The sequence below is a fragment of the Canis lupus genome, chromosome 2 (assembly GCF_048164855.1).
Source record: "Canis lupus baileyi chromosome 2, mCanLup2.hap1, whole genome shotgun sequence".
In the NCBI taxonomy this organism is placed as follows: Eukaryota; Metazoa; Chordata; class Mammalia; order Carnivora; family Canidae; genus Canis; species Canis lupus.
The window spans coordinates 58,808,355-58,915,707 of record NC_132839.1 but is presented as its reverse complement, the minus strand read 5'-3'; the positions used below and the strand labels follow the sequence as shown (position 1 = coordinate 58,915,707).

General features: G+C 44.0%; 1 protein-coding gene across 16 annotated transcripts; it reads left to right on the top strand.

The window, feature by feature from the left end:
- Window positions 1-41,219: 41,219 nt before the first annotated feature.
- ZFAND6 (zinc finger AN1-type containing 6) lies at window positions 41,220-105,398 on the top strand. Of its 16 annotated transcripts, XM_072801942.1 has the most exons (9): window positions 50,238-50,321; window positions 57,371-57,407; window positions 59,198-59,290; window positions 63,444-63,506; window positions 90,127-90,297; window positions 91,451-91,559; window positions 92,412-92,512; window positions 102,229-102,342; window positions 104,484-105,398. In XM_072801942.1, exons 4-9 carry the CDS (start codon window positions 63,482-63,484, stop codon window positions 104,630-104,632), a joined length of 669 nt encoding a protein of 222 aa, XP_072658043.1. In that variant the 5' UTR covers window positions 50,238-50,321; window positions 57,371-57,407; window positions 59,198-59,290; window positions 63,444-63,481; the 3' UTR covers window positions 104,633-105,398. The 16 variants fall into 16 exon arrangements, with proteins under 16 accessions (XP_072658045.1, XP_072658080.1, XP_072658113.1 ...); XM_072801945.1 differs by lacking the exons at window positions 57,371-57,407; window positions 63,444-63,506 and adding an exon at window positions 71,656-71,816; XM_072801947.1 differs by lacking the exons at window positions 57,371-57,407; window positions 59,198-59,290; window positions 63,444-63,506 and adding exons at window positions 52,802-52,964; window positions 71,656-71,816 and having other exon boundaries at window positions 50,242-50,321.
- The last annotated feature ends 1,955 nt before the right edge of the window (window positions 105,399-107,353 follow it).

The following is a 107,353-nucleotide window of genomic DNA, read 5'->3' as shown; positions in this document are numbered from 1 at the left end:
GCTTTTGTTACCGAGCAACACGTCCACGCTTGGACGTCCCTCAACGTGTGTATCTGATCCCTCCCGACGGTTTTCAGCTGCCATGAATAAAGCTGCCATAAACTTTCACGTGCAGATTTCTTTAGTGAACCTGTGTTCACTTCTCCCAGGAACACCTCTAGGGCTAGGACTGAGGGGTCGAGTGCTAAGTGGTTCATTTTGGTTTGGGTTTTTTGTGAGGATAAGCGGTTTCATCAGAAACCACTACCATGTTTTCTGAAGCAATGGCGCTGCAGTCCAGGAGGCCCGGGCGCTCTCCCTCCTTGCCAGCATTTGGCGTGGTCCATCTTGTCAATGTCTCCATTCTGGCATCTTGTTGTGGCTTCACATGTGTCTTCTTTTTTTTTTTTAAGATTTTATTTATTTATGAGAGAGAGAGAGAGAGAGAGAGAGGCAGAGACACAGGCAGAGGAAGAAGCAGGCTCTATGCAGGGAGCCCGACGTCAGAATCAATCCTGGGACTCCAGGATCATGCCCTGGGCCAAAGGCAGATGCTCAACCGCTGAGCCACCCAGGTATCCCTCACGTGTGTTTTCATGACTGTTAACACCTTTTTGTGTGTTCCTTGGCCATCCGTGTATCTTCTTTCCATGAAGCATCTATTCTAAGCTTGTGCCCATTTCCTAAAAACTCAAATTGTCCTTTTTACCAAGTTTAACAGTTCTTTATGGGTTCTGGGTACTCCCTGCAGCATATTTAAGGGAATTTCAGGTGCAGGTGATACTGTCTGAGCTGGGTCACAGAGCGACTGGCAGGGCAGACTTGCAGGATCCAGGGGAGGTCAGGGCCCCATTGGTGGCTCAGAACCAGCGATGGGAGAGAGTAGAAGGGCACAGGTGCCACCATTCAAGAGCCTGTGAAGGTGAGGCCAGGACAAGAAGCCGTCCCAGCTGCCCCAGCAGACTCTTGCTGTGTAACAGACTCCCCCAAACCCAGTGTGCTGCTCTGATAATCAGAGCTGGTTAGGGCACATGGGGCGGCTGCTGAGCCAGTCCTGCCTCCACGTCAGGTCTGCAGTCAGCGGGGACGGCTCTCATTCTTGGGAGGCAGCAGCCTGGGTGACCCTCGTCCTGGAGGAGGCTGAAGCACAAGGGTGTGAGGCCAACACAGAAATGCGCTGCAAGCCCCTGCATGAGGCACATCTGTCAACACCCACCCGGGACAACGTGACTCTCACGGCCAGTCCTCTAGCAGGAGGGGAGTGCATACTTGCCAAATAATCCAAACTGTCCTGCCCGCTACCCAGGAAGTGCCCCTGAAAAAAGAAAAGTTGGATCTTTACTGACCCGGTGTTGTAGGAACACGTGTGCTTCCACCTGCCAGCACTTCCCCTTTCTGAGGAATCTTCCACCTGCAGCCCGGTCACATGGCTCCAACTAGAGGCACGCACCTGGTCTGCAGTGAACCTCCAGAGCCCTGAAAACCGTGGGCGGGGCTAGGGGTTGGCATCTGACCTTAACAGAGCCAACCAGGGCCTCCCTCAAGACACAGTGAGGATAACACGGCCTCACCAGCGTGGGGTCTGGAGATGGGGCCCCGGGTCCACAGGGGCTGTGTTGCTCTGGATGGGACATTGGTGGGAACGAAGGAAACCTGCATGCAGAGAGAGGGGGTCCTCGCTCTCCCCACGTCCTTGGGCCCACCCACCCCGTCCCGTGTGCAGGTGCCTGAGAAATCACAGAGGCTTTCCAATACGTTCTCCTCTTTGTCAAAGTTACAACTCGTCACTCCTGACTAGCGGGAACTCCGTTGCGGTGTCTCTCCATCGAGATGCCGTCAGGAGAACACAGGTATTGGCTTTACTGAGAATGTTCTTGAAAGAAGTCACGTTCTCTGAGAAAGAAACACTGTTTGCAGTAGAGCGAGGTGCTGGCCTGAGCAGGACACGCGGCCGGCAGCAGGTGTTTCTCTCCCCAGCATGGGGTGGTCATCTCCCGACCCCTGTTCTTCTGCACCTTCTGGGGGCAGAACCGCGCATAGTGTGAACAGGACTGTCTTGGCAGCTCCGCCTACAGCCTCGGTCCCCAATCGAACACAGAGTAAACAAGACATCATCATGAGCGCAGACCCCATTTCCTTTTCATGCCGGCTGCTGTGAATAGCACTGCCAGGAACACGGGTGTGCAAATATCTGTTCAAGTCCCCGCTTTCATTCTTCTGGATCCGCACCCATGAGTGGAGCTGCTAGATCACACCTATTCCATGTTGTGGCTACAAGGGATGACTTTCTGGAGAGCAGAGGAATGACAGGGGATAAAAATGATGCCAAGCCCCGTGATAATTCTACCTCCTAAAATAACTGAAGACGAGCTTGCATTGTGCTGACTCCCCCACCTGCACCCACATGCACACTCACTCCCATGCACACTCATAACTCCCTGGCACACACACTCATATGCTCTCAAACACATAGGCACCCATAGAGTGTGTTCACCCACCCTCGCTCACACACCCTTGCTCACACACCCTCATTCACTCACACTCACTCACACACCCTCACTCACCCACAGCTACGGTAAACCAGCTGGAAGCTGGAGCACGCACTCACAGTGACAGGAAGGACACCCCTGATGGGCACCCCTGACATGGCCCCGAGCCATCTCATGCTGCTGCTGGAGTTGGATCCTCTAGGACAGGGCCGCCCCGCAGGCCAACGCCCAACTGTCAGGAAGCTCTGGGGATGGAGGTGTTGACACTCTTGGGCTCTTGCAGCTCCCCGACTTTTGGTGACTTTCCTGTACGCTTGGCTGTAGGAGGGAAGACCCCCAGCTGGTCTGCTTGCCCCTCACACTGAGGATGAGGTTCTTGATGACCTCATGGCAGACCTTGCCCGACTCAGAAGATACTCACCTGTCCAGGCCAGGCTCTGCACATACCCCATTCACACTGAGGCTGGAGCGTGCGTCTTCCCCGCTGGCTGTGCTTGCATCCCAAGGTCCTTGGAAAGCCACACAGTTGGGACCAGGAGCACATGCAGATACGGTATTTTGCAGGATACATGAGCAGGGCTGGCTCAGCTGGCTCAGGCCCCAGAAGGAGTCCTCACTCGACTTGATACCTCTCATGCCCCTCAAGAGGCAACCTAGGCAGCAGTGGCAGCCAAGACTCATTCCCATCAAGCCTATAGGCCCTTCCTGCCCACAGGTTTCTGGAATGCTCTGCCTCTGTCATCTACACCGGGGAAGAGATCCCCATGTGCAGGGGATCTCCCTGCACTGGTCAGAGCCAGAGGTCTTCTCTGTGTTCACAGTGACCAGATCTTTAAAGGAGACCACATTTCCCCTGTCACAAAGCCACCATTTCTGTGGTTCTTCCTCCCCAGCCTAAGATTGCAGGTGATGCTCGGGGGCCAGGCTGTGGTGCATCCTGACTTCCAGCAGGGACATGGCACAGCCGAGAGAGAGACCCCAGATTGGGGAAGGCATTCGGAGACCCAGATGCTGGTCCCAGCTCTCTGCTGACTTAAACCCCTGGGCCTTTGGCTGATCAACACAATACCCGCTGTTCTCAAAGGTGGCTCAACATGCAGTGTCTCACAAACCAGAAAGCTCCGTGTCAATGCCAGTTGCTTCCCCATGTGCTAAGGACTTCTGGAACTTCCGAGTTCTGCTAACTGCCCGCAGCACCAGTGTCCAGACCCTGGGAGTCCTGCAGCCTGGTCTCTAGGCCAGGCTCAAATGCAGGCCTCCTGGGCCCATTATCCTACCTGGGCCTTGATCTTTCCACCTGTAATCTAAAAAAAAAAAAAAAAAAAAAAAAAAGGACCAGAACATTTCCACATTTTCTCCCAGCTCCCCAATTCTTTGATCCTTATCTTAGGTCTGTATAAGGGCTAGTTAGTCTCCTGAGACAAACAAGAGCTGCTTCTACCCCAGCAGAGGTGTGAGGCTGGGAGGGAGGTAGAGTAGCATGAGCCAACAGGTGCAGACGTGGGACGGGGTCAGGGGCACACCGAGCTCTCTCTTGTGTGTATTAAAAGTCTTCTGCAGTAAAAACGTCTTGTTAAGAGAAGCTCCGCTGAATGTGTGTTCACGACCTGGTTTCCAGTGCCCTCAAGTAGTAGCCGTTCTGATACAGGTGCCTTCCAAAGGAAACTCCCCTCCTCTGCCACCTGGAGCCCCCGCCTCTGCCTGGGCCGCAGACGGCTTCACCAGCATGAGACGAACTCAGGGAGGATGGGGGTTTCCAGAATCTTCTATTCCTACTTCTCATTTCTCAAGTCACTTGAATGATCACATACATAAAGAAAAATGTCAGGGACGGGGAAAAAGTCAAACTGTCACAGCATGAAGGAAGGAAAGCCCTGTCTCTGGAGCTAAGGCTCCGTGTTAGAACCATGGTCCTGATACAGAGGGGTCAGCAGTCAGACGTGCATCCCCCTGTTTCATTATGGGGACTGTGTCCTGTAGCACTTGGGACGTACCAAGGAAGCGCAGTGCTTGGGAGGCTGTGAGGCTGCAGTGATGCTCACCTGGGAGCTGCTTGCAATGCAGGGTCACCTGCCCAGGGGTTCCCTCAACCAGAGGGAACTTGGGGCCACCTGGACAGACAGAAACAGCCCCCCAGAGTGATACCTAAAGCTCTTCTCCCGGGAGTAGAGGGGCTGGCAGGATTATGGGGACTCAAACTCAGCCCTAAACAGAGAGGGATCATCCCAGCGGTGGCCCCTCCCTGCCCGCGTACCGCCCAGCAAGGGCAGCAAGTCTAGCCTGAGGGCACCTGCCCACACCAGTGCCCGTGTGTCTACCCTGAGGGGCCACACTGGTCTTGCATGGGAGCTCCAGGAGGGCCACCCTCCAACCTCACGACTGTAGGCAGGCTGCCCAGCCGTCTCCAGGCCTCCAGATGGCAGGGGAAGGCAGAGAGGCCTCTGGGGTCACTGGCAGCAAAAGTGCCAGTTCAGGTTTTATCATTTCCCCAATTGTGTGTTTAAAGCAACAATCGTCAAGCACTCATACCTGAATGATTCGGATTTTTAAAGGACCCAGGAAGAGAGCACCCCTCCCCTGAGTAGGACCGCAAGCCTGCAGCGAGCTGGGAGCCTCACAAGGAGCCAGGAGCTGAGCGCTGAGGGCAGACAACAATCAGACCGGTCCTGGCCCCAGGGAGGCCCCAGGCTGGAGTAAGTAGCCACACGGGCAGCGGACAGAGAGGCTGTCATAAAACAAAATAGAGAGCGGCAAGCATCCAGGAGGAATCTCGGTGGTAGAAGGATGTTTGCAAGGGCAGATGAACACTTACTGAACGTCTACTGTGTGCCAGGAACTGCGCTGCAAACCTCACCTCATCTGAAACTCCTAAAGGGTGTCAGGAACTCCACGTCACAGAGCCCGACACAGCCAAGTCAGGATTAAGATCCAGGACTGTCTCACCCCAAAACACACAGATGAGATGCTTAGCCATCTTTAAAATTCACATCTGGACACGCGCCAGTGCAAATACGTGTTAGCTGTGTTCACCGTGACACGTCAGTGGGGTATCAGTGTCACCGGGGCTCCCAGCTGCAGCCCGGAGGCCGTCACACCCAGGAAAACCCCAGGGCCTCTGCGGAGTGCCACCTCGCGCCCCCACATGGGATGACGGCAGAGGCAGGAAGTGGGCTGGGGTGGGGGCACAGGGGAGCCGTGGCCAGCACCACCCACAGAGAGGACAGGGTGCGGGCTAGGGTCCCTGCTGTGTGAGCACCAGAAGGAATCTGGGTCGGGGCCAGCCTCTCCCAAGGCACCTGTGGTCCGGCAGGGGAGCTGCGGCCCGGGATGGGGCACAGCAGGGAGGGGGCAGCCGTGACGCTGTGATGCTAAGGGCTGCGTGCTGACAGAGGAGACCATCAGGGGGTGGACACTCCAGCCTGCGCAGGACAGGCTGCCCAGCAGGGAGCCGGCGGGGAGCAGAACAGGGGCTGGGGGGCCTCAGGTAGAATCCAGCGGCCACAGGAGCCCAGGCAGAAAGAAGGCCGAGGCCAGATCATCAAAGGCCTCATGCCATGTGTCAGGAGGAGACCTTACTCTGCGAGAGGGGGCTTGATGCAAGGCAGTGCCGCAGTCACATCTGCATTTTAGAAAGAATGATCCAGGAACAGAAGAAAGTCTGAGTGGGACAAGGGCCCTGGGGTGATGGGCCCTAGGGTGTCAGAGACACATGCTCAGTGTGACCTCGGGCAGGACATGCCTCCTCCCCCGGGCCTCTGGACTGGCTCAGACTGACCCACAGACACTAAGGACTCTGACGGGGGAATGAGGCTCTATTTCTCCCCAACACCCCACTTCCTTCAGAGCACCTCTGCTTGCACCTGCCTCATGGGGTGGGTTCCACGAAAGAGGTCATTTGAGAAAAGTGTTTTGTCACTTAAAAAAAAAAAAGCCCACTGTAGAACTCAATGGCCTCTTGAGCTTTTCCTGTTCTGCTGCTTTATGAAGATTTGTTTGTTTGGTTCGCTAAATATTTATTGAACACATACTATATAGTAACAGTCTCTATAAACATAAAGATAACCACGTGTCCCTCTCCTCAATGGGCTTAAAATCTGGCAGTGGAGACAGTAAGAGAAGGGATGATTATGCAGATCACGAAGTAGGGAAGGATTTTAAAGACAAGGTGGCATTTGAGCTGGGCTTTGCAGAATATATAGGAGTTGGCGCTCCACAAACAGGGATGGGGCACGAAGTGATGTAGACTGGCTCTCCCATCAAAGCCAGCCAATGCACCTGCTTTGTGGCATAGTGAGGTAAGAATGTGGCAAACATGACTGGGCCCAGATATAAGATGGGGAAGGGCCCGGCCAGTCTGAGCATTTGGGGCCCTTTCTCCCAGGACAGCTGAGGGCTCAGAGTAATTGTGATGCATACACATCATGTGAGGCTCAGCTTACTCCAGGAGTTCAAAGTTGGTTCAAGATTTTAAATTTTTTTCAGTACATTTTTCCAAATGAACATAACAAGAAGAGCAATCATAGGATCAAGTCAATAAATGCAGAAAAACTTTTGATAAAATGCAATGTCCATTTTGGGTTTTTTAGAAAGTAAATTAAGGGGAACCTGGATGGCTCAGTGGCTCAGCATCCGACTCTAGGTTCGCCTCAGGTCATGACCTCAGGGTTGTAGGATCAAGCTCCACATTGCGCTCTATGCTGGGCAGGAAGCCTGCTTGAGATTCTCTCCCTCTCCCTCTGCCCCTAATAAAAAATGCTAAAAAATTAATTAATAATAGAAACGGACTTCCTTGATCTAATACAGATATAGGCATACCTACAGCAGACATAGGATGATCACAGGACCCAGCAGCTCCATGCCAGGTATACACTCAAAAGAACTGGAAACAGGTGTTCAAATCCAATTGTGTCCTAGGCAGTGCTGTACACACCACTGAAAAGTGGACTCAACACAAATGTTCATCAGCTGAGGCACAAACAAATGGAACATGACCTCTCCAAACAACGGAGCATTCTTCAGCCATAAAAAGAAGGGAGCACAATACCTACACAAGGAATCTAGTGAGGTGGAGGGGAAGAAACCAGACACCGTGGGCCACATGGCCTGTGACCCAGGAGGTAGGAGGATGGGCATGACTGCTTACTGGGGAGGACTTCCCTTGTGGGGGAATAAGGTGCTTGGGATCAGACCGTGGTGATGGTTGCAGGACACCATGGGTGCACTAAATGCGCCAATGCTAAGTTTTCTGTTATGTGTATTTTATCGCATGAGAAATTAGCATTACCACATGTTGGCAAGAACTGAATTCTTGTGCCTTGCTGGTCAGAATGTAAAATGGTACAGCCACTCTGGGACACGCTGGGCATTTTCTTTTAAAATAAAAGTGCATCTGTTTCCCATCCCCACCCTGAGGCGAAAAGAACCCAAGAAAAATGACAACATATGTTTATATGCAGTTTTACAAAGAATGTTCATGGCAGCTTTTCCTCTTAACATCCCCAAACTGGAAACAGCACAGTTGTCCCACTGAATAAACAAACTGGAAGACATATAAGAATGGAATACTAGTCAATGATAAGGAAGCATGAGCAACTGATCCAGGCAACAACGTAGATGGATGTCAAAAACATTATTATGCTAAGTGAACAAAGCTTTCCAGAAAAAGCAAACACTGTACCATTCTACTTACAGGATTCACTGTAAAAAAAAAAAAAATCAGAAACATGGTTGTCTCAAAAGGGCAAAAGGAGGGACTGACTATAACAGGTGTAAGGGAACATTCTGGGGTGGCAGCAACATTCTGTAATGTGATGGGGGTTCGCGCTACATCGATGCATTGGTCAAAGCTGAGCAAATGTGCACAGGTCAGGAGGGAGCTCATGTGTACCTCGCTATCTGTTAATGTTACATCGAGAGAAAACACTATAAGCAAATACTGAATGCTAGTTCATAATATGCTTGCTGTCCTATCTGGAAGCAATGTCCTGATATCTACAGTTTACTTGAAAATTTAGTCATATGATAATGAAGCACTGCTCTTCATCCAAGGGTCTGTCAAGAGAATGACAGGCCTGAGTGGTGATGTCTGCAACCCTAGTGATGGAGAGCATCCTATCCATATCATACTGAGTGAGAACTGACTATATACACATATATGTACGTGCACATTATAGACTTTAAGTATCATAAAATGCTTACATTCATAAATGTGCATATACACAGATGTGTAAGATATAAGTGTATTTTATTATATGTGTTAGTCTTATGTACACATATATGTATACGATATGCATACATTTTTCATACATATCTCTCTCTCTCTCTCTCTCTCTATATATATATATATATATATATATATCCAGAATATGGAAAGAAAAAGACAGCACACACAGCAGGAAAACAAGCCAAAGCCTCAAATAAGCACTTTGCAATAGAACACATCCCATGGCTAGTAAATGCACGTAAAGGTGTTCGAGCTAACTCATCATCAGGGGAATACAAGATGATGCCATCTACACCCCCCAGAATGGCTAAAATTTAAAAAGCCAACAACACCAAGCATTGGTGCAGGTACAGAGCAGGTGCGGCTCTGATAAGCTGCTGATCAGAATATAAGTTGATAATGGTCGCTGATGTGCCAAAGTTGACAATATGCGTACATACCCACGCGTACCGTGACACCCAAGAATTCCATCCCAGGGTTTACAGCCAGCGGGACACATGCACATACGGAGCTGGAGCTATGCTCTGCGCTCACAGCAGCATTATTCATAATTGCCAAAAGCCAGAAACAATGCAATGCCCGTCACAATAGACTAGATCAATCACGGGTGGTCTCTTCAGACCGTGGAAATCTGTACAGCACACAACGGGAACAACCATCAGCAACACACAGCAACTAGAATGGACCTCACAAATGTAAAACTGAGCCAAAGAAGCAAAACTCAAGAGTGCACATGGAGTGATCCCGTTTATAAACAGTGCAAAACAGGCAAAGTTAAACCATACAATTCAAGCCGGCTTTCCGGTGTGGCAAAAGGGAAAGAGCAGCGAAGTGGTTTCCATGAAAGTCAGCACGACAGAGGCAGAGGATGGTAATTGCAGAAGGCCTCAGGGAAAGGGAAGCAGAAGGAGGAGGGGGCCGAATGCCCAACAGGGTTCCAGAATGTTCCATTTCCTGCTCCACGGCTGGTTACTTGGATATCTGCTTCGTAATAATTCCTGGAGCTGTGTGTTTTATGTTTTATACACTTTTTTGAGGGAGTCTTACATTTCACAATATTTTTTTTTTAAAGAGGCTCATGATTTACAGCAGGGAGAAAAGAATTATCGAACCTCCCAGGTGGCACTGCGCAAGCAGGAGTCTCAGAGACCTAGAGAAGAGCTGCAGAGAGGTAACGGGGCCTCGGAGCAGGTGGCACAGTGGGGGCAGGCAGGATGACTGCAGGTCCCACCACAGAAAGGCTGAGGAAGCCAGAGGAGAATTCAAGGCCAGATTAGGAAGGATGGGGAACAGAGCCAGCACACCAGACTGGAAGGTGTACCCCGCGTGTGGGTTCCCAGCCAGGAGGGCAAAGGTGTCCCTTGGCACCTGCCACCTCTGTCAGAGGGAGTGACATCCTGTCTGTTCTTCACAGAGCTCTGCCCCCTGGAGGGGACAGTAGCTTCCAAGTTACTTTTTTCTGATAATTCTGAAGCTCTAAAAATAACATTTTAAAAAATTTATTGTCAGGACCTGGGACTTGACTCTGGAGGCCCTGCCGCATGATAACATGGGGTAGACAGTCTTTCAACACCAGACTCAAGTCTGCCCAACACTTCCTTTCCTTCGCCATCAGAGGGCTCCGGGAGGGGAGCCCCACCAGGTCTCTGGCTTCTCTCCTGCACCCCCAGCCTTCCCCTCCACTGGCCCCCTGCCACCCTGTGCCCCATGAGTCAGAGGGCATGCCAGGCCCAGCAAGGACTCCTCAAACATCACCTGCCACCAGGCTCCATGCTTGCACTCAGGCATCCCTGAGGTCGTGCCAACGATGGCAAAGAATTAAGCCATTATGGTAATTTATAATAGGATAGGGTGATCTCACAGGTGCGCAGGTGCCAGCTGCTCTGAAATATGAAAAGGCCAGACTGTTTTGAAGGTTTTACCAGGAGGCCCAGGGTCAGCAGTGTCAGGAGGAGCCGCACTTGAGGAGCCCGAGGCCTGGGGCAGTGCAGGGGGGCTTCCTCCAGGCCCCCCTCAACTTCCCTGCACCCCAGTCCCTCACCACAGAGCTTCCAGAGTGGCAAAACATCTTGGAAAACCTCCCCTCCCATCATTAGATGAGTAAGACTAAAGACAAGCAAACACCCTTTCTGAGCTGGAGGGTGAGCACACACCTGGGAGCAGGAAGCCTGGCCGTGCTGACCATTGCGGTGAGTGTGTCAGCACCCACCAGGCTCCCTGCCACCCTCCTTCCCAGACTGGAAGTCTCAGGGGCCCCAGGGGCATCAGGGGGCTTCAGAAAGAGGAGATGGACCCCACATCCCAGAGCCCCTATGCCACAGGGATCTGCACCTGCCTGGGTATGGGGACAGTGACAGCTCCCACCTGCCCTTCCTGTGCTAGAGCATGGGCAAGCCCCCCTGCCATGTCTCACAGGCTCTCCTGGGCAAAAGCTAGTGCCCTGAGTTGTCTTTGCTTTTAGTCTTTGTCTCAATGGAATCAAAGCAGAATGGGACGTCGACACTGCAGTAGAACAACGGGACCCTAGAACCAGCAGCTCAGCCAACATACTCCGTCACATGTGACGTCCAGTTACACTTCTCGCCAAAACCTTCCATCCCTACCCTGGGACGTCTGGATACTCTTGTGCTGTGAGTAAATTAAATTGAAATGTTGGGAGCTATGTGTCACCCCACCCACGCTATGCTACTGTTCCCAGGGGCCAGGCACCCGACCTCTCGGCAGCGTCCTCTCTGGTCTCCAGAGTAGGTGCAAGTTCTTGACACTTTGCACCTGCTACATTCAACTTCAGTTATGCCACCGGGAAACCCAGATGTGACTGGGACTCTCTTTCAAAAGCAGGGCCTTCCTAATTTGATGCACTAAAACATTTTGTACGACATTGAAGAAAATGAGGCATAAGTGGCTCAAAATGAAATCTGGTCGTGTATCATTACCATGTAATGAAAAGAATATAATTTGAAACTATTAAGTAAAAAAAAAAAATTGTCCCCATGGAGAGTTAGAGATCATCCATTAAGGACAGATCTCCATGAAGCATATGGAGTATTATGGCCAAGGGGTCTCGTGCAAACCTCATCAGCAGTGAGTCAAGTTAAAAGTTCACCTTCGCTTCAAACTTTAGCAAATCCTTGAATTCATTAATATTTGCAATAGCTCATTTCTCTCATTTTGAGCCGTCAGGCTCCATTTCCTCTGTCTCCTGGCTTTGAACCTCTTAAAGGCTTTTTTTTAAAACCTTAGATCTTTGGCAGAACAGTATTTTAATTACATTTAATAATTTTTCAGTTCTCATTCTCCAGCATCCATCAACTGTGTATGGGCAGCTGCTCAGACACGGCTGTTCCTTCTAAGATGAGGCAGCCAGACGTTACTCTGACACTATAATAATCTCAAAATGTACCGGTTTTCCTTGTGACTTAAAAAACTTTAGTGGAAAAACACTGTCTCCTCAAGCGATCTTTTGAAATGTGTTTCCTCTGAACCGTGTTTTCGCATCTCTACAAAGAGTGTCCAGCAGCTCAGTCTGCCACAGGAATGGAAGCACAGAGGCCACCGCCTACTCTCCCCCCGTCCCTGTCCTCAGCCTGTGGGCATGAGCAGACAGGTGGTGGGCTTCTGGGGATGTTTCTCAGAGCTGGGGACAAGTGCAGCCTGTGGGCAAAGATGGTACAAAACTGCATGTGGGAGGTAGGAGGCTGAACCCAGGAGAACGTTCTAGAGGCAGGTCAAGAGACAGCATTGGAGGCCTCTGGCCTCCTTACCTTGTCTGTGCCATGAGCTCTGCACTTTTGTGGGTAGCTCCTTCCTGGGTGAGCACAGAACAGCCCCACTGGGACAGAAGCCCCACTGATGCTCTGGGGGGTGGGGAGGATACCAAGGGACACTTGAACAGTCCCCCGTGGCAGGCCTCTCTTGGCCTGTTTGCCTGGTCTTCACTAGCCAGCAGTCCCGCTTGACCAGGCATGGCAAAGCGTGGTGGTGAAGAGCTGGGAGCCAGAGCCCATAGGTTCAAATCCCAGCTTTGCCACTTCACAGCTGCATCACCTTGGGCAAGTTACATCAGCCTGTTGACTTGGTTTCCCCGCATGTAAAACAGGGATAGTAAGAGTACCTGTCCCACAGAGTTGCTGTGCAGACCGCATGGTTAACATGTGGAAGCCTACAACACAGCCTGGAGCATAGTAAACGCTCAGTACATGCAAGTCACCACTGTCGTTTCCATGGAGTTGGTCTCAGGGTCCTGGCATCGGGAGCCTCCATCTCCAGGCTCCTCTCAACGCCTACCTGCATTTCTTTACCCCTAGAGACCAAAGTCCTCATTCTCTCATTTTTTTTCTTATAATAGTCCTAGAGTTTCCATCAGGAAAAGCCTGATTGCTTCACCAAAAAAGCCACGTCTCCTAAACCATAAAACCGCTGATAAACTGAACTTCGTCAAAAATAAAATGTGCAAAGAAGGCTGTCGAGAAAATAAGAAGTCACAGATTGGGAGGGGAAAAAAAATCATAATGCATGATATATCTGATAAAGGAGCTGTATCCAGAATATATAAAGAACTTTTACAAGTCAGTAACAAGACAAACTACCCACCCCTTGATACCCTCTGGAATGGCTGAAAAAATACAAGAAACAAAAAGGACAGAGCTCGGGGATGGCAAGGTTGTAGGAGGATCCAGATGTTCACAGTGGGATGACGGGAATGGGAGATGCTACGATTATAAACAAAGTGTGGCCATTCAGTGTAAAGTTAAACGTGAACTTCCCGTGTGACCTCAAAACTCCACTGTTAGTATTTTACTCAAATACAATATATCCACCCAAAGAAGTGTGCTCAGACGCTCATAGCAGCTTCGTTCATAATTGCCCCGAACTGGAAACAACCCAAATGCCCATCATCAGAGGAACGGATAAACAAAATGGTAAATCCGTGCAACGGAACACTGATCAACAATAAAACAGAATGCATTACTAAGACACACAACCCCGGGGGGACGTTTTTAAAACAGTACGCTAGGTGAAAGAAGCCAGACACCAAAAAACGACATGCCGTATGGTTCTATGCATATGACAATCTTGAACAAGCAGGGCAAGCAAATCGGTGGTTTCCCGGGGCCGGGAACGGACAGTGAAATATTTCTGAGGGGATGGAAATATTCTATATCTTGATCAAGCTGGCTGGCAGTGATGCAGGTGCCAATACTTGTAAAAAACCTGCTGAACTGAAAATAAAAAGCCCCACTTCGAATCGTATACTTAAAATGGGTACATTTTATTATATGTAAATTTTACCACTGTAAATTTGCTTTTTGAAAACCAGCCAGCTTCATTTCTTCAGCAGGAGAAAAGCTAGTTCTCCATGCGTGGGTTGGCAGAGGGTAGAGCAGTGGGAGGGGACAATGTCCCTGCAGGGGACAGGCCTCCGTGGCCCTGGAAACGCTGTGTACCCCGCCTCCGCTGACCTCCCCAAAAGGGTGCGTCACAGATGAAGAAGGTAGAATGTTTGTACCCCATCACCCTCTGGAACCCTAGCCCCGCGGGGCTCGGGGCAGCTCGGAGCAAGGTCCGGGGGTCCTGGGGCGGGAGGGAGGCCAGGCGAGGTGTTTCCACCGCCTCTGCTGGCAGTGTGCAGACCCCCGTGGGCAGAGCCAGTTACACGGGAGCAACCGAGTCCAGACGGAGCTGCGGTGTGGCCTCCCCTGCCCTCTCCAGCATCCCCACGTCCAGCCTCACGCCAACGCCATCAGTGCTAGCTTCAGATGCGCCCCTTTCCTGGGCCTCTCCTGCCCCTGCTCCTCCCCACAATCCGTCCAAAGCTGCCAAGTGTCTCTTAGAAAGTAAACTAGACTAGACAACTGTTTAAAACCCTTCAAAGCTTTGTGGTTACTTTTCAGAAGAATTCCAAAGTCCTTCCTGTGCACTTTGAGGCTTCCTGCCAGGAGGTCTGATGCCTGCTCCTTCTCACGAGGGGTGTTCTGGCCACCCCAGGCTTCCCTTGCCTCTGACACATGCTTTCTCCTGCCTCAGGGCCCTGGTGCCTGTTGCTCTCTCTTCTTAGCTGTTCTCTGCACTCTTCACTTGGGCCACACTTCAGGCTTCAGTTTAGAAGCTACGTCCTGCCCCCTTGTGCTCACATGGAAGCGTCTGATTTTTCTGTTTGTAGACCTTGTCCTATTCTGTGATTATACACGTATCCCTGTGATGATTTGTTTCATGCCTGTTGCCCTCACTGCATGTCTTAAAAGACAGCAACAAGGGTTTGCTCCTTACTGGGCTCTTGAGGCCTAGAACCATGCCTGGCACATAAGAGGCATAAGTAGATATATTCCTCAAATGGGTGGATGAATGAACAGAGGGGTGTTTTAAAGTACAGGTTTTATGATTTTTTTAGATATGGCAGGGCCAACAGATCAGGATTCAATTGCCATTGAAAAAACTGTGTGTTATACTCACAGATCTCGGGAGAGCACTACACATGGGGGCCATGCAGGGAAGCATCAGGCAGGAAGCAGGGGCCATAGGGGGAATTGGGGCAGGAACCTTTCCTGTGGCTTCCAGAGGAAGGAACAGGTGAGGCAGCATAAGAAGGCTTGAGATTGGCCAGTTTGGAGAACCTCACCCATCCTGGGCAGAGCAGGGGCTGTCCTTGGGCATTGGGTACCGGGTCCCAGGGGATCAGGACAGGCAGTGGCCCAATGCAAGAGGCAGCTGGGGATGGTGGGTTCCCACTCAAGAGATACTTGTTTACTATATCTAGGAAGGACCTGGCCAGCCTCAGAAAGGGAAATCCCTGCTGCATCACAGGGGCCTTAAGATGGCCAAGCCTCAGAACACAGCACACAGAGGCTGTGAGTGACACCAGGGACAAGCCTAGTACTTGACTGGAATAAATTCCCCAGAGGACTGGTCCTTCCATTATTATCACACGCACAAGCATGTGTACACACACACACATAAATTACACCTGACTGTGTCATAGTAGGACTAGAGACAGCAGCTGCGCCCGGAGTAGGGTCACTGAAGGAGGTGCTCCCAGCATGGCTCACCACCTTCTTTCCAGAAGCAGAATGGACCTTTCTTCCAGCATTATCAATAACAGGACCTGCCTCCCCAGCTGGAAGCTGGTCAACTCCCCAAGGGCATGGGCCTCTATTTTAGCAAAGCCACCCACCCAGCCAAAGCTGGAGCAGTGGTGTCATCCCAGTCCCCGGGGGGAGGGCAGTACTGTGCTCCACGCCCACTGGGCCTCTCTCGCGGCCTCAGTTACCAGAAAGAACCCGACTTCGGTCCTCCCAGGCGTGGGGTATGGGTCAGATTCTCACCTGGAGACCACAGAATCTACCCCAGCTGTTTTGAACAGAAAGGTATTTATTAGGGGTTCAAGGCAGACCACAGAATTGCTGGGGAGCAGATAGAGGAATGTGCCTCCAGGAAGGACTCCCCCAAACCACAACACAGAACTGCATGACCATGGGCTCTTCTGTGTGCCCATGATTGAGCAGATTCAGAAGCAGGGAGCTGGCCCCTAAACCAGGCAGCCACCAGCAGCCACCAGCTCCATGTGGCCTCCCCCACATTCCTCCGCCCATGTAATCCAACATCACACGCAGTCCATCTGGGTGATAGCAAGGCACTCACGTCTTGTACCCTATGGGAGTCTGGGAAATGCCATTTTCAGCTCTAGCCTCTCCGTAAGAATGGATGTGTATGTATTCATCCATGTGCCTACCACACACTGCTCGGTTCCTTTCACTGGGCCTGATGTGTCTCTAAGGGACCAGATACATTTGCTTAAAAAAAAATGAACTGTTGGACAAAATTCTGTCCTTAAATCTCAGTGGCTATGGCTCTACTCCCCATGATCCATCCTTCTATATGCTCAAGGCCATCTCTCTGGACATTGAAGTTCTCTACCCACTGTTGGCAAACACACATGGCTTTTTAGAGCACAGAACCAAACATTTGCCCAAACTCCAGGTAGACATTGGGAGGCTGTGGTTGTGGCTGCTTATCTAGTACATGATCCCATTTCCTAGCTGCCAATGAACAAATATGACCTGCTGGGCCATCTCAAGAGGCTAGGCAATTGGTCTCGACTTTCTCTGTCCCTTGAAATGCATGAAAAAGCCCTGTAACCTATAAGACATGCAGATGAGGAATACCTCGTTGGTATCCTTGGGATTTACCTGGAGATCCCTGCATTCAAATCTTGAGTCTCCCATAATGTGTGTGTGTAATTCGGGGCAAGTCATTTAACTGCTTGAGATAGCCATTTTCTCATCTATAAAACAGGCCTGGTACCAACCACTTCACAAAGCACTGAGAAAAGCAAAGGAGACGATGTACAGTAAAACACCACGCAAACTGGTAAAGTATCAGCCAAGCAAGCAAGCAGGCTACATCTCGAGCCAACACCCATGGATGGATCGGGCCATCTGGAGAGGCGTGTTGAGAAGGGTTCTGAGTGCCACTGGGAGGCAGATTGCTGGCACTGGGAGGGTGTCACAGACATCACACACTCAACGCTATCACTCTACATAAGTGGGTACTGTGGCTGTCATCAGAGTGACAGAGTGTTCTGGAGCAGCCTTGGGACAATGGAACTCCATCGTTAATGAAGAAAGAGGAAATCTCTTAAAAGATATCATGGCTTGAAGAAAAAAGTGATTTATTTTCTTGGACGGACTTGATTTCCCAAGCAGCAAACCCCAGGCAGGGCTGGGGGAGGGGGCAGGCATGGAGCCGACCCTCCAGCTCCTTCTCTGTCTGCACTGTGAGCCCCTTCTCCAGACTAGGCCCTCTTCTCCACCCGTGACACAGACTCCCAGACAATCCTGTCTACTCCTATGGCTGCAAATACCTCCATGGAAGGCTCTGTCCCGAGGCTCCCAGGCTCAACCTCCGCTAATCCAACTGCTATTGCACATTTATACTTAGTCTGTTGACTTGCAAGCAACAGAAAACACCTTTGGCAAATATAAGCAGAAAAAAATTCATTTGAAAAGAAATTAAGGGGCAGCCCCGGTGGCGCAGCGGTTTGGCGCCACCTGCGGCCCAGGGCGTGATCCTGGAGACTCTGGATCGAGTCCCATGTCAGGCTCTCTGCATGGAGCCTGCTTCTCCCTCTGCCTGTGTCTCTGCCTCTCTCTCTCTCTCTCTCTGCATCTCTATGAATAAATAAATAAATAATCTTTTAAAAAAAAAAGATATTAAGTAGCTCCCAGAAACTCTGAAAGGGCAAGCAGACAACACCGCAAAGAACAGGATCGAAGATCATGCCACAGAACTGCCACTAGAGGACTCAGGCACCGTCTCATGGACGTTGAAGAGTGCGAGGAAGACGCAGCCAGAAGAGGCGCCACTGTAGCCTCTGACACTGGCCACTGCCTCCCTCACTGAATCAGTTCTACTTGGCTGCAGTTCACAGTTAACCTTCCGAATCAAAGTGTTGGGGAGACATGTCTGGATGTCAGAGCCTCAGTCACGTGTCCGTGCTTTGGACTCAGGGGAGTCTGAGAAAGCAAGTCTGGATTTTTGGCCATATGGTGGCAGGTGGGCTCTGCCTCATAAAGTTTAGAAGGAGGTTTGGATGCTAGATGGTACTCTGGGGCCAGCCATGGTGGATAAGAGGCACATGTGTGTCCTCCTGTCTCCTTTCTGTTCAACTCTAAGGCCAGGAGATGGTGGAACCACAGGACGGGAGGACCCTGGATCCCTAAACCACTGTATTGACATGCCATCATGCTGACCAGGAATGTCTCTGTACTGGACCATCATGGAGACCCAAAAAAATATTTTTTAATAAGAACTTTTATTGTATTAGGCCACTAGCATTGTGGAGCTTATTTCTCAGACCAGCTAGTATTACCCTAACTTTCACGGTGGCCAAAAAGAATTTAAAATTTCCACTTCATGGTCTCAATGGGTAGCTCATATTTGCCAAGTGATCCTCTTTATCCCACACCTACACACCTGCTCTCACTTTTATTTTAAATCTCCCCCACTCTCAGTCAGAATCCTGGTTGTCACCCTCCATTCCTCCATCTGCCTCACTCCTGACATTCAACCAGAGGTCAAATCCTGCAGATTCTTTCCTGCCAATCCTCTCCTAAGCTTTCCCAGTTCTACCACTTTGGCTTATACATAGATTCTCACCTCTTTCCTTCCTTGACTCAGTCTCCTAAATTGGTCCCTACCATCACTATGCCTCGGCTCCAGTTCATCCATCCATCCATTCATCCATTCATCCATTCATCCATTCATCTATCCATCTATCCAACTATTCATTCATCCATCCAACCAAACATCCACCAATCCATCCATCCAACCATTCATCTCTCCATCCAACCAACATCCATCCATCCACCCACACATCCATCCACCCATCCATCCAATTTGTATTTATTAAATGCATTACCATGTGCTAGGTAGAGTAAGCACTATATAATAAATGAGTCTCTGACACATATGATTGTGAGGACCAACACTAATGAAATAGTCCCCCTAATAAATACATAATTATAGGTTCTATGAAAGAAAATGACAGGTTTTTATGAGAGCATCATAATGGGGCCTCAAACTGGTCAGGGGGCCAAGGGAATCCTTCCCTGTGCAGGTGACCTTTGAGCTAAGGTCTAAAGAACGGAGGTGGTAAACCAGCAGGGGGGTAGAGGAAGGGACTAAGATCTTCTGAGAGAGGGAATAGTTGAACAAGGAGGAGCAGACCCTATTTGGGATCCTAAAAGTCCAATGTTGCATAGGAACCAGTCTTTTTTATCATTGTATTCCGAGGACATAGCAGAGTACCTGGCATATAATAGGTGTTTCCATAGTCTGTGAATGAGCCAAGGAATACTGAATAAGTAAAAAATGGGTGATGGGGACAGATGGACACGCAGCTGGAATTCATAGCATAGTCTATAACTGAGAAACAGAGCTGCAGCCTCCTTGATGTCCTACCGGTCCAGGTTTGCCACCTCCAACGCCTGCTGAACCCCACGGCCACAGGTGCTTACATACATGCATAGCACATAACACACTGGATGTCTCGACTGGTTATTGTCTTACTCCTCGCCATAATGAGGTCCATGGGAACTCATCCTGTTTACCAGTATAACCCAGCACCCAGCCCATCGCCTGCAGAGGAAGCATAGCATATTAATATTTAATGTGTTGGTAGGCACAGCAGGTAAACACCAAGCATCAAAGTCAGTGGGGAAGGAGAGGGTGGAGTTGGGGGGTGAGTAAAACACAAGTCAGCTGTGAGCGTCAGTAGGCATGGAAGGGGCTGAGAGCCAAGGGGAACGCACGCATGCCCCTGGTGTTTGAGAGCACGTGGGGAGCCAGGACCAGAGATAGTAGAGGTGAGCCAGGCCATGGGTGCTGGGGACTCAGGGAGGAGCCACAGGGCGAGCCCATGTCACAGTGACAACACTCTGGCTTACACCTGTCAGGTCATGCCATGGCCCTCAGAAGGAAGCACGCACACCTGACACTTGGCTGTCTCTCTCCCGCATTACAGCTCTGTGTGTCTGTGTGTGTCTGGGCTGAGTTCCCCCGGGACACACACACCCTGGGGATGGGGAATTCCCTTTCTATTTGCCTCTGTATCCTGCAAGTGCTCTCTTACTGGGATGCAGCAAGTGTGTGCTGGGGGAATGGATGGCCAGCAAGAGCGAGCATAGGACCTGGCCGTCAGACCAGCTGGTGGGGAGGCTAAACAAACAGAACCTTGGCCAGGAGGCCAAGCAACACAAAGCCCCAGGGATGACTGTGAGGTGCTGTCTGAATGCTTCCTGTTTGCTTGCCTGAAACCAGACTTCCTATAGTGTCTATTCCGGTCCTCTCGTTTTGACTTTTCATCCTTCAGAATGAGCAGCTTCTCCATTTCCTTCTGCCCTTTGGCTCCTAGTTTCTGCAACAGATGAACTGCATCTTCGTGCATTGACTGAGCGCCTAGCCTGTGCTGGGAACAATGTCACCAGACCACAGGTTCTGCAGGAGAATCCAGTGGGGAAGATAGCCAGATGATAAACACGCATAATCTAGGGTGACAGGGGAACAAAGCACCCCCGGGATTCTGGGAGTAGATGCCTAAACCAAAATCATGTATTACTTGACCTCTAATTTTTTTCGGACTCCACTTCCTCATGTAAAAGAGTGACTGATGAACCAGAATTGGAGGAATTTGGGTCAGAGATGCTGCTAACTACTACTTGTTTCCCAAACAGCCAGCTGTGTGGTCCTTCAGAGCTGCTCAGAACAGATACTAACCCTGCAGCATTCGGAGCCCAGGTACCCAGCCTGGGGGCTTCGCCTTGAGACCACCAATGACTTGAGGGCACGCGGCCCTCCTTGGTACCTGGCCATGCCTCACGCCCAAGTGCCGAGGTCCTCAATCCTGGGACCTCGTCACTGTCCTAGAGTGACCAACCACCCCAGTTTGTCCGGGACCGGTTCTGTTGTGGATAAACCGGGAGAGCCGGTCACTGCAGTCTGAGCAGTGTGCTGCACCTGCCGGTGCACGCGCATTCCGGGGCAGCCGGTCTGGGTGGTGGCTGGCCGAGGGGGCGGCGTTCACAGAGGCGTCAGAGGATCCTGGTGTCAGCACCTGCCCCCCTCTGATCAGCAGCTGGCCAGCCCCAGTCCCGGGATCCAGGCCACGGAACCTGCTGCCTGCTGACTCAGCCATCCGGGCCTGCTGAATCAGGCCTCAGGAAGGCAGGAAGAGCAGCTCTGAGCTCCCGAGGGAGGTGGAGGCCCCACTGCCCCGGGGCTGCATCGCTCTGCCCCAAGTGGTCAGCTCGAGGCCACTTCGTGGGGAAGCAGCTCAGTGATGCGGGAGCGAGCAGTGCTTGGGCTCTCGGTTCAGTGGGGTGTAGAGACAGCCCTGACACAGGCCATGAACATCCCCTGTCAGCTCTCTCCTGTGGCCATTTGGACTCAGAACCCCCGGGTCCCTCCCAGGGGCCCACGGGAACACCCATGTGCCTGGAGCCCTTCCCTCTCTGATCTTCCCACCCTGAGGGGACTCTCAGATCTGCCCTCAGGTGGCCTCACCTTGCTCCTGCCAGATTCCCATGGCCCAGCACTGGGCTTCCAGGCAGACCTCCGGCGTGTTGGCTGCCCAGTCACCCCGGGTCTGAAGTCTGGCAGCCGAGGACCCTGTTCTACTTTGCTCCTCCTCTGGAAAATCTGTGTGTTGACTTTCCTGAACCTTTGAGCTGGCAGGTCCTGGGGGTTCTGTTGCCACCCCCACCCAGCTGTACCTTCAGGGTCAGCCAGCCGACCAGGCAGAAAGAGGGAGAAACGCCAGTCTTTCTTCCTCTCCTTCCCAATGGACACTTTTGTCATTAGCGTGCCTGGGAGTCCCTGAGGGCCGGGCGGGGGCCTGGTGGAGCCCTCTGGGTCACGGAGCCTGGCCTCCCACCCGGGCACACTGATGACATATGGGACTTTAGCCTTTGCGGAATCTGCCCTGATGGAATGTTCGCTCCCTCTCCAGAACCTGGTTCCCGGCTGGGTCATGCCTGCCTACCTAGGACATTCGCCCTTCATGTTCATCTCTTAGAAGGAAGCGAACCCCTTGTGCATGCTGTGTTCCCATGCTGGTCCCCGGGATGCTGGTGAGCTTAGCAGGCATCTCTAGGGTGGGGTGACAGCTCTCCTGAAGGGACTGACCATTCCCCCCCAACTGTATCCAGCAGGGTCCCAACAGAGGGGCCACTCAAACTAGGATAACATGAGGAAGATGTGTTTAGGAAGGGACTCTTGGCAGGGGGTGGAGGGTGGGGGGATGGGGAGTGGGGGAGGCGACACACCACAGGAACAGTGCAGTGACCTGCTATAAGGAGTCGTAGGGAGCTTACAGGGCAGGCCTGGAGGGCCAGGGCAGGGAACCTGGAGGGACTGGCAGGTAGAGGTGTGTCCATAAGGACTGCTGAGGGGCTTTCAGAGACGCTCCCCACCCCCAGACTGCCAATGTTGGGGTAGGACACCAGGCGGGGTCTTCAGGAGAGGTTCCAGGGCCACTGGTGGCACGTGCAGTACTGCAAAGCAGAGAAGCTGGGCAGCATCATCGGATCTGAAGGCTGAGCTTAGAGCTAAGAAAGCAAAATCAAGGGACGCAGGATTCAGGCGGCTGCTGGCCTGTAGCAGGGAGGCTGGGCTGAGTGCACAGATGCCTGGAGAATTCCTGCAAAAGCAACGAGCCATGGTGCCTACTGCCACCAGTCTGTGGTCCAGGCCTGTGATGCTTCCCAAGAAGTTTTTGCTGCCCCAGACCCAGGACCCATTTCCCGAAGGAGCAGATGACTCCTTCCTCTCCCCCCCACCCCCCACCGGGAGCTTGTTCTGTCTCCCTGGACTCCTCTGTGTCCCTGTTGGCTCCGAATGGTGACCCTGCCCCGAGTGAATCCTGGTGGTTGGTGCTGCTCAGCTAAGTCTCCTTGTCGGGGTCCGGGGCCTTGTTCTGGGGGCCCACCCACTTCCTGATGAGTTTACGATCCAAACCAGTGCTTCCCAAAGTGCAAACTGCACAAAAAGATCTAGGGATCTTGTTATGTGGCAATATTAGCTAGTAGGTCTTAGAGGCTCAGAGGACAATGCACTTCTGAGCAGCTCTCAGGAGATACCAATGCTACCTGCACTGGCAAGGCTTTACCCTTCTTGAACTTTGGCTGGGTCAGGACCACCCAGAGTACATGTGGAGACACAGAGGCCCATCTATCTGCTCGCCGGGGCCAATGAGCATGAGCAACATTTGCTTGGTACAGGGAACAGGCTTGTGTACTTGGGTTGCCATGTGAGGATGGTTCTCAAAGATTCAGAAACAGTTCCTTGCCTGATGGGAAGACTGTAAAATGGTGAGAGAGGAAGCAGCCCGGAGGGAGGCCTAGGGGAAGTGCAGTGAGGCACCTCCCGTCCCTCCCCATCTCCTCCAACCCTGCAACCCAGCCGGGATGCACACAAGAGCAGCAGCACAACAAGATCAGTGTCAAGACCAGGGTGCAGCACCTGCCCTGACAGTCCCCATCTGAGATGCGGCCAGGCTCCTTGGCCTGGACCTGGCTGTGTACAAAGCCCTGGAAGGGGATTGGGGTGACTTTACGGTCCCCTACGGTGCCCCCTCATTCTCTCCTCATGGGACCCCTCTGCAAAGCTCCAGGGCCCTACAGGTGAAGGCTATCCCCACTGCCCAGAGTAGGGCTGAAAGACTAGAGCCCTCAGGCCAAATCCACCTCGCCACTTATTTTGTAAATAGTTGCTCTGGAATGCACCTGGGCTCATCTCTGGTTCTCTGTGGGGAGGAGGGGTATGCTCCCCGCCCTGAGCCCGGGCACATTCTGGGGTATCATACCGAGGGCTGCAACCAGGCCCGGGAGGCTCCCCTACAGTGCCCAGGACGGTCCCCATAATGAAGACATATCCAGCCTAAAGTGTCCGTAGGGCCCAGACTGAGACACCTTTACAAATCATCTGTGGCTGCTTCTGAGCCACAATGAGACAGATGGGGACCTGTGACCAAGATTCTAAAATGTTTTCTGTTTGGGCTTCATATTACTCAGGGCTCTCCAGAGAAGCAGACCCAACAGGGTGTAAGTGTGGGTGTGTGGGTAGAGAGACAGTGTGTGCAAGAGACAAAGATATTTATTGAAGACATTGGCTTCTGTAATTATGGAGGCTGGTAAATTCCAAATCTGCAGAGTAGGGTGGCAGGTTGGAGCCCCAGGGAAGAGCCTATGTGGCAGTTCAAGTCCCAAGACATCTGCTCAAGAATTCCCTCCCGCTCAGGGGAGGTCTGTCTTTGTTGTATTCAGGCCTTCAATTCATTAGATGGGGCCTACCCACATTACTGAGGCCAATCTGCTTTACTCAAAACATTTAAAGCTTTAAATCCAAATATTCAAAGCAATATAAATGTTACTGTCACCCAGAAACATCTTCACAGGGTAATAATGTTTGTAATGTTTGACCAACTATCTGAGCTCCATGGCTCGACCCAGTGGACACATAAAATTAACCATCCCGGGCTTTTGTCAGAACCCTGTACTGGAGCAGGCCCAGAGTCACACCCTCTCCAAACCAGAAGACGTGCCGGCCTGGGCCCATGAGACAATTCTGGAGAAGACATCTCTGTACTGCGCTCAAGGTGGACATGATTATGGGGGTAAAGAGGAAGAAAGCACAGCCACTGGTGATGGTAAAGCTGGGGGCGCCCCTCCATGACCCAGCTGACCCTTCCGGGGGAGAGTCCACCCTGACTGTGCTGACTCCCAGTGTGGACATAGCCTTGATTTAGGACACAATTCCACAGACACTGCTGTCCTTTGTCTCTGGAAATGGCCCTTTCAGGCTGAGTCAGGGCAGGCGGACCTGTCTCGCTAGATGGCAAGCCAAGGCCCAGACCAGTGAGCTGACTCACTGGCCAGGGAGCCGGGGGTTGGTGGGTGGCATCTCCCAGTTCCCAGCTGGAGTCAGAGCTCACTGCAGGGTGACCAGCTACCCAATTCTTCTGGGCCCAAGGGGTTTCCTGGGAGGCAGCACTTTAGGTGTAAAACCAGGAAGCTCCTGGTGGAACTGGCCATCCTGTTTCATCTCCTCTGGAAGTCTGACCTTGATGGTCACCCTAGCACCAAATAGAATAGGATAACCAGGATCGCAGGCCACATGGGAGCCTCCCCAAGGGCAGTGACCTGTGCTCGCTCCATGCAGCTTGGAGAGGTGAGGAGCAAGGAGCCCTGGGTCCTGGCTGCAGGGGGCTGGTCCCTGGTGGCACCCCGTGTGGCGTAAATCCATGCTTGGCTGTGAGCAACTCCATCTCTAAAAGTACCATCTCTGAGCACACCTCACATACTATTAAGAAAACTGAGGGGGGCCTGGGTGGCTCAGTCTGATGGACATCAGACTCTTGATTTCAGCTCAGGTCATGATCTCAGGGTCATGAGTTAGAGACCCACGTCTAGCTCCATGCTCAGTGAGGAGTCCTCTTCTCTCCTTCTGCCCCTCCCTCCCCTGCTCGCACATGCGCTTTCTTTATCTAAAATAAATAGATCTTTTAAAAAATTTGAAAAGATTACACTTTCTCCTACCATCAGAGTAATAATCATTCATAATCTTAAACATGGAAAATTCAGAAGAGGAAGAAAAATATTTAACATCCAATTTCCACTAAGTTCTAGTTCTTCTCAGATTTGTTTTCCATGCACAAAGTTATCATTTACTTTCACCAACCAGTGACCATACTATACAGTTTTATTTTTTCTTTAACATTTTGGTTTTTTTTTTAATTTCTTTTCAGATTTTAAAGTACAAGGTAATTAGCAAAAATATGAAAAATACATGAAAAAAAAAACCTATAGTAATCCTCCTCCATAATCCTGTGACTCAGAGACAACTATTAAATGTGTGGTACATGATATTCCCATCTATTTTCCTAGGCATGCAGCTGTATATGTAATATAAATACATATAATTTATATCTCTGTTTATATATAATTTAGCTTTCTTTTTTTAAGAGATTTTATTTATTTATTCATGAGAGACATAGAGAGAGAGGCAGAGACATAAACAGAGGGAGAAGCAGGCTCCCTGCGGGGAGCCCGATGCAGGACTGGATTCCAGGACCCTGGGATCACCACCTGAGCTGAAGGCAGACACTTAACCACTGAGCCACCCAAGCGTCCCTACAATTTAGTTTTTATTTTTATTTATTTATTTTTAAAGATTTTATTTATTTATTCATGAAAGACACACACAGAGAGAGAAAGAGAGTCAGAGACAAGGACGAAGAGAGAAGCAGGCTCCATGCAGGGAGGCTGATATGGGACTCAATCCCAGGACTCCAGGATCACACCCTGGGCAAGGCAGACACTCAACCGCTGAGCCACCCAGGCGTCCCCCTACAATTTAGTTTTTAATACAAAATTAACATCTAGTCATTATTAAAAAAAAATAACTTGAACACTGCAAAGGAAGTTTCCTCTTACCGCTTAAAGCCACCTCTTGGGGATGACAAACACTACATGATAATTTGGTATCTATCCTTTCAGGCATTTATCGTATGTAAATGTATACATATGTCTGTATTTTTAACACAAATATGACCTTAACAGACTGCTATTCTGGGACTTGCCTTTTTCACTTAATATATTACTAGCACGTTTTCATATTCATAGAACTTTCTTTTTTGCTTTCTTCATGGAACATTCGAAGGGGAGCTTGCAGACTCTATAAAGTACAGTATTCCACTGAGTGACTCCAGATGTTGAAGTTCATGTTGGCATTAATTTGTTGTTAATTAAGAATCATTCTGACTCTTCTAAAAAAATTTTAAGATATTTATTTATTTGAGAGAGAGAGAGCGAGCGCGCACGCACAAGCAGGGAGAGGGGCAGAGGGAGAGGGAGAAGCAGGCTTCTGAGCAAGAAGCACAATGTGGCAGGGGATACCACTTGACCTCAACACCCCACGATCATGACCTGATCCAAAGGCAGATGCTTAACCCACTGAGCCACCCAGGAGCCCCGATTCTTTTTTTTCTTCAATATTTAAGAGTGGAGGAGAGAAAGCACAAGGCTTGATTGTATTCAATTGCTATATAGCAACCCAAACAATGGCCATATGCTCATTTGGTTAGGTGTTTCCTATTGATGGCTATTGAGGTGGTTTCTATCTGTTTCTCTATATCTATCATCTGCCCGTCATCTATCAGCTAGCTGCCTGTTGTTATTACAAACTGTATTACTTCTATTACTTTTTTGTGTATTTCTTGACTACACAACATAGTTACTGGGACAGAAGTAGGTCAATTTTAAATTACTATTGCAAGGGCGCCTGGGGGGCTCAGTTGGTTGAGCAAATGACTCTTGGTTTCTGCTCAGATCACAATCTCAGGGGTCTTGGGGTTGAGCCCTGCATTGGGCTCAGTGGGGAGTCTGCTCTCCTCTGATTCTCTCTCTCCCTCTGCCCCTTCTCTCTTTCTCTCTCTCTCTCTATCAAATAAAATCTTTAAAAACAAACAGGGCACCTGGATGGCTCAGTGGTTGAGCATCTGCCTTCAGCTCAGGGCCTGTTCCTGGGGTCCCAGGATTGAGTCCCACATGGGGCTCCCGGCAGGGACCCTGTTTCTCTCACTGCCTATGTCTCTGCCTCTCTCTCTGTGTCTCTGGTAAATAACACATAAAATCTTTAAAAACAAGCAAACATATTGCACTCTTGTATTTTTAAGCCTCAAACTGAGTGACTCAGAGTCCCTGATTCACTCTGTCCTTTCCAATGTTTAAGTAATTTAAGTATCACTAAAGCAATTTTCTCATTTCAGAGCAAGACATGGTGTCTCACTGTTGTTTTGCTTACTAGCAGGGTGGAACATGTTTACCACTCTGCCTGCCAAGTACGTTTAGCTTGCTTGTTAATTGTCCCTCCTGGATTATCTATTGCACAAGACCATCAGATTTCGGCCATGACCGGGGGAGAGAGCATGCACAACTACTGCTTATGGACCATTTATCTTTGTGGAAGACCCTGCTCTCGAGCATTTTTCATCTATCATTTTTCATGTCCTCAACCTAATGAAGAAAATAATAGGATCTCCACTTTAGAGAGAAGGCATGGGAGCCTGGATGATGTCCACCGCTTGCCCCAGATCGCTCGTCTGGTTGAGAGAAGGAGCCGAGCCCAGTGCCCGACGCCGGCATTCTAACCATGGGCTGTTGGTTCCCTGCCACAGGGGTCTCCCATCTGTACCCATCCCTGATTCATCGGCTGGCTCGTTCACCTGACAAACATTTATCGAGGGCAAGCACATAGCTGTCTGGTACCCAGTCCCTGGTGGGGTTGCCAGGTGCTACTGATAAGCCCAACCCCCAAAACGTGGAGTGCTGGCTGTGCTCCGCACTGATAAGAGCTGGGAGGGGAGAGCTCTTTCTAGAACTTGTATGAGGAGGTGAATGCAAGAGGCCACAGTGACAGGAGCCACGGCCTTTGATAGAAGAGGATCACTCTGTGATGCAGCACAGCTAGACCCAAGAATAAGCACTCTGGCCGCAGGCTCCTTCTCCCTCCCACCTCCTACCCCCCTCCCAAGGGCCAACCACAACTGGAGGCAGGACAAGGATGCTCACAGAGGCCTCTCGGGGACAGAAAGGCTGTGCAGAGGGGCAAACAGGAAAACACCCAGCATCTGCCTCCATCAGCATGGGCAATGGCTGGTCATCCACTGTCTTGCTCACTGAGTAGCCAGTAGGGAGGCCCAGCTGAGGCAGGCCACTGCTGCATGGGAGCCCTTAGGAGAGAACACAGGCTTTTTTTTTTTTTTTTTTTTTTTTGAGAACACAGGTTTTGACAGGTGTCTGAGGGTCGAGAGGGGTTTCCTTTTTCAAGAAAAGTTTGATTTTATAGTACTTTGAGATTTACAGAGAAGGCATGAAGACAGTGTGGGGAGATCCTACAGACTCCACGCCCACTTCTCCCAACTAGGAACATCTTATGGTCCATGTGTCCTGATCAGAGAGCCAAACTCACACACCCATTACTAACTGTAGCTCCTAGTTGATTTGTCCTCAGTCCTTAATGTCCTTCAGCCATTCCCAAAGTCCACCCCTGACACCACGTTGTATTCAGGTACCGTGCGTCCTCCTCCACACACTTTCTCAGAGATGCACTAAAAGAAGTAAAATTCTGAAAATACACATGGGAGGAGTCTCTTGGAGGAGAGATAAACCAAAGTGGGAATCAGTGTGGGACCCGTGCACACAGAAAGGCATGGCTCAGAGGCAAGTTCGCAGTCCTAAAGGCTTCTATATCAGAGAGATTACAAGGAAACAGATATCCACTGAATGATTTGGGGGAAGGGGGAGCAGTCCTCATGAAACTATTAGGAAGACAGTAATTAAGTTCAAATATTTAAATCAATTGGAAGCTATAAAAAAAGGTAGAATTGATAAATAGATGCAAGATCATATGCTTCAAAAATGATAAAAAAAGAAAAAAAAAACAGACAATCCAGGGCACCTGGGTGGCTCAGTCAGTGAAGCCTTTGGTTCAGGTCATGATCCAGGGTCCTGCGATCAAGTCCTATGTCAGCTTCCTGCTCAGCGGCCAGTCTGCTTCTCCCTTGTCCTCTCCCACTGTTCTTACTCTCTCTCAAAATAAAATAAATTTTAAAATTCTTACTAAAAAAAAAAAAAAGACAATCCTGTGAACTCTAGTTTAAGAGCCTAGCCTAGCAATTACCACAAGGATGTAGAAAAGGGACACACAGGTGGGTTTAGGAGAGTGCTAGGTGCAGAGAACAGTTGGCTTGACTATCACAGTATTGTTAGGACATCCTGCCTAGATGAGGCCAGTGGGGTGCCCCCCAAAGCTTCATAGGGCAGCACTCCCCATCCTGATGTGGTTACATCAGGTCTCCATCTTGCATCTCCGAATACTGCTTTTGTCATCAGATTCATTTCTCACAGACAGACTCACATTAGCCAAGGACACAAGACTGATGTATAAATCCAGGCACCAATTTATAAGTTAAAACTAAGAAATATGACTGAGGCCGGAAGAGAGCCCAGTCATATTAACTCATAACAAAGGAAGTCAGATAAATGGAGCACTGAATAATCAGAATGGCCTCATAAAGAATGTAAACTGGATAAACACTTTCATCCTCTGATAAAAACGGGCTTGCCAGCTAGGGCAGCAGGGATGGAATTCAGCAACTGAAGTAGCCTGTCCCCTGAGCAGTCTGAGGGTTCCATCTGTGAGTCTCCTCTCTCTTCTGTGGTACCCAATCCTCCCCAACTCGTGAGGGACACACACTTACTTCAGACGTCAGTGTGCTGGAAAAGGCTAACCACACTCATCAAAGAAGGCCACTGGCCCACCTTCTAACTGTGGGATCCATGGATATAGGCCTGTGGGCCATAGACAGGACGGGCCTAGGATGTACAAGAATTTCCTAACCTGGACAGAAAACCTGACATACAGTTGGTCAACGCAGTTTTCCAAGGAGAGTCTGTGGCCCCCATGAGGCCCATAAACTGCTGTCAGTGACTGTGGGCTGTCAACAGCTCCACGATGGTCCGTGGGACTGGGGTTTGCAGCTGGATTCTCAGCAGGCAATTTCCCATCTTAGTGTGGGGAGGTGGTGAGACTCACAGTCCCAGCGTATGCCCACACATTTGAAAATCTCAATGAAACAGACCATTTTTAATAAAAAAGAAAAAAAGTATCAAAGTTAATGAAACCTGGCACAAAATACCTGAACAGACCAATGGGTCAAGCAGAGAGAGAAAGAGCACCCAGGAATCTTGTTGGAAAGCCTCTCTCTCGCTCTCTCTCTCTCTCACACACACACACACACACACACACAGACACACACACGAAAGTGTGTGTTCAGGAGACTGAGCATCGTGGAGAGGACTAGAAACTAGGAGCACATGGACTTTCAGAATGGCCCATGGGTCCAAGGAGCCAGGCAGCAGGTGCTCCTGCAACTGATCATCTCACAGCAGGTGGACCCTGGACCCCAGGGAGGAGTGGAGGAAGGGGTGCTTTGACCCCCCTGCCTCCTGGCTGCTGCCCCTGGGGGATGTTTGGATATCAGCCCCATCACTAAGCAGATCTTGCACAGGGGAAGAGGAGATAGGACACATGGTTAGGACTGGTCACTGTGGATGCTGACCGCCAAGTGTCTGCTGCTCACTCTGGACTTACCCTCTCTCTGACAGTAAGTATTCTTTGGGCCACCAAGTGAGTCCTCCAGAGTTAGCACAGAAGGGAGCATGTGGGAGAACCTTTACGATGGGCAGGATGGGAGTTTAGACCCATTTAAATGGAAGCCAATTTGAAACCACTGATGGATTGGGTTAGATCATGTAGATAAAGACGAAAACAGAGAGTAAGAAAAAAACCAGTGGCGGATCCCTGGGTGGCTCAGCGGTTTAGCGCCTGCCTTCGGCCCAGGGCGTGATCCTGGAGACCCAGGGTCAAGTCCCACATCGGGCTCCCTGCATGGAGCCTGCTTCTCCCTCTGCCTGTGTCTCTGCCTCTCTCTCTCTCTCTCTCTCTCTCTCTCTGGGTCTCTCACGAATCAATAAATAAAATCTTTTTTAAAAAATCAGTGTAAGTAGCCTATTAATCTGCTACTTTACAACTACAGATCAATTATGAACATGATCTTAGCAATGGTCCTCACAAATGGGGAAAATTCAGCCATACAATTCAACAGCCATTTCTAAGAAATACTACACAGAAACGTACAAGCCACTTCCTTAGCATCATATTTTTTAAAAAGGTATTTATTCCAAATAAATCACCATTTGCCAGAAATTAGCCCAAACTGTCATCTGTTGTCAATATTAATTAACTTGGTGTGGGCAATTCTAGCTGCAGACAGTAAGACATAAAATAAGAAGTACATAGATTGTAAAGGAAGATGGAAAATATTGTTTTGATCAAAAAGCAAGCAACTGAAAAATTATTAAAGACTATTTTAAAAGATCACGTAAGTGGTTAGATGTAAAATGACATATATAGAATTAAGTAGCAGTTATAATACATTATCAATGACCAGTTTGAAAATATAAGAAAAAAACAGAACTTTGCCCACAGTATCAACAAAGCATAAAATACGTAATGAATTATTAGTGAGAAATACTATGATTAAAAAAAAAAAGAAGAAATACTGTGATTGTGTGCCTCTCTTTAATATTTCACTGTTACATAAAATTAAGGAAGCAAACTATGTTGAGAGTCTTTTTTTGGGACAATACATTATTTTTAATTTATTTTTAATTTATTTTATTTTAATTTTGTTTTTCAAAGACTTTATTTGAGAGAAAGAAAAAGGAAAGAGGAAGGGGGAGGGATGGAGTGAGGGAGGGGGAGAGAGAGTATTTTTTTAATCTAAAATTAATACACTTTTTCTTGTCTTATAAATAAAACAATTAAAATGGGTATTGACATGATCAACTTTAACAAGATATAACCAGGAATATATTTTTATTTTAAGATTTTTTTGTAGTTTCAAATTTTATTTATTTTTATTTAAAGATTTTATTCATTTATTCATGAGAGACACACAGAGAGAGAGAGAGAGAGAGAGAAAGAGAGAGAGGCAGAGATTAGCTGAGCCACCCAGGGATCCCCTCAACTTTTTCTTTTTTTTAAGATTTTATTTATTTATTCATGAGAGAACACACACACACACAGAGGCAGAGACATAGGCAGAGGGAGAAGCAGGCTTCATGCAGGGAGCCTGATGTGGGACTCGATCCCAGGACTCCAGGATCATGCCCTGGGCCAAAGGTAGGTGCCAAACCACTGAGCCACCCACGCGTTCCTCCCTCAACTTTTTTTTTTTTTTTTTTTTACACCCAATTGAATTAATCTCTTTATTGCATATTGCTTTTTAAAAAAAGATGTACAGGGCAGCCCGGGTGGCTCGGCAGTTTAGTGCTGCCTTCAGCCCAAGGCATGATCCTGGAGACCCCAGATCGAGTCCCACATCGGGCTCCCTGCATGGAGCCTGCTTCTCCCTCTGCCCGTGTCTCTGCCTCTCTCATTCTTTCTGTGTCTCTAGGAATAAATAAATAAAATCTTAAAAAAAAAGATGTACAGTCTCATAACACATAAAACATTTTCTTGGTACTATAACAACAGTCTTGCACCTAAAGACTAAGTGGTTCCAACTACAAAGCTAGTAAGATACAAGACATATAATTAAGTTTACGAATTACAATGCTTTCTTTTGGCATTAATTTAAAAAAACAAACAAAAAACTTTAAAATACACAGCCAAGAGAGAAAAGTGGCTACTTATACCAGCACCAATCTAAAAAGTAGATTTTTTTTTCAACAATGGCACATGGAATTTTATTTTTTATTGGAGTTCAATTTGCCAACATATAGCATAACAGCCAGTGCTCATCCCGCCAAGTGCACCCTCAGTGCCCATCACCCAGTCACCCCAACCCCCCGCCCACCTCCCTTTCCACTACCCCTTGTTCGTTTCCCAGAGTTAGGTGTCTCATGTTTTGTCACCCTCACTGATATTTTCACTCATTTTCTCTCCTTTCCCTTTATTCCCTTTCACTAAGTTTTATATTCCCCTTCACTAATTTTTATATTCCCCAAATGAATGAGACCATATAATGTTTGTCCTTCTCCGATTGACTTACTTCACTCAGCATAATACCCTCCAGTTCCATCCACGTCGAAGCAAATGGTGGGTATTTGTCGTTTCTAATGGCTGAGGAATATTCCATTGTATACATAGACCACATCTTCTTTATCCATTCATCTTTCGATGGATACCGAGGCTCCTTCCACAGTTTGGCTATTGTGGCCATTGCTGCTAGAAACATCGGGGTGCAGGTGTCCCGGCATTTCACTGCATCTGCATCTTTGGGGTAAATCCCCAGCAGTGCAATTGCTGGGTCGTAGGGCAGGTCTATTTTTAACTCTTTGAGGAACCTCCACAGTTTTCCAGAGTGGCTGCACCAGTTCACATTCCCACCAACAGTGCAAGAGGGTTGGTTCCCCTTTCTCCACATCCTCTCCAACATTTGTGGTTTCCTGCCTTGTTAATTTTCCCCATTCTCACTGGTGTGAGGTGGTATCTCATTGTGGTTTTGGTTTGTATTTCCCTGATGGCCAGTGATGCAGAGCATTTTCTCATGTGCTTGTTGGCCACGTCTTACCTGCACAAAGCTTTTGGGGAAAAGAAACCCAAAACGGAAATGGTGAAGGAGGACTACCAGGATGGCTGTATCAAAATGAGGAGGATTATAAAGGGCAAGAGGGACGTGCTACATGAACTTGCTCCTTTATGTGACACTCCACCCACTTGTCCATTCCTTAAACTGTAAAACAAAGCCATTTTCAAAATACAGTTCTAAAACTGAGCCAGACCAAATTTCTCCTGCTACAAATAGAAAAGAAGATAGAGGCACTTCTGTTAAGGAATAGACATATCCATCGGCATCTCCCATTCCTCATCTCTCAGCCTTTTTGAGCAAAGTCTTTGCACCTTTAACCGGGTGTATTGGCAGACCTTGGTAACTAGGGGCTGGGGGTACAACTTCTGCTGGGAGTTTATGACTATCTTATTTGCCAGAGTCATTTACTTCCATCAAATGGGTAGAAAGTCTCTAAGTTTGCAATGATGCCCCCCTCAACTTTTTATTTAAATTCCAGTTGGTTACTATGTAGTGTAATAACAAGTCTCAGGTGTAGAATTTAGTGGTTCATCATGTACATACAACACCCAGTGCTCATTATAAATGTCTTTTTTAATACCCATCACCAATTTAACACATCCTCTCACCCATATTCCCTTCAGCAGCCCTCAGTTTGTTCTTTTTTTAAAAAAAAATTTTTTTAATTGAAGTTCGATTTGCCAACATATAGTATAACACCCAGTGCTCATCCCGTCCAGTGCCCTCCTCAGTGCCCGTCACCCAGTCACTCCATCCCCCAGGCTACCTCTCTTCCACTATCCCTTATTCGGTTTCCAGAGCTAGGAATCTCTCATGTTTTGCCACCCTCTCTCATTTTTCCCACTCATTTTCCCTCCTTTCTCTTATAATCCCTTTCACTATTTCTTATATTCCCCGTATGAGTGAACCATATAATGATTGTCCTCCAGTTGACTTACTTCACTCAACACAATACCCTCCAGTTCCATCCACGTCAAAGCAAATGGTAGGTATTTGTCCTTTCTAATGTTGAGAGTCTTTTTTAAGCTAAATAAATGAAAAAGAAAAACCCCAGCAGACCTCTTGATGGGCCATCCAAATTCTCTGAAGACACACATTTCTTTCCCTGCTCCCCCAAACTGTTTTAGGCATATGGAATCCCAGTTAAAACCCTGGCAGGAGGGACACCTGGGCAGCTCAGCGGTTGAGTGTCTGTCTTTTACTCAGGTCGTGATCCAGGGGTCCTGGAATCAAGTCCCGCATCCAGCTCCCTACAGGGAGCCTGCTTCTCCCTCTGTCTGTGTCTCTGCCTCTATCTCTGTGTTTCTCATGAGTAAATAAATAAAATCTTAAAAAGAAAAACCTGGCAGGATATTTCTTGGCAACTGACAAAATTATTCCAAAGTTAACACGGAGGCATGAACAGATCAGAATTTTCAACAAAATTCAGAAGGAAAAAAAAAAGTAGACGGACAGACTCCATTAGACCCTAAAACTTCTTCTGAGGCCATGGTATTATCACACCACAGGTCTTCATTAAAACCAGACATATGGCTGAAGCAGAACAACAGTATTAGTGGAAAAACCCAGATCTAAAATCTATTATACAGGGGCAGCCTGGGTGGCTCAGTGGTTTGAGCACCTGCCTTCAGCCCAGGTTGTGATCCTGGAGTCCTGGGATCGAGTCCCACGTCAGGCTCCCTGTATGGAGCCTGCTTCTCCCTCTGCCTGTGTCTCTGCCTCTCTCTCCATCATGAATAAATAAATTTTTTAAAAAAAGATTTAAAATCTGTTATACAGATTTAAAGCAAGAAGTTAGTATACGATAAAGGAGACCTCTAACAAAACCAGGAGGAAGGGGAGGATTCAAACATTTGTCAGGGTCCTTGGTTAGTGATTTGGAAATGGATCAATTTACAACCCACATCTTGTTCCAATACGGAAAAAAACAAAAAACAAAAACAAAAACTCAACCCAAACATCAGATAAAGAACTTTCTGTTCTAATTAGAGAGGAAGCAAACAAACAGACTAAAAAGTTTTCCATTCAACAGGGTAAGTTCTAGTGCAGAAGGAGGCATAAAGTGTGTGACTACACATAAAGAGGAGTCCTAACTTTGCCTATAGGAGTCAAGAAAGCCTTCAGCATGGAGCAGGCATTTATAGTGGGTTTTGGGGGATGAGTAGGAGTTTGGTGGGGATAAGCAGAGTGCATACACAAGAGTAAGGTCATAAAAGGGCTGATGAATGAATGTAGGAATGTTAGTAGATGGGCAGCAGCATGTCCATGGAGTTAAGGGATCTGCTGGCCTGGGCCAGTTGGGGGAACAACTCTGAGTGGTTGTCAAGTATGATCCATGGACCCCTGGGGGTCCCTGAAACCCTCTGAGAGGGTCTGTGAGCTCAAACTGTTTTCACTATAATATTATGTCATGATTTGCCTTTTTCTTATGAGTGTACAGTGGGGTTTTGCAGAGGCTATGTGATGTGTGATACTGCAACAGAGAGAATGCAGAAACAAATATGAGAATCAGACTGCCTTCTGTGCACAACTGTAGCATGGTGTCACTCTTCTTACTGATTCATACTCTGGAAAATATAATTTTTATTTGGGAATGTTAACATGTAAGAGTGTTGTTATTACTATTTTTAAATGAGTTAACGTTTACTTTTAAAACACCTCATTTTTAATTTCTAATGCTGTACATATTGATAGAGGTAACCCACATAAAAGTTATTTGGGGTCCTCAATTTTTGAATATAAGAGGGTCCTGAGACTAAATCCTTTGGCTTAGATTCTGACGAAAAGTCAGAAGAACCACTATGGCTAGTCTGTGAGAAGTTTTTCTGAGGGTACTTCCTCCCCTATTGCTTGGAGCCTCAGGGTCTGGTCTGGCTCTGGCAGGTCCCCACTGAGGTTAGAAGGTGGTGGGACCTGGAGATGGTGTTGAAAAGGTGGGTGGATTAACATGGCCACAAATTCTCTGCAAGTTCCTTGCTTTAAAAAGTAGCATCCGTTTCCCTACTCCTTAATCTGGGTTAGTCTCTGTGATCATTAGAACAAGGCAAGTGGCATCCAAGCTCACACCCTTTGTATCTCCAAAACCTCTATGCTATGAGACCCAACTGAACGGGTATACAGCTCAACAGTCCCCAGCAGCTTCTCCATGAGAGAGTACAGGCAAGACCAACAGATCTGCCCAGCCTGGCCGCACAATCATGAGAAATAGTAAATCATTGTTTTAAGTCACTAAGTTGGAGATGGTTTTTCAGAGTGATAGATCTTTTGTAGAGCTGGGGACCAATTAGCCAGACTCAAATGCAGAAGTTCATATTTTATCTCCTATAAATACTGCCAGGGTTCTCAATTTGGCATGCCTGAAATTCAGGGCTGACAATTCTTTGTTGGCTTGGCGGGGTGTGTGTGTGTGTGTGTGTGTGTGTGTGTGTGAAGGTTTGTGCACTGCAGTATTCTAGCAGCATCCCTAGTGTCACTAAGTGATAGCTACACCCCCCCCCCAAGTTGTAACCACCAAAAATGTCTCCATACATTGCCAAATGTCCCCTGGGGAACGAAGTCACCCCTGGTTTAGAACCATTGTTTTAGGCAAATGATTCTGAGAATAAAAATCACCTGGGGGCTTATTAAAAATAGATGCCCAGGCTCATCCCCTAGAGATTCTGATTCACTGTGTCCAGATCACGGACCTGCAATCTGAACTTTTAAAATGCTGCAGGTACTCTTATTGGAGGAGTCTGAGAGTTGTTCCAGGAGGAATGGGGAGCCCACAGATGTCTGACCTGCTCAATTTGTGTTTCAGGACGATCATTCAGGGAGTGGCTGGAGGACTACCTGGGTGGGGTGCAGAGACAGGAATTGTATTGGAGGCTATTACCTAAATTCAGGTAAGAAATAATAAGCGGGTGTACAGGGCAGTGCGGGGGGTGTATTTCATAGATATATCTAAGGCCGAATCAGTTAAATTTGTGACTAATTGGATGTTGGGAAGGGGAAGACTTAATTAAAAGGATGAGGCAAAATTAAAAACTTCTAGGCTTCAAATGATATCAGCAAGCAAGTGAAAAGAGAGGACCCACACATGAGAGAAAATATTTGCAAATTATATATCTGATAAGGGACTTGTGTTCAGAATATGTAAAGAACTCTCACAACCAAAAATTAAAAAGACAAAGAACCCAATTTAGAAATGAGCAGAGGATCTGAATAGACATTTCTCCAAAGAAGAGCCACAAAACAGCCAACAAGCACATGAAAAGACACTCAAGGTCATTAGCCATCGGGGAGAGGCAAATCCCAATCATTTCACTCTCATGAGGGTGGGCTCTAATCCAGAAGACAGCCCTTAACAGGTGTTGCCAAGGGTATGGAGAAAGTGGAATCCTCACTCCTTGCTGGTGGGAATGTAAAATAGCAAATCTCCTTTGGAAAAGCAGTCCAGCAGTTCAAATAGTGACAAGCAGAAGCACCACATGGCCCAGCAATTACACACCTAGGTACAGACCCTAGAGAAGTGAAAATGCATGTGCCCACTAACTCTTGTAGATAAATGTTCATAGCATTATCTACCCAGCTCACCTGCCCTGAGGCCGGCCCTCTAATTGGGTCTCAGTCTGGAACACTCTTCTCCCGGTTATCCATAGGACTATATCCTCACCTCTTATAATTCTGTTCAAATCTCACCTTCCCAATGATGCCTATGCTGAACACCGTGTTTAATACTAAAACTTCCCCCTTCCTCGACCCTGCTCTACATTTTCTTCTTTTTTTTTAAGGTTTTATTAATTTATTCATGAGAGACACGGAGAGAGAGAGAGGCAGAGACACAGGCAGAGGGAGAAGCAGGCTCCATGCAGGGAGTCTGCTGTGGGACTCGATCCTGGGCTAAACCGCTGAGCCACCCAGGGATTCCCTACATTTTCTTCTCTCTATACCTCTTACCATCTTCTAATTCACAACACAAATACTTATTACATGTGTCACCCATTAGAACGAAAAATGAATGAAGGCAGGCATCTTCGTTTTGTTCACTGTTTCCCATACTAATAGAAAACCAAGACCCAGGGAGATTGTGAGTATTGCTAACTGTCAAAAATGTATCTGAGTAGGGATGTGAACCGTGGCCAAAATCCTAAAATTCCATATAGTTCTACTATCTAGTGACAAGAGGACAGTGAATAGTTGAGAGAAATCCCCAGTCTGCAAAATTATTCCTAGTACTAGCAGAAATTGTTATAATCCACCATTCCTTCCCTTCCTGATAGTTCTTTTCATGCTATAATGGCTTCTCATTTCCCACCAAGTAAAGTCAAATACTCAGTTTGGCTGTAAAGACTTGTAACACTTGACCCTAAAACTATCTGTAGTCTCCAAGTTAACCTAGTCTCCATGATCAGACATGAGATCCTTGGGCAAAACCCCCTTCTCGTGGGTTACCCCACTGTGTGTGTGTCTGTTTTTAAAATTAAAAACGAATGCCTGTTACAAACACCCTTTGAATACCTTTCCATCCTGTGCAAACTGTCCCCCTATTGCTGATGACACACTCAACTCTACACTGCATATTCCTCACCTCACAACACATCACTGTTCTTCAAACCTGGAATTCCATCTTCTGGCCTCTTTAGGAGGACAGGAAAATGCTGCTTTCCTATGCACTCTCCAGTGCCAAAGCCAGTGCAACCTCCTCCTTGAAGGCTCCGTTCTGGCCTGAATCTTCTCAACTGTTAGGCAGTTCTTATCCCCAAGCCCTATTTGCAAAAGACCTACTCTCTACACTTCCAGTTCCACCAAAATCCCTCTCCACTGGGGTTAGGACACTAAGCTAGTGACTTCAAGCCTAAAATGTAAAGGGGAACCAAAAAGCTCAGTAATCAAGATAAGTAAGATCCTGAGACTTTAGTTTTTTTGCACATTAATGCAAAAAATCCATGGTGAGTAAAATAAAATGTCCCATCTGGAAACATATGGGACCTTTGAGGCTCCTACCTTTCGGTCCCACCCTCTAAGGTCGGACTTAATGTCCTTGAACTGGTCTTGGGCCTCCCGCGCGCGCTGCACCTGAGCCGGAAGGCTGAGCTGCTCTGGGGGCACCGTTCCTACATCGCTCCGCTGGCCAGGGGTCTCGGAAGGGCGCGTGGCAGGTGTGCACAGCAGGTGTGCACGCATGTGTGCATGGCACTGTGTGCATGCAGTGGTGTGTAAGCAGCTGTGCACGGCACGGTGTGCACGGGCTCAACGCTGCACGCACGAATGCACGGCACGGTGTGTATGCAGGTGTGCACGCGCTCCCCGCTGCAGGCTGGGGCTCGGGACCCCGCGGCGGGGCGCCCCCGCAGCTCGACCCCCCGCGCTCTCCAGGGTGCGCGTGGGGCCGGCTAGGAGTGCCTTCGCGCACCCCCGGCAGGTGGAGCACCCGCTTCCCCGCGCCACGCCCCGCGAGGCAGCGGAGGTCCCACCCCCACCGCCCCCTGCACGAGGTTGCAGCTCTGGCGCGCGCCCAGCCCAGGAAGCGCCCGCCGCGCGGCAAGGGCGGGGGAGGGCTCCTCGCTTGCAGCCCCGCCCCCGCACGGGGCTCCGGCCAATCAGCGCGCGCCGCGGGCCCCGGCCCCGCCCCCCGCGTGCCCGCCCCGCGGCCCCGCCCGGCCGGTAATAATTAGGAGGCGGGCGGGGCGCCGCGTCAGCGCCGGGCGCCGGCCAATCGCGGAGCTCGGGCGCCGCCGCGTCACAGGCCGAACAACCAAACAGAAAAGTTTAATAAACAGCGGACGGAGGGCCGGCGGCGGCGGCGGCGGCGGCGGCGGCGGCGGCGGCGGCGGCGGGGGCGGGAGCGAGCGGGGGTTCGGCGGCCTCACCTGTCCCCACTCTCCGGCGGCGACCGGCGGCGGGCAGCGCGGCGGGCGGGGAGGGCCGCCGCCAGGTGAGCAGCTCCCTTCCCCCACCGGCTGAGGCACGGCCCCGGCGCTCCCCGGCGGAAGCCAGGGCGGCGGGCGGCGGGCGGCGGGCGGCGGGGGGCAGGGCGGGCCGGGGGTCCGCGAGCAGTTGGTGGGAGGGGTGGGCCGCGTGGAGCGGGCGTGCACCTGCTGCGGCCGGGGCGGGGGGCGGCCCCTCCTGTCACGGCCCGTTCCTGCGGCCCCGGGGTGCGGGGGCGGGGGGGGCGTTCCGAGCGGCGGCGGGGCGGGTCCGGCGGTCCCGAGCGGCCCCAGGGCGGGGGGTCCGGGGGTCCCGAGCGGCGCCGTGGGGGGGGTCCCGAGCGGCCCCAGGACGGGGGTCCGGGGGTCCCGAGCGGCCCGGGGGCGGGGTAGGCGTTGGGGAGAGCGGTGGCCCCGGGCGGCCCGGGTGGGGGGTGGGCGTGGCAGGGGGTCCCGAGCGCCCCCTCTGCCGCAGCCGCACCTCCCGGGCCGTGCGGGGGGCGGAGCGCCGGGGAGGGGGCGGCCCGGGACCCGGTGCGCGCTGGACGCTGTGGGGCGGTCGGTGCCCCACGGTGCGCTGGCCGTGATGCCCTGAGACAGGGTTCCGGTAGGAGTTTGCTTTTCCCGAGGCTAGGCGGGGAGTCACAGGCCAGAACTTTAGGGGAAAATGCTCTTTTTCTGCAAAAGTTGCACATTTAGGTTTATGCAACAGGTTGTGTCTCAGCTGTTCCTTGCACGTTTTACGCCGTAGTCCGGGCGGGCAGGGGTGCCGGGGGCACCTGAGGAGGGGTGGGGCGGAGGGGGGACCGTGCCCTGGGTCTGTGGGTCCGCGGACGCCGCCTTCCCTGCGGGCGGTTGGTCGTGAAGCCTCCTTTCGCAGGGCGAGCGACTCGGGGCCCCAGGGCCGCACACGACCTAGGTGGTAGGACGGGAGAGGGGCCGGCCGGAGCCCGCACCTGCTGGCCGGTGGCCTGTCTGTCCTGTGCCCTCCTCCCTGGCAGGTCAGGCCCGCCCGTAGTGTGTTCATCGTGGTTTCCTCACCCGGTTCGTGTGTCCACCACGTGCTGTCGGGCCCTTCTCCGCAGCTTTGTAGGGTCAGCGGGGCCCTGCTCACAGCCCGCCGTCCGTGGGCCCCTGGAAGTCACGGTACCTTGTTTGGCGTCAGCACCTGGCTCCCGCTGCGCACCTGCAGACGGTGTAGCCCGTACTCAGGAGTGGAGGGCGTGGGGGGAGCCGAGGGACTTTGTCACGGAGGATCCGGAGCCGGAGGACTACTTCCGAGTTTTGAACATGTGAATGAGAAACCGAGATCCCCTCCGTGTGTGTGTATGATGGATCTCCTCTGCAATCACCGGGGAGAAGTCAGGCTCTGTTTGCTACCTACTTTTTCAATGCTAAAGTAATATAAGTACAAAAACCACTTGATTGTGTGTAAAGTAAGTCACCGTGTGTGCTGGCCACTCTGTGTCACCTCTGGCCACTCACCTAAGGCTCTCTTCTCCCTTAGCACGTCCTGTAGGAGAAACCTGCCCTAATCGTCCTTCCAGCTCTGCACCGTGGGCCGAGGGAAGCCCCATCCGATGGTAGGGCCTCTCAAGGAACAGGATTGGGACCGAGGTGCTCTCTGTGCTGTGATGTTGACGGTGTCCTCGGGGCACTCTGGGAGGACTGTGCTGGCCGGTAGGATAGGCTCACCACACATTGAGGGACTTGACTTCCTTAGCCTTGGGTGTGTGCCCTGAAGGATACTTCTAAGGCCATGTGTTATTTACCACGCTCAGCAACGCACTGACAGAGTAGGAGCGGTATTAATTTCCGGAAAGTGGTGTGTAAGTAATAGGAGTTTATATATAGCTTCAAATAAGTTGTCTTTAAAGGCACAGGAGTAGAGGTGCTTTGTTGTTGTAACCAGCCTGTGTAGCTTGCTGACAAATAGGGTGGTTTGTTTTTTTTGTTTGGTTGGTTGTTGTTGTTGTGTTTTTTGTTTTTTTTTTTTTTTTTTGTAGGGCTGTTTTATTTATCCTGTTGAAAAGCTTTTTTAAAAAAAGTCATTTTTGTATTAAGGGCAATGTGTTTTTGGTGTCTTTCCTCCCCAGCTTTCAGAAGGAATAGAAAGTTACAAAGAATAAATAACCGTTGCTAAAGTTTTGGCAGGTATACCCCTAGTCTGTGTGTGTATATTCTACACAATTGGAAGTGGGATTCTGAACAATACTGGGTTGCGTCTACTTTCAGAGCTTATCCCAAATGCAATCCATCTCAGCACCTTTGTTGTACACAGGACAGTAACAATAGTCATCTAACTGGTGTCCCTGCTTCAGTTCTGGCTCTCCTGTGGGGGAACCATCATTTAAATATGTAAGGTAGAGAGGCTCAACATCCTCCAATGACTTTTCGATACACAAAATAAAATCGAAACTCTTTACTATGACACCTATACCCAAGACCAGCAATCTCTCATGGAAATAGAATGGGAGCCACATAAGTAATTTAAAGTTTTCTGATAGCCCGGGGCGCCTGTGTAGCTCAGTGGTTAAGCATCTGACTCTTGATTTTGGCTCAGGTCAGAACCTCAGGGTTGTGAGATGGAGCCCTGTGTAGGGCTCCATGCTCAGCGGGGAGTCTGCTTGAGGTTCTCTCCCTCTGCCTCCCTGTCTGCACTCCCTACTGCTTGCTCTTGCTCATAAATGAATGAATGAATGAATAAATAAATAAATAAATAAATAAATAAATAAATAAAATCTTGAAATAAATACATCTTTAAAATTTTCTGATAGCCACATTAAAAAGAGAAACAGGTGAGATATATTTTACTTATCCCAAGATACTATGATTTTAATAAGTAATTAGCATAAGAAATTATTAATAGGATATTTTACTAAATTTTTCAGACTGTCTTCAAAATCCACTATATATTTTCCATGTAAAGTGCTTGGGGGACTGGCCTTGTTTCAAGTGCTGATTAGCCAGCCACACATGACTTATAGCTGTGGGTTGACTATCCAGCCTTGCCAACTTTCCCCCTGATTCATGCACCTCCAGCTATACTGGTCTTCTTGGGATTCTTCAGCATGCCACGCTTACTTCCTTAAAATTGTTGTGTTTTTCTGCCTGGCACACTTCAATCTTGTATCTGCTCAAATGTCACTGCTTCAGGCATGCCTCCACACACCATGTTCCCTGACTATATGACTCTGCATCATGTCCTTATGGAACCTGTCATCCGAAGTTGTTTTGGTTGTTGTCTGTCACTTGAGGGCAGAAGTTAGGACTCTAAGGTACACAAGCATTTCATCTTACTGTGATTAGTCGCCTGTCCTGTGGGGCTTGTTGCTTTGTCCTTTTGTCACTGGAGAGAGTGGTAAGGAGCTAAGTCTCCACATATTCCTCATTTCTTTGGGATTCAGTCTGTCTTACAATGGCTGAGTCAAAGCACATGAACTTTTTTTTGTGTCTTTTTATAAATATTGCCAAATCTTATTGTAAAATTTTGCTGAGATTATAATATAAAGTTGACTGAACCAGTATAAAGTTTGATGAAAAATGTGAGAGTACAAATTTTCTCTGTATCTTTGCCAACACTTGAATATTTTCTTTCCTGCCTGCCTTCTTCATAAGACTCTTTATATATTTCTTAGAATAATTATGATGACAAATGGAGAGAAAGGTATTATGTCTTCTAATTTGTTTTTGCTTATTTGGAGTGATGTTCTATGTTCAAAATACCCTTTTTATTCTTTTATATAATTAGGATAGCAATCCTTTGTCACATCCCACAGATATTTTCCCTGGCTCTTCGTTTGCCTTTTACTTGCTTATGGTATTTTGTTTTTTTAACTTCAAAGAGTTTTTACCTTTTAAGAAATTTAAGTTAGTAGTTTCTTTTTATGGCTCCTACTTCACTCTCATGTTTAATGGGTACTCCTGCCCAGATAACTCTTCTAGTCCTTCTATGGTTTCATTCTCATACGTATCTCTCTCTGTTTATCTAGGATTTGTTTTGATAGTATAAGTCAAGAGAAATAACTTCTTTATTTTTCCTTAATAGTTATTTTAGCCTGATTAACAAAAATCTTGTTGCCTTGAAATAAAACTGCCTTCATTATATACTAAAAGCATATATATACTTGGTTCTTTTTAGCTTTTATACAGTGTTCATAATTTGATGCTAGTGCATTGTTTTAGTAACTGGGAATAATGTGTTTTCGTTTTGTCTCCCTCCCTTTTCATCCCCAAATTTTTGACTGTTGCTTTGTTCTCTAGTTTTTTAGTTGATTCCTTAGAGTCTGCAGGTGGTTTGGGGTTTTGAAATTTTAAATTAAGTTACTGTATTTCTACACTTTGTTTTATTTTCTATGATAAAAATATTTTGTGCCATTAAATTGTCCTTTGCGTGTAGTTTTGCTATGTTCCTTAAATGTTGATGTGTAAAAATATCTGTATTGAGTGACTCTTCCATCGTCACTGCAGTTGCTCCTCGCTGCCTGTACTTTGTGCCCAGTGCTGAGGCCTTCACCCAGTTCAGAACCTCTGGGAAAGCTACGCTATTCATAGACCGATGAATAAGGAGTTTTCAGATGTTGACCAGTGCTAGCAAGGAAAGAAATCCGGTGTGCCAGCAGAGATTGGAAGGTGCTAACTCCACGTCCTAAGAATGTCTCTGTGAGGATGTAACATTTAGGAAGATTAATGGTGTAACCAAGGTTTGTTTGGGGAGTTTCTTTGGTTTCCCTATCTATCAGAACATTAAAACTTAGTAACAAGGGCACACTGAATTTCTTTTGCAAGATTTTTTTTGTAAAAATTGCCTTGTAAACAGTTATGAGCCCATAGCTTGTCCTGTAGAAAATTTGCAACTGTGCTTGTGAGTTCTGAGATCAAGAGTCAGCTAGGGGAGTGCTGGCTCGAACAGGAGAGCTTGGCTTGATTCAGGATGTACCAGAGGAGTGGAACGACTGGGGCTCCCTGAGGGAGCATTGTGGGGCCAGCCAGACTTCTTGGGGAGACAGTCCTTCCTTAATGCTGGCAAAAGAGGTTAAGCCTCTGTTGGCTGTATTTATTCATTTCATATTGGACATTTTTTTCTGCTGTAAACACTTGTAATAACTGCAATTCATTAAGTGTGTGTAATTTGTTTTACTGTCTGTTTCTTCCCTTGAGCTGTTATTTCCAAGCTAGTAGATAGCCACTTGTCACTATTTGAATGCATTAAAATTAAATAATATTAAAAATTCAGTTCCTCAGTCATACTAGTAACGTACCAGTTGCTCAATAGCCACATGTGGCTAGGGGTTGTTGTACTGGACAGCAGAGATATAAATTTAAGTAGCCAGTGGCTGTTGAAATATCACAATTCTGAATGAGGCCGTAAATATGAAATAGGAACTGGATTTCTACTGCAAAAGAAAAAAATCTCAATTTTAAAAATGATTACATATCGAAGTAATGCTATTTTATGTGTATTGTGTTAAGTCAAATATATTACTACAATTGATTTAACTATTTTAATATTGTAATGTGGCTATGAGAACACTGAAAATTGCCCATGTTCCCATGACATCCCTGTGGTCTGACTCTAGACCTTAAGTCTCCACAGTGTGAGGGACAGTCTACCATGACGTGCCCTGCTACTAGTGGTGCCCAGCACATAGTAGGTGTTCTCAACCTTTGATGAGTTAAGAAGCTTTTCTTTTCTTTTCTTTTTTTTTTAGAAGCTTTTCTTTTAACTTTGAACATTACTGTGTGATCATCAGAGGATGTTACTTACCTGTTCAACTTGTGCTTTTCAAAACCGTTTATTTTCTGTGACTATAATTTTTAAAAATTTTCCATGACTGTTGAAAAACGCAGCTTTTCTTTGGATAGCTGTATAAAAATTAATCTTATTAAATAATTAGAGTGGATGATTTATCTTTTCAAATTTTATTTATTTATTTTTTAGCTTAGGCTGCTAAGGAGAGAGGAAGGAACTTAGAATCTGCCGATCTGTTTTCCATCACTTTTCTATGTCCCACAGTTTACTTAGATCAGCGGTGATGTTACTTGGCACATGAAAATTGATGGCTCTTAATAATTAAGCATTGAGAATGCTTTTTCCTTTACATATACTTTTGTCTCAATATTGTGACTTCTGTTCCTTTTTAATTTACATTTGTTGGTGACCTTGCTTATCCCTGTAGATCTAAAATAGTTTATCATCTTATAGACAGATACCTCAACTGGGTTTAGTTTATGCTTTCCATGGTTCAATTCCTGAATATTTCCTTTGTGTTTAGTATTTTGCTGAGTGGGCCATTAGCCCTCTCCCAGTGCTCACCTTGTGTTGTTTTCCCTTCATGAATTGGAAGACCCACGACAGGAGTTGGAGACTTAATAAATACATGCCTCACTTTTGTAAGCAATGTGTATTTGTCAGGGAAATATTGTTCTAAATGATTTTCTTTTTCTCCATTAGATAGTGATTTTGAGACCATATCTTTAGGGACCCAGTCATGCTTTGTGAATGTCAAGCTGGGCCTTTTATCAACTACTGCCTAGACCCACCTGTTAGCACCCAGGGATGATGCCAAGGATTAATTTTTGTTGTATGAAGAATAGTTTGACCTCCTCTCTCAGTCCTTTAAAATCCTGAGGACATTTTCACCCTGCTCTGTACCTACTGAAAGTTACTCTTGATGGTCTAGGTACTTAATTCCTTATGCAGGGTCTTTTTAAAATGAGATGAGACCAGTTGTTCTGGCTTATCCTCTCCATTGTTAGTTGATAGGTTTGAGAAAGCTTCTGAGCTCCTCCCCCACCAAGAATATACAGTACATCCTTTGAATCCTTGATGTTCAAAAAGTGATATTGTCACATGCAATCAGGAAGCCTTGGAGCATTTGCAGGCTCCATGTTCCTATGAAGCAATATTGTTTTCAAATAATCTCAGTTGTGATATTACTTTCCTTTTATTTATTTTTGCTGTTTTCTTCTGCTACAGACTTTGAAGTGGAATAAAATCCGCGTATATAAAATGACATTTATCACCATGAAGCTCTTTCAAGTAGATCCTAGAGACCTTTGAATGGTCTGGTATAATCATATCTGTATTTTTTTTTTGGTTATAGATTGAGGGTGGTCCTGGTGTTATTTTAGTGTATGTAATACGTGTCTGTTTTATACAAATTATTGACTGAAGTGAAAAATTGAGAATGGAGCAAAAGTTATTTTGGTTCCCGTAACTCTACTAATTTCATGCTTGCCAAATTTTAAGATTTAAATGCTTGCCATCTCTTTTTCTATAGCCCTGTCAAATTCTGGCCATCTAAAACCTTTTTTTTTCTTTCAAATTTATGCTGTAACTAAAATTTTGTATTCTTTCTGTTACTTGTTCCTGTACCTCTTATGCTTCCAGTGTTACTTTGCCAGAGTGGGAAGAAGACCTCAACTTGACTTGTGAAGTACTGGGCATTCAGGGCAGAGAATCCTTGCAAAGCATCTTGGGACTAGGCCTCTGTGAATTGGCTCTTTCAATTTGTCCACTTAAAAGGCATAATAGATGATGCAGCTGTTTGGGCTTCTGCAGGGTATTACTCCATATTCATGTCTAGTTGCAATTATGTGAATTTTCAGTTTCGTACAGACTTCTCTTTGTAGTCAAAACAAGTTTGTTGGCTTTGTGTTCTAATATATGGATTTTTCTGAGGGAAAATGCAAAATTTTAGACTTTAAAAACTGTACATTTAACGTGAAATATTCTTATATAAACTTATTGAAAGCGTTTTTAAGAAACTTTAATTTGCTTTACTTTTTGGGTTTTATTTTTATAAATCACTTAAAATTTTGGTAGAGTTGAGAATCATACTTTACTGAACAAGTTAAATGCCATTCAATCAGGTAATGATTCATGTCAGTAATATTTGGTGGGCCAAGCTACTAGGACATACGGAGTTTTAATTGAAGTAAACGTACTAAAATACAGCAAACGGAGTCCTGGGTAAAGTGTTTGTGTGGGATGTTTAGAAGCCCCGCAGGTGACTTGTCCTGTCACCCGGGATTTCCAGAGGAAGACCTTGCCCTTGGCTGCAGCCCTGGTGAACTAAGGGATACTCAGGTGGGCTGCACCCCCAGGTGAACTAAGTGATGCTCAGGTGTGGTGCACGGTCGGGTTTACCCGTGTTTAGAAAGCAACAGGAATTGGGAACTGAAACAACTCAAGCCCTCCTGACCTTGGCCGGCCCTGCGCTCAGGGCACGCGGCCTCTGCCTGCGTCGCTGCCCCTCTGCGGTGCCCAGGCTGCCCCCGAGGCAGCCCTGTCCCGGCTGCAGGTGTTTGTGCCCTTGGCAGTGGAGACGGCGGAGGCTGGGCCCCCACGTTCTCGGCCCGGCTGATGCTCAGGACGCGGCCGGGACTCGGATGGCGCAGAAAGGAGTGTTTTGCATTTGGTGGTTCAGGGCTCTCTATTTTCCATGACTTAAATGATCCTATTTTCAAGTCTTAGAGAAAATATCGTTTTGTTCAGTGTGGCGAAATTTTGCATTGGATTTTCTGTTTGCCACCTTAAAACAAACGTGAACTGTTGAAAAGGGAGCGTGAGTGAACAGAGCTTCAGTGTCCCTCCGTGGCTGTGCGGGGGCACGATCGGACGCAGGCGGGGAGCATCGTGTCTGCTGCCGCGCTTGCACTCGGTCGGGGCACCGCGGGGTGCGCGTTCTCCCCGAGACAAAAGAGTGAGCCAACACTCCGCGAGGGGAAACCGAAACCCTGCGTCCTGTCTCTTTAAGAAACCAGCTTATCAGCGGGTTTCGGCCGCGCGACCTAACCTGCTAGCGAGGAAAAGTTCTTTAAAGTAATGGATGTCAGCCGCGTCCAATCACCGCGGCCAGCCGCCCGGGCGGGGCGGGGCCTGGCGGCGGCGGCCAGTGGGCGCGCTGGGGGCGGGGCTTGCCGTGCAGGCTCGGTTGCCGGGGAGCACGGCTTCAAGTGAAGTTAATCTGAGGGGAAGCAAACAGAAAATTGTGGAGGTTTTGTTGGTAGGCTTTTTGTTCCGATCTTCTAATAATTCTTTATTTTACACTCTTGCTCCTTTATGTTTCTGTGTGTGCTAGGTTGTGTCATTGTGCTATTTTCTGCTGCAAACCGAACATGAACATTAAGCAGGGAAGCAGAACAAAAGGGCTGTTTGGACAGGAAATAGGTGTTGAGAGGATCAAACTTGACTTTGTTCGTCAGGCTCCGTAGTTGGGGCCCGAGTGGGGGCCGGGGTCCCCTCCGACGGCGGGCGCCTCCGCCCTCCCCGCCGGGGGGGGACGCGGGGTCCCGGGGGGCGCGGGGGCGACCTGCCCCGGCCCGGACCGTGCAGGGGCGGGGGGGGGGGCGGGCGGGGGCTGGGTGGAGGCGCGGCTCCCCCCCCCCGGCCCCCCCGGGTCCCCCCGCGCCCCCCACCCCGTCCGCCTCTCCGCGTGCGGGCTGCGGCGGGGGGCGCGGGGCGCAACTTTCGGGGGTCGGCATCCGCGTCCCGAGGGCGCCCGGAGCCTCGGCCCCGCTGGCTGGTCCGCGCCCGGCCGCCGGCTGCTCGGGCTGCTGCTCGGAGCGCTCCGCGGCCGCGGCGGGGCCGGAGCCGGAGCCGGAGCCGGAAAGTCGCTCCGCACCCCGCACCCCGCACCCCGCGTCCCTGTGTGCTGTGCTGTGCTGTGCTGTGCTCTGCTCGTTTTTACTCTTTTCTTTTGTACCTTACCAGATTCTTGCATTTTTTCCCCCCATAATTGCAAATAAGTGCAGTTTTACATTTTTTTTCAGTAAACTGTGTTATCGATTAACATTTTTTAAATTTTAGTTCTATAATCCGTTAAAGTTAGTAGGACCTAAGATATACTTAGTCTTTTGCCTATTGTGTTTACGTTGTTCCCACGTTTTCACCATTTTAAATAGTATTGCATTAAACAGACTTCTGTGTGTACATTTAAAAATACTTCCTCCCCCCCGCCCCCCGCAAGATTTTTCTTCTTCTGGAAAAATCCCCAGTGGGCTTACCTAGATCAAAGAATATGAACACTTGATTGGCCAAATTGCTTCTTAGAGAGGTTGTACCAGTTTATATTGCCACCAGCAGGACGTGCTTCAAAATTTTTCTAATGGGCATCCCCTTAAGCGTTCTATTAAAGTGTTGTGCCTCTGAAGCTCTCTGATTGGGTGACTAGTTTTTGCCTAAACTAATGACCTATTTTAAATCCCATTTTCCAAGATGTAGATGAATATAAAGTCATTTTCTGGACATTAAAGCGAGCTGAAGGAAATTGGAAAAATTTTTACCTGCTTAAGTGAGCGATTATATCTTTGTTGGGTATTTTACTCATTGTATGTATTTCTGTCAGTACTGGGCTTAATGTTTTACATCAGCCTTCCTGTTCAGACCAGGTTTTCTAGTAGATGCTTTTTCTAGTAAGCACATATTGGAGGAAGTATTTTCTTGCAAGATCTGTCAGAAACCTTTTTTTTTTTTTTTTTTTTTTAGAGAGGAGCTGCAGTGGTGCCACTTAACATTACCTGCCTCTGAACAGGTGTGGACAGCCTTTGTCACTGTTTGTGCTTCTCTGGGTTTTTTTTTATATGGGAGAGAAACAGAATTAGTATGCGTGGATCTAGATTTTAAAATGGTATATCAACACCTTTTTAGTATTGCATAGGCTTTCAATTAAATGTGAGAAGATGACTGCACTCACACACAGTGGTACTAGACCTGTGTTGTTTTTGTCTTTAAGAGTGTTCTTTGTTTGGCAATGACTGCTGATCATGTGCTCTTAACAGCCAGTGTGTTCAGTGGGCTAGGCGTGACTGCTCAGGGTATCAACTTGTTAACTGATGTTCCAGAATAAACTTTTAAAAAGTTGTTTTAAAGCAAAATTCAAAACGATTAAAAGTGCTCATTTCATTGATGAATGGGAGGCAGTGATAAATCTTGGGTTAAGCTCTAACTCACTGATGCAACAGTAGTTGAGCACAGCTGCAGTTTAAATAATTTAACGTATTTTCTGTGAATTTTTATTTCAATTACTGATAACAGCATGTCTCCAACCTCCAAAGTTAATATTGCTTTGTTGGTTATTGTATTTTGTTTTTTCAGGGTAAAGCTTCTTTAAATGTCTGTTTTGGGTGAAGATTTGGGTGAGTTTTCCAGACATTAGGATTTCTCTTAATGTTTGGAGTGGAGGAGGATTTAAAACTCAACAGTTTTAATTACTGAAATAGTTACCATGAAACACATTTCCCATACATTTAAATTTTGTGGCTGTATCAGAATTTACACAGATAAATTCTTCATTCATGAATAGAACTTGAGTTTCACTTGAATTTTTGAAATTTGTGTTGGTGCTTCAATATTTATATCACCAATCTTTCCTTTGTTCTGAATTTGAGAAAGTGTGTGGTTTTTTTTTTTTTCCAATCTTAACAGATTGATCTTGTTGCTCTATAGAGACGAAGATAATTGTAAATTTAACTATTTTAATGAAAGCCTTTGCAGGTTTAGCTGTGGCTCACATTTGAATGGGGGACCTGTTCCTCTGGGGCTCTGGGAACACCAGCACTTAGAGAAGTGAGCACCTGTAAAAGTGGCTGTGCTGTGTGTCTACTGTACTGCTCTCTGGTTAACAACACTAGGGAGTCGCAGCCTTTCGGTAAGTAGGTTTCATTCAGAGTAGAAACCAATTTTCTAGAGGGAGAAGAAAACTCTTAAATTGAACTAATACTGAGGCAAGATAAAAATAATGATAGCCAAAAAAAAATAGTGATAACTCCATTTTATTAAGGATTAGAAAAAAAAGTGATCTGAGAGGGAATATTAAATACATTCAGAGCTTCTATTGTTAAATGTCTCCATTCAAGGGAAATGGAGTGATTTTTTTTTTTCCTCCTAATGACATAGGGCAAAATTTTAATGGGCAGTTAAGTTGGTAAAACTTGAGAGAACCTAGAACCAGTGGTTTAGTATTTACAAAGTCGCTTTGTTCCTTGAAATAGGGGGGACTTTACAGTTTTGCAGTGTTCTCCTTTGTGACTTCTTTACAAAAGTAGGTAAATGTTTTAGGAAGTAATTTTTCTTCATAACTTAGAAAGTGCTTATTAATTGATGTGTCTGAGAACCTGTCTGACTTAAATCTGATTTTTCATAGTTATTAGAAAAAAGGAACTTGAAACATTTTGTTTTTGGTAAAAAGGAGCAGATCCATCATCTGTCTTTATACCTCTTTCCTTTCCTCCCCAATATAAGCACCTTCCTCCCCCACCAGTGGACTTTTTTGTTGAATATGTACTTGATTTCTCAGTAAAATTTAGCACTGTTAACTCCTTTTATTCTTCTTGAAACTCTTCCAGTGAGTTTTAGAATATTGCTTCAGCTTCTTTTTTGTGATCTCTGTCCTTTGCAAATGTTTCCTCTTTATAAACCATTAAGTATTGAAATTTCATAGGATTCTGACCATAACATTCCTCTCAGGCTAACCTTGGGTGAACTCTAGGACCACATCTTTAGTTAACTGCCTGTACGTAGTAACGATTCCAAGATCTGTATCTTAAATCCAGATTTTTTTAGTTGCACTTGAAACCCATGTCCATCCAGCTCACAAAGGTCTCTCTTCTGTACCTATGTGGAACTCAGCAAGGCTAAATTTTAACTGCCTTTTGTTGCCCTCCCAGCAGTATCCTACAATCCTTTCTTCCCTGTCCCAGAAAATGGGTGGTATGCAAGATCTATTTTTTTTTTATTCTTCCTTCTTTACCCACAGTGAGCCTCAACGTCCTATCAATTCTGATTATCTATTTTAAAAGATTTTACTTTTAAATACTCTCTACACTCAACGTGGAGCTTGAACTCATAAGCCGGAGATCAAGAGTCAAACACACCACAAACTGAGCCAGCCACCTATCTCTCCTATCAGTTTAAAATCCATGGCATCTAGGGTCCATGGCTTCTTTAGATTACTAAAACAGTCTCTTAACTCATCTTCACTTCCAGTTTTGTCTCTCTACATTCTCCACTGTGCAGTTGTGTCTGTTTTTCTCTGCTTAAAATTCTTCAGTGTTTCTTGTTGCCCTTTGAACTGTCTTAGCTACCTAGGGCGAGAATAATACCAGCTAATTCTGTGCTAAGCATTCTCTGAGGTAGTCCCCAAACAACTTTAAGAGGTTAAGTACGGTTACCTTCATTTAACAAGTGAGACAATTTGGAAAGGCTAAATAATTTGTCCAGGGTTGACTTAGCTGGTGAGCAGCTAGCACACTTTGAACTCAAGTGTGCCAGAGCAAAGTCCTACCTCTTAACTACTGAGCCATGTTCCCTCCTAAGCTGGCCTCTTGCTTCTTCACCCCCCTCCCCGCCCACACACACACCAGTTCATTTCATCCTCTCACTAACTATTTGCAGTTCCTCCTTAGTCTAGAGGATACTCAAAACTTGTTGCTGGAGTCTAAAAGTGCTTTAAGGGTTTTCAAGAAAACATTTTTGACAATTTTTTTTAGAACACTCCAAAAAAGATCTAAGAGATTTTAGCATCCCCAAAATATAAGAAGATAAATATGAGATATAGGAAAGATACAGGTAGTTTTTCATACCTAGTTGGTTTTGAATTTCAAAGCTGTTAAATTCTTCATGTTTCATAAAAAGCTTGACACCTAGCTGTGTAAGAGGAAGATTAGGCAAAGTGGGAAATCGCTTATCAGAGCTATTTGAAATGCTAATGGGCTCTTTACATGGCTGTTCTAGTAGACCTTGTGTGTACTTCTGTGACCAGGTGTAGGAAGCTTGTACCTGTGAACACAGGTCAAATAAGTGACTGCATGATGGTGGTATATGTTCTTTTGCACCCAACATTGTATCACTACAAAAGGTTAAATACTGCAGCTGATTTTTTGCAGAAGGAAAATCGAGGTAAACAGAGACATGGTAGTTGTTTTGTTTTGTTTGTTTTTACCATTCAGGTATTTTAGAGGCAGGAAATTCTGTAGTACTCTCAAAAGTTTTAATTTGCCATACTTTATTATCCAGAATTATCTTTTGCTATTTTCTTATTTGATACAAATGCAAAGTAATAGGTCATTTAATAGATTTTAAGTTTTGTATTTTACAATAATCAAATATAGAATTTAAAAATGTATAACTTAGTGTAGGTGAATAGAAAATACAATCTTTTTAATTAATTGCTTGAAAGTGTATAGTGTATCTTTTTTCAATGGATACCAACTCTCAGTAGCTATAGAACTTTATAAAATAGAATCAGTTTTAGTGGGAAAAATTAATCTTGGCCTATTATTTAAGATGAAAACCCACACCAAAAAAGTCTCATTAATTGCCTAAAAATAATAGTTGAGTAAGCAAATTCTTATTGAGCTGTGTTCACAGAGGCTAGTCAAGTAGTCTGACCCAGTCACCTAATCAAGTGAGTTTGCCAAAGTGCTGAAAGACCTTTTTCTTTAGCAAGTTCACTTATTGTTTGAATAAATTGGGGCATCTGAATATTCTCTGCCCTATAAGTCAGTGTTTTATGTTACTGAGTGCCAAATTGTGGTTTGTTTATAAATGATTGCTGTAGAAGCTCAGCAGGGAGAAAGATACTATGAGGTAGGATAATTAAGAAATTCTAAAAAAGTAAAATCTGAAGCAGGTCTTGAAGGTTAGATACGTTTGAGACTACAGCAGTGACAGCCTTCTTCTTCTTGCTTTTTAAATTTATTTATTTTGGACGTAGAGTAAAGCTTTATTCTTTTCACCTGAAAAGGGACAACCTTGAAACAGTAGAGAGTAATAAAAGAGAAACTCTTATCTGCCTTCCACCAAAGTTTTCCTGCTTTGGTGGCTGCCATATAAATTTCCACTTGTCCAGTAAGCAGGTGGATGTCTAGTTGTTCCAGCACCATTTGTTGAAAAGACCAACGTGGTTGTATTGCCTTTGCTCCTTTATTAAAGATCAGTTGGCTATATTTATATGGGTCTGTTGCTGGGTTCTCTGTTTTATTCTAGTAATCTGTTCTTTCACCAATACAATATGGCTTGACTACTTCATATTAAATCTTGAAGCTGGGCAGTGTCAGCTCTTCAGCTCTGTTTTCCTTCAACCTTGTATTGGCTCTTCTGAGTCTTTTGCCTCTCCATATAAACTTGAGAATCAGTTTGTTTATATCGCAAAATACCTTGTAGGAATTCTGACTGGGGTTTTATTGCATCTGTAGATTAAGTTTGGAAGAACTGACACCTGGATAATACTGAGTCTTCCCATGGACATGGAATATCCCCGTGTTTATTAGTTCTTTCTTGATTTCATTCAGCAGAGTTTTGTAGTTTTCTTAATATGGATTATATGTGTTTTGTTAGATTTATACAACCTAGGTATTTCATTTTTGGTTGCTGACATAAATGGTATTAGGTTTTCAATTTCACAATCATTGTTGTATAAGAAAACAATTGACTTTTATATATTAACCTTATATCCTGCAACTTTGCTGTAATCACTAGTTTCATGAGATTTCTTTGTATTGTCGTTAATTCACATTTTCTGCATAGGCGATGATATTGTCTGTGAACAAAACCAATTTCATTTCCTCCTTTGTAATCTGTATGCCTTCTATTTCTTTTTCTTGTCTTATTGCAGTGGGTAGTACTTTTAGTACCATGTTGAAAAGAGGGTACATACTTGCCATGTTCCTGAACTTTGTGGGAAACCTTCAAGTTTCTCACAATCAGGTGTGATGTTACCTGTAGGATTTTTGTAGATATTCTTTATCAACTTGAGGTTTCCTTTTGTTCCCATACTTAACTGTTCAAATCCTCACAACAAACAGTACGTGAGCTGAGTCTCATTGTCTGTTCCACAGGTGATGATACTGAGGTGCATAGGGAATTTAGGCCACTTACAAAAGTCAGACAGCTGGTTATGGCACGTTCAGTTTGGCAGGTCTGACACCAGTGCATGATCCTGCCATTCAGATTTGCTTGGAGAAGAAAAGATACTCAAGGTGGGGAGACTGCCAGGATTGTTTTGGGAAGCTCCATGGTAATCGAAGTAATTTTACTAATCTTCTTGAACTTTAGGATTGTGATCTCAAGGCCAGATGACTTCCTGGGAGAGGTAAGGAGTACACCTTTCTTATTCCAGTGAGTGTCAGATGATAGAATTGGTGGAATTCCAGCTCTAGTGGGTCTCTCTAAGGCTGGGACCATGACTTCTCCCCACCTTTTGCTGAGTTCACATCTTCTGGTTCTTTGATTTACTGTGAGCTCAAAATTAGAAGTTTTTGTGGAGATTTATTCATCAGTTACCCTATCTTTACCTTTCTTAATTTTCTTTTTACAAAAATTTCTGAGGTGGATATGGTGCAGATAAAATGGTGGTGTACTGAGCACTGTGCTTTCTTCTTTATTATTTTTAATCTTCTAGCCCTGTGAACTCCTGGTAGTGGTACCCACATTGACAGATATTCCGCAGATTTCTTGAGCACCTACTAGGTGCTTTGGCAGGAACTTACGATATCTTGGGGAAACCTATCCAGAAGGATTAAAATGTTTGGAGATAGAAAGGGAAAAGACATCAGGTTTGTTTGTTTTTATAGATTTTATGTATTCATGAGAGGCAGAGACACAGGCAGAGGGAGATGCAGGCTCCCAGCAAGGAGCCTGATGTGGGACTCAATCCCAGGACCCCAGGATCATGACCTGAGCTAAAAGTAGATGCTCAACCACTGAGCCACCCAGGCGTCCCAAGACCTCAGGTTTTAATAAGAGCAGAGAGTGAGAGAAGACTTTATATAGGAGAAAGTACTTATACTAAGATTAAGAAGATACTAAAAGTTACCCAGATTGAATAAAAGGTATGGAATAGGGTGGGTCTTGTAGCTGGAGAGTAAAGCACTTGCAAGATAATGATTAACAGCATAGACGTGGGGAGCTTCAAGACCCCCTTAAGAAAGAATGACAGGAGAACGAGGCTGGATAGGCAGGCCAGCAGAGTCTATTCTCTTAGTGATGGAAAGTCATTGGGTTATTGATCTGGGGAGTGGTCTGACCAGGTATATTTGCTTGAGTATTTACTTTGGCAGTAGAGTGGCAGCAGAAGGGGTTCAAGGTTACGTTGCTGGTAAGAATCAACAGCAGTTTGAATTGAGGTCACTCTGCCTTTCTTTAAATCTATTTAAGCATAGACCATTTAAGATACCTGGTGCTCAGGTTCATTGGTTAGTAATGTGGGCAGGGGAAGTGAGTATAGTACACAGGTAGTTACTGAAAATAAGCTCAGAAGACAAGAGATTAGGTGAGATTTATCATGAGATCTGTCTAATGATTGAAGTGTGACTGGCCAAAAGTGGGAAGATGTGGACTTAAACCAGGTATAATTGCATAAAAGGGTGAGATCTGAAGGATCAAGGACCTAACTACTAATTTCCATTTGAAAGAGAGATCAAAATTGACTAGCGAGTTAGTAAGCCAAGTTGGCAAAGTGAGTGATAGTTCCTTGAAAGAAATTACTGTCAGGCAGAGGTATTTTTTTGGAACAAGTTCTCAAGCAGTGTTGAATTTTGAAGTAAACCATTGAGGGTGTTCGACACTATTAGCCTGCACACTTGGCTGGCTATTAGACTCTGAGGACACACAGATAAATGAGACATGCTGGCCCAGCACCTGAGGACCACATCATGATCCTCTTGCATCTTTGACCTTCAAAATGCCTCCTAGGCTGCAGCCTAAACTTGGTGAAGAATTTTGAGGTCACTTAATTCCTGCAATGCCCACTTTATTCTTATGCCAAGTACAGTGTACTCTACTTTGTGCTCTACAGCTCTTTTCTAGAGGGAACAAGATCTTTAACCCTTCACAGAATATTTCTTTGTCACCTGCCCCTAACTGCAACTTTTCTCTTCCCAGAAGCCACCACTCTACTGTGAAATTGTACTTTCTACTTGAAATTGGTGGCAGCTGATGCCATACTCCACACCAAGAAGTTAAAAGGGATGTGAGGTCTGTGTTTTTAGCTCCATTTGTTATTTGCAGATCATTATTACTCTTCCAGGCAAAAACCTAGTGATCTATCATAGCTTTTTTCCTATTCATTATTTTCTCTACATCATTTTCATGTTTATTGAGGATTTGGCACCTGATTTAAGTTCTGCTTCATCCCATTCAGCCATCCATGTGACTTTCTACTTCTGTGAATGAAGAGATTTTGGATTTTTTTTTTTTTTTTTATTCCTGTATCCTCAGAGCCTATAACAGTGGCTGGCACATAAGAAATACTTAATTCTTATTGAATAAATAAATTAAATTTTTAAAACTTGGTGACTTGTGTATCCATAGAGCTTTAGCAACCCACTCCAAAGACCAATCCTTACACCTTATTGCTTGAAGCAGTTCCACCTCTGAAATTGTTTTCCACCTGTGGAAGTGTAATACATATTAATTATTAAAAATTTTTAAAATGAATAGACCAAAAAAAATTCACTTACAGTCTAGCTACCTAGGGATGAAAGTGGATATTTTGCTTTTATATCTTTCTAGGCTTTTTTTCCTATGTACATGCAAATATATTATTTTTAGTTTTTTGAGAAATCACAGTTTCATAATGTGAGATCTTTCCATGTGATTATTCTTTATTAAAACATGAATGTGTGCTGCCTGCTAAGGTGATGTGTCAGTTGCAGATGGTATAGGAGGTTAAAGGAAATAGGCTCTGCAGTAGAGCTGCTTATGGGAGTCTGGTAGGCAAGGGCATCATGGCTCATGGCTGCACAGTGCTCTGTCACACAAAGCACCATAGTTTGTGTAACCACCAGATATTCTTTTTACTTTGGGACTGATTATTTTATTGTTAGACATAGTGCCACGATAATTATGTCCTTAGGGTAAATTCAAAGAAGTGGAGTTTTAGGTCGAAGACTATATGCGTTTTTAACTTATTGTTTTAGAGAAAAGTTATACTACTTTATATTCTCACCAGAAAGGTGAGCTAGTCTGTGTAAAAGCTAGTTTATCTGTACCCACACCGGAAGGTATGTGAGGTTTTTTTTAATGATCTCTGTATTATGTAAAATTCACCCATTTAGTAAGAGTTCAATTCAGTAATTTTATTTTATTTTTTAAAGATTTTATTTATTCATAGAGACACAGAGAGAGAGAGAGAGAGAGCTAGAGAGAGAGGCAGAAACACAGGCAGAAGGAGAAGCAGGCTCCATGCAGAGAGCCTGACGTGGGACTTGATCCAGGGTCTCCAGGATCTCACCCTGGGCTGCAGGTGGCACTAAACCGCTGCGCCACTGGGGCTGCCCCAATTCAGTAATTTTAAATACATTTACAAAGTTATGTGTTTATTACCACACTCCACTTAGAACATTTCCGTCATTCTGAAAAGATCCCTCAAGCCTGTTTATAAACAGGTCTCATTCCCCAGCCCCAGTCCTGGGTAATCAATATATCTAGTCACTGTCCCTTGTAGACTTGTTCTTTCTGAACATTTAAATGGAATATATATTAATGTGGTCTTTTGAGTTTGCCTACTGTCACCAGCATGTCTTTGAGATGCATCCATGTTGTAACACCTGTCATTAGCTTGGTCCTTTTTTCTTTATTTTTTATTGTGGTAAAATACACATAAAAATAAACCACTTAAATCATTTTTAAGTGTAGAGTTGATTGGTATTAAATGCATGTACACTAATGTGCAGCCATTACTGCTGACCATCTCCAGAACTTGTCTTGAAACTGTACCCATTAAATAGGAACTCCCCATCCCTGCTGCCCAGTGATTCCTATTATTTGTGTCTGTGAATTTGCCTATTTGAAGTTCTCTCTGTTGTTGTTTTACAGTAAGCTCTACACCAGTGTGGGGCTTGAACTCATGACCCCAAGATTAAGAGTCTCATGCTCAAAAAAAAAAAAAAAAAGACGCTCATGCTCTACCAACTGAGCATGGTGCACCTGAGGTTCTTTGTAAAAGTGGAATCAAACAGAATTTGTCCTTTTGTGTCTGGCTTATTTCACTTAGTATGAGAATTTCACTCCTACTAAAGACTAATATTCCATTGTGAGTATATATATCTTACTCTGTTTAACCATTCACCTATCTACAGACATTCAGGGTCTTTCTGCCTTTTGGCCGTTTTGAGTAGTGCTGCTGTAAACTCTGGGGGAGAAGTAACTGTTCCAGTTCCTGTTTTCACATCTTGGTAATATGCCCAGAAGTGGGGTTGGTGGATCATATGGTCATCCTCCATTTAGCTTTCTGAGGAACCACCAAACTTTTCTGTAGAAGCTCTACCATTTTACATTTTCACCACCATTGTGCAAGGGTTCCAATTTTTCCACATTCTCACCAATACTTGCCTTTTTGAAATTAGCTATCTAGGTGGTATGAAGTGGTATCTCATTGTGGTGGTGATTTGCATTTTCTAATGATTGCTCAGATGTTGAGCATCTTTTCATGTGCTTCTTGGTCATATATTAGTATGTCTTCTTTGGGGATATGTCTGTCCAAGTTCTCTGCTCCATTTTTGGATTGGGTTGGGTTTTTTGTTTTTGAGTTGTAGTTCTCTGTACTTTCTGGATACCTATCTGACGATAGCACTTGCATATATTTTCTCCCATTCTGCAGGTTGCCATTTTACTCTGTTGATTGTGTCCTTTGGACAGAATTTTTAAATTTTGATAATGTTCAAATTATCTTTTGTTACCTGTGCTTTTGGTGTCATATTCCAAGAAATCCTTGCTAAATCCAACATCCAGTCTTTCACGGTATGTTTTCTTCTAGGAGTTTTATAGTTTATATGTTTAGGTGTTTTGTCCATTTTCAGGTCATTTTTGTACATAGTATAAAGTAAGGAGCAAACTTCATTCCTTTGCATATGGAGATCCAGTTTTCCCACCACTGGCTTTTGAAAAGACTGCCCTTTCTGCCATTGAATGGTCTTGGCTTGGTAGTATTCATTATGTAGATATATACCAAATGTCACTACTCCGCTTACCAGGAGTGGACATTTGGGTTGTTTCCAGCTTTTGGGCTAGTCTTAATGCCACTGTGAACATTTAGGTGGAAGTTTTTGGGTGGCATACATTTTTGTTTCTCTTGGATAGAAACCTAGAAGTGGAATTACTAGATCATACAATAACTGCAAGTTTAACTTTATAAGAAATGGCAAACTTTTCCTAAGTTCCCACAATCTTTTACATTCCCAGTGGCAATGTGTGAAAATTTGTTTTCTCTTCACCATCACTAACACGTGATAGTCAGTCTTTTTTAAGTGTAGCTACTCCAGTAGATAATGAGTGGTATCTCATTGTGGGGGGAATTTAAATTTCTTAAACAACTGCACACAACTCCTAACATTGAATACTAGTGTAGGTCTTTCTGCTGGAACCTCCTGTTGTTCTGCTGTCCTCCTCCTTTTCCCACCACTTACTCTGAAGCTTTATAACCCCCAATCTCAGTATGACTCTTGTTTCCTTCTCCCTCCCTTGTAGCTGCAGATACTTCTTCAGTAACTTTGAGTTTCTCATCTTGGACCAGGTCAACCATTTATATACTCTACTTCTAAACCTAAGCAGTTAGTGCTACCAGAGAAGGTCACATACTTTTGGTTTTGATACTGCTGTGAGTTTCTGTAACTTTTTATGTTGATTTAATTTCAAACTTAATATAGAAGTTGCATGAATAGTGTAAGGAACTCCTGTTTCTTTTTCCCAGATTCTGAATTGTTCTGCTTTGTCCCATTTGCATATCATATTTTTTTCTGTTTCTCTATAAGTATATGTGTATACAAATATATGCATATTTTTTCCTGAATCACTGCTGTAAGCTGGAAACTTACTCAGGTTGCATAGCTATTGAATGGTAAAGCAGGGATTTGAATCCAGATCGAGTGTCTGTACGCATGCGTGCATGTGTCTGTGTACCTCTTCAGTATCTGGCACATACTTTTGGTACTCAGGAAATGCCTCTTGAATTGACTAGAGACCACAGTTCACCTGTCAGAATCTGTATCACATCTCTTCTTGGGGTTTCGGCATGTATAGGTGCTTGGGCTTTAGAGTCAGACTCTTTGGGTCTTGCTTTCCTGCTTAGTAGTGGTTTGTCCCGATCAGGTTCCATCATCTCACTAAAGCTCAGTTTCCTCATCTCTAGAATGGAGGAGACACAGGTCCCTACTTGGAAGGAACATTATGAAGATTAGAGGAGACAACACAGGTATAGCATTTGTCATGGACATTATCGCTTCTGCTTGTGGCTCGTCCTGCTCCTCTGATGTAGCTACTAGCTTGTCTTATTTTGGAGACACTTGCTCTGTGCTCTTACTTTAGAGCTGTAAGACTGAAGCTTCGTTCATAAAAAGACAGATACCAGGGGCGGCCCGGGTGTGATCCTGGGCAGGGGCAGCGGTTTAGCGCCGCCTTCAGCCCAGGGTGTGATCCTGGAGATCGAGTCCCATGTTAGGCTCCCTGCATGGAGCCTGCTTCTCCCTCTGCCTGTGTCTCTGCTTCTTTCTCTCCTCTCTGTGTTGCTCATGAATAAATAAAATCTTTATTTTTTTATTTTTTTTTATTTTTATTTTATTTTATTTTTTTTTTAAATAAAATCTTTAAAAAGTATATTTAAAAAAAAAAAAAAGATACCAGGCGTGGAGATTTTGAGATCTGGTTCCAGGAGCCATGCTGCCTTTGGGTGTTCCAGTTCTTGAATATTTTTAGTTGCCCTTCTAAACGAATGGAGTATTTCAGAAATACCATACCTTTTAGGGCCCATAAAATTCAGAATCACGTTTGGAAGCAGTACAGAAATTTGAGGTAGACTAACATGTCTGCCCTGTCCTCCAACCCTCTCAAAGGTACGTGTGTTTTCCAGCAAACTGTTCTATCATGTTGTTAGATCACACATCCTAGGTTTTTCTTCAAAAGATAAGGTCTCCTTAGGTGTGATCCCATTTGGCAAGTAGGAGGAAGAGAAAGTCATAAAGCAAAAACTTCCAAAGTAGGATTTCATTGATCTTGTCTTTTTAGTCAGTGGAATAGTAACCTATGAGGTGATGGGGTTGTTTTGTTTTGTTTTTTAAATATATCTTTTTTTCGAAATAGTGAATGAGGTAAGGGGGTGTGTGTGAAACTAGAGACTAAGGGTAGGTGAGAGCATAGGGGCATCTCTGAGGAGTCTGGATGTTTAATTGCTGGTCTGTGTATGACTGAACTCTAAGCCATGTTTTATTATTATAATGATTTAGATAGTTTTCTTGGAATAATTAAATATCTTTTTTAAGGAAACAGTTCTTAGCACCTCTTATCTAATTATTTTCACCAAATGAGTTTCATTTAGGCAAAAATTTTAATGTGATTTTTTTTTTTTAATAATGCTGTCTTAATTTTTTATAATGCTGTCCTTTGTTAGGCCTGGGTTCTTCAACAGTTAGACAACCAAGTTTTTAGTAATGCCCATAGTACAGAGAGCACAGGCAGCGAGATAGTGACTGAGTTTCTGTAAGGTGGGGGCCACAGCTGAGCGTTTCCAAATGATCGTAATCCCAACAGATCTGACTATTTTATAATTTATGTTTGCCTAATCAGAATATGGAATATGAATCACATTCCATCTTTTTTGCTGGAAACCTTCAGTGCATTGTAGTTGGTTTCAGAAATTTAGAAAAAGCAGGAAAAGAAGCTACATTAACTATAGCTATTCTCTACAAAATGTGAACATCTTGGAATAATTTTTTTTTAAGATTTTGTTTATTCATTCATGAGAGAGACCGAGAGAGAGGCAGAGACTAGGCAGAGAGAGAAGCAAGCTCCATGCAGGGAGGCTGATGTTGAGACTCGAATCTGGGACTCCAGGATCATGCCCAGGACTGAAGGCAGGTGCTCAACCACTGAGCCACCCAGGTGTCCCACATCTTGGAATAATTTAAGCACAGTAGATGTATTGTAGCTTTGTTCTGTGAAGTCATACATTTATTTGTGTACATGTCACGTGTGTTACCTATTCTATAAAAAAAGGATGAAACCCAGGAAAAGCTTATGAAAGTCTCAGTTCTCTCTGAAAAATAGGCTCCTCGGTGAAGAAGGACTTGACTTGTGTTAGTATACGAGGGTAGCATTGACCATGTTCTTGTGTTAATTGGTGTTCACCCCCAAAATAATTGAGGCAGAGAGAGTGGAGCCAGGGATTCTGACTCTCCAAACTAGTGTTTCTTTGCCTCCAGCTGCCACAGCTTTTCCACCTTACATGCCAGTCTGAGGAGTGAGGTCAACGAGGACTGGTTTTGTAATTTAAATAATATAAAGATGAGCTAAGTGTATCTCTTAAGATTTCAAGAAGTATATATCATATACATGCTTTAAATGTGTGACATGCTGAAAACTATAATTCCTTAAACTTAAAAATAATTTTGAAAAAGTAAAGTGCTTATTAGTTCAGTGCTTGCTACAAGGAGGCTTTCAAAAAGTAATGTTTTTTTCAGTTCTTCTGTTTACATGCACTGTTTTGCCTGATAAACTTTTCTGTTTGCACTTTGAGCTCTTTTTTGTAGGTAGGAGTGGGATTGGTGAGCAGAGGGAAGATCTAAATTTTCTTTATACAAATTTTCATTTTTCAAACAACTTTCAGGTTTCTTTCCAGGTCAGATGGCTTGTGCTGTATCCATCCCTTTGCCTTCAGCCTGTTGGCTTTTCCTCCCTTTAGTCATTCATCTTCCAGGCTTTCTCTCACTCAGCGTGATTGTAAATGGATTGTGGTTCAGGGTTACACTTGTCTTGTGTTTCATTGAAGACAGAATTTGTGTTCTATTTCTTGTCCTCCTTGTTACTGCATGAGTATGAGAGAAACTGTTTTATTCTGTAATCCTGAAATTGGAAGTGCTCATTTCCTGTTCTATCCTGGTGCCTTCAGTGCCTTTCCAGCATTTCAGAGGAAAGCATATAAAATGGACCATAATCACCCTGGGAGTAGAACACTGTATTAGTTCAGGACATACCATCTTGAAAAATTCTTCCTGTGTACTTGAACCCTCATCTCCTCCAAGTTTTACTAAAAATTTTTGCCCCAAGTTCTGAGCAGCAGATGTCTACTAATACCATTCTTATTTTAGTTATGTCCATTACTGAAGAGTGGAGGGAACCACTTGTTCCCTACCAGCTACTTTGGTTACTTACAGACCATGTTTGCTTTTGTCCAGCCAACAAAAAGCACTTCCTAAAATTTTAAATAGTGGTTCTCCAGAGTTTGTAGTGAGAAACCATTGTTTTTTGACATTACTTTTGAGATGCATCCTTTCACCTAATTTTAGTTGGCTGAAATTATTCCAAAGTTACAATGTGGTAATTTGAAACTTGTTTTCATTTCAGCTGTAAATATGTATTTACTGTGTTTTTACTGTGTTTTGTGCTAAAATAATATTTCCCAGTATGTATCTAAAGTAGTGGTTCTCAGATTTGAATCTAAGAATTCCTCGGAAGCTTGTTAGAATGCTAATCCTTGGTATCCGTCTCCAGAAACTGATTTAAGTAGGTGTGGGTTAGGACCTAGAAATTTGTGATTTTCTGCTGTTAATCCATGTGTTTGAGAAACACTGATGTAAAGGTTATATAGGGAAACTGTTCAGAGGTTGGGTTAGGAGAACTCTTTAACTCTTTCTTGAACTTTTGTTTTTTGTTTTGTTTTAAAGACATTTATTTAAGAGACAGGGAGCACAAGCAGAGGGTGGGGGGGCAGGGGAGGGCAGAAGGAGAGGGAGAAGCAGACTCTCTACTGAGCAGGGAGCCTGACTGGGGGGCTTAATCAGAGGACCTGGGGATGGTGACCTGAGCTGAAGCAGATGCTTCACCGACTGAGCCACCCAGGTGCCCCTCTCTTGGAATTTTGAATCCTACTCTCCTTGGTCTTTGCTTTCGGCTGGCTTAAAGCTAACTCCTTGTGTCTGTTACAATCTTGGCAGTGTTAGGTAAGATAGATTTAGAAGCAAAGAATGCCTGAAAACTTGCTTCCTGCCCTCCCAGATATGTATGTATACATATAAATGTCCATATGGATACACAACCCGTATTTCTTTTTTTTTTTTTTTCTTAAGATTGATTGATTTATTTGGGGCGGGGGGAGGGCGTGTGGAGGAGAATCTCAAGCCGACTTTGCACTGAGGGTGGAGCCTGATGTGGGGCTTGATCTCAAGACCCCAAGATCACAACCCAAGCTAAAACCAAGATTCAGATGCTCAATAACTGTGCCACCCATGTGCCCCTCACATCCCATATTTCTTAAATTAAGGATTTTCGGTCCAAAATTGACTTAAATTTTAAGTTTGAGTTAGCTTTCTTTTACAAGGTGGATTATTATGATTCTTGTAAAGAAAGGGCATCAACCTGCAGCATTCAAAGATTGGAGTTTGAATTGAGATCGGAGGAAAATTTGGAAAGCTAGTGCATAGATCCAATGGGCAAAGGATTTGATAATGCGCTGCCTGAGAAAATGGCAACAAACACAGGGATTCAGGTCAGGATAAAGTACCTTTGCCTTGTTTTGCAATTAAGCATTCTGTAAGGGCCTATAAAGTGCCTTCTTTAGACAAGATAGTTTGCTGTTGGGTTACAGAGATTAATCTGCTAGAGAGCCTGCCTGAAAGAAGGCCGCAGCTCTGTAACAGAGTTGATCTGGAATTAGCTAAAGTACAGTAAACAGTGGGCCACAGGATGCTCATACCTGTTGGAGGGGATCTTGAGTATAGAAGACTACAATCATCCTTTCTTCCCAGTTCATCTTTGTTCAGCCTTGACTTTCTAATATTGCTGGATATCTATCCCTCCGATTCCTGCCTTCTTTGTTAGTACGCATAGTGCTATCATTCTACTCCTTTCCCAAGTGAATTGTTTGTGAGATTTTTCCTAATAGAGAGACTATTGTTCTGTGCCTCTTGAAGAGGGGGGGGAAAAGAGTATGGTTATAACATGCAAATAGTTATACTGTAGTCAGAGCTGTGCTCTTACAGCTGTTAGTCTTACAGAGACCCTTATAACCATAGGTGAGCTGGAGTACAGGAGAAGACTAAATTGAACTGAAAACAGGGAGGGGAAAATAGGCCAAGGCACTGGGGAGGAAGATGAGCTGGGTGTTAGTAGCCTTTCTCATGCTTGCTTCGTATTATTCCTCACTGTTATCTCTCTTTTTTCCTCCCTCTTTATTTTATGGCTTCATGGCACTGAAATGTTGTGTATTACCCATTTGGGGGCCAGCTTCTCAGTGATTAACATTCTGTTAGCTTGTCTTTTCCGGGTGCTCTGTAGTGAATGTGTGCTCTATCAGCTTTTTATTGGCATTATTGAGTTTTGTTTGGGGAGGGATGTTTGTTTTACTATTTTCCTTGCATCTTGTTGATCACTCATCTCCTGTTTTGGTTCTGCTTTGCTGCTTGGCATAAGCAGAAATTTACCTGGAGTTTTTAGCAAGGTGGCACCCTTCCGCATTCCCCAGTTGAAAAAGAGCAGTTGGCCAGTGGGAGAGGTCTGCCTCTCTGACTGCTATGTGGTTTGGGGGAGGTTGCAGCAGGGTAACAAGGTTGGGAGGACCCACATGTGCCCTTGACTCAGATCCACGGAGTCATACCTTATCATCGGTGTGGAATGGCCTGTGTCGTCATTCAGCACTTTTTAAGTCATCCATCCACATAGGTTAATCAAAGAGGACTTCAGGTTGCTGTTGGATAGGAGTTTGAATATATGGAGATCAGATTGGATAATGGTCCACTTGTTCGGTATTCAGAATCCTTAGAACATCAGCTTCAAATATTTATCTTTCTCAGATTTTATTTTGAAATCATTTCACAATTATAGAAAGTTACATTGATAGTATAAATAATTCCCATATAAAAAAAATAATTCCCATATACCGCTTAGCAAGATTCACCTACTGTTAATCCTTTGCCACATTCACTCTCATTCTCTCTTGTATTTTTTTCTGAACTGTGTGACAGTAAGTTTGTGCATCCTGTCCGTTTACCATGTAATGCTTACACATTTTCTGATAAGGCCATTCTTGTATTTTCGAAGACAGTTCACTTATCAAATAAAGGAAACTTAACACTGATCTAATAGAATTCTCTAATACAGTCCACTTTTGGATTTCTTTTTCCCATCATGTCCTTCCTTCATTAATTTTTCTCCAGTCCAGGATCCAGCCCAGAATCACCTGCTGCATTTAGTTACTATGCTGCTTTATTTTCCCTGAGTCAGGAGCACTTCTTTCACCTTTCCTTGTCTTGTAGGACATAGACATTGTTTGAAGAGTGACCATTTATTTACAGAATTCTCTCAATCTAGGTTTGTCTGATATGTCCTTGTGATTAAATTTAGGAGCTGTAGTGTTGGCAGGGATGCTCCACTAGTGACGTGTGCTTCTCAGTACATCACATCAGGAGGCAACATGCCCATCTGTCCCATTATCAGTGATATTAATTTTTTATCTTTTAGTTAATGTGGTATCTGCCAGATTCTTCCATTTAAAGGATTGTTATTTTTCATTTTGTAATAAGCAATGTGTGGAGAGGTAACTTTGAGACTCAGTATACACTATTACCTGTCAAACCTGCATCTGCAAAGACTTTCAATGTGCTTTGGTCATTTTGGCTGAATCAATGTTCACTGTGGTAGTTGAGGTTCAAATACTGAATTGCACAGACTCAGTAATATAGGAGGGAGTCTATTCCAGCTTTTGGATTCCCTAGAATCAGAAAGTGTCCTATGTTGAACTGGAATTTGTCTTCTGAGACTTCCACACATTGTTTCAAATTCTGTACTTTTGCACCACATGAGATAAGCCTGCTCTTTTCCTCCTCTGTAACAGCCCTTCAAAACGCATTGCTTTCTGTCTCTTCCCTAGGTTACTTCCATTTCTCACAGTCGTTTCTTGTGAGAGATGGCTTTCCTGAATTTGTAGCCATCCTGTTGGTTACCTGATGGCATTCATTCATTAGCACCATCCCTTCTCATGGGGAGCCATATCCAGGTACCTGTTCTAGGTGCGGTTGATTAGGACACTGGACTGCTGTTGCACCACATTAATCTAGATTGATGCTCGAAGCACCAGGCTTTGGAGACAAATAAATCTGGATTCAGGGCCTGTCTCTGTAACTTATTGGCTCTGTGATCTTAAACAGGTTTCTAGCATCTCCAGACTCTTCAGCTCCATAATCTGTAAGGGGTTAGTAATAATTGTACCCACCCTTTATGGTGGAATGAGGATTAAGTGTGCATGTAACATTTTCAGCATGGGGCCTATTACACTGTAATCACTCATTAAATGTTATTGTTATCATTCAGAAAGTGTGCTTCTGTTTTACAGCCCAAGATATGGTACCATTTATTTGTTAGCTATTGTGTTTTACTGTAGGCTTATTTAAACCTAGGGCGACACTCAAGAAGTTTGAGTTCTGCTGCAGCACAGGGGAGACTCTTAGACAAATACTTCAACTCGTGTGAAAGTTACTCCATCGAGTTATAGCTTTTATGAGGCTTGAATTATTTCTTAAATCCTTTATATGCACAGTATAAGTAAAATATAAACAATTTTCTTTTATAGTATATATGCAGTAGCTTATTTCAGTGTTAAGTAATACTTTAAAAATGCTCAGTGAAATTTGAGTATTGGGATGTTACTTCTCATATTTCTAAACCATGTTGCTATTATAATTAGTAAGTTTACTCTGTGAAGTACTAAATCATCTCCTAAAATTTTTTGTAGAAAATTTGAGGCCCATGTTATACGTGTAGGTGGGAAGTAGTTAACCTGGGTATTCTAGGACACTTTGATTGAATGCAGTTCTGTTTTCCAGGCAAGCCTTCTAATACTTGATAAACCTGTAACAATAGTGCTACTATAGAAATTTGAATCTGTGGGTAAATATACTGTAGATGTCCGAAACCGAGCTCATACCTCTATCAAAACAGGACCAGGGATCTCATTCTCTCTACTCAGGAGTGTCCCAAGGATACTGAAGTCATCCCCTTTGACTGTAAAATTTTTTCTTTAGTTGCTGGCTGTTTGTGCTAAATAAATTAACTAAACTTTAGAAAAGCAAAAAAGTATACCTAGTTTTGCTTATTTTGGGTATAGATGGTATATAAAAAGTAATTCTTGCTCACCTAGCCTGGGGCCAGGTGAAGAAAAATCTATATGGTGAAGTTACATGTTGCTATATTTATACATTGGTGTCTAATACCAAATAAAATGTTTTTATTACTTGTTATTTCAACAAGCCTTTTTATGTAGCTATAATAGTGAAAACACTTCAAAAATTTTAGACAATTAAAATGTACACAGTCAATTTTAACTGTCTCAACTCTGTTTCATGTTAAATGTGTTACAGGAATGAATCTGAAGTCTGCTGCAGTAAAACACTGAAGGCTTTACAATGTTTTCTTGCATAAAACTCAAACTTTAAGTAGCTGCTTATGAGGCTAGGGAAGGCAGGAGGCTAATGTGTGTCTCAAGATACAGGACAGCTGTTTGCCCATCAACCTCAACTGTGTGAGTAGACTTAACCTGTAGCCCTAGGTCATTGGGAATAGTAGCTAAATTTTTTAAATCTAAAGTGTTTGACGATACACTTGAGTCAGCATGATGACACATTTTTTTTTAGAGTCTGTTTTTTTTCTGGTGGGTAGGATACTGAGGGTGGAATGGGTGGTAGATTTTTATTTATAAAATATTTTTGAGAAAAACAATATTAAGTATCAGTGATCATGCATCTTTTTTCAGATATATTTTAAGCATGGGAATTTGTATTAACTGATCTTATTAGAGTGAAGCAAAAGGTTTTAATTCTTAAGATTGCAGCTTCTTTTACAGTTGATTTCATAGCATTTTTATATTAATATTTTTACCAAACAACCATAAAAATGTATTTTGGGAATACAGTGTTCTGTATTAATATAGGAAATTGCTCTTAGGAATAATTTCATAATTTAAATTACAATTAAATTGCTTAATTTTTAAATAGTTCTGTTTAACCAGACAAAGCATATACTTCCAAATAAATAAATTCTTATTGTCTAAATGCAGTTTGGAAGTCTTCAACTTACCAACTTTGTGTTTTAAAGGTGCTTTGATAATATAAGTACCTATTGAAGAAAAAATTATTTTTCTCTTATTAAAAGTTACTGCCTTAGGAATCAACAGGAGGCCAGCGGGGGTGGGGGCTTTTTTTTTTTTTTTTTTTGTCCCCCCTGCTGTTCCCTGGTTGTGTTTTTGCTTTTATTTTTTGTTTCCTTTGTTTTGTGTTGGGTTTTTTTTTTCTACATGGATTTAGGAGTAAGACTCTTACTTGATTTTCCCCCTTAGAGGAATACATGATACGTATAGATGAGGTGATTAAAATACAAGATGTTGCTATGAGCAAACTGTCACATGGAGTGGAGGGAATGGTATTTGCATGAAGATGAATTTACTTTCTCTTTCACATCACAAATGTCTTAGTGGAAGAAAAGTCAAAGTTGACAGTCTTTAGAATCAGTGAATGAGAAGGCATTTAGGAAGCTCATGAGGAGCGTGCCCCATGTATGAGGTCAGGTCCCAAATGTCCCTTTGCACAGCATGTTTTATTGAACGAGTGACTTCAGCCTTTCTGTGCTTTAGTGCCTGTAATCTGGAAAGCAGACATTACAATCTGATATGGGATCTTGTGAGGCTGAGTGAGTCATCAATACTTGTAAAATACTGTTATTATTAAAGGTTTGCTTCTTTAAGAGGAGGAATACTAAATGGTATATTCCAAATCCTCAGAGGAATAGATTTTAAAGGCTTTAGGATTAAGAATTTGGAAAGTCACAAAGTTAAGGTGTTTTGAGGTAGGTATCATGGGAGGCATTTCCTTAGTAGTAGGATGGAAATCCTTAACTCTTCTGCCCTCCTGTTCCCTGTCAGCTATGTACACTAGCCCTGTTTCAAATTCTCAGTAGCCTGGTGTGGCTCATGTATTTTCTAGGTAGTTGGATTTGGATCTAGGTAGTGCAGTTCTGTTAAATGTGACATTTCTCAGTGACACACAACTCTTTACTTGTCTGGAACACAAAAGATTGGCTCTTGCATCAGACTTAAGTCTACAAAGGAAGAGGAAAGTAAACCATATTTCTTTCAAAATCTTGGTGAAAGTTAGGTGTATTTTCTCTGGGTTTTAGGTAAAGTGATTTTTAGGCAATATACAAAAATCATTACAGCTTTTTTGCAATGAAGGCATGGATGAGCACTGAGGGGGCCAAGCAGTGTTCCAGGTATTGAATTCTGTCTGTATTGACTGCTGCTCGGATTAAAGCAAGCCATTTTTTATGTTTGGATGCTGCTTCATCAGAGTGCTTTCTGATACAGAAGCATCTTTGAAAGAGTGGTGGCACGGGTGGTACACGAATCTGAAGACTTTAAGGAAGGGCTAGGTATCAGTTGGCAGTTTTAATTGAAAGGGAATCTTCTCTCTTTTGGACGATCCTGCTACAGGCTCCAGAGTAGTCTGGATTTTAGCCTGAGAATCACTCTTACTGTGTATTTAAAAATAGTGCAGGAGTTCAGGGTATACCAAGAAGTAGAAACATGGCTCTGTGTTCTACAGGAGCTCACTGTTTGCTAGATTATAATCAAGGAGCAGAACACATTTGGACAGATAACTGTTCTAACTAAAGAAAGGATAAAAGAATGAAAAATCCTAAAAGAATTGCAAGAAGTTTGCGGCCTTGGTATCTTTTAATGTATCTGATATTCTATCTCTTCCCCATCCCCACATCTGACTTTAGGTTGGTTCATTGAGTCATGTGATCACCCAGGTCTAGTTAGCTTAACTGGAGTATTACCCATGGTACCATCAGAACAGCAAGAGTTGCAAGTAGTGCAGAATCTATTAAAGGGGGATGTTCACAGGGAGACAGTGATCGGGCGTGTCAATTTTAATTTCTGTAACTGAAAAGTGGGTGGTGGGGGTATGCTTCTGGAGCTTCCCTCATGGGGATACGGTGGGAACCGAAGGACGTACTTCATGTAAGGACATAGCACAGGGCCTCGTACGTAGTGATAAGGGCTGACAAGTTCAGTGAGAGCCTACGAATACATATCTAAGTGTGTGGCTTTCTGATTTGATTTTTTAATTTAGAGGAAAAGTTTGGAGAATATAAGATGGAATGATGACCTATGGATACCTACTCAGAGTATCTTAAGCCAGAGGTGGAGTGGCCACCTAACCAGGCTGGTGATCTGATGATGCTCTGGAGTTGTTGGTGGTAGCCTCCCAACCCTAGCCCAGGTTGGCTTGCCATCGGGCACTGTGTGCTCTTAACCAGAAACTTAGGGTGGATTTTCTGTATTCTAGCCATTAAAACCTCTTTGTTTAAATGCAGTCTTTTCTAGAAACCTGATCTGTAAAAATACTAGAGGAGAGAGGTTTCCGTGTGCCATCTCCTCTTTGTCCTCCCACTCCCTGCCCTCTGCCTCCATGGTAGTTGAGTAGAACGAAGCACACACAGTGAGACACAAACCTGATGAAGGACCACTGGAATGCTAAGCATATATGCTAAGTCCATGCACACCCTCAGATGCTTGCAGATTTTGTGACTCTGGCTTCTGGCACACTGCCCATTAACTGAAGTTGGGCCATGATATTATTGTTTATATTAAAAGGTGGTATCAGTAAACAAAGTAAACAACCCCCAGAAACGTGTACTTTATTTGACAGATCTGTTGACCCTTTCACGTTATGCTCTACTTACGAACTGTAGAGGAAATGATCTTAAGTCATCTGAGTCAAGTTAATTGAACTTCTAGATAATTGATTTTTCTTTTCTTTCGGATATTTTACCTCTTTGCTGATCATATTCTTCTTTGCCTTAACTGCTAGGGTGAATAGAGTCAAATGGATGGCTTCTATTTCACAAATACACCCTTATGGGCATGTGTTTATTGACAACATACCTGACCTCTCCTTGCTTCTCCTTCCATTTTTCACTGCATCAACCATTTTTGCTTGCTTCTAATGTCATACAGCATGCACTTTTAAAGTCACCTGAACTCCTTTTCAGAACAGCAGGAGGTGCATCAACAGTGGTGGTGGTGAGGAATTAGTGAACAGTTCTGGAGAAACCCTCCTTCCTACTCTAGGGGATTGGGTTCCCTGTGGCCTGCAGGTTTACATGCAGAGCCACTCCCACCTTCTTCTGTTCTGGGCCTCTAGTGAGTTTTTCACTGGCAGTTACCCAAAATGACCAGTGTGTCCTTTCATGAACTTCAGAGAGGAGGATTTAGAAACCATTCCTTCTCACTTTTAGTCCAGAAGGCCGTATGGCTTCAGTAGTCAGGGAGGATGTGCTCAGAGGTTTGCTAGTGGGCAGTCTGTGATGAGGGTGCCTCTCAGGTTTGCTGTGGGCAGGTGAGGATTCTTGGCTTTATGACTGTAGCTTCTACCAAGTACCTGGCACTGTGCAGCTTTCCCTCACAGAGTGGCCTGCAGGGGGTTGACTTAAAAGCCACCAAAATTGAAGATTTATATTACTGTTTATGGGTCATAAAGTGTTCCACAATCATGGTCTCAATTGATTTCCTAAAGTCCTATAAATTAAAAAAGACATGTTAAAATTTAGTGATAATCTGAGGAACCAGAGGCTGACCATTTATCTACATTGAAGGTGGCAGAGTCAGAACCAACTTGAAGATTAAGTCCATTCTTTGTTCTTTCTACTCTGCCATACTACATATCAGGTTGTCCTATGTATATACGATTGTTTGTGATGGTTCATAGTTGTTCTTCTCACAATGTATTTGTTATCCCTCTCTCCAAGGTATTACATTTTAACTGAAAAAGAGTAATCAGCTTCTGGAATGTCTTGCAATTACTTTGGGCAACTATTTTTTTAAATACCTCTATGAAAGTAGAGTACCAAAAACTGTGTTTTTGGTATTGCTTATTAGCATTTTGTGGAGGTTTTTTTTTTTTTTTTTTTAAGATTTTTATTTATTTATTCATGAGAGACACAGAGAGAGAGGCAGAGACACAGGCAGAGGGAGAAGCAGGCTCCATGCAGGGAGCCTGAAGTGGGACTCGATCCTGGGTCTCCAGGATCACACCCTGGGCCAAAGGTGGCGCTAAACCGCTAAGCCACCTGGGCTGCCCCTCATTTTGTGTTTTTGTGGCTGATAGGGCTTATTGTAATTTCGGAGTTGGATGTGATATCTACAGATACATGAAAATCACACGTTAATATTCCTGTCCTTATGCATCTATTGATCCTCGAGCAGAACTGTATCATGCCTACTGTTCTACAGTTCCTGATAGATCAGTAGGCACCACAATAAGCTTATCAAGCAGGACACCCTTGTAGAAAGGGCTGTGACAAAAGAAAGTGAAACTGATTCACTCTTGTATAATTTTACTATCTTTCCTGATAGCATTCCACCTAAAACATTTTGGAAACCATTCATTTGTTCATCCAGAATTTATTTGAGAATTTCCTCTGTGCCTGGCATTTGGTCTAGAACTGGGATTGGCACACTGTGGCCTGCTAGCCAAACAAAACCTTTTGGCCACCTCTTTGTGTAAATAAAAGTTGTATTAGAACACAGCTATGCCCATCCATTTTTATAATGTGGTGGCTTCTCATTATCAAAGTGAAGTAGCCCCAATGGCCTGTCACAGAGTACACAGAGCCTTGGGTCTTTTAGAAAAAGTTGATCAATCCCTAGGGTGCACCGCTGGGGTAAAACCCTGAACAAACCAAGTAATTGGTTTGTGTATTTAATACATTTTTTTCTCTTCTAGTCTAGTCTACTCTTAGTCCTTACAGACCATATTATCCACTAATCATTCATATTTCAGTTTGTATTAAAGAACACTGTTGATTCCTAGAAGTTGCTGTCTGTTTTCCTGGTATCAGTGCTAGGCTTTCCCAGAGATGAGATGCAGAGTAGGGGCTGTGTGCCCAAGCTCTGTCCTGGGGTGACTCTAATGGGACATGTGGCTGGAAAACAGGCAGGAGGAAGACTCTGCTCTGGGATGCCAATGTGTCAGTAGGTCAGTGAGACAGAACATGAAATAGTAAAGCCAGTTATTCATCTAAAAAGTGTTGCACAGTTTCAGGGGAATGGAAGAGATTTTAATGTGAAGGTTGGCTATATTAGAAGAAATCAGAGAGATTCATTCACAACTACTGGAAGCTGCATTGGAGATTTGCCTTAAGGGAAGAGTGTCCTGAAACAGTGATGGGGCAGAGAATGAGGCACAGTCTGCATGATTGAATTACAAGCTTCAAGGTCAAAGAGGAGAGAGTTTTAAAAAGTGATTTTGCATGTGGATCTTGCATATATAAAAATCGTATTTTGTGTTAATCTTTTTGAGAAAAAGAGTGAATGAAAACCCATAAATGTGGAACCCAGTGGGAAATAGGAGAGGGTCCCTCCCCGTCCCCCTCACTTTTTGCAGAGAAGGAGATTCAGTTGCCTTGTGCAGATAGTAACTGTGTCTTGATTCTTTAAGGTATACAATGTGGAACGTAGGTCAGTTTGAGAACCTAAAATTGCATCTTAGGTTTAATGATAAAATTACTACATATAGTGTTCGAACCTCCTAGTGAAGCCCTCCCTCAGCGGGCTGAATTGGAAAAGACATCCATGGGCTTGGAGCATTGGAGCATGAAGCTAACCATCTTTGTTCAGTGCATACACTACCTAACCAAAGTAGTGTACCCTGCTGGCAGACCTGGATCTCTTGTCAAACAGCAAGTTCAGTTTTTTTAAAGAAGAGTCTATTCCAGTTTCTTGCCTTGCAGTAAATATTTGAGCATTCCAGGTTGTGTGCTGGCAAAGTGGCAGGGCTACTTCGTTTGTGCATGCATTCTGCAAATACTGAATGCCTACCATGTGCCAAGCATTATTTTAAGCAGCACTGAACAAAATGGACGAATTCCCTGCTGTTACTGAGATACCATTTTAGTAGGGGAAAGACAGACAAAATAAATGTGACTTAATAGTAAATTAAGATTGAAATTAAGGACATTGAAGAATAATAAAGCTGGAAAGGCTAATGATGCTGGGGGTAATTTTAAATAGAGTGGTAACGGGACATTCTCCCCGAAAGGGTGACATGCGATTAAAGGCCTGAGGGAGGTGAGGGAACCTGCTTATGAGGATGTCTGGGGGGTGGACGGTAGAAGTACAAAGTCCTCAAGACGAAGGCAGACCTGGCTTGCCTGGAGGTATGTATTGTCAGGGAGTTGGGGAGCCAATGATGAGGAGCCTCTGTCATGGTAAGGAATTTGACTTTTACTCTTGGTAACTGGAAAGCCTTTGGAGGATTTTGAGCAAGCTAGTGGTGTGATGTGCTCTGGATCTTAACATGATCACGGCTGGTATTGAAAATAGACTATAGGAGGACAAGAACAGAAGCAAGGGGACTTCTGTACTAGCAACTAATGTTATCAATTGCTGTATAACAGAGTACCTCAAAACTTAAACAATTGATGATCTCACATAATTTCTGTCAGGAATATGGAGGGAGTTGAGCTGCGTGGTTCTGGCTCAGGGTGTCCCGTGAGGTTGCAGTCCTCTGGAAACTGAACAGGGCTGAAGGATGGGCTCCTGAGTTCACTCACATAACTCTTGGCCAGAGGCCTTCCCAATGGATGATCAAGAGGGAGAGAGAGAGCAAGGCAGTAGCCACAGCATCTTTCATGGCTAGGTCAGAAGGGGTACAGCATTGCTTACATGGTATTCTGGATCAACACTGATACAGTGTGGGAGAGGGCTAAGGGGGGCCTGAATACCAGTGGCCTGAGGATCCCTGGGGCCACTTGGGAACTGGCTGGCAAACAAGTAGAAAATGAGGTTTTTAGAATATACCACTTAGAGTCAATGTTAACAAATCCCATACCTAGGAACGTCTAACAAGGTAATACAAGTCCTCTTCATGAACACTGTAACACGTTGGACATTTAAAGGAGACCTAAGTAAATTGAGGCTTATGCTGTGTTTGTACATCTGGAGATTGAACATAATCCTATTGGGTCTTTTTTGTTTTTTTTAATAGAAATTGACAAACCAACTCTAAAATTTGTATAGAAATGCAAAGAGCCATAAAGAAGCAGCACAATCTTGAGGAAGAATAAAACTGATAGTAGATGTTTGAACCTGAACTAATACCAGATATCCAAAATCTATAGTAGTTCAGAACAGGATAGACAGTCAAGTGGACTGCTAGAGTGAGTCTCTGTGAGAGGCTTTGTATGTACATGGTGCCCAGTGCGTGGACAGAGATGAGGCTGTAGTGCCACTGGGAAGGGCAGTCTCTTTAATAATGGCTTTAGAGTAATTAGGTAGCCATGTGCAGAAACACATGAATCTGAATCTCTACCCATACCTTATTTAAAAAACAAAAAACAAAAAACCCAACCCTGGATGGATTGCAGACTGCAATGTGAGAGGTGAGGTTCTAAAATGGAGGAGAGGACATGTTTATGACCGTGGAGTAAAGCACAGACTTAGTAAATCACTGGGTATCAACATACAAGAAAAGTTTATCAGTATTGTTAATCTATCAATCCAACAGGTTCAGGATGCACGAAAACCTTAAACAGGCACTTCACACTAGAGGACCCCCAGCTGGCCAGTCAGCACATGGAGGTGTGTTCGGCTGCCTTAGTCTTCGCAATAGTAGGAAGCCTGAGACAGCTGAGACATTACTACACCCATGAGAACACTTAAAATGGAAAGACACATGCATTGGTTCTCAGGTCTGCTGTGACAGTTTACCTCAAACCGGAGGCAAAGGTTTCTTCTCCCACAGTTCTGAAGTCCCATGGTTCAAGATCAGGTGTTGGCAGTGCCATGCTCCCTGCGGAGAAGCTTCTGGAGAGAATGCTTTCCTTGTTTCCAGATTCTGGCTGCAGGCGTCCCCTGGCTCCTGGCCACATCACTCCAGGCTCTACCTCTGTCTCTGCACCCCCTTCTCTATGTGTCTCAGAACTCCTTCCGCCTCTTGCAGTTCAGGCCCACCAAGGAAATCCAGGGCAAGCTCCCCCTCTTAGAAGGTAATGTTCACAGGTTCCAGGGGATAGGACATAGACAAGTCTGGGGCCACTACTCAGCCCTGTGCAGCACACTGTGCCACATACTGGTAAAATGGGGAGTAACTGGAATGCTCTTTTGTTACCAGGAGATATTCTTTCGTTACCAGTAGAATTGTATGACTGCTTTGGGAAACTGGTAGCACCTGCCAAGGATGAACATACATGCAGTAGAGCATGCCTGTGAAACCTGGAAGATGAATAGGCTACAGTGAAGAAGCCTTTATCATTAATTTATATGGAAGATTCTTTGAGTGTTCCCAGACCCAAAAATATGTCAGGACACATTGCTAACACGCATACACCATAAACCAAGATGAAGCCCAGATGCTCACAGATGCAGTTACAAGCTGTGGTAGCTGGATGCTGAGGTGCTGAGCGTGGCTGGGGGGAGCGCACTGTCTGTAAACTTGTAGTGAACGCTGTTTCTGCTTGGTGCCTCTTCTCATAAAAGCTAAAATAATCTTCGAATTTCTCAAAATAGGTACTAAATGTAGATCTTTCTTAAATTGGAGCAACAGGACACAAACCTTGGAAAGGCAGGGGATATGTGTGTGTCCTGTGACCAGCATTTCCACTCCTATATATTTATACACACACACTCTCAGGAGAAATGTGTGTGTTAATCAAAAGACACGGTCATGTTCAAAACCACAGTATTTGTCATACTCCTAAACTGAAATGTCCCCAGCCCCTGTCAACATTAGAATGAATCACGGTTTATTTGTACAAATACTCTAGATAGCAGTAAGAATGAATGCACTACAGTTAGACACGTTAGCAACATTGAATCTCAGAAACAGTGTAAGAGCAGCCAGACACTGTGTATACACTGTATATTTCCATTTATAAAAATGGAAGAGCAGAAGCTACTCTAGGGGTTTTTGAACCCCACAGTGACTTCAGAGAAAGGGTATACCTGGGAGAGGTGTGAGGAAGCTTTTGGAGCTTACTGGTGATGTTCAGTTCTTATGGGGGCGCCAGTTTCAGTGTTCAGTTCGCAAGCATTTAAGCTTTACGCTTACGTTTTTTTCTTTACGTTTTTTTTAATTTTCTTTAAATTCAATTAACATATACTGTATCATGAGTTTCAGACGTAGAGTTCAATGATTCATCAGTTGTGTACAACAGCCAGTGCTCATTCCATCACATGCCCTCCTTCCTGTCATCCCCCAGCCCTCGCCCCTCCAGTATGTTTTTCTGGGTGAAAAGAACGATAAGTAGTGGGAATTGTATTGATTTCTCTTTCTTTTCTTTTTCTTTTTCTTTCTTTTCTTTCTTTCTTTCTTTCTTTTTTCTTTCCTTTTCTTTCCTTCTTTCTTTTCTTTTTTTCCTTTCTTTTCTTTTCTTTTCTTTCTCCCTCCCCCTCTCCCCCTCTCCCCCTCTCCCCCCTCTCCCTCCTCTTCCTTCTCTCCCCCTTTCCCTCTCCTCTCCCTTGGACTAATGGAATACTACCTTCATTTTTATATCATTGATTATTCCCTTAAGTTGGAAGAGTTTTGTAGGGCAACATTTTGTACTTCCCTAGGGACTTGAATTAATTGCAAGTGAAAGCAGCCCAAATGGAACTAAAGCAGAAGCAGGATTTGTCTCCCATAACTGGGAAATCAGAGAGTTAGAGATGCCCTCAGCAAGGTGGATGCTGGAGTTCAGACCCTGTTGGATCTTGGCGCTCTCCTCCCTCTCTACCTCTCTTCCCATTTTGGCTTTGCTTACCCTATTTTTAATTGTCATGTGGAGACTGTCAGTTGTGGCAAAGAGGGCCTCAGCTACACCCAGGTGTCTGTCGTTGGCCTCTTCCCCAGCAGCACCAGTAAAATCCAGGGAGGACTGACTGGCTCAGCTTGAGACACTGCCCACCTGTGAGATGGTCCGGGCCCAGGGAGCGGTGGCTAGGCCTACTGCATACAAATGGAATGCTTTTGCCACAGGAAAGAGGTTCTGTTACCTGAAGGAAAGAACATGCTAGGCAGACCAGAACTATCTATTTCAGGAGTACAGGTATCTTCCAGGTGCAGCTACTGGGTGATTTTGTAATTATTGAGATACTTTAGCCTTGTTAAGGAGAAGATGGCATGCAATGCAGAGGTGGGTTTGTACCAAGAATATTTCTGCCACTTTTCACATTGTCACTGCACTTCTGTATAAACCTGAGGATACAGGTGTGGATGAGAGATTGCCTTTTCTTGTTCTTTCCCTTCCTGGGTGGTAAACATATACTAAATTAAGAGATGAGACTTTAGCAAGAGCAAATGATACTTAACGTTTATGTTCCGTTTGGATTAGAGAATCCCACAGTTGAGTGCCTCTGCTGGAGTCCCATGTCTGCCTGGCCTCCCTGCCTCATCTGTGGCGATGCTTACACTAAAGTCACCTGCTTGGGGCACCTGGGTGCCCAATTGGTAAAGCACCTGCCTTTGGCTCAGGTCATGATCTCAGGGTCCTGGGATCAACCCCTGCATCAGGAACCTCAAATAAATGAATACAATCTTAAATAAAGTCACCTGCTCATTTAATAGAAAATGGAGAGTTTACAAACTTTGGGCTTGTCACCTATTTTTGTTCAGCTAAGAATGGCTTTTATGTTTTTAAGTGGTTAGGGAAAAAATTAGAAGAGTAACATTTTGTGGTGTGAAAATGCTGTTGAAATTCAAATTTTGTGGCCATAAACATAGTATTTTTGAAATACAGCCATGCTCGTTGGTTTAGAACTGTCCTTAGCTGCTTTTGCAGGACACAGCAGAGTTGAACGGTTGTAAAAGCAACAGTATGGCTTATGAAGCCTAAAATATTTACTGTCTGGTCACGTACAGAAAAGTTTGACAACCCTTGATTTAAACATTGTTGGGCAGAATGTAAACAATGAATGCCTTATAAGCTACTTTGTTGGAAACAAAGAGTTAATTATTTGCTGGGAAAGAATGAATATAGAGTTCCTCCAGTGATGCTACCCTCACATGAGCCAGACGGCACCTTTGTGTTTTTCAGCCCAAGCAACAGCAGGAAAGACAGCCTGACCTAGGGCGTGGGGAACTGCTGTACACAGACACGACTACAGAGCATCCTCCGTGCAGTAGGAACCCCAATCCAGAGTCCCTATACTTTTATACTTTTATCAGAGTGAGTAGCTTTCATCCCAGGTAGTTTATATCAAGTCATACTTTCTGATCTATTTGCTTTATGAACTTTCCCAGTTTTTTTGGTCATCTCTGCAAAGGTTCTTGACCCCCAGAACATAGGTATACGGCCCATGTGATAGCTGGTAGATCCACATGCTCATAATGCTATGGGGAATTACTGTATGCCTCAGGAAATAGTCATCCCAGCTATGCCAGGATTCTCTTCTGGGATCTCCATTTGATGTAATTGCAAAGATAATTAGTTCCCAGTGATATCCAGTGATTAAAAAAGCAGGAGGGTAGGGGGAAACTGGAAGAATGCACCTTTACAAATTATATTTCCAACCTGTTTTTTTCCGGAGGAGGGAGAAAAACAATGAAAAGAAATATCTGTGTGTTTTACAGCTGGCTGGGGACTGATGGTCGTTCTTGCTGAAGGACAGCTTCATTATATAAATTATGACAACTAGGTGTGAAAGCATTTGATTCATGTTTTCTCCCCTTTTCCTTGGAAAAACAACCATTTTTGCCTGACGTGAATACTTCTAACAATAATGAAATGTCTTTATTCAAGAAAATATTCTGTGGAATTCATTCTAGACATGAAGGGGGTTTGAAGAAGACACTTAGGAGTTTAGTTGGGAAATTGTCTGCTGAAAGCACCTGAGTGATGGCCAGCCGAAGTGCCACAGAGGGATGAGTGCTGCTTTGGGGAGAAAGAGCAGAGGAGGATTGTGGTGGGCAAAAGTGGACCCAAAAGAAAAATGTTTGAACTGATTCCTGAGATCAAGATTGTTGTAGGCAGAGTACAGAAGCAGACCTTATCCACCAAGAGAGGAGCAGTGTGATAGAGCTGGAGCTTGTGTCCAGCAGATGGGGGCTGACTGTGCTTCCAGGAGACGCAGAGGAAGAGCCAGGCACTGTCTGTGCTTCCTGTCTTCCTGTCAACATTATCTGTAGTCTGGTGAGACATGCTGGATGCGACCTCCTGGGGAGTTGACACTTGGAGAAGTTTGGTAACATGTCCAGGCTATGACAGGTGACAAACACGGTGGAGCAGAGCATCAAACCGATGCCAGCCTGACCCCACACCCATCCTCTTCTCATGCAGCCTCCTTTCTAGGGAAACTGGGTTGGTTGGAGTAAATGATCTACGACATACGTGCTAGGTCTAGTGCTCCTTCCTGGAGCAGCTCTACAGTAACTAAAACAGAAGTAATGTGATGGGAACTGGGTGTTTTAGGAGAATGTCAATAAATGGGTTGGGAGGAGGGGGAGTAAAACAGAAAAATCTGTTAACTCAGCGGTGAAGTGATGAGCATCAGAATTTGGAACGGAAAAGAAAGGAGCATGGAACATTTCAAAATGATCGGAATCTGGTGACTCAAACTCTAAGGCACAAAACAGGAAAGGAAGTTCAATTGACATGTATTTGCAGTTAATAATGAGGTCTGTGTTACATCCACTCATTGCTGTTCTTTTATCAGAATTTTAATAATTGAAAAAAAATAAAAAAATTTAAAAAAAAGAATTTTAATAATTGGTAATGAATTTTCTTTGCAGTCTTAAAATATTTGATCTTGAGTTTTTTAATGCCAACAAGAATTTCTTAGGTAAAAAGATTTGAAAAACAAATTTTCTTCAGAGCTTGGTTAACCTTATTAAAGCTCATAATATCTTAAGGTCGAATAAATGAGTGAAAATTTAAATTATCTTTCAATGAAAAGCATAAGAATTCGTGGATTGCTCACAAAATCACAGGTTTAGCAGGAGCAGGTTGGACTTTGAAAGTCATTCTCTTGTGTTTTAGGAGATAAAGGAAAAGACACTGACCAAAGACAGCTGCTTCCTAGATATGTGGCCTTGGGCAAGTTCTTAAATCTCTTTGAATATCAGTTCCTAATTTTTAAAACAGCACAGGGTTCTAGAGCTAAATAAAACAGAAGACATGGTTCTTGGCCCACAGTCAGTTCTAGTACCTGCTCAGTACCATTTCAGGGAAGAGAGCAGACTTGGCTGTGGTTTTGATTACAAATAGTAAGAGTCAGAAACCACATTTTCTGAATTTTCTGCAATGCATAGACATTTGTTTTTAAATTATACCATGCTAGTGAACTTTTCTGTTTATGTCTGATAATCCCGTTCTTTACCTCCTTGACTTTGCTGCTTTATAATCCCTCAAAATGGTAGCTAAGGGATTGTTCTGCATTCTCATTCCCTTACGCTCTTCCCTCCTGAGTGCCAGTCTGATGGCCTGCAGAGTCCTTCCCTGCCTCCCTCCCTCCTGAGTGCCAGTCTGGTGGCCCGCAGAGTCCTTCCCTGCCAAGAAGGTGGAACAGAGGAAGGCAAGATTTCCAGTTTCTCCACAACTGTGCCATCTTTGCCACTGCACATTGGGATAAACTAAACTACCCTTTTATGGTGGTGGTTCTCTTTGTGAGTCTTCATGGAAAGGTATATTTTGTGGCCTAAAGATGAATAAATGTCTTTTTTTCTTTTTAAATAGCCTACAAAATCCTTTGTGCTTTTTACCTGCCAAGATGATAGTTTTTTTTTTAATAAGAAAGCTCACCAAAAAAAAAATAAATAAGAAAGCTCAACTTATGAAAATCATTGTTAAATTGCTGCTGTGCAGGGCAGTTTGGCTTGGGGAAATCACTAGTGCTACATGTTTTTAAAATTTATTCAGAAGCAGGTAATATGAATGAAAGCTTGGTGGTCGTATTCTAATCTGTGACTATTAAGTTTTCAAAGAAATAGAATATTTCTCTTCTCTGGGTGCTTATGATTGCCGGCCAGATGCTGAAAGGTTTATCTGTGCCACTGGAGAAAGTCTTTTTAAAGATTTTATTTATTTATTCATGATAGAGAGAGGCAGAGAGACACAGGCAGAGGGAGATGCAGGCTCCATGCCCGGAGCCCGATGCGGGACTCGATCCGGAAACCCCAGGATTGCACCCTGGGCCAAAGGCAGGCGCTAAATCATTGAGCCACCCAGGGATCCCCTGGAGAGAAAGTCTTTTAATTCTCACCTTATAAATACCATTATAATGTCATTAATAGGCAACACAGGATAATTGTGGTTTAGAACAATGTTTTTCAATCTTTTTTTTTCCTCTCTGACAAAAAGCCTTTTTAAAGTTTTTTCCAACTTAGCTTCCCACCTCCATAAAATTTTAATCCACAGATATACTATATCTCTATTTATGTATTCCATATATACATACAGAGTAAGGTTTCTTATGTGCTTCCTTCCCCCAAAGAGTTGGGTTTTGTGCCCTTAAGTTGATACTGTCTACACTGGGTATGCATAGTTTACAGCAGTGGATTCTCAAAGGTTTTCATTTCAAGACTTTCATATTCTCTTAAAATTACTGAGTACCCTGAAGAACTTTGGTTTATGTGTGTCATATTTAACGATACTTCTCTTCTTACAAAATAAGGCTGAAAAAAATTACAAAATAATAATATTAAAAAATATTTTGTCAAGGATGCCTGGGCGGTTTGGTGGTTAAGCGTCTGCCTTCAGCCCAGGACGTGATCCTGGAGTCCTGGGATCCAGTCCCACATCGGGCTCCCTGCATGGAGCCTGCTTGTCTCTCTGCCTGTATCTCTGCCTCTCTCTCTCTCTCTCTCTGTCTCTCTCTCTCATGGATAAATAAGTAAAATCTTTAAAGAAAAAAAATTTTTTTTTTTTTTGTCAGAAGTAACCATCCCTTCCCTCATCCCCACCATCACCACCGAAAAAGTTTAGTGAGAAAAGTGCCATTGTTAGGCATTTGTGCAAATAGTAAGATTCTCATAGTTGGCTCTGCATTTTATCTGTTACAGTGTTATAAATAAAAACTGATATCATACAGATACGTCATTGAAAAAGAAAGGATGTTTTTAATAACCTTTTCAGATAACAGAGGTTGCCTTTCTTTGATATTATACCAAAATTAGGCAATTTGTAGTTTCTTTAAAGGGTTAATTGCAGTCTAGCATCTCAAACTATATGTAAAAATTTTCTGTCCCCTTACTTTAAAATTCCTTGGTCTTCCAATTTGAATGGATCTTTTGTTCATGAATCATTTTGTGCCATCATACATGATCACTGGAAAATACTGCTTCTCTGACTTACCCGGATCCTCCAGATGTTAATACCATACCAACTACTCACATGTCATTAATATCACTACTGATCTTATCAGAAACTCTAAAAATGAGAGATACTTGTCAAGCTTTTTTTTTTTCTTTTTTTTTTAAATGTGGTCCTTGGCAATGAATACTGTTATTTTTCTTGAAGTGACAGGCTCACTTTGTTCATTTATGAGAAAATGTCAGCTGTATACTCAGGTTTAAATAAACAGAACCAGTTCTTGAAATAAAAAACGTCTTCCATGAAAAAGGTGCCTTGGGCAGCTTGAGCATTTGGGCCAGTATCTCTCCTTCCCTCTGTCTTCACACTTCTGTATGCAGCAGGAACAGTCTGTACACTTTCCAGTTTGTCACCCAAAATATTTACAAGACGTATGTTCAGGCTCAAGATTTAATAAAGTTAGTCTGTTGCTGTGAAAATGTGGCGAGGGGGGATATAGCTAGTATTGGGGCACTTTCCTGATTTGGCTCCTTAATAGGGTTCCTGTCATCGATCCATCATTGCTTGTGCACCACGAGTGCACATGGCAGCACAGTGGAAAAGGACAGACAGCTGGTAATGGAAACAGTTCTGACCTCCCTAGGGGTTCACGGAAGCACACTTTGAGAACCACTGATTGAGAGCAAGACCTTTGAGCCAGTCTGCCTGGATTGACTCCAACAAGTTGTAAGCTACATGCAGTTACCCTGATAACCCAACAGCACTCAGACATTTTACCCCCAGAACAGAGGCCACAAATCCCCACAGAGTGTTTATTCGTTTTTCTATCCCATCTTTGTTTTTGGTGTTTTGTTTGTTTTTTTCATTTACATGTATATTTATATAGAACTACCAAAGTAGTCCATATAGGGAGCAGAGTAGCCAAGATTGAATTCTGAAGCAATTTGCCATGATGGAGTAAGAAAGAGGTTTGTCCAAATCCCAAATTATTCCCAGGCTAAAGGTTTAAATATTCTCATTGGTTTTAGGGCGGTTCTTTGTAAAGGCAAATGCAAAATTTGCTGCTTTGTTTTGTAATCCTGTCAAATGTATTACAGCCCTTGGTTCTGAAATTTGTGTTAAGTATACCCCTCACCCAACAGTCTTTTCAAATAATTCAGGTAAAGAAAAAATCTGTCCAAGATAAACATTGAATGCTTTCCTTCATTGTTGATTTGATTCAGGGCAACTTTAGTGGCAAAACCTTTGTCTTCCTCTGGTGATTCTTACCCCTCAGGATCTTTTATAGACTTGTCTTTATTTTTTTTTATTATTATTATTTTTTTTTAGACTTGTCTTTAAATACACATACACCCATTTTGGAGTAACCTTCATTGCATTTGGGAGGATTTGGGGTTTGTTTGTTGTTGTTGTTTTAAATAGTCTGATATTACCTTCTGTCATGTTATTTATGCCAAAGGATCACTCGCTCTATGGGAGAAACAGCACATGGGGTTCTTCCATCTGTTGTGATTGATGACCAGACAGGTCCTGTGTCACAGCAGTTCTTTCATCTTAAGCACTTCAGTAAATATTTCATTCCCAATCAGGCACATTGTACCTTCATTTAAAAGGATTTCAAAAGTTCAGAAAAAGGATAATTCAGCATTACTAGCTTTGCTGTCCTCAGACACATTCTTTCCTGTCCTTCGCGATGGTTGTAGATTCTCTTTTTGTCCTAATTGACAACACATCATATATACATTTCATGTTGTGTCTTTTGTTACCAGCACTCTCTTCTACCAAAAAAGTCTTCTAAAATGTTTTAATAATCTATAACTTGAAACAAATCCATTCTCCTCATGTTGGGCATTTATTTTAAATTTACCAACATTATAAATAGTGCTGTGGAGCACATCTGTTAGGTATTTTGGTCTTTTTTTCTGATTGTACTCTAGTTATTCCGTTGGAGACCTGTGGGAGAGTGACTGGTTCTGAGGGCAGTTTTGTAAGGCTCTTAAGGTGAATTGCTAAATTTTTTGCCAGAAGGATTGAGCCAGTTTCTCATTTCCCTTGCATTCTGCCCATTTCTTCCTATCTTCACCAGTATTGGTATACTGTAAAATGCTTTTTAAACAGAAAAATATTATACAAGTAAAACATGAACTTTGAGCATAAGTGTCAGTACTTAGAAATTAATAGTATAACATATAATAAAACGTATAATGTATTATTATTAGAAGTCCAAACTGAACTAGCCTCAAGGAATTTTCCTTAGGGCTCTGGTGGTAGGGAGTCTTCAGAACAGACCTCCCTAGAGTTGTTTACATTTTCTAAGCCAGTACAAACCTTGTGTAGAGAAGGTGGGAAATACAAGCTCAGTTTGTATCTTTTGGTCTTTAGTTTTTCTCTCTATCTTAGCCCTAGGTTTTAAGACAGGTGTATATAGAATGAGTGATTTTAGATAGAGCAGAAGTGTATGTGGGTTTTTAAAAATTATATAAAGCAAATTTGGATAATGCATGACTGCTGTGTGTCTGAGTTCTTTACTAATTCTGTGTAAATTTCAGGTGTGCAACAGAGGAACATGGCTCAAGAAACTAATCACAGCCAAGTGCCTATGCTTTGTTCCACTGGCTGCGGATTTTATGGAAACCCTCGTACAAATGGCATGTGTTCAGTATGCTATAAAGAACATCTTCAAAGACAGAATAGTAGTAATGGTAGAATAAGCCCACCTGGTAAGTAATTCTGTCAAAACCCAGCAGTATTCATCATTGAGATAGATTCAGATAGCATAATGCACTGGGATACGTTTTTATGCTCTCACATTGTGCACATATTACTGCATTCATATCAGAAAGTTCCTCCTTCCACATCATCATTATCAATGGTGTCCTTACCCATTGAAAATAACCAGTCCAAATGCATTCCACAGCCTTATTTGCTGTGCTATAGAACTGTTATCTTATGAAAGTACAGGCATACTCTGAGTATATGTAGGTGTCTGGGTAAAGTCAGGTGTAAGGGAGGGTGGGTTATGAAGACCTTGGTTATTTTATTGATGACTTCAAAGTCAAGATAGCTGTAGAAGAGTAGGTTACAGGTGGCCACAGCTGACTTCAGAGAAAGCCATATGCCGTAAGCGGGGAGAGGTGTAGCAGTGTGACTGGGAGTAAGGGGTGTTCATCGCCTGCTCACCTTAATTCTGGGTGCATACTGTGTGTCTGAGGATTCTGGGGTTGCGGAGGTGAGTTTCTTAGGTCAGTCAGTGGTTGTATCGGAACAATCAGAAGGATTCTGAGTGTGAGCTTTGCAGAGGTGTAGCGGGCAGTGAAGGCTGTTACCTAGTTTGTGTAAGATTCTGCATGGGGTCTTTCTCATCATTGCTTCGTGTTCAAGCCAAAAGCTAGAGCCATTTAATCAAAATTTCTCCAAATTTTCTCAAAGCTAAGATCAAATGAATATAAATTGTTTTTTAAAATTAAATCATCTACATATTTTGCCTTATGAAGAACAAGGAATATAGCTAAAATTGCTAGCACAGATTTCAATTCCGAACTTAGGTTTGCCTTAACTACTCCATCTTTTAAATACCTCATTTGTGTACTAGGACTTGCAAGATGTGTGTGAGTAACACACAGTCCTGAGAAAGAGGAGTTCAGTTCATTAATATATACAGTTTGTATATGATTTCTTTCTTGGTTTAAATGACCTTTTTTCCATTGGGAAATTACTGAAAATTCTTACTAAAAGTAATGAACCAGCATATGATAGATGTTAGTAAAACAGGATTGGCCCACTCTGTTGCACAGATAGGTATTCTCTGTTTAGATCAGGTGTTGGGATTCCCAGAGCACAATGTCCCTAATGCAAAATGTGCTTCTGTTGCAGCAGCTTCTGTCAGTACTCTGTCTGAATCTTTACCCGTCCAGTGCACAGACGGCAGTGTCGCGGATGCTCAGTTACCACTAGACTCCACGTCTGCATCTGTGCAGCCAAGGTAAGATGTGGGCTCTGAGTGCTGCTTGTGAAGCTAGTGAAGAATAAAGCACATGTTCTCTATTTGATCAGGGCTGTGAGAAAAACTGGATCCAGTCCCTTTAGGGTTAACCTGCCCAAAGCTATGTCTATCTCATTACTGACCAACTGACCTGTTAGAAGAGGCTTCTTGTTGTGTTTGCATTGGGAAGCAGTTGGGAAGGTGTCTTTAAGTTCCCATTTCTTTTGAGACGGCCTTTCCTTTATTTCTCCCGGTAACATGTCCCAGCCCTGAAGTCCTTCTGAATTCAGACTGGCTTCTCCTAACCATGTCCTGTTCCTGCAGGGGCCCTGCCTATGACTCTCCGCTCCCTCCCTGGCATGGCGCCCCCAATTCAGGCCATGCCAGAGCTTTCCATTCTCACTGTGAAGTCCCGCCAGATAGAAGCCTGAAAACGCAGAAGTACTTGATTCGCCTGCAGTCTGCCATTAGGAGACAAGGATGACATTTCTAGTCGATAGTTTCTTTCCCCAGTTTGTGATGGGAGATGCCTAGTTCTGCTGCACCAGCACATACTTTACAGTATTATACCCGGGCTCCTGACTCTGTACCAGGCGTGACTGCACTGGTGTTCATGTGCTGAATTCATGCACAGAGACCACTCACTATTATTTTTAAAAGCCATGAATTTCTGGTCCAAACTGGTCTCTGAGTTCATGGCCTGTGGTTCATGCAGAGGTTAGAAAACAGTATCTCTGTGTTCTCTCTTGTAATGATGTACTTAGATATGTTGAACTTGTACTTATTACATCACTTTAATTATTGCTCCTACATGAGATCATTTTTCAAATCTACATATTTTTGCTTTTCTAGCCCTGTATCAAATCAGTCACTTTTATCAGAATCTGTAGCATCTTCCCAAGTGGACAGTACATCTGTGGACAAAGCAGTACCTGAAACAGAAGACCTGCAAGGTTTGCATATGAGCTAGCATACTTTTGTCGTTCATTTAACAGTTGAGGATTACAGGCCAGGCAGTAACCTAGGTGCATATTTTTTTTTAATTGACTGCCTAAAATATATTTTTACATTTATTATTATGAGCAGAATATTTTATATCTCAAGTATTTAATTGAAGTGTTGGGAGCCATTTCCCACTGATCTATAATTATGTCATCAACGTAAATGTAGAAAATTGTAAATGTATTTAGTTTGAGAACTATAAGTGAATGAGTAGTGGTATTACAATATACTGTTCTCTTTTACTGTTATTTTTACCAATTTAACCTAAGTATTATTTCCCCTGCAAGCAACTATAGCTGTGGCCTAAGAGGAATCTCTTGGGTTCTTTTGTTTTGTTTTGTTTTTGTTTTGTTTTTTAAAGATTTTATTTATTCATGAGCGACACAAAGAGAAAGGCAGAGACATAGGCAGAGCGAGAAGCAGGTTCCTTGTGGGGAGCCCAGTGTGGGACTCAGTCCTCGGATCGCAGGAACATGCCCTGAGCCGAAGGCAGATGCTCAACCATTGAGCCACCCAGGAGCCCAAATCTCTTGTTTTTTGACTCAGATTGTCAGAGAGACTGTTTGACTTGACTGGTGGTCGCCCGTCTCTCAGTATCTGTGGCCACGAGCATAGCCATCACGTTCAGTTTCCCATTTTCACAGCACGGTGCCTCTAGTTCTTGCCCACACTCTTTATATCCCCATTACGTGGATTAGAATGATGTAGAAGGGTTTTAAAATGTGTATGAAGGTTTTCTGGATAGGCAAAGATGATAGACATTGTGGAGGCTGGTAGATAGTGCAGGTATGTGTGGAGACAATGGCTCACTGAAGGAGGACACTTGGGAAAGGTAAGCCCATGGCTGAGCCTGCGGCATGATTTAGAGAAGATGCCAGACCAGTGAGAACTTCCATCAAACATAGTGTTCATGTGGTAGTGACAGAGAAGTTTGCTGAAGTTTAAATGTGGCTGAGCTGGCTGGTTCCTTTGCTCTGAGTTTATGCCCAGCAAATGATTAGCATAATTTGCCTATTCATAGATGTTGTTATAGCAAGAAAATAGAGCGTCTGGCCAACATCAGTATTGTCTTCCATGCAGCATAAATATTATTTTAAGCTAATAAGTAAATATTATAATTGAATAAATTTTACTTTTTAGTTAAATAGAAAAATATAAGGAAAGGCAGAAATAGAAAAATCCCTAAGATTTTGTTATCCATGGGACGTGAGGAATAGGAGAAGGGTGGTAAGGCTTTTTGGTTTTGTGATGGTGGCAGTGGCCAGCAGCTTTAGATGGGGTGCTGAAAGAGGTGGTGTGGCCAAACAGGATGTGCATAAAGTTGGGCATGATCGCATTTCGGAACTAGCTCCATTGGAGGTTGTAGGTAAGTAATTGGTATTCAAATATGTGAGGAGTATTAATGTCTGAGATTTGGGAGTCCTTGGCACATGTTGAGAAATGAGGGCTGGGACACCTGGGTGGCTCAGCAGTTGGGCGTCTGCCTTCAGTCCAGGGCGTGATCCTGGGGTCCCAGGATCGTGTCCTGCATTGGGCTCCCCACATGGAGCCTGCTTCTCTCTCTGCCTGTGTCTCTGTCTCTCTCTCTCTGTCTCTCATGAATTAATAAACTCGAAAGAAAGAAAGAAGAAAGAAAGAAAGAAAGAAAGGAAAGAAAGGGAAAGGAAAGGAAAGAAAGGGAAAGGAAAGGAAAGAAAGGGAAAGGAAGAAAAGGAAAGGAAAGAAAGAGAAGAGAAGAAAAAGAAAATGAGGGCTGAGATTAGGAGGAGCAAGTTGGAAAATGAGTCAGCAAAGGAAGGAGGAGTCATCTGGGTCCTGGTTAATTCCAGCCCACAGGTGCCCACGTCGGAGTGTTTCTAGAAGCAAGGGTTGCTTAGCAGTTTAGGAAGAGAGCTAAGTAAGGAACAGTGAAAACAGGCTGCTAATAATCATGAAGATGTTACGTCTCACAATGGAACAAATTTCAGAATGTTGGTAATGAACAGAACAGATGCGGCTTAAGGATCTGGTAGCAGTTGTTTCGCAAGTCTGACAAAGAATGAAGAGAGGTTGGTGAAAGATCATTGTGTAAAGTGCCTTTATACCACTCATGGTTAATGGATGACAACAGCCCTGAGAACAGGAATGGAGAAGGTGGTCTTGAAGCCATAGCAGGAGAAATCGAGGGTTTTGAAAATTACACTCCTTTTTCCACATACAATTTCAATGACTTTTGTGATTAAACCAGTATTAACTTGTAAGTACCTGTCTTTACAACTTAGCATTCCTTATTTTAACATTGCAGAATCTTTGAAACATCAAGTATAAGTTTCATCTGAGTTTGAGAGGATTCATTTTTCAGTATGTAAAGTCCTCTAATAGCCTAGTTTTTAAAAAGGTCTTGCTTATTCTGTTGAATTAAAAGTGTCTTCTTTCATTATAAACATGTTTCTCCTGCTATCCAAAAGTAGAGTATTTCTGTGAAACCTTTTGTAAACCAAAATGGTGTAAAGAAGCAATTACCATTTCATAAAAGCGAAAATTCTCTTTGGATATCTTTCAGTCAGCAAAAAAGGTACTAACGTAGGTTTTTCATAAAAGTGAAGTGGCATATAGCAAACTCTCAGTAGCGGGGGAATTGAATGTGTGTGTATGTGTGCCTTTAAGTATACACATACACTCATAACGTAAACGTACTTGTGATTTCTCTGTTGGATAGAAATAAATGCAGAGAATATTTTTTTCCCATCTATTTAGTGGATGGACAAAAATTGATAAAGAAGAAGTCTTGTACTCAAGTCCTGTGGTCATTTGAGCTAGAACCAGAACCCAGGCATCTGACCTGAGGCCAGTCTGTCTACTGGACAGTTGTAGCACTCCCTAGACTGGGATGTGGGTATGTGCATTCCTGTTGACATGTGAGGCCCCACCATTCATTCAGCATGGTGTCGTCTGGTTTGGTGACTGACCAATTATCTACTTTCTTCCATATTACTCCATTTGCATCCTTCAGGGAAATTTATTTAGATGGGAAGATCATCCCAGATGGAAGAGGGTACATGAGTAGCAGCTGTGCATCTAATCTAAGCCAGCATCTTCTAACATTCTTTATTAGAGTTTTCAGATTAGTTTTCTTGAAACAGCTTTCTTCTCTGTAGGTATCCTGCTTATAATGAGGATATGTTGCTACCAGTTGGGTGGGACTGCTTTCATTTTGTCCTCGTGGCTCTGAAGAATTTTTCTCCTCTTTGAATGAGAATTTAATGTATCATAGCATGTTTCTCATTTAATTTTTTTATTTTAACCATTGGCAGTACCTAACTTATATTGTCTCACTTAGGAATGTCAGATTTTCAGTTGACAGAAGCTAGCTTTAAAAACATTTTTTCAAGTGTTTTGGTACATTTCACATTATCATGCTGGATTGTCGTGCTGCGCATTATGCTTCGCTTCATTTAACTGCTCAGTCCCTCGGTTCCTGGACCTCAATAAAAAGAAGTGGAATTTGGATCAAAGGTTCTGTTTGCATACATTGACACCTCCACTTCTCTGAGCCGTATTTTTATCACTTTTAAAGGAGAATAAGTAATAGCCACATGCACCTTACAGGGTGCTCGAAGTCATTGAAATAACAGAAGTGAAGTGGGCTTTGTTACACATAAGAGAAGATTGTGAAGCTTCCCAACAGTGGCACGAGGTGATGAAGCACAGGGCTGAGCCCTTCATCAGTGACACATTCTAGGAGGACTTGAGTTCATGTCAGCACAGTGGATAGGAATGCCATCCAGAGTAACTTCGTGCACTAGACTTTCAGGCTCCAGCTTTCAGGGATCCTGACTTCATGCAAACTTGAGTGGACAACTCAGTGGCTCAGAACAATCTGAGAGGAATAGTCCCATTAGACTAATTTGAGAAAGCTGCCTGGATTAAAAAATCAAAGATTTCTTCTGATTTTAAAAGCTGGGTGAGAATAGCCAAACAATCTTGAAAAAGTAAAACAGTTGGAGGAAGACTAACCATTCCCAGTCTCAGAACTGCCCACCAGCTGCAGTAGTTGAGACTTACAGGCACAGGCATGAGGACACTCCTGTTGATGGTGGGGCTAGCACAACATCCAGAAATATGCTCTGATGGTTGTGGGCAGTTGATGTTCAGCAAGTGTGCCAAGATCTTCCAGTAGGGGAGGAGTAGGCTTTAGCAGATGATGCTGGACAGTTGACAGAGTGAAGTTGGATCTCTGCCTCACCTTATACAGAAGTTTACTCCAGAATACCAGAACGTAGGAGCCAAGACTGTAAAACGTTTAAAAGAAAACAGACATAAGTCTTAATGACCTTGGCTCAGGCATGCTTCCTTACGTGGGGTATCTGAAGCACAAGCCACCAGATTAAAACACACATTAAACCTATTACTTCAAGGGCCACCATCAAGACGGTGAAAAGGGGGCAACCCTGGTGGCTCAGCGTAAAGTTTAGTGCCTCCTTCAGCCCAGGGCTTGATCCTGGAGACCCAGGATCGAGTCCCACGTCAAGCTCCCTGCATGGAGCCTGCTTGTCCCTCTGCCTGTGTCTCTGCCTCTCTCTCTATGTCTCAAATGAATAAATAAATAAAATCTTAATAAAGAGAAAAAAAAAGATGATGAAAAGGCAGGCCACAGAATAGGAAAATAACATTTGCCAGTGAGACATATCTGATTAAGATACAAAGAATGTTATAATTCAACAGTAGAAAGACCACAGTTTTTTAAAGGGCAAAGGATCTAAATAGACGTTGATCCAAAAAAGATATGCAGATGGCCGAGTGTTAAGGAATGGAGAAATTAGAACCCTAATACATGCTTGTTGGGGGTGGAAAATGGAGCAGCCATCTTGGGAAACATTTGGGCAGTTACACATTTAATTCAGAAAGTTAGAGAGTTAACCCATATGAGCCAGAAATTCCATTCCTAAATTCCAGGGGACTGAAAACGTGTGTCCACACAGAAACTTGTGTGAGAATGCTCATAGCAGCATTGTTCATAGTTACCAAAATGTGGAAACAGCCCAGATGGCCATCAGCAGGTGACTGGATAAACGAGATGTTGCCTGTCCATACTGGGATGTGTGTTCAGCTGTGAAAGGATTCCAAGTTCTGATACCTGCCACAGCAGGAGTGAACTCTGAAAACATGCAGAGTACATGCAGGTAGCAAGGCCACATGTCGTATGGTTCATTTATACAAAAGGTAAGTCTGGTGGAGAAGGCTCCCAGCCGGAGCAGAAACTGTGAGACAGGCATACAGGAGGACACATGCCATTGTGGGTGGTGGGAGCTGAGGGAGCTTGCTGGAGGGGCCAGTTCAGCAAGTCTGTGTCAGAACTAAAGCCAAAGAGGTGGTTGAAAGCAAGTCATGGAAGATCCCTGAGGTATTGGTTCTAGTAAGTGGTTAGGGGAAGAGAGCCTCATGAAGGAAGGCTGGTTGGTTTTTTGTTGTTTTTTTTTTTAAAGATGGCCTGAAATTGTACTTTAATAAGATTAATGTGACACTTCTTCACCCCAAGATAGCTGCTGATAGAAATTGCTTTCCTGCACAGAGCTGCTCTGTCCAGAAAGGTGACCACACATCTTGGGTAGCTGCTGAGCACTTGAAATGTGTCTCCTCTGAAATTAGATACTTTTTACTACATATTTGTTTGCTAGTTACACCAAGTGTAACATACACACAAGTTTCAAAGACCAGTATCAAAAAGATGAGAAATGTTAAATACCGATTACATTTTAAATGATAATATATGTTAACTTTGCCTTTCCTATACTTTTTAACACAGTGACTGGAAAATATAAAATTAAATCTATAGCTTGGTATATTTTTTTTGGAGCCTGCTATACTATAAGACTTATTTTTCCCTGGAATATTTAAAATGTTCTCATTTTGTGAAGAATTTTTGAGCTAGGACCACAGATCATTTTGTCCAATCCCTCATTTTACATAAAGTAAAGGACAGGGGAGGAAAATGAATGTTCTCCCAGTGGGTTATTGGGAAGGTGTGTGTTCATTCAATGTTTGTTGAGCGGCTGCGCTATCAGCACTGGGTGGAAGTGGTGAGCAGAAGCCTCCCAGGAAGATGTGTGTGTGTGTTACTTCACGTGGGGATTGTGTCTGCTGTCAGACGACTCCAGTTGCCTATTAGTATCATCACACATATTAATATGCTCCCAGAGGTAATGCTAAATCGTTTATATACTTTTATATTTGTGTGCTTTTTTTTTTTTTTTTTTTTTTTAACAGGACCCAGAGCTGAGGGCCTTGTTCCTCCTGAATGGGACCCTCCACGTGGGTAGTTGAACTAATTTTACCTTCCCTGTGCTTGTGAAGTGTCAAGTTACTGGCCAGTACACTTTGTCTAGTTGGGATTCCCATTAAAAATTAAGTTTACTAAAAAAAAAAAAATTTTAAGTTTACTTCCCAGGCCTCATGCCTAGGAGTCCCAAACAGCCCCTGAGGACCAGCAGGTCACACGTAGGCAGCTGACCTTGTGCACAGTTGCCATGTCACTCTGAGAAACTGCCTAGTTCTAAGGACACTTGTTCTTTTTGGCATCACGTGCAGTATGTGTACGGCTCTTTTAAAATATGGAATTGTTTCCTTTTCCATAAATAAGAGTCTGATAAGGCAGGCTTTGATTTTCAGTTTCACATACAAGAAAATGGGTCATTTTGGGGAATCCTAAGCCCTCACACAACACTAGATCATTTTCCCTATGAACTAATCCGGTGAATGTTTAAATTCAGGATGCCAGGGCAGCCCGGGTGGCTTAGTGGTTTAGCGCAGCCTTCAGCCCAGGGCCTGATCCTGGAGACCTGGGATCGAGTCCCACATCGGGATCCCTGCATGGAGCCTGCTTCTCCCTCTGCCTGTGTCTCTGCCTCTCTCTCTCTCTCTCTCATGAATAAGTAAATAAAATCTTAAAAAAAAAAAAAATTCAGGCTGCCAGTCCCCTAACTAGTTTGAAACAAGTGAAGGTCATCTTAGTCTCATGGGATCATGGTGGATGGTGAGATCAGCCTCAGAAGATGGTCCTCGTGCGTAAGCTCTCAGACTGCCTGTGGATCCTTAACTCTAAAGATAGTGTGTTTGCCATCGACAGGTTGTTGGAGCTGATACCATGAAATGTCTTCACAGAGATGTGTGTACGGAGTAGCATTTGTGTCTGTGGCAGGGAAACATGTTTTCATTCTCCTCCGTTTCCAGATTCCAAAGTTTGTGCCTCAGCAATTTACCCAGTTTTGTTTTAAAAAAGTTTTCTTGGAATAATGCTGTTATTGCTGTTGAAGCATTGTTCATATAAGTTTATGTGAACATCACAGTTTCTTGGGAGACCAGGTTAGATATTATGGCTTATAGATTTCAAAGGTAATAAACAGATTCTTTTCTGATACCAAGTTAAACTATTTTTGAGCTCTTTACAAATAGTGGAACGTTATTTGATATGTTCTGGGGGCTGTGGGTAAAACAAGTAAGACATTCAGACCCTATCCTCATGAGTTCACATTCTGAGGATATTTATTTATTAATACTGAAAGGCTTTATGTGTTCCATAGCCTGTTTTAAAACATTCATAAAATGTTTATATTTACAGCTGTCTCCCACCTGGTTTCAGAATGTCTAGGTGGAATAATCAGTTATAGAATTGTTCATTCGTGCATATTTACTTGTTAGTTGGTAGTGTTTTGTCTTTGTCATATTTTGTTAAAACGGGAGGTAATGTAGTTAGCATAAGCAGTCTAGAATCCATTACATCAGATGCTTGAGCATCTACTCTAGAATTCACTGTGCTGGAGATTCAGATAGGAAATAAGATCTCATCTGTCCTTGGTGGGCTTACAGTGTAATTGGGGAAACTGGGGCACGTGACTCCAGTAAGTGAGTAATTGAGGAATGCAGTTGAGCAGGTTTTTGTGGCGTGCCTGCCAATGTGGTCTGGGGTGTGAGGACAGGCACTGGTGGCAGGAGTGGAATGGACAAGCTCCTGCCCTGGAGGAGCTCACTGCTAAGCCAGGTTAAGACAAAGAGGCCATTATAATAGCATGGGCTATACTATTGGGGTACATAGGAAGAGCTTCCTATTCTAAGCTGTTGCATAGGGGATAGAGTGAAAGTTGATGGTATAAGCTTAAACAAGACAAGAGAGACCAGTTCAATTAAGCCAGGTAAAGAGTGAGACAAGAGGGGCATGGGAAAGCATTCCGCACAGAAAGGTTATTGACAGAATCCTTTGTATGTTTGGAGAAACTGGCATTTCCTAAGGCTGGAGCAGGGAGTGTGGCTAGGCATGGGAGAAGAGTCTTTTTTATATATATATATATTTTTTCCAGGTGATTTTATTGTGTAAAGTGAGTGTGACAGGCCTCTGAGCTTTCTCCTGGAGGTGAGTCACACCGTCAGACTTGCACTCGGAGCAGGTGGCTGGAGGTAGCGTGTGTAGACTGCAGAAGCAGCTGTGCCCACAACACGAGCTGTGCCCAGGACTTGACAGAGCCTAGCAAGGGAGCCAAGGCCAATCTGTGAACCCTGCATTTCTCCAGAGCAAGGGGGGCTTGAGCTTCACCTGCACAACGGAAGAGGTAGACCCAGGGTAGATGAGGAAGAGAAAGGAGTCCCTTTGCATAGGTTATAAATGGTGTGAGCAGAGGACTGGCTCCACGGTTGTTGAGTAGCAGGCTGCTTAGGAAGGACTAGAGGGTGAGAGGGACACCTGGGTAGTTCAGCGGTTGAGCATCTACCTTTGGCTCAGGGCGTGATCCCAGTGTCCTGGGATGGAATCCTGCATTGGGCTCCCCACAGGGAGCCTGCTTCTCCCTCTGCCTGTATCTCTCTCTCTCTGTCTCTCATGAATAAAATAAACTCTTTAAAAAAAAAAAAAAAGACTAGAAGGGTGAGTACTTGGCCGTGGAAAGTCACTGTTCGAGAGCAAGATGTACTGTGCCCTGGGTTATGCGCAGACTCTGGCAGCAGTGTGCAGGAGGGCCAGGGGGGTCACATTGGCTAGGGTCGACATACCGTGATTTGACTGAATCTTGCTGCAGCCAACCTTGGCCTTGCTACTTGTGTGCATCCATTTGTTATCCTAATTTTAATGTTCTGATAAATTTATCTTCTAACATTTTAGAGGTTTTATGTGAAACATTCTGGAAATTTGAAACATGGCATTCCGTCTAATCTTGGTATCAGCTTTTTTTGTCCTTGTTCTCTGAGATATATACGTAGTTCTGACCCCAACGATATTTCGACGTTGACACGTGGCTGTTTTACTTACGCACTCCCTTAGAATACCCAGCTAGTATTTGTGTGTGTGTGTGCGCTTGGGCATGCGCAGGCACACGCACACGCACACCTTTTATTGATCAAATACATAATTATTAGAAAAAGGGAATACAGAGTGAGACCTCAAGTCACTGCTTTAACATGTCAGTATACTAGATTTCCTGTGTGTGTATGCACAGATACATAACATGTACATACATATAATGAAAGGGTGTGTATTATGTAATCCACTTTGTAACTTTATGTAAGCTTCTTTCCGTGCTGACAGATTCCTCAGCTCTCCTCACAATAACAGATCAGTGAGGTTGGGGTAGGGGGACAACCACCACCCAGCATTAAAATCTTACTGAATAATTAAATTTTACCACCTTCCTGTTTTTGTCAGCTTCAGTATCAGATACGGCACAGCAGCCATCTGAAGAGCAAAGCAAGTCTCTTGAAAAACCAAAACAAAAAAAGAATCGCTGTTTCATGTGCAGGAAGAAAGTGGGACTTACTGGTAAGGACCTAAATCTAATGGTTTAAACTTAAGATTATATATTAAAATATGTATGGCTTACTGTTCTGGCTTCAATGGAGATCATTTTTGTTACCGTGAGAGTTAATACTGGATATGCTTCAGCGTCTGAATTCTCTTAAATAAAATAGCTTTAATTATATACCTGAAAGTGAAATGAATAGATTTTCTTTTAAAAATTCATTCCAGCTGGGTTTGAGAGCATTAGACCCCAGGTTGACCCCAGGTTGGGTCAGTGTGCCAGGTGCTTTGAAAGATGTGGCTCCTGCCTTAGCATAGCCAGAAATTGCAGATGAGGGAGTGTTTAAATACCTGAGAGGTACTTTCTCTGTGTAGTAATGGTAGTGGTGTGAGGGCTCAGTGAGTTAGCACTTGTGAGGTGTTAGCCCGGGGTCACCACACGACTGCAATGGAGCTGTTGACAACATTGTTACTAAGAGAGGAAGAGAAAAATATTTGAAACATTACTTGGGTGTTTAGCAAACAAAATAGATGAAGTGCCATCAATAGATTACTTTGGGAGTTCAGGGATAGGTATCCTAATTAATTCATACAAAAGGGGAATAGAGGCCCATCATGGAAAGTATCATGGAGACAGTGTGTTTCAGCTGGATCTTGAAAGATGAGGAGGACTTAGAAATGATGGGAATAGGAGCATTTCACGCAGAAAGAATAGCTTGGACAAAAGATCAGAGAAAGGAAAGAATAGGGCCTGTTGAGGTTCCCAGATGGAGAGGCTGGCTGGCGACAGCACGCAACATGTGAAGAGGGGGTGTCGACTGCTGTGGCCAGACAGGCGCCTAGTGGCGGCTGCTGCTTTGGGCTGTGCTGAACGGTGAGAGCAGGCCCAGCTGGAAAGAATGGTCATTTATTATTTATTGTGTGCCAGGCGTTGTGCTGAATCCTCCACATAAAAATTTGACCGAGGAGCTGAAGAGAGTAGATTAAGATTTTTGGTATCTCTTAGGAAGGTTTCTCTGGGCAAGGAATAGGTTTTAGCTAAGGTGGAAAGGGGAGGGGAGTACAGTCTGATATCAAAGATGTTTAAGATTGGCACATACTTTGGCAAATGTGTTTATTTAAAGAATACATGAGTAATGAGCCAATAAGATATTTTAAAATATACTTATTTAGTGTCAAATGTAGTCTTTTACATCTCAGAAACTCTCAAACTGCATGATTGGAAGGCTGAGACTTAGTAACTTTTGTCTTGTCCAACCTGTCTGGTGTTGCTCTAGCTTCATTTTCCATTTGTTATCATGAAGCTACGGAATGTTTCTAAAGCTAAAACAAAATGTGGTAAAGGAAGCTTACATCAGATGTCCGTATTTGAAATATTGATTCCTATGCTCCATTTCCAACAGTTCCATCATACCATAAAATCTTAATTTTAGGAAGTAGTCCTATTTTATATAGACTATCCACACTCTCTTTTGGCTTCAACTCCTTGGGTATTTCCCTAAAATAAATATCATTTATTGCATGTTTACTAAATATTAAGCGCTTAACACATTATTCCCTTAATCCCTAAAATAATTATTCCAAAATTATAGATGCAGAAACTGAGGCTCAGAGAAGCTAAGTAATTTGCCTACGTTAGTATAAGTAGATTTCTGCTTAGGCGCCAGACTCCAGCTCCTGCTTTTACTCAACCAGCAAGAGCAGCTCAGTCACCGCTGGCAGTCTTCCAGGGGAAGCCAGCGTGGATACTGCAGTGTTTCTTAACAGTTCTGCCAGAAGTTTCGTTATGCCTTTCTTAGTTAAATTTTAAGGTTGCTTATTATGACAATGTGCTTATTTTCATATTTGAGGAATGTCTTCCGTCCAGTGTAGCAGTCCTGATTTTGATAGGAAGTGATCCTGGCCACATCACAGGTGAAGAGACCTGAGCTCAGGGAAGTGGCTAGGATCTGTTGTGGTACAGACCTCTATTTGTAAGATAGGAACACGAAATGAAGCTATCAGCTAGTGAATTCTGAAAATGTTATTAGGTCCTGAAACTGTCTGGAATGATTCTTTAGATGGCTGTCCTAAATACATATTTTTAACATTAATGATACTAAGGAACTTAATAGTTCGACCTTCAGTCTGACTCACATGTGTGTGTATTGATCCATTTGCAGGGTTTGAATGCCGGTGTGGAAATGTTTACTGTGGTGTACACCGTTACTCCGATGTACACAATTGCTCTTACAATTACAAAGCTGATGCTGCTGAGAAAATCAGAAAAGAAAATCCAGTAGTTGTTGGTGAAAAGATCCAGAAGATTTGAACTCCTGCTGGAATACAAAATCCTTTGACCATCTGCAAACTAAAAATTGACTTGAGGTTTTTTTTCCTAGTCATTGGGAATGTAGAGCACTGTATCTTGCATAGACCTTTTAATCATGCATGTCATCAGAAGAATAGATTTTTGTTTTTGTTTTGAAAATGACTCTGAACATTTATTTCCATTGCAGTTTCTGTGGCTGAAAAGACTTAAGTAAACTTTACAAGTATTATCCTTTTAAGATCATTTTAATTTTAGTTGAGTGCAGAGGGCTTTTATAACAAACGTGAAGAAATTTTGGAGGGCCGTGATTTTTCCAGTATTAAACATGCATGCGTTGATCTTGCAGTTTATTTTCTCATTGTGTGTGTACATAGCTTTTCTCTGCAGCACGACCTCTGTCGATGGCGCCCCTTGGGGCACAGCTACTTACCAGTCACTGAATGTACCTTCATCCTTACGGCTGCTTTGGGGTTTTCATTAACAAAGGTTCTACATATGTTAGCATATAGTTTCTTTGCACCCACTATTTATGTCTGAATCATTTGTCACAGGAGAGTGTGTGCTGATGAGATTCTAAGTTTGTGTGTTTTTAAATTTTTTTGAGCGAGGGAAGGAAAAGCTGTATGCATTTCATTGCCGACTGCAGGTTTCTTTCAGATTACGTTCATCGGTCTGTGTGTATACAATATGAAGAATGATCTGAAGTAATTGTGCTGTATTTATGTTTATCCACCAGTCTTTGATTAAATAAAAAGGAAAACCATAATTGTTCCCTTGTATTACTTTTTCTGTTATTCTTTCTGGTAGTTCATTTTGACTTTTGGTCCTTTAGTTTTCTACTGTATTAGTTTTGTTCAAGTCCTGCTGCTGTTGCATGAACATCTATTTGTGACCAATCTTCTGAGGATAAATTGTAATCTTAGATTCCTTTGAGTTGGAGGTGTCAGCATTTCTTTAACACCACGAACTACTTTCTGTCACGTAGATACCGACTTTTCTAGCTCTTTTCTACATCCCGTCATGCTGAGTTAGCATCTGGTTAGGAGCTCCTTTTTCTGGTAGAATTCGAGAAAACCGAAAGGGCATAATTCAGACATGGCAGCTGGAGGATTGTAGATGAGAAAGACCATTTGTCCTGTGGTTTTCAAACTTATCTGGCAGCCAATCCTTTTTTTTTTAAACATGAAACATAAAACGGGTGAAAAGCAGTATCTTAAAATACAAATTCCTAGGCTTAAATTTGTTTATCACTACTTTATTTGTAAGTTCTATCTTTCTATGTAAGAATGGCTTAGCATGAAAATCTATAAATGTAATTTATTTAAATGTAATCTGTTAATTTATTACACAAACAGATTAAAAAGAGAAAACTGTTCTCAGTAGCCCAACAGATTCAGGCTGTAAGTATTTAATAGAATTTAACACCCGTTCATGATGAGAGCTCCTGATAAATTAGAACGAGGGAGGAATTTCTTTTAGCTGATAGTTTCTATGTAAACCCAGACAAACGAAAAGCAGGCATCTTTCAAAGAGAGGAAACTCCCTTTTTTAAAAAGTCGGAAACGGGATCCCTGGGGTGGCTCAGCAGTTTAGCGCCTGCCTTTGGCCCAGGGCACGATCCTGGAGTCCCGGGATCGAGTCCCACGTCAGGCTCCCAGCATGGAGCCTGCTTCTCCCTCCTCCTGTGTCTCTGCCCCTCTCTCTCTCTCTCTCTCTATGTCTATCATAAATAAATAAATCTTAAAAAAAAAAAAAAGGAAAGGGCTGCTGGCTGTCCTGTGCTTGTTCAAAATTGAGTTGGAGATCCTGTATTCAATAGAATAGTCAAAACAGTCCTAAAAAGAAGAAAGGAAAAAGCACTGGATATTTACATGTTAGGTGTTTGTTCTTAGAGAAAATCCAGATGAATCTAGAGAAAGTACTAGACGTAAAGAATGTGGTTAAGCAGCGAGTATGACATTAACTTTCGGAGGCTGGGTTCATTCCTGATAGTGGTAATAACTAGAAAACCAGAAGACAACCTTTATGGTAGTTTCAACCCCACATACCTAGGAGATTAACCATACATATTGAAGGTCTCTTCAAGAAAAAATTCTAAAGTATTATTAAGAGACAATAACAGATTTCAGTAAACAGGAGGGACACATGTTAATGGCTAGGAAGACCATATAAAGATGCCATGTAGGCAGCCCCAGTGGCACAGTGGTTTAGCGCCGCCTGCAGCTAGGGGTGTGATCCTAGAGACCCAGGATCCGAGTCCCATGTCGGGCTTCCTGCAGGGAGCCTGCTTCTCCGTCTGCCTGTGTCTCTGCTTCTCTCTCTCATGAATAAATAAAATCTTTAAAAATAATAAAGATGCCATGTGTCCCCAGAGAAACCTATAGATGCAACGCAATTCCAATCAAAATCCCACCAAGTTTTCTCCTGGAACTTGTTAAAGCAATTATAAGTAAAAGGTTAAGATAAAGGGCTAGGGCGTTTTTGAAAAGAAAGGTCAGGGAGGTGGGCACTTGGCCTGACAGATGCTAGTGCTCATTCACATGAAGCCACATTAAAGAGCTTGGTATTAGCTAAAGGATGTACACACTTCCCAGTGGGATAGACTTGATTGCCCAGAAAAAGGCACGTATGTACTGAACTTTGGTGTAAGAGGTGGCATGTCACGTTAGGGAAAGTTAATTTGATAATTTAGCTAGAACAGTTGGTTATCTGTGTGGGAAA

What these genes read in the sequence shown, in the direction of transcription:
- ZFAND6 (XM_072801942.1), top strand. Translation starts at nt 63,482, where the DNA reads ATGAAGATTAGAGGAGACAACACAG. An exon ending in TGGTAGAATAAGCCCACCTG is followed by an intron (nt 90,298 to 91,450) that starts GTAAGTAATTCT and finishes CTTCTGTTGCAG; the next exon opens with CAGCTTCTGTCAGTACTCTG. An exon ending in TGAAACAGAAGACCTGCAAG is followed by an intron (nt 92,513 to 102,228) that starts GTTTGCATATGA and finishes TGTTTTTGTCAG; the next exon opens with CTTCAGTATCAGATACGGCA.